The sequence below is a fragment of the Erpetoichthys calabaricus genome, chromosome 5 (assembly GCF_900747795.2).
Source record: "Erpetoichthys calabaricus chromosome 5, fErpCal1.3, whole genome shotgun sequence".
NCBI classification, from domain to species: domain Eukaryota; kingdom Metazoa; phylum Chordata; class Cladistia; order Polypteriformes; family Polypteridae; genus Erpetoichthys; species Erpetoichthys calabaricus.
Window position 1 is genome coordinate 75,225,860 of NC_041398.2, and position 144,179 is coordinate 75,370,038.

Here is a 144,179-nt window from a genome sequence, read left to right on the forward strand (position 1 = left end):
ACTTTTACCATTTGAAGGATACTGGAAATTCAAAAAAAATACTAAAAGATAAGCATGCTAACTAATGTAGGGTGTGCACAACCTGATTTCTTCTTATTCTGGACTGCTGAGGGGGCATTAGAATGAATGTGGCCTCTGAAGTGCAGACTTATTGCACTCTGACTTATTTTAATGTATTCATAGAACATCCGAAACAACATGACCATTCAAATTGCCATATGTCTATTATAATATTAACAAGACTTTATACTGTCATGATTAATTTATGGTAAACACTGAGATGTAATGTACAAAAATAATTTTCATTAAATTATTAGCTGTCAGAGTAAAAAAAAAAAAATGAAAACGCATATCATATTTTTTAAGAAAAACACATCTGGACATCTAAAACATATTTTGTAAATACTACATTAGTGGATACAAACTCTTTCCTTCAGCTTCATTCAGATTTGATCCACTGGTTATAGAATTTTTTATGGGTCCCTAGCAGATTAAAAACTGTTTTCTTACAAAGTACATTTGCTTCCGACTATGGGGGTAGTTTTAATTTAATAAAGGTAATGTAAGATACACCTACATTTATTTATGGCAGCGGTAACTGTACTGCTGTGGTAACAGTTAAATTTAGATTAGTCAAAAAAGAACTTTTACTAAGGCAATAGATGCCTTTCAGACACCTTTTTACTGTATTGTTTTTAAATTAGACATGTCACACATACACACCATTTCTAAAGACTTAAGCCTGACCAACTAAAAGCACGTTTTACAGATAACTTCTAATTGTGGTGGTTGTATGCAGCGCATAACTGGGACTGTCCCACTAGGCAATCCTGGTCATCAATCTGATTTGCTCAGATAAAAGAACAGATGCTCATAGAAATTGAGGCAGTGGTTCCAATAACCATAAAATCAAAGCTTTAAAGCCAAAACATATTTTCCCTCTGAGAACAAAAGGTTAATTTTTGAAAGCAAGTTGAAATCCAGCGATTATACTAAATTGCAGCTCCATTGTGAATGCTGACAAGGAGCAGATGGAGCTCCCTTTGGATAAATTTTTAACGAGCAGTGCACTTTGTTGGGAATGAGTTCTACAAGTTTTCTCAGAGTTAAACCTCCCTATGGAAATTGCTGTCTTTGTCATGGATAGTGATTTCTGTGATAAGATCAAAGAATTAACAGCAAAGGGATGTCTGTCGTAAGCTACTGAGAGATCTATTAGTTTCTGCGAAGTAACAAAAGATGTTTTTGTACTTTCCTAAGCTGTAACATATTAATAAATAATTTAAATATTTTAATACAAAGCACTTTTTGTATAATTATCATCTTAAAGATTTCTGCTTAATAATTAATGCCAATATATTATGGCATATATGCTAAGCCTTGAGTCTGTAGGAGAAACTATTATTTTTGTTGAAATACACTACTAAATAGACATAATTTTATAATTTTATTTGTATTAGGCAGTCTATATTAAACAGAAAAAGAAATCTTGAACTTACTTAGATTTGAATTTAATATTGTATTTTCTTGATACTGCTTAATATATGTAAAACACTTACAGCAGACTACAAAATGCAAAACAAGTAGATTTTATTCAACATACAAGGTAAGCTTACAACCTAAGCAAGTGAACACAATTTAAAACAATAGGTAATCTGTGGTGACTGTCATGTGCTCATCTCAACCTCACAGACGAGGGGGTAGCTCATCATCCCACCTGAAAATTGTAGCATCTAATAATGCATTTCCTTTCAAATGGCCTTGAAGAATGTCATCCTCTCCAGTCGGAGACCTATAAACTATTAAAGCCAATCAGCATCTGCAACAGGCAGGCAGCTCTGGTTCCTCAGTCTGCTCCATTTAGGTATTCTAGGTACCACTTAAAATGAGCACGGTCATGGCCATTCTAATTTAGATAGTCCTGGTCCTACTGGCTCTAGACCAGGATACAGAGAGCCTGATTATGTTTTCTCTTTCTTTTTGCCAGAAAACTCTACATTTCATTTCTATTCCCATGTAGCCACTGAAGGATACTTAAGGTAGAAACAGAGTTCCATTATATAAAAAAAAGCAGGCAAGGGTATAATTAGTGGTTTAGACAGCCAGTCACTGCACTTGTCCTGTCCCAGTTTTATTTCACTATTAGTCTGTTTGCTTGATTCCAAAAGTATACAGACCCCTCCACTTTCTGCACGATTTATTGTATTGTACTTTTGCCCCTTAATCTACACTCACTTTCCCATAATGACAAAACGAAAACATTTTTCAGGAGGTCTGCAAGTTTATTAAATATCAAAAACTTTAATCTCTGATTGATGAAAGTATTCACACATTTTGATATGGAACTCGAAATTGTGGTCAGATGCATTGTGTTTGTTTTAATTATCTTTGAGATGTGTCTGGGACTTGACTGGAGTCCACCTGTAGCAAACTGAATTAAGTGGGCATCATTTAGAAAGGCACACAACTGCGTATATAAGGTAACACAATACACACCGCACGTCCGGACAAAAACCAAGCCATTATGTTCAAGGAACTCTCTGTAGACCTCTGTGATCAAATTGTGGTTAAGCATTGAATCACGGTTTTGGGTGTTCCTAGGAGCTTATTGATGTCAATAACTGTGAAATAGAAGAAGAGAACCACCAGGACTCTTCCTAGTTTTGCCATCCTGCCAAGCTGACTAACTGGGCAAGAAGGGACTTGGTCAGGAAGGTGACAAAGAACACAATGGTCACACTAATAGAGCTTCAGAAGTCCTTTGCTGAGATGGAAGAATCCATTGGAAGAACCACCATCTCCGCAGCACATATGACAGCCCACTTGTAGCTGGCCAAATGGAATTTTAAAGAACTTTCAGAGCATTTGGAAAAACATTCTCTGGTCTATGGAGACAAAAATTGAACACTTTGGACAGAACTACCATCTCACTTTTTTTGATGAAGACCAGAGACTATTCATCACTCTCCAAATACCATATCTATGTTGAAGCATGGTGGTGGCAGCATCGTGCTCTGAGCATGCTTCTTAGCAGCAGGAACAAAGAGGCTGGTCAGAATTGAGGAAAAGATAAATACAACAAAATACAGAGAGGTCCTTGAAGCACCCCTGCTCCAGAGTTCACATCACCTTTGACTTTCTTTGAGTGGCCCAGTCAAAGCTCAGACTTAAATCCCATTGAACACATTGAACATCTGTAGAGAGCACTGAAGATGGCAGTTTACAGATGCTTCCCATCGAATCTAACTGTCGTGAAGCTCAAAGGATCCCAAGCAAATAAGTTCCAAACACTTACACAAATGCCCACTAGAAGGAGGAAATCCCACCAAAACCCCAGTTAGTAACACAGAAGGCCACATAAAATCTTCGGAATAAAAGCTGAAATAGATATTGTTGTAAAGCTCTGTAGAATGAAAAACAAGCTCAGAGGAGCAAAATGATTCTGAAGGTGATGCCTTCAAAAAATGCAATGCCCAAAGCAAACAAAGACCCAATCACAAATCTAAGAAGTAGTCGAAATGCAGAGCAAAGAAGTAAAAAAAAATCCAGAAATTCACAAAGCACAAACAATAATCAAAAATCTGTGAACTCTTCACTCCAAAGCGCTTTGTGAATGATTGGTCCGCGATTGTGGGTTGCACCCAAATTTATAGAGCTGAGGGCAGTTCCTTGAGGTGATGGGCAGGAACATGATAAAAGACGCATAAACATAAAGAAACTAAATATTCAACAACGTAAACATAAACAGTGAACAAAATAGACATATACAGTAAATGACATTTCAACCCCAGCCAGTGGAGGAACCTTGCCTGAAACATAACACTGATGGAGTTTGAGTGGATCTGTGAGGAGGATGGGATAATCTGCTCAAATCCAGGTGTGCAAAGCTTATAGAGACTTACCCTAGAAGATTTAAAGGTGTAGTTGCTACAAGTACTGAATGGTTATATGAATGAAATATTTCAATTTTTGATTTTTAATAAATTTGCAAAACTTTCTGTAGTACTAGGGTGTTATACCGTGTTAGCCATTATGAATGTATAGAAAAGCCAAGCAAAATGACACCTTTTATTGGCTAACTAAAAAGATTACAATATGCAAGCTGTTGAGGCAAAACTCGAAAAACTTTCTGAAAACCTATTTTCACTTTGTCATTATGGGTTATTGAGTGTAGATTGAAAGGTAAAAACGTCAAATCTATCCATTTAAAAATAAATCTACAATGCAACCAAATGCTCTGGAAGTGAAGGGATTTAAATACTTTCTGAGTCCATTGTATATTAGCATGTATTTTTTTATAGCCCAAGCATCTTCTCTTCAAAAAGCCAAGTAAACAAAACAACACTAGTTGGAGAAGGCAAGAAGGAGAAGGTGATGGTGGGGAATAAATTAATCGACCAGTACTCTGTGAATCTCTGTACAGTGTCAGTATTAATGTTAACGTCGATCAGTGCAATTTTCTTTTAGTGTTTTTGCTACACTAACATTAAACAAGTTCAGAATCCTGCAACGCTATTGTTTTAAGTGAAAGGTAATGCTAAGACCATGTTTTCCTTCTAATATATTGCATTTGTGATCATATTTAAAACTCTGCGACTCCTCTGCTAAGCTGTGAATTCATTAGGGATGCTTATGGCATATAGTGTAAACCAATGAAAAACCTGAAATTCTCTGACTCTGGGCTACTCACTACTTCACTATAGTATTAGATATTGTGACAATTTAGTCAGTTTTGTGGCAATCGCTCTTCATATTTCTGTTATTCATTCGCATCAAGGCTGAGGTAAATAATTTCTGTATTGCATTTTTAAAACTGCCAATCTAGCATTTGATCAGTGACACCTAACTGTCAGTCTTATCTTCTCCTCATGGAGGCCAATGTGCATTAATAACACTGCTGCCTTACCGTGGCAATGGCATGGGTTTCTGGCTTTGTAGTTTTTCCACTTTCTTCTTGTGTATGTGTAGGTTGTCTTTCCACCTCCACCCACGTCCCAAAGATACATTTATGATTCCAAGCTGGCCCGATATGTGTATATGAATATCCATTACAATAGACTGGTATTTCTTCCAGAATTAATTTGTTTTTACTTTGCACCTGATGCAGCTAGGATACCTTTTGGTTTCCCTTGTGTAAGGAAATGCATGTGGTGGAGCTTTCCTTCTTTACTTTACTGTACTGCACAATTATATCTACAGTACTGCCTTCTCTTTTGTGCATTCAATATACAGTTTGACACAAGGACTAAGTTTGACTTCAGGACTAAGCGGGTTAGAAAATGGCTGACTGACTGACTGACTGAATTATTAGTAATGTTACCCACAATGAAAGACAATATATAAACACAAAAATTGTGCTAGGGTGACCATAGATGTGCCTTCAAAAGCTGAAATAAATATGCAGAATAACTACTGAACAGTTAAGAATTTATGAGTTTTTTTTTCCTTTTTATATATGAGGCCAGATTTTCTTTTTAAATATTAAATGTGTGTAATACGCTGAATAGAATGCACAATGAACTGCCATTTAGAGAAGGCTATCGTACTAATCCTTTTAATTAAGTATAATCCAGGAATTCTTTAGTTTTTCTACAGTGGAATGTTTGTTTTCTACTTCAACGTGCAGCAGTCTGACATATTTGCACTGGGGTTAATAAGAATTTTATAATGGTTATATTTAAAAATTAAGTGCATACCATTTCTGTCAATGGCAGGATATAGAGTACTTCTACAAATTAACTTTAAGATGATTTTATGGGAATAAAATCACACTTTTTGTTCAACATTCCTAAAAAAATGAATCCCTTTTGAAGTTCAGAAATGGACATTTTTTAAATATTTTTTATCTGCAATTATCTAGAGAAAACTGACAGCGACTTCAAAATACATGACATAAAATATTACAGACTGTCTCAACAATACTGACTAATTATGTGAAACAGAACTTGTATTCTGTTTTCTGATAATATAAAGTGGTGCCACAAAATGCAGTAAAGATTTCCTTCCAGCAATTTTTATGTTAAAATGCTCATGTATATCATAGATTACAGCTATGCCTTTTGGAGTTGACAAGAGGAGAGCTGAAGGATAAGCTAAAAGACAAACATACCATAACATTCTAAGACCCATGTAATCCAAGTTAGGGTCATGGTGGGGGCAGAAGCAGGTCATGGTAGAATTTGAAGCAAGACAGGAATTAACCTTCTACAGAGCACCAGTGTGGGCCACACTCCTACTCTACACCAAATATACAATTTTTTCATAGTGAGCCTTTGTCAGGGTATCACTCATAGACAGACTGATGGTGACAAACAACCTTTATTATATATAGCACCTTTGTATATCCCTGTGAACTTGAACAGGGCAGGCAGTTTAAGTAATGAACCATTCTAAAGTAAATACAGTTTTTGGGCACTTTATGAGTATAGAACTATGGCACAAAAATTAAGTGGTGCACCAGCAGGTTAATTAATTTGCTGAGGGGCATACAGTGAGTCAGTGATGGCTCAATGCCTTAGCGATTAGACCACCCTAGCCAGAATGGCATAGATGCCTGGGTGCACAGCCAGATAATGTCGGACATTTATCTAAACCAAATTTCATCCTATGGTTTTCTTAACAATTTTGGAATGTTGTATTTGGTCTATGGTGAACATTATTGGTAAAGACCAAAATATTTTTTAAATTTATGACTAAATCAGTAAAAAAAAGTGAAGCCTTACACAAAATTCTGTTGACAATTTAAAGTTCTAAACCACTAGAATCTAAAGGCTCCATCATGTAAACCAAAAAAATATATATTAGCTACAGTATAACAGCCCTGAAACACAACTTTTGAGCTTTAAATTTAACTTTACTAGTCAATAATCAACCAATCACTTACATTATCATAACCAAGGAAACAAAGAAAAACAATAAACAAACAGAATTTACATTTTAAATAATAAAAAATGGTGAATTATGCAGATGTTAACAAAGTGCCTCATTAACAAACCACACTTTCATAGAAGAATCCACATTTAAGGTCATTTTATAACATTTTGATTTCTAAATAAGCTCTGCTTTTCACAAGGCCATGAAATATCTTCAACATATCACATTTCCTCTTTGAATTGGCTTTCTTTTTTCTTGTTAGGAAATTACCAATCTAACATTCAGCCTGATTTCCCTTATTTCCAGAAGCACCATAAATAGATGCACAATTATTAAAAGGAAAGTTATGAACACCTGGACACCATAAAAAGTTCTGGACACCATAAGAAGACAATTAAAGGGTTGGCCATGGCTTTTATCACAGCTCTTGTACACAGGAAGGGTCTTGAAGAAAGAAAGAAAGAAAGAAAGAAAGAAAGAAAGAAAGAAAGAAAGAAAGAAAGAAAGAAAGAAAGAAAGAAAGAAAGAAAGAAAGAAAGAAAGAAAGAAAGAAAGAAAGAAAGATTTTTCCAAGTTTCTTTTCCAACTCTGTGGGGACATTAACTCATCCAGCTACACCAAGCTACTTTTGCAGTTACAAATGAGTTTCTTTTCCATGTCTTTGTAAAATGGAAGAACATCAGAGGAAAGCCTGTGAAAACAATAACAAGCAACAAAAGCAAGAAAACGTTCATAAACAAAGACAGCAATTTGCTATAAGAAAATAATTGTCTTTTTAGGATCCTGTTTCCTATTTACTGCATACTCCTGGATTTCATTTTATATTTTAACAAATCAACAATCTCTTTACCATTAACAAGTGCTACTTTGGTAAAATGATTTCTATTTTTCAAACTAAAAAAGGATCTGAATTAAAATATGTTATCATTTATTATTGTTCTTGACATTTACCTCATATATGATACCCACAGCAATGTTGAACTTAAGAATACATTGCCAGAGTTCAATTTTACCTCTCTTAAAAGGATGCTGAATTACTTTGCCATACTTTACAGACAGACTACTGTATGTTGTTTGATGTCTTTCTCTCTTTTTTTTTTTTACTTTTATCAGAAGCCAGTCCTTAATGGTGTATTTTTTTTTAACAAGTACATATAGATTCAGAATATTGTCTCCAGTCTTGACATAAACAAAATACTATGACTGCAAAGCGTCCACATTGGCTTTTCAAAAATATCAAATTTACTTCAGAAGTCTGCAGATTACTTCTAACTATGTTTGCTGCATAACATTTGTTTAAGTTGCTTATACCAGGGGTCTGCAATGTCAGACCTGGAAGACCATAGTGACTGCAGGATTTGTTCAGACCCGATTGCCTAATTAGAAGCCAATCCTTGACAACTGATCTTATTTAGTTTTATGGATTGTTAGTGTTTTTCATTCTGCCACTTCATTTGCAGACCCGTCTTATAACCTAAAAATCTTTCAATCTTTCAGATTAACTGACACACAAGAATCTTTACAGTTTACAGATGTTGTTAAGCAACTCTTGACTGATGCCTATTTGGCTTATGTCTCCTGCTTTTTAGAAACTTTCTTTCTTTGGCTTTTTATTATGTACCACCTTTATTTACATTCATATATACTGTAGACTGTTTTAATTCAATTAACTAATGCCATTTTGACTTTCAAGATTATTAGATATCAGTTCACCTATTCTCTTATATGCTGAATTCTTAACTAACTTGAACTGCCAACCTTGGATGTTCTACCTGTAATCTATCAATTTAACCTGTACTGTTACTTTGGATCCTTTGTAATTGTATATTGTGCTGGTCTTTAATTTGTATACTGTGGTTCATTTTGATTGTTGTCTAAAATGTCTCAGGTATAGTTGCAAGGCTTTCCTGGTAATGTGGTTACTGCACTTAGAGACAGATGTAATGATCTATTTCAAATTGTGAATAAAGAAATTAAATGTGGAATTTTGATAAAACATATTTTATTGATGTTTTCTGATACTTAGGTAAAGCTTTTAGATTAATATCAGATGATTTGCAGTCTGTGTCTATAATAACATTTCCTTCATTTTTAGGTTTCAGTCAATACTAAAACTAATTTTCAACAGAAACAGAATATGTAAAAGTCTATTTGTTCAAAAATGGCTGGAGAAAATGAATAGAAAGATAAGATCCAGGCAGGGAAAAAAAAAAAGAAAAAATAAAACAAAATGTTAATAGATGGTCTACTCTCCATCTTACATTAGCAGGAAGAATCAACATGGTTAGGATGACCATCCTTCCCAAGCTTTTCTTCCTATTTCAAAGCATTCCCGTATAAATTAAAAAATCATTATTTAGAAATTAGACTCAATCATAACTTCATTTATTTGGAATCTGAAACAACCACGCACCCAAAGGGTGACTCTACAATGACCTAAAGCAGAAGGGGACATGACACTACCTAAGTTTCAATTCTATTACTGGGCAGCAAATATAATAGCTATATAAAGACATGCAAATTGATGAATATACACAAAACTGGTCTGCAATAGAAATAAAATATTGCAGTACTTCTTTATATTCCCTGCTCTTTGCCCCAGTTAATAAAAATTACCATCAATACACTAATAATCTAATTGCTCTTCATTCTCTCAGAATATATAACCAATGTAGGAAGCATTTTAAGACAGAAAAGTTTTTATATGTTGCACCTCTACAAGGCAACTACCTTTTTCCAAACTCAAATTTATATACTTTTTAATGTCTGGAAAATGTCTGGGATTAAAAAACTAAAAGACTTGTACATAGATAATGTCTCCACATCCAGGAAACAGTTACGCTTCAAATTCAACTACTCATCAATACAATTCTTCAACTACTTTCAAGCTTGAAACTATGCCAAACAGAACCTGCCCAGTTTTCCTCACCTCCCACCTTGTATTGTAATCCCAATGTATTCCAGAAGAAATATTAATCCTTCTTGAAGACTCAGATAGCATCTCTACAATTTATAAAAATATTTTAAAGTCCCTTCCTTTCAAATACCCCAGAGTACATTAGGAAAAGGATCTGTCACTCAATATTTCAGAAAAGGAGTGGAAGGCAGCCATGCACAGAATACATTCTAGCTCCATATGTGCAAAGCATTCAATCACTCCACTTACAATCTATTATTGAGCATATTTATCTTGTTTAAAATTGTCCAAAATGTTTCCAGGACAAGATTCAACTTGTGAACGTTGCAATCAAGTTCCAGCCTCACTAAGCCACATGTTCTGGGCGTGCACCAAATTAACAACATTTTGGACAAAAATCTTTATATGCCTATCAGAGAGCCTCTGTGTCACAATCACTCCAAAGATCTTAAAGTGGAGAAGGACAAACAAACTGAAATTTCCTTTAATACACTACTAGCACATAGATTTTTCTTGCTCAACTGGAAGAATCCCACCCCACCATTTCTAAGTCAGTGGGTAACTGTTGTTCTATACTTCTTGAAACTGGAAAAAACAAATAAAATTCTCAATTAGAGGATCTGTTCAAAACTTGTATAAATATATGGCAGGATCTAATCAATAACATTTTAGAATAAGCTACTACTTAAATCAAATCGTAAGGCTACTACTGAAAATCATTGAAAAAGTCATGTAATGTAACATAATCTTAAACTCGCTGGTAAATTGTGATCTTACCTATTGCATCAACTGGAATTGTTTCTATTGTAGGAAACTGACATTAAATGTTTTCCTATCTCATGTACGCTATCCTCAAAAAATTAGCTGCCCTGTCAAAATAAAATAGCTTTGGGAAATAGGAAGATTGTTTCACTGATCTGTTTATATAGGAACTCTAAACATCACAGTTTGTATTAATTTAAATAATGCCTAGTACAGTATGTATTGATGTTTATATTGACTGCAGCTATTCAGTTGATTTTTCTTTTTTTACTTTGCTTTTTATGTGAACTGCTGAGGCCCTAAAAACATCTGGTTGGAAAAATCTGAAGCTTTCAATTGCTCACTTACTGTAAAAGCCTCAAATTTAGAAATCACTTTTTTAATGGTCATGCTTTCCATGAAGTGAAAATATGTAGATTATATAAACTTTTAATGTCTAAAAAGTAAGGAAATCAGCATTCCACAATTTGTAAGTTTCTAAAAAGTTAGCCTGAATTGGCTGAAGTATTGTCTACATAGAATTTTTTCACATTTCTGTTCAAAATGTGCATTAACTGTGCAGTTCAGAACCGTGAGAAGGTGGTCAGTAAGGTTAGGCTGACTGGAAATGTATGATGACTCAAGGTTAATGGCATATTTTCATGTGAGCAATGTTATAAAGTGAAATCTGTGGTGAGAAATCAAATAAACTTTATAAATTCCCAATGAGTGACTTTACTGTGGGTTACCATATTGATAAAAATAAGCTTTATACACATTATTGGAGTACTGTGAAGAATAAATAATTAGAAAGCATGATGGTCAGTTGAGTAAAAATGATTCATTTTTTTATTTTTGTTTGTGTACTGCTTTGCTGGTTTTTAATAAACAGTATGTTCTTCATTTTTTCTTTGGGAACAACAAAAACACAACAAATAGTTATTATTCATTACTCAACTTCAGGCAATGGATACTCTCAAGTTAAAAAATCAGAATGAACAAATGTTTCATAACTCCATCCATCCATCCATTTTCCAACCCGCTGAATCCGAACACAGGGTCACGGGGGTCTGCTGGAGCCAATCACAGCCAACACAGGGCACAAGGCAGGAACCAATCCCGGGCAGGGTGCCAACCCACTGCAGTGTTTCATAACTCCATGTTGTTAATTTCTTTTTCATCTTTCACAAAGCTATCATTCATTTTGTTTTGTAGTCTGTTGTGACACTAGTTTCTTATTTTGTACTGTAAATCGTTATCATCATATCATTGTGTGAAGATGTGGCACATTATTTTTTTGTTCAAAACAAAGTCGTAGGTTCAAACCCCACCACTAACTCCCTCTGTGACTTTGAGCAAGTCAGCTATCTTACCAGCTTTTCAATTTCAAAAAAGAAGAATTGTGCTATGTTGAGCAGACAAACCAGCTTGTGATTTTAACTAGTGTACAAAGGCACTATATAATAAAAACTTAAAACTTTACATAAATTGAAATGAAATTAAAATACTGCTGCTTTCTTCAAAGTATAAATGTTTTTTTTTAATTAGATGCTAAGCTTCAGTAAACATTTCTCAAAGGAAGTATTATTTGACTCCAATAATCAGTAGGAATCAACAATAATTTCTAACATTTCAGCATAACAAAACACCACAGGGCTGATTTTAAAGACCATGTCACTTCTTCTAACATGATTATCATAATTATTTTACACAAGGGGATTAGTGCAGTAGTTTCTATCATAACACATTACCTCAGGAGTGTGTTTGTGGAATATGTTTTGTATTCTGTTTGTATAGGTGATGTCAAGAAGCTCTTCACTTCACTAAGTGTCATTTATTATACTACTGTCCATTGCTATATTAGACAAATTTATTTTCAATATTTCATGGCACTTTTGCATTGTATTGTTTAATTTATGAGTAATCAAAAGGAATGGTTCTTTGAAGTACTAATTTCATTTAACTATTAGACTACAAAAATGAAATACTGTAGTGAAAGCATTCAATGTAAATTAAACGATAAATACAGTGTGGTAGCCAAGATCAGGTAGCAATCATGTGGTAGAAATAGGTATAAAGTAGGTATTTAAATTCAAGTGTGGTTTATAATGCAATTAACCTTCCGATTTTTCATGGTTATTGATTATAAAGCTGCTAGGCCTTATTACCAGTTATGCAAAGTGTGGCTAGGGGGGTAACTTTTGTGTATAAGAAAGATGATTGATCACTGCTGTAAGTTTGGCGAGAACTCCAGTATTAAACACATTGAAATTTCAGCACTTGTATATTGACACATCATTGACTTCCTCCAGGCAGTGTGCAGAATGTTTATGTTATATTATGAAAAACGTTTGAATATTAATTAATCAAGGAAAGTTATCCTCAGGACACTTTGAGGTAACGTCTGAAATTCTAAACACAATTCTGGAAAAAGATTAGGCATTAGAAACTGTGCAGAGAACAGTGACTAGGTTCATCTCAAGACTAAATGTCATGTCCTACTCTCACAGGCAAAGGGATCTAAACCTATGCTGTCTTGAGCAGAGATGGCTACGTGGGGACCTCATCCAGATCTTCAAAATTGTCAAAGGCTTTGAAAAAGCTGATGCAGTAGACTTTTTTCAGTTAAATAGTGAATCACTTATTTGAGAACTCAGAAGTAAGTGCACTCAAGATATAAACCAGAAAAATACCTCGTCATACAAATAGTTGTGACATTTTGAAACCACCTGCCAAGTCATGTAGATGAAGTGAGAGTGTAATGGTTCTGTAGGGAACAACTTATGCATTAGCTAACCCTATAAACATGATTAACTAAATGTCCTCTTGCCTTTAAGAAATCTTACTGTATGTTTACCTTGTCTATGATTTTGAGGAAAAGAATGTAAAACATTATAGTGACACTGAATTCAAAGGGAAGGGCATTATCCTCAAAGAGCAACTGTATTTATAAGACTTTATGCTTAGATTGAGATGCTGGTACACTATGCACAAAATGCATGACTTAAAGAAACTCACCAGTAATGATGAACAACTTTCTCGGGAACTTCACAAAACTCAACTCAATGGGGAAGGTGGAATGGAACTAGTTTTGAGTGGAATATAATGATGCAATTATATTTTAAATGTCCATGAGGGCTAGGAGAGTGTCTGCCAATTATTGTGGAAAAAATGTGATATATATATATGTATGTATGTATATGGGGTGACCACCCCTAAACCAGGGGTGGCAAACTCCAGTCCTGGAGTGACGCAGTGGCTGCTGGTTTTAATTTTAACCATCTTCTTCATTAGTTTTTGCTGCTACAGTAATTAACTTCTTTTGCCTTAATTTTAATTAACTTGATTCAGGCCCCTTAATTGTTTCTTTTTCTTTAATTAGCTGCCAAACAATAATGAGACACAAAACAAGGTGCCACATGACCAGCTCACCCATGCCCATCACACAATATCTGAAAATAAAGAAAGGTGAACGTCTCAGTAAGGTTGATCTCTCAGGTCCCCAAAACATTTTGACAATGTTCTTAGAAAAAACAGAAACTTAACAGTTATGGAAATGTCTGCTGTGTCAGAATGAGAGCAGCAACAAGCCATAGAATTAAACAACGAGTTTAATTAACAGCAAGAATTGGCTTCTCATTAAGAAACTGGTTGGAGTGAAATTAGTTGGAGTTTGAAGCCCCAATTTAGCTGGTCAACTGTTGACTTGTTCACATTTGATTTCTGTTTGGCTATCATTTAATGAAGAAAATTATTAATTCAGAGCACTGAATCCTTAAAAATGGAGCTATTAAAATGAAGGGATAAAGAAGTTAATTAGCAGTAAGAACTGGTCACTGATTAGGAAAAGGGTTAGAATGAAAACCTGCAGTCACTGCGGTAATCCAGGACTGCAGTTTGCCACCCCTGCCCTAAACCTTTTTGAGGGTCCTGTTCTCCTTATTTACAATATATATATATATATATGTATATATATATATATATATATATATATATATATATATATATATATATATATATATATATATATATATACTAGCAAAATCCCTTTGCAGTGGAGGAGCAGTGTGTTAAAGAAGTTATGAAATAGAAAAGGAAATATTTTAAAAATAACGTAACATGATTGTCAATGTAATTGTCGTAGGCTTATTTTAGTATTGAGAGTGAATTTGATGATTGTAAAGAGTTTAATTTATGACTGTAAATGCTGTGTATGAGAAATGCACATTTTTAGGCAGGGAGCCAACCACGTGGTAGGTGCGCGGATAGCGGCCATGCGGAAAAAAGAAGGGGGACCGGGAGTGGCCCTTGTGCATCTCTGCCGTGAAATAAATGATCTGTTAAAAGAAATAAGGAATGAAACCGCCAAAAGCATCAGTTCCAAAAGTTCCTTATGGCATAATGGTGAGAAACACCAAAAAGAAGATGTTATTTTCGAAAGTTCATTACGGGGCACAGCGAGAAATGAAACATACTTAACATTTGTAAGTACAGTGTAAAGGATGAGCATGGGATATTTGGGCTTCCTACGTATATTGGAAGTCACAGAAATAGTGAGGAGGGGTTTCCCCTATCTATATATACAGTTTAGGGGGTACACCCATTTCCCCCCCTTGGGTGTTGCAATAGGACATGAAACTTATCTAACTTTTGTAAGTACACTGCAAGGAATGAGCACACGAAATTTCAGCTTCCCAGTGGGAGAATTAGTGATGAGTCAGTGAGGGCTTTGCCTTTTATATGTATAGATATTAGAGCTGGGCAAGTTAACGCGTTATTATTGCGTGAATGCATTAATTAATTAACGGCGACAATTATTTTATCACGCGTTAACTCAGTTTTTGTTATTATTATTGTTATGAAACCCTCAGTCTCGCTAGCGATTGATAGAGATCAGTGATCTTTTTGTTACAGCGCTTTTTGATATGCTTTTGCTAGGAAGAAAGTTAGCTTTGTTGATTTCAACTCGATTCCTTGCTCGTGCATGAGTAGTGAAGAGCAAACAGCTTCTAAAATGACATGTGGAGAGATACCAAAGTGAATGCTCAAAGCAAAATAATCCGTGGATGATTTTTTTCATATTATCGCTGAATCAGACTCTGATTTTGATGAAAGTGATCTGGAGATATAGATTGAAAACGAAAGTAAGGTACAGACATCAACTGATCGGTCCCCAACTGATCATGGTGCTGTACATGTTTGTGTAGCTGATGCACATATGGCAACGTTCGCCTGGGATGACGGACACTTACGATAACAGGAGGTACAAACCATATTGTGTCTCACTGCAACTGGCACCCCCGCGCATCTGTCTCACTGGCAGCCAGCCTACCGTGCATTCCTGCTGGCCATCGAGCCGCCCTCCATGCAGCTGCTGCTGCCGCAAACTGCAAACAGGCACAGCAGGCACAACAGGCAGCAACAGACTTTTTATGTTGAGTTATGTGTGAAACCATTGCTTTGTGTGCTTTTTTGGCAGTTTTTTGCCAAAAATATTAGCCCTCATAGAGTTGCTACTGAACATAGACTGTTTATGCTGCTACCTGATAAAAGAAAATGTTTCTGCTGGTATCTGTTCAGATAAAAAAGAAAACAGATTTAGAAATGTTAACTTGCTGTTGCTCGGAAGGTGCCTGTTATAATGTTATGATCGTGGCTCTGGACTCTGCGAGTAACTTGTTTGTCTATAACAAACGAGATAAAATGTTAATGCCCTGGTAGTGACAAATAGCTTTGGTTTTAAATTTTATATTTGATTACAATAATGTATAAGTTGAGATTTATAACAAATATATTAACTGCTATTATGTAAAGGGAATACTGCTGTTAAAAAGCACCTCATTTGTTTAAAGTGTTCGTAAACCAAATACATGCAATACACTATTTTTGAGTTCATTATTGAATTTTGCACATAACAATGTGATTGTTGTGATTTTCTGCGATTAATCGCAACTAAAAATTTTAATCGCTGCCCAGCACTAATATATATATCTGTATATTGTAAATAAGGAGAGCAGGAGACTCAAAAAGGTTTGGCTGATGGCCACCCCATATACTGAAAAAGTAGCAAAATAAACATGAGTTTACCCTCGAGCTCAAAACAGAACTGAATATGGCAGGTAGAACAGAGACTTTAATATGGCAAAGGCAGGAAGGGGATGGTCCAGAGTGGCCAGAAGAGGAAATGACGTCTTTGGTAGGAAGGTTCTGAAGGAAAGACATCATCAGGAAAGGCTGGAAGTGACGTCATCAGAGAGTGGGTTTACGGTGACGTCACTGTTTGGTTGGCTCTTTGGCTGGTCTGCAAAGGAACAAAAGGAGAGATGGTAAGGTGACAGCGCCAACCCTTCGTCAGGCTGAGCAAACCCATTATTTGAGCTTATCAACCTTCTCCCAAGCACACGTGTATGACAATATGTGTATCATTAAACTCACAGAGTTTCAGTCTTGGGGGGCACATTAGCTGTGTGACAAAGAAACGGCATGAGATTGGCTCATTCTGTTCTTTGAAGTCAAAGCTCTAGGTGCAGCCACAATGTCTTTTTAGTTTCTGATCTCTGTGCATATGCTTCACACTTTTTTCTTCCATCAAGAAGACAGAAGCACCTTTCAAATAATAATAAATCTTAGTTATTATTATTACTATTTCACATAGCCTCAAGTGTTTTCTTTCTTGGAGGGTGAGGATTGGGGGGCTCTTTTAAGGTTGATTTGGTGCATAGCTGTAGCCCACGGACAATATGGCGTCACCAAAATAATGGAAAAAAATGTAATTACAAAAATAACAACTAATATTTAACAAAGAATTAAACAATATCAAACAATAACAATTTAAATAAATTCATAACAACACTGGGCTTTAATTAATGCCCCACTAATCATGTAGTCAAAACACTGAATTTGGATTACTTTAGATATGAATACAAGGCTCTTGACCTTTTCATCTGTTTTGTAATACAGAGTGTATTCAGTATCAATTTGCATTTTGAAGTTTTGAAAAACTTAATTTATATATTTTTTCCTTAAAACATGTTTTATAGTTATAATGTCCCAATAGCACTTTAATCATAAAATAATCAAAAAGCAAATTCACAACACACCTAGATTTGTTTTTTTTCTCACATTAAGCTTTTATAAACAAGTCTTTGTCCTTTTAATCTATCTATCCATTTTCCAACCCGCTGAATCCGAACACAGGGTCACGGGGGTCTGCTGGAGCCAATCCCAGCTAACACAGGGCACAAGGCAGGAACCAATCCCGGGCAGGGTGCCAACCCACCACAGTGTCCTTTTAATGCCCATACAAAATTTTTGACTTCTCAAATAGACCAAAAACATATCAGAAAAAAAAGTCTAATCAGTATGTTACATTATTTTTATAAATTATTTAAAAAGTTTAAAAAGAGATTTGTAGTATTTTGAAAAAGCAAATGGGCTGCCACAGTGGCACTACAGACAGTGCTACAGGCTGGGGTGCTTGTATGCTTCTTATTCTTATATGATATAAGACAAGGGGCTTACTGATAGATTGATTGGACTGGCAATCCATAAAGACTGTTCTTGCATTTTACTTGCTTCTGTCAGGATGCAGCACCTGAAATGGAACAAGAAGATAGAAAAACATAATTAATGCATTTACAAAGTATTGTTTTTTCCCAGTCTGTAAATGTTTCATTTGTAAAGACAATGTTTTCTGGGTAAGGAGTTTTGAAAGCTTTGTGCCATTTACATACCCATAAAAAGCCTCTAATGTTTAAACAGTTTACACAACTATACTGTACCTTTTTTCAGTTCATGTATGCACACACATAACCAAGGCAACATCTCTATTAAAGAAAATGTAATGTAAATAACTGGCCATGTAATAAATACGACATGACTAGCTTGAGGGACAATATACTCTGTCAATTAGTATACTAAAAGCCTTTTCACGTTCTATTACATAATTTACAACTTAGAAAAAAATCTCATTTTTTGGGCACACACAAACATGTTATGACAAGCATGATCTTAACATAGCATATTTTTCAATTTCCAGCATATTAAGTTTTGTATTTTGCTAAATGGGAGGAAACTTCTTAAGACAGATTTAGGTTGCCTGACCATATGGATTGTTTTGCTAATCTTTGTAGATATGGGATCTTTTTTTTGTGAATCTGTTTTCTCCAGATGTTAGTACATTTACAACTGCATTTCCTTAATGAAGGATGCTGTTGTTGCCACATTATGCACAAAGGTTTTGTGTAATTTGCTTTTATTGTAATGCATTTTAGTATTAGAAAGATTAAAGTGACATCTGTCACATATTGTCATCTTGCAGCTCTTGAGCCCTGATTTGTTCAGCAGTTGAGGTGCTTTCTGTATAGGGCTTTGGGGTTAGCTCTGCAAAACTCTTCTCCCATCGCATGAAGGCACACTGTTACTATAAGTTCATTCATTCATGTATTTCTTATTTGAACCAACTTATGGCATTGCAATACTTGTATGTACTTGTAGGGCAGGAAAGTGTCATATGCATGGGTTTCTGAAACAAATCAAGGGCTCTGACGATAGTAATTTTCACTCTGGATCAGAGGTTGGCACCTCCTTTTGCACAACAGAAGACTGACATCTGTTCCACCTCTGGTATCACTTCCATTATATGCCCTCCTGGACCCGCCTCTTCCTGGCAGATTTCCCACATAAGCACCTCCTACTCCATCGAACCTCTGCCTGGACTCAAGTCTAAAAAGATCTAACATTCATATAGCATTTCCTTTGTTTTGCTCCTCAGAATATACAGGGATCACGAAAGTGCCCCAACCCTTTCTGACCTGTTTTGAGTCATTCTTACAAAGGATAACTGCTAATTCTAAATCTTTCTAAAGTCAGTATACAGACACATTGAACTTGCATCTTATCCAGGGTTGGTTTCTGGTTTTCTGCTGCTATGAGAATAATAGAATAAATTTCAACTCTGTCTAGGACCACATTCTGTTTGTAGAAATCTTCTCTTTTTGCACTATATAAGTACATGTATGTTCTGAAAACTGATTTCCATTTTATAATATACAGTACCAGTGTTGTGGTGTGAAATTTTGCATACAAATTGATAAATATTTTGAATGCCTTTATTTGTAACTTAGGCAAAGAAATGTAATATTAGTATTTCATTAGTGAGAAGCATTCATGTTTACCCCCTAGGACTAAGTCAGGATCGTGAATTTACGACAGGGTTGGGGGAAGTGCCTCAAACCAGTTTAAAAAATGTTTCTCTGCAGGGATCTCGCAATCAACCCCCACAGCAAAGCCAGAATGCCTAGTAAGCAAACTTCAGCTCAACAAATGGTTTTCGGGGCAGGCGTGAAGGTGTTCTCTGCCCCTTTTGTCTGAAGTATGGCTGTTTGGAAGTGGCTTGTATCAGAAGCCTTTAACACTAGAATTACCAGAGCCTACGAAAAAACCCGTACACCCGGCCCACCTTAAATCCGCTCGCACCTCTCCGCCAGCATCTTTTGCCCTCTAAATGTGCCGATAAAGACAAGCTGCAAGCAGCTGGCTTTTCCATCCACCCACCGACTTAGAATGTGCACAAACTTCTCCCAGCTCATGCCTTGATTGATTATCTGGGAGTGAAGTTGAATTTTAGAGTGGAAATAATAGATCATTATTTGGAACACACACGTTTCATGTGTGTTCCGTTTCTACAGTAATCTGTGTAATTTTTTTTTAAAACAGAAACGTTTTTCATATTTTAGTAGTAAATGACAAAATGTAAAACTCCACTTCACATTTAGAGGACAAAAGACGCTGGCAGAAAGGTGCAAACGGATTTAAGGTGGGCTGGATCTATGAGTTTTTTCGTAGACTCTGGTAATTCTAGTGTTAAGTACCACGATGCTCTATTGGCTGTAGGGGTTGAAAAGAAAATCTATATATTTGTTTGCTTTACCTTGCTCTCTCTCTTACAAACATCAATGAAGTAGTATCTCTCTGTCACACCATGAACTGAAAAGGACAACACAATGAAGAGAACAGCTCGGCAGCCATATTGAGACAGGCATGCAGTCTGTTCTGAAGAAAGCTGACCAAAAATGAGGACTTTTAAGTAACTAACAAGTCTGTGTGCCACATGAAACTACACATCACCACACACCATCAACTACACATCACCATTTATCAGGTTGTATGGTTGTCAATATTTAAATGCACTTTGCATATTGTTATTATTTATGAATATTATCAATAATACATTATTTAAATTTTTACTTAACTCCTGCTTGTCTTTTACTACACCTAATTGCTTGAGGTTATAAATGTAGAAGGGAAGGTGGGAAGAAGTTATATACTATAATACCTTATAAACAGTGGAAAGTCTGTGAGATTTGAGGCATTCTGACAAAGACTACATATTAATAACACAAAAGGGGAAAGTAGAGTAAAATATTACTCTACCAAGACGAAACAACTTCATAAGGGACATCATAATCCTATAAGCTATTCATTAATAAAGTTACGTTTACCCTGAATTTCTCACGTAATGTTTTTATTAATTGGTCCACCCGTCCTCTGTGGTGTACTGTAAGTGCAACACAGTTAAACATGTCAGATGTTTTAGAGTCCACTAGGGGAATGGAAAACAATGAATGGCCGTCATGTCAACTGATGCTTAAATGAAAATTGATTCATTTATGACATTTAATCAGTCAAAGTCATACAAGTGTTTTGAGAAATTAGGTATACCAAAAGAGCTAAGCATTAAAGTATTAAGAATAAAGGTGAACAGCATTACAAGTAGCACTTCTTTTGTAATGTTCCCTTTTTTAACAGAAAACAAACAGTAAACAAATATACTGTATATCTTCAGTAAGATTACTAATCATGTATCCATCCATCCATCCGTCTAGCTGCTTTTTCCATTACAATGTATCCTGGCACAAATAAGCTCAAGACAAGAACCCACCCTGGAGAGAATGGCAGTCCACCGATGTACACACCTCCAAGCAACTAACACAAGGTTACTTTAAAATGCTAGTCATTCCAAAATGAAGTGTCGTTGGGATGTATAAAGAATCTTGTAATAGTACCAAGGATCTGAGGAAGAGATTTTGCTACCAACATTCAATTAGTGATTTTCCTCCAATACTTAATAAACAAGCTCCTGAACTTTAGTATTTTCACTTTGGTCCATCTGTAGGTTTATAACAAATCCATAGTGCCCCTGGCAGTAACCTTCCTTCACCTCTAGCATGATGACATAAATCATTAACCCCAGCATCTGCTTTTGTCTGCCTGTTAGCCAGTAAGACACTCTTTCCCATGCCACCCATTCTTTCCTAAACTACCCATGGCCATCATGTTTCCTATTACATCATCCACATATCCATTATGTGGAAGAAGTCTATCTCAGCAAGCATCAAATGCAAGGTGGAAACATTCCTGGACAGCATATTTACATAGTATTATCAAATATTTGACAAAATCAAGAAGTTATTGTGCATCTACTTTCAAATTATAACAATCTGAGAAATGCATCAGCCCCAAGTAATGCACCTGCTGGAACTGAATACAAATTTCCTTTCAAAACATGATATAGTAAACACTGGGACTGAAATGTGCCTCCTATCAAACGTTTTTAATATACTGTCATATAAAAAGAGTTGATCTCCAGGGCAGCTTTAGTTGTATCACACATATTTACCATAAAGATAGTAATGTAACATGATTTCAGAATACAATAATGATAAACAGCTTCTATATCTGCTTGCTAGGGAATACATTTGGAGTATGTGGGGATTCAATGTCTATCATACCTCATAAAGTATTCCCACCCATCATCAGATCTCTTATCTTAACTTTAAATATTGAAGAATCTGAAATAAATGAGTAGCCAAGAGCTATTTAGCTCTCTTTCTATATGTGAGGGTGGATGATTATCATTGGGTTACATGAATTCTTATTTTTGTACCCACAAGTGAACTAATATACAACACAAATATCCAAAAGAGAAATATAATCACTAGCAGCAATTAAACAAATCTCACAGGTATCGAAATGGTTGGCTCAGAATAATTCTTCCACCCAAATAGTGAAAAACTTGGTAGCAGACAGCAGCAGAAATTTAAAGGAACTACATTCAAGATAAAAACTAAGAAGGACTTCTTCACAGAATGGGTCATGGGAATCTGAAATAAGCTACCAATAACAGAGCAGTAGTAGTAGTATCGTCAAATGTACAATGTATGATTAAGTTATTACTTACCACACTCTGGTACTATAATAAACAAGAATATATTAAAGCCAACTGTTAAAACAACATATGAATTATTTTTTATTTCCAAAATATACTAAATAACTTTGTATGTTTATATATACTGGATACAAGAGGTGATTATAAAGTTTTTAATCTGAAATTCAAAGGGTGTTGATTTTGTATTTTCCATGTGCTAAAATATGTTAATTAAATATTTCTAGTGTTTATATTTAAAGGGTAGTTGAAGAAATACCCTACCAAAATTAATAAGCCAGCTCTATGACAAAAGGGACAACATAGTTATTGGATAATTAAATTACAAAATAAAAATTTTGTTCCAAAAAACAGTGTTGATTGCTGCTAAAGAGCCATGAAGGAAGTTTTAAAGCTTTTTTTTAACCCATACAGGAGCATTCGTAGTATAGCTGGGTGTTTGGAAAGGCATTTCCAAAAGTTACTTGTGTTCAGTCCTGTGTGGTGCGGTGCAGCTGGAAAGAAATTGCAGAAAACAGTTGCAGAAACTGGTCAGTCTATAAGTAAATAGTGATGAATAGTTAAAAGTAACACTGATTCCTTAATGTGAAGAAGTTAAGATATATAATGAATATTTGGATAGATCACTGCATAGCACTTGTACTGTAAAACCTTAGAACTAATAAAGAGTGAAGGTATACATGTTTACAAGAAAGAAAGCATTTATTTTAAGCACAGCTGACTTGAAACTGGTACAGTGAAGGGCTTTGCGGTACATTGACAGGCCTCTAATAAGAGAGCATTGATTGGGGCAAGCGGTGATAGAAACAGACAACTGAATAACTAAAAAAAACAAAGTTGGATAGTATTCAGTAAGCGAATTTTCATAGTAAGAAAGAAGTAGTGTGTAAAAGGTTTTAATCAATAGAAATGTTCTTAGCACTCAGAAAAGTCACCGTTCTTGACAGGGAAGCAGCATAAGTACTCATTTTTAGGAAGGAGCATAAATGGTGTAAGCAGAGAGACTGAAAGTAAGAAAGTAATAAGAAACTTGCAAAACTAGGAAAACAGATAGGGAAAAATAGAGTTTAATAAGTTTACAGGAAGACACACAGCAGGTAGGTGGGGGGGGGGGGTGATTACAGGAGCTTAGGAGTCAGAAGGTGTTAAGTAGTTGCAGTAGTTCTTTAATGTGATATTAATCTTAATAAATAAAGTTAGATCATTTACTTTTAATAAAAAGGGGTTGAGCAGTTTGGTAATCCAAATCCAAATTTTCAAATGGGAACAGTACAATGCAAGTCCTGTTAGATGTTGGACTTTTTGGAGGGTGGCTTGGATAAGTCAGTCCTCCTCGAAAGTTATAGCTGAAGGAGATGCCAGCTGATCCAGCACCTCAAGCTCATGGTCGCTGAACTGGGGGAGAAGTTGACTGGCCTGCATTGTAGTAGAGAAATGGTGGACCCATTCTGGAAATAAAGGGTGCGCACCGCCAACATGTAATGCGAAGAAACTCTAGACCAGACAAGCAGAGACAGATGGGTTTATAGACATAGACACAAGGCAAAGGGTGCACACTGTCCAGGGGCATCAGTCCCTGAATTGGAAGTGTAAAACCATTTTTCGGGAACTGAACAGTGACTCTGACAACTGTAAAGTGAAAGGGAACCCCAACAGACCACCTTAAAACCAGTACCCGGAAAGAGAGGGGTTGTGATATTGGGGTAATGAATCATTAGAGGGATTGAAGTGCAGGTTTGCTCCAGAGAGAGTCTTACACAGTATGTTGACTGGGGGCTGTGTGTGGGCTGGGGGTTATGAATGATTAAATTAGTCAAAGAATGTTTAAACTAGGGAATGGTAGGCAGAGAGTTTAGGACAGGCCAGGTATAGAACTGTACATGAGTAGACAAACAATTGTATAAAAACAAATATACATAATAACTTAAATTTAAGCCCAAAGTTTAAGTGCAAAAATAAAATAAATAACTTTTTTAAAATAGCTTGCATTAATGCTCAACGTATCAAAACTAAAATAAGTGCGTTGGAGTTGTACATGGCTGAGCATAATTAAGATGTTATTGCAATAATAGAAATGAGGATAAACAGCAAAGATGGAAATGAGTATATCATAGATGGTTGCATATTTTTTAGGAAGTATAACAGAATAGAAAAGGGGGGGGGTGCTATTTATGTAAAACAAAATTTAAATTAATGTCTTTTTCAGTAGAATGATGAGCCAAATCTTACTGTTAGTGAGGACATCTGGATTAAACTAGAAAGCATTAAGGAAAGAGGTCTTATTTTAGGAGTGTGTTATAGACCCCCCAGTGCAAACAGCAATTTCAATGCACATCTTTTTAGTAATATTAAAAAGTCAAGTTTACAGGGGGATATTAAAGTCATGGGGGACTTTAACTACCCGAATCTTAACTGAGTTAACCTTGCAAATAGCGGAGCACAAGAGCAGGGTTTTTAGATGTAATCAGTAACTGTTTTTTCACACAGTATGCTAATTCAACAACGCAGGGGGAAGCCTGCCTAGATTTAGTATTTTGTAATAACCAGGATAGAAATTAAGGTATAGAGGTGATTGAACCACTAAAGTCAAATGTCCATGAAATAATACAATTCTCAGTGATTTGGCAGAGCTTAGATGCAAATCCTAAAGCTATTAAGTTTAAATTTGGGAGGGCAAATTTTGACAGTAATACTAAGGACCTGAACTGGGACAAGCTTTTAAGTGTAGAAAAAGTCAAGGAGCAATGAAACAGAAATTAGTAGGAAATTTTAAAAAATCCCTGCAATGGGTCAAATAAGGAGTTGAAAAAGAAGCTACAAAGGATTAAAACAGCAGTATAAGGCACATAAGGCTAATAACTTTAATGCAAATTGTAGGGCGTTTGAGAGTATGAGGGCAACCATTAAGAACGACATTTGAGAAGTTAAAAGGCAGTTTGAGAGGCATATTGCAGATAAGACTTCAGATGACCCAAAGACTTTCTTTCTCTATTTTATTAGTAAAAGAACAGTCAAAGTGAAGTGTATCTGGAATAGTAAAGGGGAATTAAAATATAAAAACAGTGAAATAGCCAGTGCTCTAAACTTACACATAAAAATCAGTGACACATATTTTTAGGAAATTCTGAAGAACTAGAAAAAGGCAAATATTATTCTGTTTTACAAAAAGGGTGATAGGGCAGATCCAAGTAACTGTAGTCTACTAAGCTTAACATACATCACAGGTAAATTAATAGAAGGAGTTATTAAGGAAAGGATTGAACAACACATGGCAAGAACAAGAGTATTACTGAACAGTTAGCATAGGTTAGGAAAAGCGAAGGTCATGTTTTACTAACATGCTGGAATTATATGAGTAATTGACAAAAGGATACAATCAAAGTAGTGTATATGATGTTATTTATCTTGATTTTCAGAAAGCATTTGATAAAGTGCCACATGAGAGGTTGGCATCAAACTAAAGAAGTTAGAGCTCACGGTGTAGGGTGTAGATAGGTCGCAGCTTTGGCTCAAACACGGGAAGCAGAAGGTGATGGTGCAAGGAACCTAATTAGAATTGGCTGACGTTAACAATGATGTCCCACAGGGGTCAGTGCTATGGCAGCTGCTATTTTTAATAGATCTTTTACAGGCCAAACATGATTTTAGGACAAACTAGTTTAGACTAGGCCAAACCAGTTTGCTGAAGTGGATAGGATGAACCTAGTCCAAATTAAATTATTCAGAAATCAATGTAGAGCTCCCAGGACAAACTGATTTGTCCTACTCTAAACTATTTTGGCCTGCAATCACACTTTCCTAGCCCAGAAAGATTCATCCTATTGTGCTTCGGACAAATTGACTTGGCCTAGTGTAAAGTAGTTTGTCCTAAAATCACTTTTGGCCTGTAACATATGTAAATGATTTGGATAGGAATATAAATAACAAGCTGGTTACGTTTCTAGTTGATACCATAGGCAGATTGGCAGATAATCTCGAATTCATTGAATCATTACAGTGGAACTTGGGCAGCATACCAGCTTGAGCAGATTTGTGACAGATGAAATTTAAAATAAGTAAATGTAAAGTATTACACACAGCATGTAAAAAGATTTGAGTACATGATGGGAAAACAACCCTTATTAGAAGGACCTGGAAGCTGTAGTGGACTCATCACAATTAACATTCACACAGTATACAGAAGCCATTAAGAAGGCTAACAGAATGTTAGGTTGTATAGCACGATATGTAGAGCACAAGTCCAAAGAGGCTTTGTTGAAGCTTTATAATGCAGTCAACGCAAGTCCAGAGAAGAGTGATTGGGCTGATTCTGGGACTGCAGGGGAAAGAGCCTTTTCAGTTTAGGCAAAAGGAAATTATTGACATGATTTAAGTGTTTAAAATTATGAAAGACTTTAATACAGAGGACTGAGATTGAGATATCACTTTAACACGAGTTCAGCAAGAACATAGGGGCATAGTTGGAATCTTGTTAAATGTAAATTTCTTGCAAACATTAGGAAGCTTTTCATCTCACAGAGAAGCATAAGCACATAGGATAAGCTACCAAGAAGTGTGGTAGGCAGTAGAACTTTAGGGACATTCAAAACTAGACTTGTTATTTTGGAGAAATTAAGTGGAAAGGACTGGTGACCTTTATTTGGCTGAATGGCCTGTTCTCGTTGAGATTGTTCTTATGTTCAGAAATTAGCTGGATACCCTGCATAGTCTTTTGTCATTATTAGATTCTTGTTATTATATATAAATAATTATGTATTGTTAGACAGTCAAATTAGCTGGATTGTCTTAATAATCTTTTTCTGTTATTAGATACTTATTATTATATACAGATAATCATTTACTATTAGATAATCACATTAGCAGGATGGACTCAATAGTCTTTTGTCATGTTACACTACTTAAGCTTAACACTGATAAAGCATTTTTATCAGATTCATATTGAATCAACAAGTACAAGAAATGCATTTAATTTTTAAACAAAATAGCTAAGAGAAAGAGAAAAGCCTCCATTGAGCAGAAGTAACATAGAGCAGAGAGGTATAAGAGAAGAAAAGAAGTGGCCAACTGAGAAAGCAGTACAGGGTCAGGTGACTATTGGGAAAGGACAAGATGGCAGTTTTAAAATGTGGACAAAGTACCAGGAGGCATATTGGGAACTGTAGTGACAGGAGGTGACTGCAGCCAATCCCACAGCATAGCCTTTATGTGGTAGGTGTAACCTACAGGCGACACAGTTATGTACACCGAATATGTTTTTGATTAGGGAATTTGGGGGAGAGTGATATATGCTAAAAACAGTATTTCTCAATAGAGTGGGAGAGGATGGGAGGTCATATTTCTAAAATGAGTGTAGTGGATAAAAGCCTGTAGGCAGCTTTATGCAAAGAAACATTCACAGTGCTAACTTGATTTAACAGTGAAATTTAAGAGAGATTGGGAGGAAAGAGGTGAAAACAGACAAATTGCACATGTTTTATGGACCTCAGCTGAAAGTAAAAGAAAAGGAGAATTTTGGAAGAGTCTAATAACAAATTGATAACAATATCTCCAAGTGTGATGATATACAGTAATATAAACTAGATATTAATATAAAAATATTACTAACCAGAAGAACCTTGTTTGCATTTAATTTATTATGTCTGACCTGAGTTATCTGTGTTATTCTCTATGTGTATTTGATTGTTATGTATTTCCAAACCACCAAACAATTATCAGTGTACACATACAGATAATGCAAAGTCATATAATACCGTACATGGTAGAACTGTAGGAGACCAGGTTTAGTAATAATAGAGCCCAAACTAAGGCTGAGTTACATAGCATATATGGAAGTGTATTATGGGTAGGCAATTTCACTGTAACACACTCAACAGGTGTCAAAGCAATACATGTGTTCATAAGCCCCTTCCTCCCTTTCACCTTAATTCTCCTTTGATGACAAGATACAAATGTTAAAATTGCCACATCAACTTTGATCGAAAACTCACTGTGCTACACAATAAAGATTTGTTGGAATTCAGAGAGTCATACAAAATATGGAAGCTATTTATATATCAATATTTGTCATGATTATCCAATTTTCTGTTGGTGTGGTTTGACTGCTATTTCACAGCAAGCTTTCATGTATTCTACTCTTAACAGCAGTTGTGATTAAAAAGACAATTGGAGGCTTTTTACTTATAGAAAGTATTTCTAATGATGCACCATGGCTAGCGAGCATTACTAGCCTAACTATTCAAAATTAATTTAAGGAAAGAATGGAGTGTCAGCTATGAATATGTAAGGGGTTTTCTTTTGGCATATGTCCTTACCTTAACCTTCCAAATACTTTTTACATTACCACTTGCTTATATAATCATTATTATTTTTTGAGAAAGTACTTTGGAAAAAAAAGTATATTTCAAAATGAATATAACTGTTTAGGATGTACATATATATACATTGGCAGCATTGTTATATTGTAAATGTGACAATGGGATCAGAGTTATATAAATTTAAAGTAAGTAAAGATTTTCAGCAGAAAAAGAAAAAATAAAATTAAGTTTTTGTAAAATTAAATATTACTGTACATAATCCTGCTTTTAAGAAATAACATGGTATCCTCTTTAGTGCTGATACGATGAATGCTCTAGAATAAATAAGTAAACAAACCCCCCAAAATATAAGCACAACTCATGGACTGTCTATTACCTAGATTATGTTTTTAGTGATCAAAGCTTTACTGTATGTTAGTTTTTCTTTCATTCTACCAATGAAAACCTGATTCAAAATTTGAAGTTAACCAATGAAATAATGTAGCAGATGCTGCAAAGATCCTGTAGAGTATGACCTGTCTGCTGGCCCTCTTTAATAGAGCACATAGTACTTGGTAAGAAAATGAAGTCCAGTGTCAGTAGAAATGTAATGCATGTCTTTGGATATGGAGCTTCAATTAGTGTTGCACTGTGTGCATTAAAGATTACAAAGGAAGAATTTCTAAATAAATACATATTTTGACATATCTTCTCCAATGTCAAACACATACCCACTCTCTGTCCTTGGCCATATCCATTGGCCATTAGTTGCTTGATGGATACATGAGAGTTATGCCCATGTGAGTGAAATTATTACACTGCAAGTGCTCAAGTTCCATTTTAAAAGCTCTTCTTGCTTATTTCTCACTGATCTGCCTGGAGTGAGAAGAAAACAATAGGAAAAGCTGAAGCAGAAAATGAAACAAAAATCTAAGTCTAAAACATACAAGGGGCTGAAAACCAGAAGTCAAAATAAAACTAAAATTACCAAAACCAAAAAGCTGACTAGAATTTGTTGAAAAAAAGCTAAAAACTCAAGTCAACTGACTCCACTAAACCTCTTCTCGACTGCTTATCTGACATTAAGGACTGGCTGGCTGTAAACTTCCTTCACCTGAACGATTCAAAAACCGAGGTCATTGTTTTTAGTCCCGACCGCAAACAAACCCTACCCCTTGACCTCGACTTTCTTCCCATTCCAGTAACTTCGTCTGTTTCCAATCTTGGAATCAAAATGGATATGGTCCTGAAAATGGATGCTCAAGTCAACAGCACAGTAAAATCCTGCTTTTTCCATCTCAGGCGAATTGCCAAACTCAAACCAATTCTGTCTTACCACCTCCTGGAATCAGTAATCCATGTATTCATTACGTCCCGGCTCGACTATTCTAATTCCTGCCTATATGGTATTAGTAAAGCCACTCTTTCTAGACTCCAATTGGTTCAAAATGCGGCTGCAAGGCTTTTAACTGGAAGCAGCAGAAGCCAACACATTACACCGATTTTAAAAACCCTACACTGGCTGCCGGTTAGATTCAGAATTGATTTTAAGATACTCCTCTTAACCTATAAGGCACTAAATGGTCTAGCCCCTGCCTTTTTGAGTGTCTTGCTCCATCGTCATAATCCCCCTCGTGTTCTTAGATCCGCAGAACAGCTGCTCCTAACCGTTCCCAAGGCACGTTTTAAAGTTCGTGGTGAAAGGGCTTTTTCCGTCTGTGCACCTAGGCTCTGGAACTCCTTACCTTTAGTGGTTAGGCAAGCCGCTTCAGTCGCCACATTCAAATCACACCTAAAAACGCACTTCTTCACATTGGCTTTTAATTCTTAACCTGTCTTATTTCCACTTGCTTTTTGCTATTTCTCTGTTATATTGGGTCCCCTGACCTGTTTTTAGTGTCTCTGTTTTAATTCTCTCTTAATGTTTGTTTTTTAATATTTTGCTTTTAGTCTTGCTTGTTTTAACTGTACAGCGCTTCGGTCAGTTGTAATGCTGTGTTTTTAAGCGCTTAACAAATAAAAATGGTATGGTATGGTATAATATGTTGCATACCTGGAGGTGGGTATAATGACAATAAGATACAACATTTTTTTGTATCAAATTTCACGATACACTTCCAATATGAAATGTGGCCTTGCATCGTGTATTGTATGACAGTATCTGGTAACTGAAATGAAACACAAAAGCAAATGAAAAGATCTTTCATCGAAAGCAGGGAATTTAAAAATATAAGTTGTTGGTGCAGAACATAGATATCTACATACGTGAAAGTGGGCTTAGACTGCAGATTAATGGCTTTGCACACACACTTCATTTTGTTAGTCGCATATTCAGATAAGTATGGCTAATCACAACATTGTTTCATAAATGCACCAATGCACCTATAGGATTCTTTTCCAATCAAAATCTATTGGGACTAACAAAGCACAAACTTATCTCCATATTGAAACCGTTCTCATTAAATACACAAACACTGGTGACGGCAGTTAGCTGTAGTTACCGCAGCTCTCACAAGCCACAAATGTGAAAATGAGTACTCGAGACATTGATGCACCTTTCACTGATATGTTGACATTCTCTATTTTTTTTAAAAAAGCAAATATATTATTTCTTTTTCAAAAATCCAGTCAGGACCCACAGCTAATGGATCAGTATTTTTCAAGCTAAAAATAAATGGTCAGACATTGTTTAAGCAAAGTTTGATGAAAACTTTGGATAATTTCACACTGCAATAACTTTATATTATAGGTTTATATGGTTGTTACGCTTACGTGTACAGAGTACAGTAAACTTCTTACTTGCCTGAGCCAATCAGCAATTCTTAAGTTACTGCAAAACAAATATTTTAAGGTAATATTTAAGATTATTTAAATACAAAAGAAAAGTCATACAAAAACATATATTAAAACTTGTATATTTACACACTGATTTGCGTTTATTTTGCAGTGTTTTGATTTAGAAATATGTAATAACCAGTAACAGCACACTGAATGATAACATGCAGTGAATACACTTGACTTGAGCATTCATAGTTTTCATACTCTTTCTCTGTATGTTTAGCATTTGTTTGCTCAGAGGTTGGATGCGCTTGCTGCTTTCTGAACAGCTCTTCTTCTCTCCACCCTAGCGGCCCACTTCTTCTCTTCTTTTGTTTGCATCTTTTCACGTTAACACTGATTAAGTCAGTGTTTGTGTTGCAATTACTTAGTACATTTTCCTTAGTGTTTCACTTAAGCTGGCACTTAAGTCTTCAATCTGCCCCAAGAATGATTTAAGATATGAAGAGGTAGGGGAAGTGACCGTGAAGGTGGTAGGGATGAAAATGGCGCCCATAGGCATGCACCGCACTGCCACTGCCGAGAGTTGATTCTACAATAAAATAAAATAAAAATAAAAAGAGGAATAACCTTGGAGGTCAATCATCACCATGAAAGTGGATAGTAGACGTCACATAGTATATGTGTACCAAATTTCAGGTCAATAGGTCAAACGGTTTGCGAGCAACAGGTGATTTAAAATCCTGGATAGACAAACGAACAACCAAGGTAGCGTATTATATAAGAAGATAAGTTACACTACACATATTTACTCTTCCTTTATGAAAATTTCATATTGCATCTTGGGATAAGTGTATTTTGTCATGCCTAATAAGCACCTATGCAATGGAACAAAATGGCAGGAAACAAACACCACAAAATAATAATAAAAAAGTGATATTTGGAAACATTATTTAAATGTACATAGTAACTACAGAATCTGAATGAGGAGGGTCTAAAATGAAGGTTCACAACAATTGCTTCTTGATAATTTGTTCTTGTTTTGTTTTTTTTAAATTAGTATTTTTTTTCTTTCTACAATTACGAATTGTACTGTACCTAACCAGTCAGACCTGACATTGATATCTTTTGATTGATCATTTTTATTATAGTCCTCCCCATCATAGCCACATCTCCTCCAGTTGCCAAGCTTCCTGTCTTCTGTCTTATATTGTCCAGTGTACACTCTTCCTGCCACTTGCCCCAAGGTAAGAAAACATCTTTGAGCTTAGCCTGTAGACAATCACATTTTTATAAATGATAATAATGATAATTATAACAGAATATCATTAATTTACCATTAAATCTGTAAAGCTTGTTAAACTTCCTTACTAAACCCTATTGGCACATTCTTTGATCTCATGAGACACCCTGAATGCTATGCAGATAAAAACAAGGGAACGACAAAGCAGTCTTCATTTCTGGGCAAAGTGTAAGCTTTTCTGTATGCTTCATCTTTTGCTTGTCCCACCTTTTAAGGCTTACACACTTCCTATCTTATACAGACACGGATACAAAAAAGTCACAGTATAAGAACAGAAAAACGTAACAGTACACAGATTTTGTTTTTTTTTCACAAAAACACCCTATGCAGCCCCCAAACTTCAAATCCACCATCTCCATTCTCAAACCAATTGATATATCATGTTTTTTAGTCAAGCAAAATAAATTAAAATGGTTATTTTCACTCACTCAACTAAAAATGTCCTGTTAATGCAAAACATTTTAAAAGTGCCTGTTGATTTCAGCTTTGCAGAATGCTAATGAAGAGATATTAAGGAATGGATAAACAAACCAATTTACAAAGTAATAAAATGCGCACAGCTTGAAGGACGGGAAAGATTAGATGCCATGCTGTGCACACAGGTATCATTTGAGAGTCACACAAGTGAACCTTTGCCGAGCTGGTTTGTAGGAATCTTTGAGTTCCAATCACCACCAAGTCTAATTTCAGAATAATTAAATACAACTTTGTGGCATGATTTAAAATGGATAAAAATAAAAAAAAAAGAGTGCAGGCGAGTGTTTACAAAAAATATGCATGGGCATTGAGGGTGAATTCCCATATAATGATGTTACGAAATTTGTCAAAAAGTTTCAAACCCCACTTAAAATCAGACTTGAGCTGTATGTTTGTATAAGAGAAACATCTTCATGACATTTAACAGGATGAGATTGTAAAACTCCTACCAAATCAGTAGTCAGGCCTGCAACAAAATGTCACAGATAAGTGCTGAGCAAATGTGTTCGCCTTTTTTAAATATTACTGGTTTCTTTTCTCACAAATTACCCGCTTTCTTTGTTTGTCCTTTCTGACCTTAGTAGACAGCCAACAGATTGAAAAGTTGTTGCAGCATGCAAAACACACAATTGGGTGACTGCTCTGCCTTCTTTGTTACTGACTACTCTGAGTAGGCCACAAGTAATCAACCGAGGACGGGGCGAGAAATATATTTCCAACTTGATTAGAGTGTTTCACAGCCCATCTGTAACAATACTAGGAGCGCAACCCAGAGAGAAATTGGTCTTTCTCTAAACAGTACCTAGGCATCATTGACTGCCTTAGCTTCAGTCTATTGATTGATTTGATACTTAAATGGTAACAGCAGCAGACACTGAATGTGTCAGCAAAACCCATGTCTTTGTTTGAATAGGGTGTTCTTTTCCTAGCATCCATACTGAAGGTGTACTGCCCTACTGCTGGGAAAGACGGATCACTGCTCTCAGTTGGTGTAAAAAGGTACATAACGTGGTTGATCCTTAATCTATACATGAAATACTAATGATAAAAGTGAGCTCTTATTAGATTTAACACTGCATCAGCCCTTGTGATTAACTGAATAATGCATACACTAGAAGCCGTCTGTTCTCAAGCAGAGTTTGCTGGTGTAGAAAGTAAATAATTCTGCAGATGAATTACAGTCTATACTGGAGGACAGCTTCCGCCATAGCATATGGAATCCTAGCTCCTCTTTAACACCATTAAATCCAAATTCATGGGTTTAAGCTGCTGTGAGACACTGAGAACTATAGATGCAAAGACCATAATTAGTGTAGCTGATGAATCTGCAAAGGCATTATCAGGCTGCATATATATCCTGGGATTTGACTAAATGACCTGCTGTCCTTTAACTACTGCTCAGAATAGATTACAGCTAAAAGGGTGTGTAATATATGGCCTATCCCAACCGCAAATTTTGTATTACTAGACTAGCCTTTGCAGAGAATTATACATGCGGCAAGCAGCTACAGAATAGCTTTATTTGTTTGTTTAGAATGACATTTGGTCTGAAAGTGAAAGCCATAGTCAAGCTTTCAGTTTACCAGATGCCACCACATACACTTGTATTTGGCTTCTTATTTGTAGCAGGGAACTCACATCAGCTGAGCCAAAACCCTGAGGCACTCCATAAAGACACACAAAAGGCAGGCGAAAAGCTAAAAAAAAAAAGGGAGAGCTTTACAGAGTAAAAGATGAAGTGCACCGTCATGTTCTATAAACCAGTCCTGCAAAGCATAATCTAAATAGATATTGTGCTTCTTTTTGTGCTTGATTTCCCATTTAAAGTTACCAGGCAGTGCTTCGGGTAGGCTGCTTTTTTATTGTTCAAGCAAAGCCAGAAACATATAGCTTCTGGTGCACTGCTCAAGCTGAAGTAAATGTGTTGTCAGGTGCCAAGGGTTTATATAATTTAGGCTGACATGCATTGTTGCTTCTGTGGTATTGCAGCAAGGTTTATAGGTTGCTTGGTTTCAGGAGTAAAAAAATGGTCTGTGATGGCTGATTATCTAAAAATACATCAACTGAGGGAATAAACACTTAATTAAAATTAGAAATTAGTATAGGTGTTTATAATACGTGCTTTTCTTTTCATTTTAAAAGTTGCAGGAACACATTTATTACCAAAAATGTAAAAACAATAGGTGATATTTTTGTTCAAATAAGCGAGGTACAAAAATAAAAAGAAATGTGGCAAAAAAAATATAATTACCTTTTCCCTTATGAGCTACATTTATGGACTCAGGATGTTTGCTTTATCTGTGGATCAGCTTGTTTACTTTCCCAGATGCTGTCGACAGTTCCTGTGTTCCTTTGGCTGATCATACTCCCATCATGAAATTTGCCCATAAACAGTACCTCTCTCTCAGTCGTGATTAAAACATTTTAAAAAACAGAAAACCTTCTCCTCTGCTGAAATCCATTAGCTTAGGTCTAAGGAAGGATCCTGTCTTAGATCGGCTCACTGAGGAAAGTGAGTGTAGATCATGCTGCTTCTGACCCTACATGACCGTTGTGAGAGGGATCAGGGGATGTGAATGTGCGAGCAGTGAGCACAGAAGGTAAAGGATCATTGGAGCTGCATGGAAAAGTCACAAAAAATTGTAGCAGCGGCACTAGTGTTGGAGGGTACCAGAAGTGGATGGTCTCCAGTAATACTCTTCTGAGGTGTGAAAGAGAAAGACCATGTATTTCCCAATATATTAGGCTACCAAACAAGTGATGATAAAGTGTCAACCGAATAATGTCATAATAAATCACACAAAATGAAGATCTATCAACATACAGTGCTTACAAAAAGCATTCAACCCCATGGAAGTTTTCAGATTTGATTATCTTACCAGAAAAAATCAATGTGGACTATTTTTTTGCCATTTTTTGATAAAAAAAAACACAAATCAATGCAAAATGATCCAAATAAATACAAATATAAGAGAACACAAAATAATTGATGACATAAGTATTCACCCCCCTCAAGTCAATATTAATTATTTTTATGTACACTTCATGTCTCTTAATAAATGATTAGTAATGGTTGAACATCTATAATCAACCCTGGATTACAACAAATATTTTGCAGATCAGAGGACATGAATAAGAGTACTCCTCACCTAACTTTAATTATAATCATTTATTTTTATTACCTTTATGCAAGGCAGCTTACAACATTTGGGATACAATTGGTTACATATCTTTTGTTTTTCGCAGGCAAGACTTCCATCCAAAACCTTAGGGTTTGAAAAAGTCCAAAGTATTAATTACTGCACAACAATGCCTTTAATATTTTTCTTAAATATTTTTTTCATTGGATTGACTCTTATTAGTCTTGTTTGAGGACTACGAACATTTTAAAGGGCTACGATCCTCTCAGGCAAACACACTTATCACACCTCACATATACAGTGGAACCTCGGTTTGCAAGTAACTTGGTTTATGAGTGTTTTGCAAGACGAGCTAAAATTTTTAATAAATTTTGACTTGATAAACGAGCAAGGTCTTGCAATACGAGTATTATGTATACACTTTGTCTGCTGAGCGTCATGTGATCACAACTGAGATAATGGTTCTTTTCTCTCTCTCTCGCTGCGGGATTGTGAGAAATCATCTCCTATTCTCCGTCTAAGTCGGCGTGCCTCACTCATATAGTCAACATCTGTACGAGCATATACTGTTTACTACAGCATTGTGACTCTGTGTGTGTGTGCATGTGTGTGTGCGCGTGTGTGCTGTGACGTGTGAGTCCCTGTCTTGCACCCCAAAACACGAAGCTGAGTCTCAGTACTTTAGCAGCACCAGCTTTATTCAGCTTGAAACAGCAATAGTGCAATTATTTATTGTAGCAGGATCTGTCACTCTCCTATACACAGACACTGCAGTCAGGCAGGGTCGTGGCCAAGTAGTACTGTGCCCTGCACATTTATAATGTTTCTTGTTCCTTGTATCACCCATCGACGGAAGGCGCTTATAGCATGTCCGCAATCTTTTCGGATTCACTTTTACGGTGAACTGCTACAGTACTGGGAGACTGCGATTGCTTTGGGACGCTCTTCCACGTGTCGTCCCATTGGGTGGAATCCCACAACAGTTTAGAAACTCACTCACACCAGCCATGATTCTTTTCAAAGGTAAAGTGCAGGTTAATTTGTTTTATGTATTTTTACTTTATATTTTGTATTAATCATTTTTATATGAATAGTTTTGGGTTGTGGAACGAATCATCTGAGTTTCCATTATTTCTTATGGGGAAATTCACTTTGATATACGAGTGCTTTGAACTGCGAGCACGTTTCCGGAACGAATTATGCTCGCAAACCGAGGTTCCACTGTACTGTAAATAAACAGACAATGTGTCTACAAGAGGCAACCCCTATACCATACTAATAAGTAGAAAGTTCAACTTTCCTGGTTTGTTTCCTGTTTTTTGTCCTCATCTCTGTCATTGGACCAAGAAAGATGAGGAGAGGACCCAACTGTTTATGGTGCACGGAAGGCTCAAAGGTAAAGGGCTGCCAGAAATCACTGAGGGAGGGTACTAGACTAGTGTCCCACTAGGCAAAGAAGGGCTTCCCCAGCCTTAAAAGGGATTAAGGTTATTGGCCAGAACTGACTCAAAAAGATGACTTAATACTGTCTTATACCAGACAGCACAATGTGTCAGATGTTGTGGGTTAAGTTCAGGGTCAAATGCTCACTGGATGGAAGAAGAAATTAATATTGATAGAAAGTACTAGGGTGTTGTACCGTGTTAGCCATTATGAATGTAGAGAAAAGCCAAGCAAAATGACACCTTTTATTGGCTAACTAGAAAGATTACAATATGCAAGCTTTCGAGGCAACTCAGGCCCCTTCTTCAGGCAAGATGTAATCTTGCCTGAAGAAGGGGCCTGAGTTGCCTCGAAAGCTTGCATATTGTAATCTTTCTAGTTAGCCAATAAAAGGTGTCATTTTGCTTGGCTTTTCTCTATATTGATAGAAAGAAATTTAGGGGAGATAGTTTGTTGTAGGAGAAGGGTAAGATGATCAAGGAATTTTTTTAGTACATACCTGATTGACAGTTTTGAGAGTTTAATTTGCATTTATTTTTTATTTTGTACTTTGTGTTCCACCATTGCTTACACATCTCTCACGTGTGTAAAAGAAAAGGAAATAACCTTTCTTTACTTGTGAATTCTTTGACATTATTCTAATTTTTGAGAAGCACTTCCTAGGATGTTGTTTCCTATTAAAACGGTTAGTACTTTTCTATAACTAATCATTCATGACTTTAAAACAAAAATAAAGTGTTGCATTTGGATACCACTGGTCAGAAAATGAGTGAATGGCTATATTTCTATTTAATACAGAGACGTAAACAGACATGAAACCAGCTCTTTCAGAATGTGCCAAAATTTCTTTAGGGACCTTTATATCTCAACTCATAATCATTTTTCTGAACAGCAGATGAAGTGTCAAAGCTAACCGGGCTCAATACCTGTTTTCATCAAGCCTTCTTTATACCATGCTATTATTTATCATACAACGTTCATCCATCCTTATAGTAATGGCTGAAGTGTGATAGTAATAATATAGCTTGTTTTTCTCTCTTGATCATTCTGCTTTTTTAAGGAATATTTAGAGGGCTGCCAAAACTACTTGCTGATGCACAACAAAACAATTTGTTTTTAACAATACACTTTTGAAAACATGTGCACATGGGTGTAACTAATCAATAAAATGTAGTGCAGTGGTTCAAAAGGCATGACCAAGAAGCATTTGTCATGCCTTTCGCTCAAATGACTTCAGAAGTCAAAAGGCATATTTTTTATAGTGGGAAAAGGGAATATTTGAAATAAATGCAAAATAAAATGTCAAAATATTTACACCTGTTAGCATCACTGTAGTAAGTGTCACACGCTAATGTACTAAATTGGGGGCAGGTTGCTTGCTTCCTCTAACAATTCCTACAAACCCCCATTCCTCCTTTCATATTTCATCCATTCTCTGGTAACTCTTCCTCTTTGTCAATATGCTGTTTTACTCTGCCACCAAACTAGTTTTTGTTACTTGTGCCAATCCAATTGTGCAGCACATCCTCTATTACCTGCTGCTGATACCAAATTATACAGAAAGGGACTAGAATCTCTTAAATGAAATTAATACAAATTACTTTTAATGTCAATCTCTATTCATAGAGCACACTTAAAACAACATCAGTAATGCTGTAGCCAATATTCTTTACAAATAACTGTCTTTTTCTTTCCTTGCAGGTTTTTCTGAGCTGAATGATCTCTCACACCAGAAAGTACAGATAAATGTTAGGTTTAATTACTAATAATTTGTTTTAAATTAAAGAATATGTTTTTATCCATGAAAACACAATCTTGATATTATGGGTGCCATTTTACATAAAAGGAGCTTACTGCTCAGATATTTCAGTTGAAGGCACTCCATGGTCTCTTCAAAATATTCAGGGGAAAAAAACATTACGATCAAATTGAATAATCAGTGTTCAGTAAATTAAGTGCATTGGGTTTTCAACCTCAGAGTTTTATGATTTTGATTCCATGCTGGATTTTTGTTTATGGTAATATAAATAAGAAAAAGAATTTTCAAAATATAGGTTAAGGAGACTTTTAAGGATGGGAATAGAACAGAACAAAATAATCTTTTGGATTATTTTCTAGTGTTAATCAGTTGGAATTCTGAGCTGAGCAGGAGCTCTGGAAAAAAATAGTGTAAGGATCTTTTATATACTTGGATCTCCATTTAGGTGCTGTTTTATTTGTTTGTTTGTTTTGGGTTTTTTTAGACTATTTGTTATGAACATGGTATATTGGGAGAAGGATGCTAAGGATAGAGCTGCCAGGGAAGAGGAAAAGAGGAAGGCCTAAGCGAGGTTTTATGGATGTGGTGAGAGAGGACATGCAGGTGATGGGTGTAACAGAGCAAGATGCAGAGGACAGAAAGATATGGAAGAAGATGATCCGCTGTGACAACCCCTAACGGGAGCAGCCAAAAGAAGAAGAAGTTATGAACATGATGGGTCCCCGTGGAATATTATGAGCACTGAAAAACCAGGAACTTGTTGAGAAATGAGAAATTATTATCAAAAGATGAGCAAGGGTCAAAATACTGGAGGAGAAAAAAAATAATGAGTGAACAGTATTTAAAGGGCAAGATGAAATCAAAGTCAGAAAAGGAGTTGAAGCCAGAACAAAAAAATCCTACCACTAGGACCTACTTGAAACAAAGATAATTTTCACAAAGAAGATCGAGAATTTTTGCCTCCATCAAGTAATGAAGGCTGTGTGCACTAATTTATACTAAGCATGTGGTGACTGCGCCAACATGACAGACTGAGTCATGTGACTATTTCCAAAGCCACCTATAAACAGAAGTGGGTAGCAAAAATTTTACATTTTAGAGCAAAATGTGAAAATAATGTTAGGATTGGATTCCTCATTTGTAAGAAGATACAGTATATGTATAGACACATTATTCTTACTCCATTTAACCTTTGAAAGCTCTAGTTTTGAACCTCTCCTTTTAGCAATTAAAATTGTGTTATATGAGCATATGTGACTTCAGTTATGCATCTCAAAAACAATGTGACAACTGTAGGATCATGAATCTACAAGTATCTATTTTATTGATGATTTAGCAGACCTAATCAATATTTACCAGATTCCAATTTTCTTTTTATATAGTTAAGAGTAGCATAATACAGTGTTTGCTTCTCTTTCACTTCTAAACAAAGTACTTGCAGCTAGAGAACAGTCTAAGCATTTCCTGTGTCTGATTTCAAAGAGTATACTTATAAAAAAAGAGATCGGATACTTCGAGTTACATTTGCCATGCTGCAGAAACTCCATGACCTGTCTTAAAAACAAAAGCAGTCCTCAAAACACTAACAAAGACTGGCCCTGAAACTCAAAAACAGGCATGTGACCCACACACCAAAAAGGATAACGCCTATAAATGCCACAAAAAGGGAGAGGGGAGCCATAAAATGCTCTTACCCAATAAAAGCAATAGCAAAGTTCTTATAATAAAATTTTTATCAATTCAAAAAGTTAATCCAAGCAAACAAAGTCAGAAGCAAAAATAGTGAAGCAATCCAAAAGTCAAAGCAAAACACTTAAAAGAGCAAGAGCAAACAAAAGATCAAATGACTTAAAAAATGAAAACAACAGAATGCTATGTCTCCGTAAATAAATTTGTTTTGTTCTCAGGACCATTCAACCCGACACAATCATCTTTCAGTAGCATCAGGAACAAACTCTGAACAGGGTTCCCAGATGAAAGCACAAAGCTAAGGTGAATTTACATTAAATCTTAAATCATGTTGAATAAAGAATACCCACACACCCATGCCTAAACTAACTCAGAGAATTAAAATTGTGTATAGTGTTCAGTAATATATAAAAAAAGTATAAAAAAATAATAAAACTTATTGTAAGCCAGGGCAGGTGGTGCAGTGGTAGCGCTGCTGCCTCACAGTTAGGAGACTTGGGTTCGCTTCCGGGTCCTCCCTGCATGGAGTTTGCATGTTCTCCCCGTGTCTGTGTGGGTGTCCTCCAGGTGCTCCGGTTTCCTCCCACAGTCCAAAGACATGCAGGTTAGGTGCATTGGCAATCCTAAATTGTCCCTAGTATGTGCTTTGTGTGTGTGTCCTGCAGTGGGCTGGCGTCCCTGCCTGGGATTTGTTCCTGCCTTGTATTGGCTGGGATTGGCTCCATCTAACTGTGACTCTGTGTTAGGATATAGTGGGTTGGATAATGGATGGATTTTAAGCCAAGCTATACCAGTCATTTTTGTATGCACCAATCTTTTGCTCATATAAAGGCCAAATACTGCATGAAAAGATTTCTATCTAGAGCTCTTTTTCTCAAATGCTAAATTCCCACCAGATTCTCTGTCTTACTGTATATGCCCTATGCCTCCATAAAATCACTTCCTGAGGCTTACAGTTGCAGCTTTATTGATTTTTTTAACTGATACCTTGGTTGGTTTTGATCATATGCCTTTTAAAGTCTTTTTTTTTCACAGCCTCTGCCAGCCTGAACATCATTCAGCCATGGCTATAACTGTTGCTTTGCTTTTAACACATCTTTGTAAGTCTGGTTATTTATTTATTTACTTGAAAGAACAGCTAAACAAGTCTACATTGACTTGGGTCATGAACGTATGCAAAATAATTTTTAAATGGATTAACACTCCTTGAGTAGTAATAAACAAAGTGTGCCCAATAAAATGTTTAACTGTGAAACAATTAATAATTTATCATAATAGCATTTCTTTTTTAGAAAAACAGGCTAAATGAGAATTGTTTTCTTTTTGATGCTTTTGAGTCACAATATTATCAGCAATGAAGTTTTGAATTTCCCTATTCTACTGGAATTGTTGGGAATAATTTACAGTGAACAGAGGAAGGGGACTGTATAGCTTGGCCCATAAGATTGACAGCTCTGCTCTGTAGTCATTGAAGAACTAAGATCTCCAACAGATGACATCCTCTGGGCTTTCACAATAGAGACTCCAACTCTGTATTATTTGTTTTCAGTATGTCATTTGCAAAATACATTCATGTAGTCACATATGAAAGCTCACACTAAGAATTCCAAGATAAGTACATTTTTCAGTTAGTAAGTACCTGATTTTTCATATAGTTTGGTCGATCACTTTCAAAGAGCTCTTATGCTGCAAGATACAAGTTGGATGACTCCCTTGATGTGCAGCATGACTGTGCCAGAAAGAAATTCTTTTGGTGTTTCAGAAAATGAAAGTTTTTATTGTTAGAGAATGACGCATGTGTTAAACTGCATCTAAATTTCAGCTGGACAATAAGTGTTAGAGATTTTAGCAAAACCTAGCATGGTTACAGTACAAGAACACTGTTAAGAAACAGTGTTTCTGACATTTTCCAGTCATTTAATCTACTCCCTGATGATTTTGTGATGTGTGCACTGAAATGGCCTTGGTTGTTGTAATGAATAAAAGTATGTTATTCAGAACAAACTTCTGTCTTGTCATTCAAGGCTGGATCATAACTATGCTTTAATAAGCCTGCATTGCTTTTAAGTGTTGGCCTCCACATTATGTTGTCTACTGTTGTGGATACAAAATATCCACGCTGACTGTGTACAGGGCAGTACAGTGAAACACTAGCAAGTACTGCTGCCTTACAGCTCCAGACTTCTAGGTTTGAATCCTGGGCATGGGCACCCCACCGTCTGCCTGTGATTTTATGCTGCTACTCTAGGTCTGCTTCTACCTTTTGAAATGTTTCCTGCTACACTAACTGGTAAATAAATGCTGTCTCCATGAGAGTTTGTGCCTTGGTGTCGCTTGTAAGATGTTGCCAGGAAAGGAAATGACCTCTTGCAACGTTGCTGGATGGCTAATATACAGATGTTAAAATCTTAAATTTGCAATGTACTGTAATAGGTTCTACTCTCTTATTAAATTTCTTATGCCTGCTGATGAGTGCATTCCTGTCAGAATTTCCTGCCATGCTTTTTTGGTTATACAGTGTATGAAAAAGTTTTTTTAAGTATAATCTCTCCTGCAGAATTCTGACATTCAAGGCTGTCTGATGTCACACAAGAGAGTTCAGATTGCAAATGGCCACGACCCAATTCTAACCATCAAAGTGTACTTCATAAGGAGCATTTAAGTGAACTAGGACACTGCCTCAGAGTCAGAGGGAAAGATAGTAAATCCCAAAGTAGCACTGAACCTTTGAAATGAAGAGATAACAGGCTCATCATTGAAAAACCTACCACTAGCAATATGATCAGTTACTAGGAGAAAAAGAAAGAAAATCTAATGGCAAACTGAATTTTTTTGGCATGATTGTTTGAAATTTTGTGTAGGAATTCTTCCCATGACTGTAGTTGTTATAAACTTATTAGTATTTTTAAGAGAATTCTTAGTGAAATTTCTCTATGTTAATAGGAAATAGCAAAGATGCTCAGGTGCTAGCTGATATTTTTCAACTTAATGTCTGGTCTTTTTTATTTTTAGCAAGTTTTGTTTAAGTAATATAATATTACATTCAAACTCAATATTAAAGGATGTGAGGACCTACCACGGCAGTAGAGGAAGCCCTTTGGACTCATCTATAAAACGTTGCATTGATTTAAGCATGAAAATATGTGCTAAAAAACAGAAACATGCATATCAGATTTATAAAATTTGGCATACACATATTTTTATGCAACATACCCTTTATAAATCACAATCACCTTGTAAATGTGTGCTTATGAGCACACCTCAATGCTAATCAATCTTTTACATATGCAGTCAGGATGCTACACAATTTCATTGGCTGGTAGAGCAGCCTTCTTCCTGACGTGCCAAGACCCCGCCACCTTCACTCCTCAGCTGAACACACAAGATCATATGTGGCATTATAGCACCTCTCCTCTGCATTCTGGGGGTCTAGGAAAGGCCTAGGATGCCAATGTCTAAGCAGGAAGCAGCTATTACCTGGCACATGTAATGACACAATTGCTGATACAACGAATAGCATAAAGCATATGAAAAGCTGAGGTCCAGTCAGTAACCTTACCAACAAGCCAGCCACCATGTACAGTATCATTATTCTGCAAAAGCTAGATGCCTTAAAATAAATGAATCATGGGTTAACCCAGACCACGGAGACATGTTGTTTGTCAGGCTCATCTTGGCATCACATATAACTTGTGCATTAAAGGAATATAACAGCTTACAGTTAACAGAAGCAGCTTTACACTCAGAGTGTTAGGAGCACGTGCTGATACAGCACATTGCCGCACCCACCACATGACAAACCAACATCAGGATCCCAGATTAGTACCCGAGTGCAGCCATGCAATGGGTGACACCTCAGCACCACACTAGTTTCGGATGGAATGGAACCAATGTGAGGTTTTTTATGGTGGCTGGAGTGCCAATTCTGCCACCAACCCCCAGGTTTTCCTTGCTGGTTGGAGGGCCTACATGCAGGGCTGGATGCAGATTAATGTCATACCCAGGACAGAGCAACTGCGGGTTAAGGGCCTTGCTCAAGGACCTAACAGAGTAGAGTCTCTTTTGGCATTTACAGGATTTGAACCAGCAACCTTCCAATTGCCAGTGCCTAGTCTCAGAGCCACCACCATATGAAAACTGGATGTAGTGCTTCCTCAGTCAGCTAATGACTTTTAGTACAACAGGCATGATGGAGTGATGCTTAGCTGAAATATTTCTGACCTGTTAGCCAGTTCCCTGAGAAGTGACATCAAGTAGATGATACAAAAAAACAAAAAAGTTCTTCAGTGAAAAAAGGGAACTGAAATCAACACTTTTGGTTTTAAATATGTTTATCACATTAATGAACATTATAATACTGATTCAGTGATATGAATTATTATATAATAATGCATATCACCAAGCCACTGTTATAATAATGTGTGCAATCCATCACTTAGCTTGTCTGGCTACATTTCCCTTCTTGATCAAGGGTCTTGTCATTTCCCACTTTCTCCAAAATGTTGCATATGCGTGGGTCAGAGTTACTATAAATTCCGATGTTTACGTAGGTAGTTGCATATGCACATTTTGAGCATCTTTTTGTTTGTACACAAGCTTTATAAATGAGGCCCCTGGAGTGGGCAGTAGTCCATCACTAGATCTACTCACTTGCAAAACCATACTCAACACTTTGTATTAAAAGAAAATTGAACTAATTCATTTTGATTTTTCAATTACCAGTCAGAATAAATTGCCTGTATAGTGTATTGAGTAAACCGTGAAACAAAATACGTTCAAGGTGCTTTGGAATATCTATATGAATAGAATCATAAGCTGTTTGGATATCTGTTTGTTTATTTTTTTAGCCAATCACGCAACCTATTTGTTGTATCCAGAGAAAAAAAACAGTTTCTGCCAAAAATATCCTTTTTTCTTTAGTTTTCTGTTTTCTTCACAAACCCCCAGTTAACCACAACCCTTATTCCCATCCTCCCCTTGTCTTTTATTAAATCAACTATGTACAAAACACTTAAAGAAACACACAGTTGAATTCTGGACATAATACTACTTTCACAAAATTTTGCAAGTGCATTGCCATTGGTTGGTTGTCTTAATGGGATGTTAGAATCCCAAAAAACATCAGGTTTTAGGAGTGAATTGGGACTGATGAGAGGAAGCCTTCAGCAAATACAAAGTTTTGTAGTGGCACATTTTTTTTGTTTTATTTAAAACTAGGGGGCTTCGCTCACCCACCCTCTTCCCCCCCTTCCAGTTTGCTTCATTGCCGCTCGCATTGTGAAGGGGGGGGGGGGGGGGCTGCACACATGCTAGGGAGATGTGGATGGATCAGCTAGTGGCTTGCTGCTCCTGCTGCCGAGCTATGTGTTCTGCTTGTCTCGCTGAGCATCGATCATCTACAAGTCTGTACAGGAGCTGTCCTCATTTCGCTCGCCCCCCCCAAGGCATGCTACGTACCAGCCACTTCGCGTCTCTGCCACTTGCATTGTGAAGGGTGGGGGCTGAACGCACGCTAAGGAGATGCAGACGGATTAGCTGCTGGCTTGCTGCTGCTGACCTTTGTGTTCTGCTTGTTGCGCTGTGCGTCGATCATTTAAAAGCCTGTCCAGCAGCTGTCATTTTGTCTCACTGCCTTGTCTCGCAGAACGTTAAGGTGTCTCTCGCAGGATGTCAAAGTGTCTTCTGAGAAGATCACGTCTCAACCCAAGATTTTTTTATTATAATAGAGAGATATAATATTGATTGTAAGCTTTGGGTACCATGCCTTCTGGTTGAGTGTCCTAAAGCACTCTTAAATAGAATTTAATTTAAGAATTGTGAATTTCCCCTTGGGATTAATAAAGTATCTATCTATCTATCTATCTATCTATCTATCTATCTATCTATCTATCTATCTATCTATCTATCTATCTATCTATCTATCTATCTATCTATCTATCTATCTATCTATCTATCTATCTATCTATCTATCTATCTATCTATCTATCTATCTATCTATCTAACACAAACCCTTTCCATTGTGAATTGGTGTTGCTGCTGTTGACGTATACTTTATTATGCAAAGTATTCTTATAAAAAGAACAGCACACTCAATATACTCTATAGCAGCAATTTATTATCAATAAAAGATCAAACTTCAGGTGTTCAGTTCAATAGCTTTTTTTAAAGAAACAATAAGAATTTCCTAGACAAAGGCACTTTTAAGATTAGGAAAATAGATGGGAGGCTAGATAGATTTTCTATTATGACATGGTCAGCATTAGCGAATAAGAAAGAATTATTGTAACACATTAAAATACATGCTTTAACACTAGTGTGTAAATATAACTACTGTACCAGAATAAACGAAAATTGACGACTGACCATGGAATTGTGGTTTGTACATTGGTCATAGCTGCTGCCTTACAGTTCTCGAATGCTCAGGTCAAATCCCAGCGTGATCACCATTAGGGTGAAGTAGTTGTCGACAAAGTCTCTACATACAGAATAGAAGGCAGTTATTTGCAGAACTGACATTTAGAGGTAGAAGACTTAAAGTATTGTTAAATGTTGACAAAGTTCACTTAGAGTGGATAGTTTGGTTTTATATGGTAGGTAGCAGTAGATGAATTGAGTCTATTGATTACTTTAAAATTGTTTCCTTTCCGTTGAGTTCTTTTGATGTCACAACTTTGGGGACAAACAGGTGCATTGAAAATTTTGAGCTCTTCCTGTGAGTTATTACGATATTCCAGCTATGACAAAGAAAAATAAGGAAGACTGTGTAGTTGGCACCAACAAAGTAAAAAAGAACACCTTTGCAATAAATTTTGCAAAAGTATTATTACCAAAGTATGCAATTGTTTGTTTTTAACAGTATCTTAAGGTTTATTAACATGTATATTTAATAGGATTCATGCATTATTTGACTTTTGTGTTTACATTTAACACAATAAGAGAAATATAAAGGAGTTTTTAAAACTTACAAAAAGTAACTATTACTGAAAATAATTCAGTCTATAGCCATTAAGAAAAAAAAGTCAGAATAGGTAATTACATCAACAGTCACAACATTACAGAATTGTTCACATTCAATATATTTGATACCCCCATTTACCTAAGTAAATCATCTTTATTTTGTCAGCTACCTGTATTTGTATCATCAAAACCCTTGCTTATATGTTTTTCAAGTTTATTTGTAACTATACGTGTTTTAGACAAGCTTGGCTGCAGGCACTTTGTTTTCCTCTGACCATGTGATAAAAAACATGTTTAGCAAATAAAGGAATTACTGTTAAACTGAAGCAATGTGCTTTTATTAGAGATTTTCTTTATAGGCTCTGGTACCTATTGTTCTCCTAGTGTTTTATCTGTTTTTAAATTCATTTTCTGCTGTTGGAATTCTGTTTAACGGCAAGAACATTGAGGTCTGAAATTTGGCACACAAATTAAACTACAGTGTATATTTTGTTAGGGATTTATTCATTTTGTAACATTGTGGCCAAGCAGGAGAAGCTGTGTAGATGCTTTGTTCCTGCTGGTGCCCACAGATAACAATAAACGAATGAAAGGGGCTGCTGCTTGCACAATGTTCTGTCTTCAGCTGAATGACTAAGAAGACTGTGTAAATAATCAGAGTAGAAATGAACTTCAGGAGAGTGAGAATGCCAGAGAGAAAGAGTCGGTGATAGGGAAGTACAGGCATTCCACATAAGATTAGGGTAAGTACAGCTCACAGATTTTCTTCCAATTTGTTGTTTTGGTAATGTTGTCTGAGGGTGTGATAGCAGAAGCTGGGGAAACTGTGGCATGCTTACCTGCAAAATGCAGTGTTACATATCCTCCACTTTGGTTCCCATCATGATATTGTGTTGCATTAGCTTGTCATCCCATCTGATTTCCGAATGGGCAATTTATACTACTGATTTCAGATTTACAATATTGTTTGAAAAAAGACTAAGCCTTCATTCCCTCCAATTCCTGCCATTAAACACATGTTGCTGTTTCAGTGAAAAAAACCACCATATCTCAGGGTCTACCTTTGTAGTTAATTTTTTGCTATTTTTTATTTTGAACTTTATTGGTCTTTTAGGATTATACTTGCTAAAGCTCAAAATATTTGAAATTACATTTGTAAACATTTTCAACCACTCATTCTGTCCAATTGTTCTTGGTCTTTCTTAACTTTCACACTACACAAAAAAGTACATTTAAAATGAAAAATAAAAAAAGACTTGCACGTAATAAAAAAATATATATCAAAGTTTAATAATATTACTATTTTTTACCAAAATAAGTCTGAATACAAAATTTAGAAAGAAAAAAATGAACTTATTGAATAACCAAAAAGTCTGAATTAGCATAAGCCACCCAAATTCGGGGTGTTCATAAGAAATGTAATGATTTAAAATATTACAATGTGTGCTTCAATTTAAATGTTTAAAGTCTAAATTTTCTTGATTGTAACACAAATCTGTCATTTTTCACACTCTGATTGAGAGGTCTATAGAGGGCTAGATCCTTAGTAAAGCATCAAACATCACAAATAACATTATATTCATAATAACTGACTCTGAAATAGTTTAAAACGATACACTACATGGTTTTGTTTGAAAATTTGGAGTGGCTCTTTAGGGGGAAGGACGACTGGTAAAGTGCCAAAATTATTATTATTTTCATGATCAGCAATCTGGAAATACCATAAAACAACACTCCAAATGCCTATGTTACCAATCCCTATTTTTTTGAAAACCCCTAATAGGATATGGTATATTGCATACACAACTTCGATTCCTTCTGCCATAGACACTTAATGGTTTACTCTTTACTTTAAGGGTGCAATTTCCTACACATAATGGCTAACACGGTACAACACCCTAGTACTACCTAAAAAGATAGATAGATAGATAGATAGATAGATAGATAGATAGATAGATAGATAGATAGATAGATAGATAGATAGATAGATAGATAGATAGATAGATAGATAGATAGATAGATAGATAGATAGATAGATAGATAGATAGATAGATAGATGGGTTTTGGGGTGTAAAGGGATAAAAATGGGGTGAACCCAAATCATATGTGGGGGTTTTCTCATACTGGAGAGTTTCGAGATACCAAACAAAAGGTGATTTCAGAGTCTTGGGTATAAATTGCCTCCAACCCTGCAAGCAGTCCTCCAACTTGCAGGGAAATCTTGGGGGTTGGTGGCAGCACGGCAGCACTTGGGTCCCAATTTGAGGTGACCCATCCAGGTAGATGCGTGGAACGTCTTGTCTCTCTGGCATGATGATCATCTTCCTCTGCTGTCAGAGGAGGTTTGTACTGTAAACCCCACATGTCAGTGGCATACTCTCAGAGGTGCACAGACCTGGGACTAGCCAAATCTCTGTAGGAGGGTACACCTTCTATTGGTCCTGTCACTCTGATGGCTGTCATACTCAGGGAGTAGCTGTTACTGTGGTGGACAGGCTCCTTCCGATGGTGTCTGATGTTGCTCATTTCAATAAGTGTAATATGAGACTCAGATTAAGGCACTCTCTGTGTGCCTTGTCTGTTGTCACAGTGTATGCTCTGACCGCAGTAAGTGATGTCTCAGTGAGGGAGACTTTTTATTCACAGCTTTGCTTGGTGATTGATGGGTGTCAGCAAGGTGACACTCTTCTGGTCATGGGTCACTTCAGTGCAACCACTGGCACTGACAGTGCTGACTATGAGGATTGTATTGGTCCCTGTGTGTCTGGCGACCATAGTGAAAGTGGCTCCATGTTCCTTGACTTTGCAAAAGGTCAGGGGCTGCGGATCGCTGGATTTTAGTTCTAGCACCATGAGCCACATCGCTGGACTTGATACTCCAATACTGCTGGTGCAGTGAAGGAGATTGATCACATCCTTGTGGGCAGATGCTGGAGGCTCCTACAGAACTGCAGGATCTATAGAAGTTCCAAGTTTGTTAATTCTGGCCATAGACTTGTTGTTGGTACTCTGAAGATCCAGCTTAGGTCCAGTAGGTTACCACCTCCTAGGAGAATGAGGCTGGACCTGGCCAGACTCCAAGATCAAGCTGTTTCTAATGAGTCTGAATACAGTTTGTGTGAGGAATATGTGGACTTGGGTGCGACTGCTGATCCTAAAGTGATGAAGAAGACCTTTCGTAACAAGACTCTGAAGGTTGCTAAGGATTGTGTTGGTGTTGCCGGTGTTCCCAGAAGGATGTGTTTCATCTTGCAGGACACCCTGGATATCATCGAGAGGAGTCACAGCGCATGACTTGTACCAGGGAACTGAAAAGGATGGATTTGGAAAGGGAAGGGTGATTGTCTGGATTGTGGCAACTACAGGAGGAGAATGCTGCTCTCGTTGCTGGCATAGGTCTTTGCTAGGGTCATCCTGTAGCGGTCCGGTGCCGCTAAGATTCACACTGTCAAGACAACAGTGATTTATTTATTTTTATGGAGGAGATCCTTGGCCAGACCCGCACAAACTCACAAACAGAGACAAAATAATGCACACTAGAATCAAACAACAATTAAAGAATATAATGAAATTAAATTAAATAAATGAAAACAATACCACCGCTGTACCCCTAGTGGTGAAATTACATTAAACACATAAACACAAACAACCCCTCAGAGCAAAGTCCATAGGAAACAGCACTGGATGTAATGAAATGCTGATGATAGTAAGTCCAGAGATCTGTACGTCAAAAGGGAATGAAAAAACAGTCCTACCGGTAGACACTGTAAAGGTGAAGACAGGTGGATGGTTCAGGAGCGCTTCTTTTCTTGCAGGAAAGCTATCAGTCCTCAGCACACAGGTAGATAGAAGACGATCCAGACCCCAACAACGAAACAATCCAGGACACACTAGATACAGTTAATCAACAGAAGGCAGCCAGACAGGTACACGGAACACAGAATACAACAAAAAACACCTTTTTGTCTTTGGACACCTGCCCTCCTTTTAAGCTACTCTGACCACCTTTGACCCCAATAGCCACTGCAGGGACTGCTGGGAGATGCGGTTTTAACTAATAGTAGCACTGCTACAATCCTCAATAGGATCTGTGACCACTTGCTCACCTATCAGTAGCAGGAGCAGTGCCCAGCGGCTGTGGGGCATCTGTTGGTGAAGAAAGATTCACTGATCTTGACTTTGCTGACAATGATGTGATCTTCGCGGAGTCAATGGAGACTCTGAACAACAGCAGTGTGCCTGTCTGCAGAAAGAATGTTGACCTTGTTGAGAGGTTTACTTACCTTGGTAGTGACATTCATGTCTCCGGTGATTCTTCCTATGAAGTCAGTAGATGGGCTGGGACAGCATGGGGGGTCATAAGGTCGCTAAATAGGTGTGTGTGGTACTCCCAATATCTTTGCAAAAGGATGGTTCTTCCTTTTTAATATATAGTTGTGAGACATGGGTGATATCCAGTGACCTGAGACTAAACTTCTTCTGTACTGTTTCTCCTCAGAGGCCCCTTGGGTACTGCTGGTTTGATTTTGTGTTGAACAAGCAGTTGCTCATAGAGTCCCAATTGAGGCACATTACCTGTATTGTGAGGGAGTGTCAGTTACGGCACTATTGCCATGTGGCTCAATTCCCTGAGGTTGATCTGGCTCACAGGATTCTCATTGTTCGACCAGGCCAAGGGGACAAACCCCCCTACCCCCCCACCCCTCCTAGTAACACCTAGCTGTGGCAGATAGATGCTCATTTCAGGGGGGAGGGACTGGACTGTGTCTGCCTGGGAGCAGGATCCCAAGCAGTTTTGTTGTGTGGTGGGTGCGACAATGTGCTGTACCAGTGCATGCTCCTCAACCTGACCTGACCTGACCTGATTTCAAAGCATTCATAAGTAAGTTTTATGAACATAATTAAAGTAAGAAAGTGTCACCAATCATAAAACTGCTTAGAAAAAAACTTGCTGACACTGAGTAGCTGCTGAACCAAGTTAGAAATGTGCACACTTCACATGTAACTCTTTGATAGATGTCTACATTTCATTAGTTAATTTTGTTAAAATTAATCACAAAAGGATTAAAATGGGTTAAAGAGTTTGGAAATTGTCTGGAAAACAACTAATAAAATATGTCTGGTAAGATGTTTGTTTCTGGGACGTGCTTAATAATATGTCGTTCCATACAATTACAGATTGTGCTCTGTACACGAGACAATAAATTTGAATTTGAACTTATGTGCCAGTCCACTTGTGAAATTTTAGTAGCATGTGAAAGGTTGTTAGTGTGTAAACAGAAAGGCAAGTCTGTCTCTATAGAAGCCCATCCTGCCATTATGGTATTAATAATTAATTCAAATCATGTAGGGATGAGGACCTTACTGTAAAACTAAGAATAGGTCATTATTAGTAGAATTTGCTTCAGTGATAGATTTGCATACCTTTAAGCTGCAAAAACAATCACCCATAATGCAATGGTCTGAAAGAATTGGGTGCAGAACATCTGTGTATAGCATGTTGTATGCATATCATGAACTGTTTGAATATTTTAGAATGTAAAAATCAATAGATAAACAAACATTTCATTATTCAATTATCAATGTTTTATTTGTCTGTAAAATGGCTGTCTATGTTTGAATTATGAAAATGTTAAAATCTTATTCCTAGACACAAATAAGGCATTTGTAGTACTAGTCTATTGTGAAAGTAGAACTGGCTTTTATAAATTCTTATAAACTCCCGCAGTTCTGTTTAGTTACTATAGTTGGTAAGATAGCTGAGTACAATTTAAAGCTACTGTACACATTCAAACATTTTTATTCAGATCATATGGAAAAATGTGCATTTATATAGTAAACACATTTTTTCAACCCTGATAAGTACATAGTATAACTGCAGGACAGTGGTTTTCACAATTATTGCTTTAGAATTATAGTTATGTTTGGTCACTCACTTAGAAACAGGCAGCGAGTCAGTGGTGGTTTAAATGTTGCCTACAATTATGACATTTTTAGAAATAAGACATAGGAAGGTTTAGTGACTTCCTAAACTTGCAAAGGAAGCCAAATTTAAGAATTCATATTGCTTTAGATTTCACTACCAACTAATACTGATGCAATGATACTGATGTAATGTCTGGGCCCTAAGGGTTAATCCTTGTAGAATGAGTGAGTTGTTTGAGGCAGCTAGTGCAGTGGTGACATTGTAGGTCTCTATATTTGTAGTTAATAGAGCTGATTAAAGTGAGCCCATATGCACGGGCGAACTGCATTGAGGGGTGGTGGGGGCGTGAAGTCTAATCACACAGGTAATTGGGCACACTGCCCGGAGCACAGGTGGTGAGCTATCAATCATACAATTAGCCATGTAAGCTGATTGCTGTGAAATTGGGTGGGCTGCACATCATAAAGCTGTCACCTGCAGAAGCGTCTGAGGGAGTCAAAGGGAGAGGCCAGTCCTGTTAAAGATATATAGATATAAATATATAGAAAGCATGACAAGAATTCACTGGTATATTTTGCATCATTTTGGAGAGAGCAGTTAAGGTGTTGTAAGCTGTTGTTTAGTAGTACTATATGAAAACCCTCATGTTTGTTAGTGTACGTACAATAGTTTTGCCTATCTTTTCTTCCTGTACAACTCAGTAAGATAGTCTACAATGAAACTGCAAAAATATGAAACTTTAAAAGCTTTGCTTTGCATCTCAGATATCTGAGAGAATGAATTTCATATGGTAGATAAACAGGTTGAACATTCAGCAACATTTCTATTAAGATTCAGACTTCATCAAGTGTTGACCAAGTGGTGAGATCAGGGATACCTAGTGACCCACAAGTCGTCTGGGTCACTGGCTTTGTTAATTACAGATGCTCATTTCCACTCTTAATTTGCATTTTAAAATGAAATGAAAAATCAGTTGTGGGTTTTAAGACACAAACAATTAAGTAGAATACTAATAAATCAATCAATACTGTTATTTATTTTACTGCTTAGAATATGATTTGTTAGTTTCACTTTTGGGGGAAAAATTCACCTATTATTTAAGCAGTTGGTCAATTTTTCACACTTGTTTAATATTGATTTTGCATGTTTTAGCTGGGGGCGGCACGGTGGCGCAGTGGGTAGCGCTGCTGCCTCGCAGTTGGGACACCTGGGGACCTGGGTTCGCTTCCCGGGTCCTCCCTGCGTGGAGTTTGCATGTTCTCCCCGTGTCTGCGTGGGTTTCCTCCGGGCGCTCCGGTTTCCTCCCACAGTCCACAGACATGCAGGTTAGGTGGATTGGCAATTCTAAATTGGCCCTAGTGTGTGCTTGGTGTGTTGGTGTGTTTGTGTGTGTCCTGCGGTGGGTTGGCACCCTGCCCAGGATTGGTTCCTGCCTTGTGCCCTGTGTTGGCTGGGATTGGCTCCAGCAGACCCCCGTGACCCTGTGTTCGGATTCAGCGGGTTGGAAAATGGCTGGATGGATGAATGTTTTAGCTGGTGGACTTACTCCAAATACATAATGGGAGAATGAAAAATGCTATTTTAAGTGTGAACCTTGAATGTGTCAACTTTTCAGACAGGAAAATCCTTAACACTTAAGGTATATAAACATTTGCTAATAGTGTGCCATTCTTCCAGCACTATTTGCCTCTCTTATAAGATCAGTATGGGTAAATATTTGGGGCTTCATCACACAAGTAAGGAAGAGATTTAAAAACTTTCAAAAGGCTAATCAAAAAACAAAAAGCACAAATCTCATCAAAACAGTCATACAAAATAATATCCTGCTGTTTCATAAAATCTAACTTAGTCAGATGCATAATTAGTTAATGATAATCATGTCATTTCTTGATTTATGAATTAATGCAATGCAAGTCTTTGCAAATTAGAAGAGTATTTCATAATGCAATACAGAGAGCTGAGGATGTTTCTAAATGTAACATCTGGAGTTCTTTCTTTCATTTTCCTTTACATTTTTTTGGGATTTTTGCAAATGACAAATTAGTACCAAACCTTCAAGAAACGATGAGGCTAGTCTCTGTAATGCAACAGCATACCCAAGTGGTGACACATTCTTCACACTCTTGCAGCCATGTTTCTGAGGACTATTGATTATATTTTTATTATAATATTTGCCAAAGAAAAATCTGTAATAGAATAAATATTTTTCTAACCTAAACCATTCTCTAAAATCAATACATATGCCCAGGTAAGAATTAACTAATTGAAATATTTCTTTAAAAAACAATATACAGTATATATATATATATATATATATATATATATATATATATATATATATATATATATATATATATTTGCAATAGCAAATGCAGCTTCTTGTTTATTATGAAAATGTGGGTCAGTAACTGTCCAGCTTCAGAGATTTCTGTGGGCATTATTAGACGTATGCAATAAACATAATACCTTTTAAAACACGTTTACGTGTATATTGCTTCAAATATATAATGACAAGCATATTCTTAAGGAATTGTGCCTTCTTCCTTGTGAATTTACTTTTCCGGTGCCTTCATCTGCAGAAATGTAGTTCTAGTTTATTGTTAGGTTTTCAAGCAATTTATTCATTTATTGGGTAATTAACTTTGGTCTCTCACATCTAAATGGATGCAATTACAGGTCTTGGCTGTTTCACTGTTTCCTTTATGTTGTGTTCATGTGAGTTTTATCTGGTTATCCTTGTTTCCTCCCTAATCTTAAACAAGACCCCGTTCACCCTTAAAAAACCTGATCATAAACTTCAGAAAACAGAAGGTAGACTAGACTGCTGAGGAATCACTGTTAAAAAGAATGAATGGATTCCGCTTTCTTGGAGTGTCTATTACTGATGAACCAAAGAGGTCAAAGCACATTTAGTCTCTTGTCATATACAGTATTATACTTCCTGAGACATTTGAGGAAAGCTGGCATTTCTCCACCTCTTCTTTCTAACATTTACAGGTGCACAGTAGAGTCCATCTTCACTGGCTTATATAGCACCTGCTTGGTTAAAGATTGTAAAACACTGAGGGTGGTGAAGGTGGCATAAGATATTAATGGCACCCAACAATTGTTTTTCCCACCCCTACCTTCTGCTAAATGGTAGTAAAACATGAAACATCAGGTGGATGAGCTTCTCTTCTGTTTGTGAGGTCCAGAACATTCACGCTCCTTATTCGTCATTTCTGCATTGTAGGCATAGTTCTGCTTGATGAGCATTTATTGCTAGTCAGCTGACATCCACATAGACCCTGCCCTTACTAACTTTCTTTTAGATCAAATGAAGTTTCTCTGATGTTGTCTCTAATTAGTTGTGTTAGTGAATTAAAGGAGTGGATAGATGAGAACTCCTTGTCTTTAAACACTGTTAAAACAGAGATGTTAATTATTGGAGGGAATGATGCTGATCGCAACAATATTTTGTCATCATTTAACTCAGTTGGAATCACCATTAATTTTACTGAATCAGCCCACAATCTAGGAGTTATCTTTGACTCTAGCATGTCATTTAAAGCGCACATTATGTCCAAATCATGTTTCTTCCATTTTAAAAAGGTTGGGAAATTAAGGCATTTTCTAAATAAGCGGGATACTTTTTTTTTTTTTTTATATTTTTATTTTATTAATTTTCATTGTAATCATTCCATACAAATAGATCAATTTATAACCAAACAAAATTGAAGACAAATCAAACCCCACCCTGAGAAGGAGAGCTTAGCTAAAGGAAGATTGCTTAAGGCTTTTTAATAAGGCAACATTAAACAAAGGAAAGGGAGAAGTAAATATATATGTAAATAAGAGATGGAGAAGGGAATTAAATGCGGTAATAGTTATTTCTCTTATTCTAAAATAATATTGATTAAATCCTGCCAGGTTTTGAAAAAATTTTGTACAGATCCTCTAACTGAGAATTTGATTTTTTCCAATTTCAAATAATATAAAACATCGGTTTCCCACTGACTTATAAGAGGAGAATTAGGATTCTTCCAATTTAACAAAATAAGTCTGCGTGCCAAAAGTGTAGTGAATGCAATCACCGTTTGCTTGTCCTTCTCCAATTCAAGTCCATCTGGAAGAACACCGAACACAGCTGTTAATGGGTTAGGAGGGATTGTGACCCCAAGGCTGTCTGAAAGGCACTTAAAAATTTTGGTCCAAAATTATGTTAGTTTGGTGCAGGCTCAGAACATGTGACCCAGTGAGGCAGGAGCTTGGTTGAATAAGCGGGATACTGAGAAATTAATTCATGCATTTATTTCTTGTAGGACTGAGTACTGCAATGCGGTGCTCACTGGATGTTCAAATTGTTCTTTATACAGCTTCCAGTTAATCCAAAATGCTGCTGCAAGAATTATTACGAGAGTAAGAAAACACAAACATATAATTCCAGCTCTTAAATTCTTACACTGGCTCCCGGTTAATTTTAGGGCAGATTTCAAAACCCTCCTTTTAACATATAAAGCCTTAAATGGCCAAGGTCCAGCTTACTTATCTGAATTTATCATTACTTACAAACCAGAGCGCACATTAAGATCTCAAAATGCTGGTCTACTTATGATTCCAAGGATTAATAAAATAACAGTGGGAGGTTGTGTTTTTAGTTACAGGACCCCAAAACTGTGAAATGGTCTGCCTGCTACTGTAAGAGATGCCCCCTTTGGTCTCAGCTTTCAAATCCCTGCTGAAGACTCACTACTTCAGTTTAGCATATCCTGACTAGAGCTGCTGATTAACTGTACAGACTGCATCTCTGTTGTTAGTCATTAGCACTAAAACATAAGTAATATGATAGTTCTAATTTGTTACCAACCCTCACCTATCCTGTTTCTCTTTTTGGTACTCAAATGTGGCAGTTGGGGCCACTGCCCTACTGCCAAGATGTTTTGCCTGCCTAAGGTAAAGTCATTTCTGATAGAGGATTTGAGGAATCTACCCAAAGAATTGGATTGGCTGGCCCAGCACTGACTCAGCTGTGGAATGGCCAATAGCGGGAAGCAGGACTCTAAACAAATCCGAATCCTATTATGTGATATCATCTACTGTTGGATTCTTCCCTGTATTTGTAATATTTCTATTGTACTCTTGTATTGTATTTTTTTAGAGAGTCAAGGCTCGGGGGGCTATGAAAAGGCAGGGCCTGTTAAAGCCCATCATGGCACTCTTTGTGTGATTTTGGGCTACACAAAAATAAATTGCATTGTGTTGTATTGTATACTGCATTTTGTCAGGGCATTCAATTTCATCCATGTGTTTGTGTCTTTTACTGTATAATCTATGATTTAAAAATGGAAAAAATACTTTTCAGTTCTACCTGAAAACAGTCTAAAAGAAGAACAGATGTTTTTGTTAATAGGTTAGGTTAGGTTTTTTGTTTACTGGGCTGAAGCACATCACACCAACAACTGCACAGCTGAAACATTAGAAATGAAAGGCTGTAATGACATGCAACATTTCATTCTGCTCACTATTTATTCAAAACATCAATGCTTGTATTCACCTTTTATGCATTATAATATGACAGAGTGCCTGTTTGAAGATGGGATGCATGCTGATTGAGGTTCTTACTCTTGACTATTAGCAAATAAATGCACTTGTTCAACATCATTACTAAACAGATAATAAGAACCAATCAATCTACTCATCTGAATTTTTATTCTACCCATGAACTCAAGAACTATCACAAGGCACTTATGAGATTTTCTTGTTTTGGAGTGGAGGCAGTAGTATAATAAAGCAATAACACATTGGGTTTGGTGTGTTATCCTGAGAGGAAAATATGTAAGATACTACTCTAGAAAGTTGAATCACTTAATAAATGATTGATAGAGAGTTGACAAAAGCAACAAAATTTAAAAGTCAGTGACCATTACGCAGTAGATGGTTACATCTACACTCATGTTACATGTGGTCATGAGTGTTTGGCATATAGTTTTCCAAAACTGCCCTTAAACTTAATTTTGCATACAAATTTGTAACTGTGAAATGCGAAACTTACTAAAATAATTTTTTTTTTTTACATTTTTTGAGTGGTGGAAAGCTGAGAAATATTTCTCCCTAAGAATTAATGTGCATAAAAAAAACTGCTTCTTCTTCCTTCGCTGCCCCTCTAATACTGGCCCAATCTTTCAATCATGAGCTCATCTGCATCTTGCACTACCTGCCTGTACTTTCATGCCTCCAGTTTCACTATGTACTGATCATTTAGGGTCAGAGGTTACATAATCTGGGCTTATTTTCCAAAATTCTGTTAAATCATTTAAGCCAGGATCCTTCCAGAGACTTGCCTGAAGCCATGCCCCTAGGCCAATGGATTTCAGCAGCAGCAAAAACATACATTGATAGGTAAATAATTAAGCCGTGCTAAATGAAGATGAAAAATTTTAGTCACAACAAACTCTATGCAGGAAGTTTGAGAAATTAAAAAAATGAAAAACAATCAAGAACATTGTCTTAGTTGGTACATCACATCATCTTCGCTCTTCTACCATAACCAGTATTACTTTCTCTGGCCAAAATATTCCTCTTTCCACATCTGTTACTAATTTGGGTGTTAGAATGGACTCCCAACTTACTTTTGACACCCACATCAAATATCTCTGTAAGTCATCTTTTTTCCATCTCAAGAACATCGCCAAACACCGCCCATTACTCACCCTGGCAGATGCAGAGAAACTCGTCCATGCCTTTGTCTCTTCCAGGCTGGATTACTGTAATGCACTCCTCATTGGGATTCCTGGCAAGAGTATCCAGAGACTCCAGTATATTCAGAACAGCGCTGCCAGGATCCTGATGAGGGTGCGAAAGTATGATCACATCACCCCAATCCTGAAAACCCTTCACTGGCTCCCTGTTTCATTCAGAATAGAGTACAAGGTCTCCCTTCTTACCCATCAGTGCATTTAGGGACATGCCCCTCTTTATATACAGGAACTCCTTACCCCTCATAACTCCTTACGCTCCCTCCGCTCTGTACACACTAACACTCTTCAAGTCCCCAGAACTAAGCTCAGCAGCATGGGTGAGAGGGTGTTTTCATCGGTGGCGCCGAGGCTGTGGAATGCCCTCCCTGATTACCTGAGAGCCCCACAGTCGACTGAGGCCTTTAAGCAAAACCTAAAAACTCATCTTTTTAGAAAGTCATTTTGTTAAAGTATTTTATAGACTCTTCTGGTTTTTTTTTTTATTTTATTATTCTATTTTTACTCTGTAGCACTTTGGGATTGCTAAAATATAAAGTGCAATATAAATAAAATTTATTATTATTATTATTAAGTGCAGACTTATGCTGTGGTGTTGACATTAGAAAAATTGCCAAGTCTTCACTCACCTTTTCCATACCAGAAAATGAATGATGGCCGAACATAAGAGATGGAAGATTCCACAATATGGAATATACTCAGAATCTTTTCCAAGGCTATTATATCTCAGAATTCAAAAATGACTGGAGCAAACTTTGACTAGGCAGAGTTCTCCTGAAATTCCTTGAAATGTTCTGTTACAAGAATAACACCACTTGATTGAGTTTTACAAAACATTTGTGATAAGTTCTGATGTTATGCTGGCAAAAATAATTATAACTTTAGTCTTAGCTTTTTGCTGTGGTTACTCAAATAAACAGACTGAAACAGCCAAATTTTTACTAGGAGAAAAACCACAACACACATCTCATATTTGAACAAAATAGCAGTCTGTAAAAGGAAATGAATCCAGTTTTTTTCAGTTGAGATCATTATTTAAATATTATATATTATTATATCTGCCTGTCATAAGTATTATATGACAGGCAGAAGCATGCCGAAGTAACATAGGATAAAGGTTCTTGATAAGAGCTAAACACAATTCTTCCTTGTCATTGGCAAAAACTCCAGTGGTCATGATGTTTCATGATTATTTTTGCAAAGTGAAGCTCTGAGTTTTGCATGAATTGTTTTTCTTATCACTACTAATAAATCACACTGACATGTGTCATGGAGAGGGAGACAAATCTATATACTTATACTTTCTTTGTTATTTTTTTTTCCCTAAATGGACATTTTAGTAAGTTCTAAAATATTTTTACAGGTTTGTGTTTTTTATACATTAATAGAATATTTCTATATTATGGGTGCAGTGATGCTGTGTCTAATTCTATTTATTTATTTTATTTTATTATTTTATTTTCAAGTTGTTCTCTGTGTGGAATCTGCTTGTATCTCCCATGGCTGTGTAGGTTTTCCTCCTGAATTCCCAAAGATGTGCAAGTCAATTTAGCTGGTGACTCTCTATTGTCCACAGTGTGTTAGTGTGGGCATAAGCACACTGTATGTAATGGACTGGTGCCCTGTCCAGGGTTATTTCCCATCTTATACTCAATGCTGCTGTGATAGGCTATGATCTTCAAATTCTAATTTGAATTAAGCAGATTTGAGAATATATTCATGTATGCATAGTACTTTCACAATTCTAATCTGTAAAGAATAATGTTACAGTGACTTGATCATTTGCAATTAAAGTCACTTCTTTTTTTTAAGTTATCTAACAGAAAATGCTTGAGGACAAATTTTCATTTAGGGAGGATTGGCAAGTGCAGTACTGTCATATATGCAAAAAGATTCAGTGGAACTAATTTTCACAACTGAATATCATCTTAGATCAGTCCAAGGAGTTGACCCAGCACAGCTTTAAAAGTAGTTTAAAAAGTGAATCCACCTCTGCACTACACAGAGCCAAATTTAACCAAGGTACCAAGAGAGCTCTAAGATGTGCTCTGCCACATTGATGTTTTAATACAGGTATTTCCCACAGCCATTATTCTTATGATTGCACACAAATTGTTTCTCATTTTAGCAGATACTGTGGCAATTTTTTTTCAGATTGTGAAACTATTGGCCAAACAAAAAGAGTTAGAGAAGATTTAGAAAAATACTTGCGTTATTACATTTATGAATGTCAAAGTAATCGAAAGGATCTACTTCCTTCAACAAAATTCTCAAGAAATACTTTAATGACTACTGGTATGAAGAAGTCAACTTATGGAAATCAGTATTGATTTTTAACTTACCCAACCTTCATTAAGATCTGTTGAAGTTCTACACCATTTTTAACGGAACGTTTAGGTAATCTGCACCACAGATTGACGTTAGCTAAAGTTAGTATTAAAAATAGTGGCCCCTGGGGAAAAATGTTTCAGACAGAAAAAGGACAATTCTAAATATTTATTATTATAAGATTAGGCAGAAAGGTTGGTTCAGTACTCAGAAGATCCATCTCAAAAGTTTGTCCTAATATGTACCAGTCTCCACACTGTTATTAAGAAAATAGAACCAGTCTCTTATAGATTAGTTGTCCTAGGCACTTTTCAGATACAATACATCCAACATTTCATGTCTTCAGACTTAAACCAGTTATTGCCTCCTTCTCGCTTTTCTTGACTTCTTCATCTTGTAATGGTCGATGGAAATCAAGAACATGAGATTCAGAAAAATTAGCTTTCCAGAAGATGAGGTTCCAACATACACTGTGTCATCCATAGGAAGGAGTATATGTATTTCTGGATGTTCATGTGTCTCTTCTTTTATGCATGTCCACGGAAAGCACCAGATGGAGCCTGTGACTTGAGGTGTTTGGATAGTATTGTGATTTTTGTATTGTTATAATTTTTATCAATTTATTTCATACTTAAAGTAGACACATTGTTAAAATTATTCTTTTAATTAAGGGTCGGTAGATGAGTAGACCCAGAAAACAAGCTAGGTTATTTATCAGAATCTAAGACATGAGGCAAAAATCAGGGTGAGAAAGGATGTAGCAAGAGGGTTGAAAGCTAAAAGAATGAAACGTAAACTTAACCAAAACAAGAGATAAGTATTGAAGTCAAGGATGACAGAGAGTCATAACCAAGAAATAGAAAAATGATTGCTATACGATACGTTTTCTGAGAGAAACCATAAACTTGGATGACCTGGAAGTGTGCAATGCCAATCTTCAAACTCTAACGCCCCCCAGCTGTCCTGCCTAACAACAGCCTGGGAGCTACTCCAAACAAACACACAAAATGACAGCAGCCATAAAAACAAAACATCACCACTGGAGAACGTATTCGGAGTTAAACATTATTTTAAAAATGCACCAATATAAAAAGTAGATGTAGCCATGAAATTCATTGACCACAAAAACAATGGCTGTGCAAAATGTAAATGATGATACATTTTTTACTGTGTTTGTATAACTGAGGCCATATTGTTTACAGTTGTTATGATTCTAAAATGACTTTTTGGTTAAGGCAAGCTCTTTTCTAGTTACATTTTTTTAATGATGACAACTTTTTTGGACAATCTTTTTTGATTTTTTTTCTTTTACCTCTGACCTTGGTGTTTTTCTCTTTCTGGTTATAGACACCTGTCTGTTTTTGGACTACATTTTAGCCTGATCTAATTGCTTCTCATCTCCTGGTTGTTTTCTCTTTCTTTTAATTTTGTGGGACCTCTTCTATATAGGTGCTTTACTCTAGCTTTCTCCTCTTTCTTTTAATCATCTTGCTTGCAACCTGAATCCTAATAAAACTATAACATGAAGAAATAACTGGAAGAAGTTTAAACCATTTCTATGGCAGGTCTTCATAACTAGCTTGAAGAAATACAAATATTTACAATAATTGTTTTCATACTGAAAACTTCACTCTGTATCATATCAATTTCCACATCTGTTTTTACTCTACTAAAATCTTTATTGGTGTCTAGTACAATAATGGAGCACTGCACGATAACATGCAGTGAATACACTTGACTTGAGCATTCCTAGTTTTCATGGTCTTTCTCTGTATGTTTAGCATTCGTTTGCTCAGAGGTTGATGCGCTTGCTGTTTCATGAGCAGCTCTTCTTTTCTCCACTCTAGCAGCCCGCTTCTTCTCGCGTTAAAACTAATTAAGTCAGTTTTTGTGTTGCAATTACTTAGTACATTTTTCTTAATTTTTCACTTAAGCTGGCACTTAAGTTGTCAATCTGCCTCAAGAATGATTTAAGATATGAAGAGGCAGAAGAAGTGACAGCAAAGCTGGTAGTGATGATGCCCTCTAGCATCTGCCTCCAGAATGATTTGAGATATGGAGAGGTAGGGGAAGTGACGGTGAAGGTGATAGGGATGAGAACGTCACCCGTACACATGGGCTGCATGGCCGCCCTGCTGCCCACTGCCGAGAGTTGTTTCTATAATAAAATAAAATAAAAATTAAAAGAGTAATAAAAATCACCACCCAAAAACAGATAGTAGAGGTCACGTAGTATATGTGTACCAAATTTCAGGTCAAACGGTTTGCGAGCTACAGGTGATTTAAAATCCTGGTCAGACAAACGGACAGCCATGGTAGCGTTTTATATATAGAGATATCTGATAAAATGTAGTGTTGTAGCCACTTAATGGCAAAATTGCCAAGTGTAGAGCATGCATCAGTGTGGAACAGGACAGGAGCTAGACCTTCTGAGGTCCATGAAAAGAGGACATGAACCACTTTGAGTGTTAAAGTACAAATAGGAAACAATTTCAGTAATAGAAATTGTACATCCAATGGGTGTCCATAGGCAGCAGACACTAAAAGAAGATAGAGAATCTGAAAAAAACAGCCGATTACCTTTGGGCCAATAAGAGGTAGTGCATGGTCACTGAATAGAAAAGTGCTTCTGCTTTTAGAAAAATGTAGCCATGTTACAGAAATTAGGGGACAGAAATTAGGAAGTGTGTCGTGGAAATCTTTGAACTTGAATGGGGTTATTGCTCAAGAAGGAAGAAAATAAAATGTTTCAAGTGAAAATTTAGCAAAAACTTTGACCATGCTATCAACTAAGAAATAACCTTATCTGCAAGGCTTGGAGTAGAAGAGGGTAAAAAACTTGTGTAACACACACAAAGAAACAGCCACAGAGAGGACATGCATAGAGAGTCTAAATTTGAGCTGAAATTTGTGAACTAGAGGCACAATCCACTGCACCACTATGACAATCATATATTAATTATGATCATTTAAAATATTATATTAGAATGCTCCATGGCTTATTTTTATATTAGAATGGATATTAATGGATATTAATAAAGATAAGCTTTTATTTATTTTTTTATTTGTTGGTTTTGGTATGGATATTACACATGAACATTATGTTAGGCCAATTACAGAATTAACATTTGTTACCTATGTTACTAAAGTTCAGGCATATTTTGTTATTTTGATGACTGCACAAGTTTACTTCATGCAGACTAATTTTAACTAAAGCAACAGTTTGAGTTATCAAGCGGTTCTCCAAGCATATTTTAACTTCAGGTAACCATTTTACAGATGGAAATATATGTCTGTTTTTAAGATGACTTAGTGGACATTTGTTTTACAGTTACATTACAGAGGCCACATGTAAACCATAATATTCTGTAGACCACACACTATTACTGACAGCTGCTTACCATAAATTTTAGATTTCTCTATACAAAAGGAATGATTTAAAGCTTAAGTTAAAGCTTTACTACAGTTTGAAGTAATCTTAATATTGTATTCATTTTTTGTCTAGAGATACCATTTGTTTTAGGTGATCTTTGAAGTAAGACAGTTACGTATTTTGAGTATTTACAATGTATGCTATTGAATATAGAGTAGTAATATGCCAAGTATAGATGAAACTGCTAAAAACTGAAATGATTAAGAGGTACAATTTTGTGTGAAGTATAAACCTGCAAATCATATACTTTACATCTTTGGAAAAATCTATCCAGGTAGAAAATATCTGTGAATATTGTCAGCCTGTCAGCACTTTAGGATCTCAGGTAGTCAAGCTTGAAGTGAGACTTTAAGCTCTGCACTATGTAAATGATGTGGAAACATTTGTTGACAGGACCTTAAACGAGATGTGAGCAGAGGGAAGTACGAAACAGATGGGATAAGGCAGCAGATGGGCTACAGAGGACTACACATGTAAATGATGCACTTATTTCCCAATATTCAAATAATCTGAAGGATTTGAACAACTAATTGATAGAGTATGAGTTGTGTAGCAATCTCTAGAGACAGCACAAATCAACATTATCAAGCAGAAAAGATTTGTTAAAGGTTACAATGCATTGTTTACATCAGTTTTTGCACTAAGATCTTATTTGACATTTACTATACTTTATGGTGATAAATAATAATAATAATAAAAATAATGCACATACAATAATATGTAAAATACCGTAACTGCTTACTGCAAATTTATTTCAATTAAACTTACAACATAACCATAAAGGGTAATAAAGTCTGCAGTATACTGTATATCTACAAAATGAACTATATTATATTTACAGCAGAAGTTTGATATTTTGCATTGATTTTTTTCTTATTTTTTCCAAAAAATAAATGATAAAGATAAAAATAACTTGCAGAGGAAGAGGCAAGTGCATAAAATTAGAAATTGGTACACAAGCAGAATGTTCCATAACATGGGCCAAGGAAGAAAATAAATATCCAAGGCATACATAATAGAACGTGGTGTCTCCCTCACTCTCTCCCAGCACTCATTTGAAACGAGAATGCCATCCATCACGAAAGGAGGACAGTTAATGTTCAAGCCACAAAAAACATAATCAGGCAACTGAAATTCTTAATTAGTACTACATATAGATAAATAAGGGCACCGCCAGGTTTTCCTACATTAATAACTGGTGGTCACTACAATTAACTAATATCATTAGCACTGAAATACTGAAGTTAAAACACAGATCTATTAAAATTAACTGCTTGAGCAAGTTAATATTTGAAAAATTGTTACATACATAAATATATATGTATCTATACTAATTAATAAAAGGCAAAGCCCTCACTGACTCACTGACTGACTGACTGACTCACTCACTCACTCATCACTAATTCTCCAACTTCCCGTGTAGGTGGAAGGCTGAAATTTGGCAGGCTGATTCCTTAGAGCTTACTTACAAAAGTTAGGCAGGTTTCATTTCGAAATTCTACGCGTAACGGTCATAACTGGAAGCTACTTTCGTATACTGTATACGGCCATAGCGGGCAGTTCGGTCGCCGTGTGAGGCGGTTGCGTATTGCGTCTTGCATCATCACGCCTCCCTGCGGCTGCTGCGGAAATCACCACGCCTCCCACGTAATTGACTGCGCGTCTTGCATCTTGCATCATCACGCCTCCCTGCGGCTGTTGGGGAAATCACCACGCCTCCCACGTAATTGACTGCCTGCCCATATAAAGCCGTTCTTTGCTGTGGTGTGTGAATTCCTTTGCTTGCTTCTCCAAGGAGGCATTCTTTTCAAAGCTTATCCACAGTTTTATAAACGAACGAGATATAAGGCCGTCCTTTTTCCTTGCTTCGCCAAGGAAGCTAAGGTGCTCTGCAGTTTTTTTGTGAAGTGGTCTTTACACATCTTTTTCGGTGTGTTATAAACGAGCGAGATATAAGGCCATCCTTTTTCCTTGCTTTGCGTTTTCCGTCTTGCATCATCACGCCTCCCTGTGGCTGCTGGGGAAATCACCACGCCTCCCACGTAATTGACGGCCTGCCCATATAAAGCCGTTCTTTAAATCTTTTTCGGTGTGTTATAAACGAGCGAGATATAAGGCCGTCCTTTATCCTTGCTTTGCGTCTTGCATCATCACGCCTCCCTGCGGCTGCTGGGGAAATCACCACGCCTCCCACGTAATTGACTGCCTGCCCATATAAAGCCGTTCTTTGCTGTGGTGTGTGAATTCCTTTGCTTGCTTCTCCAAGGAGGCATTCTTTTCAAAGCTTATCCACAGTTTTATAAACGAGCGAGATATAAGGCCGTCCTTTTTCCTTGCTTCGCCAAGGAAGCTAAGGTGCTCTGCAGTTTTTTTGTGAAGCGGTCTTTACACATCTTTTTCGCTGTGTTATAAACGAGCGAGATATAAGGTCGTCCTTTTTCCTTGCTTCGCCAAGGAAGCTAAGGTGCTCTGCAGTTTTTTTGTGAAGCGGTCTTTACACATCTTTTTCGCTGTGTTATAAACGAGCGAGATATAAGGCCGTCATTTTTCCTTGCTTCGCCAAGGAAGATAAGCCGCTCTGCAGTTTTTTCGTGAAGCGGTCTTTACACATCTTTTTCGCTGTGTTATAAACGAACGCCATATAAGGCACATTTCATTCGCGGGTTCTCCGCTGTTTTATTGTTCATTTGTTAAGATTGTTATAGTTATTGTGTAGATATTTTACACTTACTTTATTGTTCACGTACCCATTGCCTTTATTTAATCCGCGGCTTCTCTGCTGTTGTTTTCTTCGTTTATATATTTGAATCCCTTTCTTTGCCTGACTGCCTGCCCATATAAAGCGCTCCGCAGTTTATAAGAGCACATTTAATCCACGGGTTCTCCGCTGTTTTATTCTTCATTTGTTAAAATTGTTATAGTTATTGTGTAGATATTTTACACTTAGTTTATTGTTCACGTACCCATTGCCTTTATTTAATCCGCGGCTTCTCTGCTGTTGTTTTCTTCGTTTATATATTTGAATCCCTTTCTTTGCCTGACTGCCTGCCCATATAAAGCGCTGCGCAGTTTATAAGGCACATTTAATCCACGGGTTCTCCGCTGTTTTATTGTTCATTTCTTAAGATTGTTATAGTTATTGTGTAGATATTTTACACTTACTTTATTGATCACGTACCCATTGCATTTATTTAATCCGCGGCTTCTCTGCTGTTGTTTTCTTCATTTATATATTTGAATCCCTTTCTTTGCCTGACTGCCTGCCCATATAAAGCGCTCCGCAGTTTATAAGCGCACATTTAATCCATGGGTTCTCCACTGTTTTATTGTTCATTTCTTAAGATTGTTATAGTTATTGTGTAGATATTTTACACTTAGTTTATTGTTCACGTACCCATTGCCTTTATTTAATCCGCGGCTTCTCTGCTGTTGTTTTCTTCGTTTATATATTTGAATCCCTTTCTTTGCCTGACTTCCTGCCCATATAAAGCGCTCCGCAGTTTATAACAGCACATTTAATCCACGGGTTCTCCGCTGTTTTATTGTTCATTTGTTAAGATTGTTATAGTTATTGTGTAGATATTTTACACTTAGTTTAGTGTTCAAGTACCCATTTCCTTTATTTAATCCGCGGCTTCTCTGCTGTTGTTTTGTTCGTTTATATATTTGAATCCCTTTCTTTGCCTGACTGCCTGCCCATATAAAGCGCTCCACAGTTTATAAAGCACATTTAATCCACGGTTTCTCCGTTGTTTTATTGTTCATTTGTTAAGATTGTTATAGTTATTGTGTAGATATTTTACACTTACTTTACTGTTTACATACCCATTTCCTTTATTTAATCCGCGACTTCTCTGTTGTTGATCAAGTACCCATTCCCTTTATTCTTCCAACTCTACCCCTATTAAAATGTCTATCGAGGTGATCACCATCAATCAAACAACTATCACTTACCGAGTGGTGTGTATGCCCGGAGATGGCGCCTGCCTTTTCCATTCTCTGTGTTACATATTGCACGGACATATCAGGCTCACTTTTGATATCCGCAGGGACATTGTGTCTTATGTATTAAATGACTGGGACAGGTTCAAAGTGTGGACTGATGATGGTACAGGAGATAATTATACTACACAGGAGCACTATAAGACTGAAATGCTTAAGCCCTTCACCTATGGTTCTGCATGTGAGTTGATGGCTGCCGCTGAATTGTTTGGTTGTCGCTTTCAAGTATACCGAAACGGCCAAATATTTTACACCTTTGGAGAACCGTCAATGCCTCTGAAACATCTTAGATTCACAGGTGACGATTTGAGTAGTGGACACTTTGATGTTTATGAATATTTCAACTCTCAAAAGATTGATGCAAAGTTATTGATTAAGCCAGTTGTATGCTTATATCGATTGACACATACCGAATGTCAGTTCAACACAAATCCAGCTCGAGCTGATTATGACAGCAGCAATCCAAGCTGTGAGAACACAGTAAAAAGGAAGCGTATCAGACGTCGTGGTAGATTTTCTGATGCAGCTAGACGGAAGCAACTTCGTGCAGCTGCCGCCAAATACTCACACAAAAATCCAGAAGTTAATAAACACGCTGTGGCTAAATACTCAGAAGCAAATCCACAAGTTCATAGGGACGCTGTGGCTAAATACTCAGAAGCAAATCCACAAGTTCATAGGGACGCTGTGGCTAAATACTCAGAAGCAAATCCACAAGTTCATAGGGACGCTGTGGCTAAATACTCAGAAGCAAATCCACAAGTTCATAGGGACGCTGTGGCTAAATACTCAGAAGCAAATCCACAAGTTCATTGGGACGCTGTGGCTAAATACTCAGTAGCAAATCCACAAGTTCATAGGGACTCTGTGGCTAAATACTCAGAAGCAAATCCACAAGTTCATAGGGACGCTGTGGCTAAATACTCAGAAGCAAATCCACAAGTTCATAGGGACGCTGTGGCTAAATACTCAGAAGCAAATCCACAAGTTCATTGGGACGCTGTGGCTAAATACTCAGAAGCAAATCCACAAGTTCATAGGGACGCTGTGGCTAAATACTCAGAAGCAAATCCACAAGTTCATAGGGATGCTGTGGCTAAATACTCAGAAGCAAATCCACAAGTTCATAGGGACGCTGTGGCTAAATACTCAGAAGCACATCCACAAGTTCATAGGGGCGCTGTAGCTAAATACTCGCAAGCAAATCCACAAGTTCATAGGAACGCTGTGGCTAAATACTCGCAAGGAAATCCACAAGTTCATAGGGACGCTGTGGCTAAATACTCGCAAGCAAATCCACAAGTTCATACGGACGCTGTGGCTAAATACTCGCAAGCACATCCACAAGTTAATAGGGACGCTGTGGCTAAATACTCGCAAGCAAATCCACAAGTTCATAGGGACGCTGTTGCTAAATACTCGCAAGCACATCCACAAGTTAATAGGGACGCTGTGGCTAAATACTCGCAAGCAAATCCACAAGTTCATAGAGATGCTGTTGCTAAATAGATAGAGGCAAATCCACAAGTTAATAGAGCTTCTGTTTCTAGATTCGATTCCAATAATGAAAAGCGGCTCATACGAAAACAACAGGTTTGGCTCAAAAAAGCCAATTGTGGATTTGCGTACGACCCAAACATACATTATGAGTCTGACAAAACAGTACACATTGGATCCATGGATGTTCACTGTGACTATTGTCAAGCTCAGAAGTGGAAATGCGAGTCTCCTGGTTTGTGCTGTAACGGTGGTAAAGTCTCTCTCACTCTTTAACGTAAGCTTCCTGACCTTCTTGAGGGCCTGTTAAATGGCAAACATCCTCAAAGTGAGCATTTCTTGAACAATATTCGAAAGTACAATAGCGCATTTCAAATGACGTCATTTGGTGCTAAACAAATCGTTGAGGGAAATTTTATGCCTTCATTTAAAGTTCAGGGACAAGTGTATCACTTGATTGGCAGTCTTTTACCTATGCCGAGTGAGGAACACAAATTTTTGCAAATTTATTTTGTCGGGGATGATGAAAAGGAAGCACAAATCCGCTGCGCTAATTTTTCTGGACTTAACATACCCCTGGTCAAGCAATTACAAAAAATGCTCCATGACTGTAACACTTACATCCAGGACTTCCACTCCACAATGGACAATATTTCAGATGATGACAAAGACTTCAAAGTTGTCATTCACGCAGACAAAAAACCATTACATGCACACAAAGGCAGATTTAATAAACCCACAGTTCATCAAGTTGGTGTTGTCATCGTTGGGCAAATGTTCAACAATAGAGATATTGTCTTGAAAACCAGAGACAATAAACTACAACGCATTAAAGAAACCCACAGATCCTATGATGCACTTCAATATCCTCTCATGTTCTGCTATGGTGAAGACGGCTATTCTGTATCTATACCTCAAGTTCATGCTACCAGTAAGTTACCTATGAACAAAACCGTCTCTGCAGCAAACTTCTATTCATACTGCCTTATGATCAGACAACATCATGATAATACTATCCTTTTCTTCCGAACTTTATTAAATCAGTTTTTAGTTGATATGTACGCAAAAATTGAATCCGAAAGACTAAATTATATCAGACTAAATCAGAAAAAACTACAAGCTGAAAATTACGTTCACTTAAAAGATGCTATTGACAAAAACGACACTGATTTAATAGAACTTGGTCAAGCTGTGATATTACCATCTTCTTTCACTGGAGGACCTCGCTATATGCACGAGCGTACACAAGACGCAATGACATACGTACGTCATTATGGACGCCCTGACTTATTCATCACATTTACTTGCAATCCTAAATGGCCTGACATCACTGAAATTCTCCTTCCATGTCAAAAACCTCACGATCGCCACGACCTTATCAGTCGTGTATTTCATCTCAAGATTCGCAAAATGATAGACTTGCTCACGAAGAGTAACATTTTCGGCTGTACAAATTGCTACATGTACACCATAGAGTGGCAAAAGCGAGGTATTCCCCATGCACACATTCTATTGTGGCTAAAACATAGGATTCAACCAGCTCTCATCGATGAACTCATCCGTGCGGAAATTCCTGATCCACACACTGACCCTGCCCTACACAAAATAGTAAAATCCACCATGATTCACGGCCCATGTGGACCTCATAATATCACCTCACCCTGCATGATCAACAGAATATGCACTAAGAAGTACCCGCGTCCGTTCATCTCAGAAACTCAGACCGGAGAAGATGGTTACCCTCAGTACCGCCGGCGCGCACCTGCTGATGGAGGTCATACAATTAACATCAAAGGAGTAGATATCGACAACAGATGGGTGGTCCCTTATAGTCCTGTGCTGTCCCGCTTCTTCAATGCTCACATCAATGTCGAATTTTGCACTTCAGTAAAATCAATCAAATACATCTGCAAGTATGTTAACAAAGGAAGTGACCAGGCAGTATTTACAATACAAAATCAAAATGACGAAGTATCTTGATACGAAGCTGGTCGTTACATTAGTAGCTCTGAAGCAGACTGGCACATTTTCTGTTTTCCCATTCACGAACGTTTCCCTCCGGTCGTTCATCTTGCTGTTCATCTTGAGAACGGACAAAGAATTTATTTCACAGAAGCCAACGTTGCCGATAAAGTACACAATCCACCAAAAACCACCCTTTTAGCATTCTTTGACCTTTGTAAACACGATGATTTTGCAAAACAACTTCATTATAATGAAATTCCATCATATTATGTGTGGGCAAACAACATGTTTCGTCGAAGAAAACAGGGCAACCCTGTACCAGGACATTCGGGAGTGAAAAAGGATAATGTACTGGGACGGGTCTACACTGTACACCCAAAAAACTCTGAATGCTACCATCTTCGACTGCTGCTTAACAAAATCACAGGTCCCACATCTTTCAAATCTCTCAGAACAGTTGATGGTGTCCTACATCCGACCTATAAGTCAGCCTGCAGGGCACTCGGTTTATTACATGACGATATCAACTGGGACGAGACTCTACAAGAAGCTGCTCTGTCTCACTCACCTCAAAAGATCCGTGAATTGTTTGCTGTCATGTTGGTGTTCTGCCAAATGGAAAACCCCTTAAACCTATGGGAAAAACATAAAGACAGCATAGCAGAAGATATTAGGAGACAGACTGAAAAAGATCATATACGAAGAGAAGTCCACCAGTGGTTAAATTTGATCTATAACAACTGTCTACAGTTGCTTGAAAACTACATAATTGGTATTGGAGGTCAATCTCTTCATCATTACGGTTTGCCTTCACCTTTAACAGAACTGGTACAACTTACGTCAAATCCCGAGTACTTGAAAGAGACATCTTACAACACCTCACAATTGGCCAATATAGTCACAAATAACGAGCGTTTGCTAAATAGTGACCAAAAGTCAGTTTATGACAAAATCATGAGCAGCGTTGCGTCAGCCACTGGCACGGTGTTTTTCCTTGATGCTCCAGGAGGAACTGGTAAGACATTCCTAATAAACCTTCTCCTTGCAAAAATCCGAGCAAAACATAACATTGCCATAGCTGTGGCTTCTTCTGGCATTGCTGCAACTCTTCTAGAGGGTGGCAGAACTGCTCATTCAGCTTTCAAGCTACCTCTGAACCTGAACCATACTGAATCCCCCATGTGTAACATATCAAAGCAGAGCAACATGGCTGAAGTGCTGCGACATTGTCAGCTTATTGTGTGGGATGAATGCACTATGGCACACAGAGCAGGTATTGAGGCTTTAGACAGGACCCTCCAAGACATCCGAAACACCAACAAACTTATGGGAGGTCTGATAGTGTTACTGGCTGGAGACTTCCGCCAAACCCTTCCAGTCGTGCCCAGAGGAACACGCGCTGATGAAGTTAAAGCATCTCTAAATCTTCATACCTTTGGCCACAAATCAATGTTGTTACTTTAAAAATAAACATGACAGTTCATTTGAAAGGCGACAAAAAAGCCGAGGAGTTCTCTGGTCTTCTGATGAGTATAGGTGATGGCACCTTCATACAAGAAAATCGTAAAATAAATATTCCTACAAATCTCTGTCTCATCGTGAATACCTTACAAAGCCTTCTTCTAAATGTTTACCCCGATCTATGAAATCTCCACCAAAATGACGTGTCATGGTTAAGAGAGAGAGCTATCCTGACACCAAAAAATGACATGACTACGACTATAAACCACATTTTACTTCAAGAACTACCTTCACAACCAAAAACATATCAATCTGTTGATTCAGTTGTAGAAGTAGAAGACGCGCTACATTATCCGATAGAGTTTCTCAACACTCTAAATCCTCCAGGCACTCCTGAACATAATCTCATTTTGAAGGTTGGTGCACCAATAATGTTACTGAGAAACTTACAGCCACCAAAACTTTGTAACGGCACGAGACTTCAGGTCACATCTCTACAAAACAACCTGATTGAAGCAACTATTTTTACTGGCAGTTCCTCAGGTGACACAGTTTTTATTCCTCGCATCCCCGTTATACCATCTAATCTCCCATTTCAATTCAAACGCGTTCAATTTCCAGTAAGGCTCTGCTTCGCAATGACAATTAATAAGTCTCAAGGACAAACACTACAAAAGGTTGGCATTGATTTGAGGCAGGATTGCTTTTCACATGGCCAACTGTATGTTGCATGCTCAAGAGTAAGCTCAGCACACAGCTTGGTCATATTACAACCGGACGGATGAACTGACAATGTCGTATACAAAGAGATCCTTAACAAATAATTATTTGTATATTTTCCCTCAGTTTAAAAATGTTTACTTTTCCTTAATTTAAATATTCAGCCAGTATTTCGCCGCTGTGAAGCGCGGGTATTTTCCTATATATATATATATATATATGACAGCAACACTCATAACAATGACAACACAATTACATATACAGTATATATATGTAGATATATATATATGTGTAAATGTATGTATGTATGTATGTCTAGATATATATATATTATATATATATATATGTAGATATGTATATATATGTGTATATATATGTACATATGTAAATATAGTATATATGTAGATATGTAAATATATATGTATATATGTGTCTGTGTGTGTGTATATATATATATATATATATATATAATATATGTATATATATATGTATATGTGTATGTATGTGTATATGTATATATGTATATGTGTGTGTATGTACTGTATGTGTGTATATATATGTTGATATGTGTATATATATATGTATATATATGTGGATGTGTATATGTATATATATATATGTATATATATATATATGTATATCTAGATATGTATATAATGTAAATGTATATTTATGTTTATGTGTGTGTATATTATATATATAAGACAGCAACACTCATAACAATAACAACACAATTACATTGACAATCATGTTACGTTATTTTTAAAATGTTTCCTTTTCTTTTTCATAACCTCTTTAACACACTACTTCTCCGCTGCGAAGCACGGGTATTTTGCTAGTCTTTTATATAAACTGCTCAAAAAATTAAAGGAACACTTTGAAAAAAACATCAGATCTCAATGGGAAACAAACTCATGTTGGAAATCTATACTGATATGGTCTGGGTAATGTGTTAGAAACGAAAGGATGTCACATCGTTAGATGGAAATAAAAATTATCAACGAACAGAGGGCTGAATTCAAAGACACCGCGAAAATCAACGTGAAAAAATTATGTGGCAGGCTAGTCCATTTTGCTGAAATTTCAGCAGCAACTCAAAATCGTACTCAGTAGTTTGTATGGCCCCCACGTGCTTGTATGCATACCTGACAACATCAGGGCATGCTCCTGCCTGCACACTCTTGCCACATGAGGCCAGGCATTGTCATTCACCAGGAGGATCCCAGGACCAACTGCACCAGCATAGGGTCTGACAATGGGTCCAAGGTGCCATTGTCTAGCCTGTAGAGGAACTGTGCGTCCCTCCATGGATTTGCCTCCCCAAACCATCACTGACACACCACCAAACCGGTCATGCTGAATGATGTTACAGGCAGCATAACGTTCTCCATGGCTACTCCAGACCCTTTCACGTCTGTCACATGTGCTCAGGGTGAACCTGCTGTCATCTGTGAAAAGCACAGGGTGCCAATGGTGGACGTGCCAATTCTGGTATTCTATGGCAAATGCTAATCGAGCTCCACAGGGCCCACCAGAGGATGTCAGGCCCTCAGACTGCCCTCATGAAGTCTGTTTCTGATTGTTTGGTCAGAGACATTCACACCAGTGGCCTGCTGGAGGTCATTTTGTAGGGCTCTGGCAGTACTCATCCTGTTCCTCCAGGCCCAAAGTAGCAGATACTGGTCCTGCTGATGGGTTAAGGATATTCTATGGCCCTGTCCAGCTCTCTTAGAGTAACTGCCTGTCTCCTGCAATGCCCTTGAGACTGTGCTGGGAGACACAGCAAACCTAATGGCAATGGCACGCATTGTGCCTTCCTGGAGAAGTTGGATTACCTTTACCTTTGCAACCTCTGTAGGGTCCAGGTATCGCCTCATGCTACCAGTAGTGACACTGACCATAGCCAAATGCAAAACTAGTGAAAAAACAGTCAGGGAAGATGAAGAGGAAAAAATGTCAGTTTCCTCCACCTGTTAAACCATTCCTGTTTTGGGGGTCGTCTCATTGTTGCCCCTCTAGTGCACCTGTTGTTAATTTCATTAACACCAAAGCAGCTGAAACTGATTAACAGCTCCCTCTGCTACTTAACTGACCAGATCGATATCCCAGAAGTTTCATTGACTTTATGCTATACTCTGATTAAAAAGTGTTCCTTTAATTTTTTTGAGCAGTATATAAAATAACAACATTCTAAAATCATTTTTATTTTAACAAAATGCAAATGGAGAAATAAAGTTTTTAAAAGAAAAATTAGGGTAGATAATATTTTTTCTGCATCAGTATTTGAAGAATATTGCTTTTCATTTGAATACAGCACAGTCAATTTATATTTTCTAATGTTTCTTTGTAAAGATATTAGACTATTTAGGGTGGAGTGGTGGCTCTGAGGCTAAGGATCTGCGCGGGTATCCAAAAGGTTGCTGGTTCAAATCCCCGTCACTGCCAAAAGAGATCCTACTCTGCTGGGCCCTTGAGCAAGGCCCTTAACCTGCAATTGCTCCAGGGGCGTTGTACAATGGCTGACCCTGCGCTCTGACCCCAAGGGGTATGCGAAAACTAACAAATTCCTAATACAAGAAATTGTATAAGGCGAAATAAGGAACAAAAAAAAAAAAGAACAAAATAAGTACCTAAAATAACTTTTAAATATTGAACATTTCTTTCTTTCTTTCTTTCTTTCTTTCTTTCTTTCTTTCTTTCTTTCTTTCTTTCTTTCTTTCTTTCTTTCTTTCTTTCTTCTTGACAAAGCTCCTACTGTTAACTGCCACCTGAGAAATGGACAACTTTTGTTTGAGCTGTCTGCAGCTGTCTTTTCAGTTATTATTAAATGGGATTACCAGGGTGGTACCCCAAACTTTCTTGGCTTCACAGAGTCGTATGCCTGCATGGTCACTTCTTACAATAGATATTATTAATGATTAAGAACTATAAATGGACAATCAACCCAGTAAGGAACAATGTTTATTATCATTTAAGCAATGAGTTGATTGCTGCCCTGGTCCCAATACTGTGAGGCTAGACTGCAGTCCCCAAGCCCTAGAAGTGGATGAAGTTCTGTACTGTACATATTAATGGGTTGGGTGGATGTACACATTTTTCAGTAAAATGTCTGTGCTTTTTTCAATTGAAAAGAAAGCTTAAAAAGAGTCGGAAGCAGGACAGATGTCTTTTCAGTTTTAGATTTTTGGGTAATGTTTGTTTGAAGTTTGTCAGCGATCCAGTGAACTTGTGATTACATTTTGTTTCAAACTGATTCAAACAATCCAAATATTTGTTTAAAAACTGCACAAAGGGGCTCAATGTTTGCATAAAATATTAATAACAATAATAATAATAATAATTTGAATATTATACTTACTATTAATTTTGACATCTTTATCTAATATGACCGGCAACAATAAATAATATAAACAATTTAAGTGATCAGAAAGTACAAACATAACAATGAACAGAGAACTAAATTCAAAGTAGTACACAGGAATTGTAACACTACAGCAACCTCCAACACTAGATGAAAAACTATCATTTAAAAAATTCTTAATGGTGGACAAGGTAGTGAACACTAGGTGATATTTTGAAAGAAAAGACCAGGAGAAAAAATTAGAATTTTTAAGGGTGAAGCCAAATTGATAAATGTTAGACAAGCAGGAGTTGAATAATACCAGAGAGGCAGATAGAATACAGAGCTACAAAACATAAATGTAGTTAAAGTTTCAGAGGTCAATAAACAATATTACACTCATCAAGCCAAGACAAACAAAGAGAGGTCCTAAAATAAAGGACAGAAATATTCAATTTTTGTGATTAAGTTAAAAAAATTATCTCAAAGCTAGAATACTGACTTTGTCATGGTGCAATATTAAATACTGAGTCACAAAATTGAATTCAAAAACACAGAACCAAAATGCTCAGCAGTGACATTACTGTAATAAATAATATAAACAGTAATTCCAAAAATGAAGTTAATAAGCATCAAAATATGCAAGATGAACCACAAAATACTTAAACAAAGAATCATAAAATGTTTAATGTGGTTAGAGTGATAAAAAAACTTGATCACCCCAAAATGCTTTGAAAAGAGGTGCCTGAGCCTCCATAGATGGGGAGAAGTTCAAATGGTTAGGTGAAGATGGTTTTACCACTTTGGGTGCAAGAACCAATATAATCCTTCAGTTTTAGCACACTTAGTAAGGGGAGGGACAGTCACCAGACAGGTTGGTTCAGGATAGAGACATCTTGAAGGGGGGTAGGAAGAGACTGTATTCTCATGGTATTGACAAGCACAGCCATGCAGGAATTTGTCACACAACATAAGAGTTCTGAACTAAATCCTTGTTGCAAATGGAAACAAGAGGGAATAAAGAGTGAGAGACTGAAATAGCTGAGTGGGTGAATCAAGTAACAGAATACACCATTAGTATTCTGGATGAAAAGTTGCTAGGAAGCTTACAAGCAGGCAGTTGCAGGAATCCAGCCAAGAGATAATAAATCCTAAGCAAAGAATTAAATAGCAAGGTAGTGAATAGTCTTGATCAGTGAGTTTCGCCAAAGTGTTATTTGCAGTCAGTTTGCTGCGTTCACGTTTACCCTTGTTCATCGAATTATTTGCTAATAATTCAGCCGATTTAGGAGAACTTTTTTTCCCCAGCGCTCCATAATGATTTGCGAGGCTGTTGCAACACATTATGGAACTGTAACAGTAAAAATTGGATGGACCTGCCCCCTGGGTACTGTATATAATGCCGATCATTTGCATTGCTAACTTAGTGGTAGAACAGATAACTAAATAATACAGGTTGTCAAAATTTTATTTTTATTAAACATATACAGCATAAATATTGAGTTATCCCTGCTTATCACCCAACGTGCAGGTCAATGTTTGAGTTCCACGTCAGTTTAAGAAAAGGAGGTGCATGCCCTGTGCATGCATAATTAGCCAAGCTGTGAAGGTGCCTGATGCCCCTCCCCCCCACCCCATCACCCAACACAGGAAACTTTATGAAGTAGTAATAATAATGGAAGATATTCTTTTTGACAGAAGAAAAAGTGGAAAGCATCAGAACAGACAGTTTGGAGAGCCTTCAGCAAGACTTCAAAAAATAGAACGAGCGGTGCACGGCTTAAATCATGATACCCCACTTTGAATTTTCTGCCTTTAAAAGGCCTAAGTACTTTTCCTGACTTTTGACCAAGACTTTGGCATTTCTACTTTGTTTTAAAGAAATATATGATTGTGCATCTCTAACTGCGTATGTTCATCTTTGATCTCACAGAGGCACAGTTGTGCAGTGGTTGATACTGCTCAGGTCAACTTTTTGGCCACAATAATTGGTCCAGTGTAGTTGGCAGACATTTCCCTAGCCCTCTGGGATGCTTTAAAGATAATTGCACCATTATAATCCAGTCAAATCTAGTTCAGTTAGTCCTTCCCCATTGATTTCAATGCATTTTGCCAAGTTCAGCAATATTCACAAATATTTCTGTGATTTCTCCGAACTCAAGGTGAAGTGAACACTGTGGAGTTTGCTCATTACTGGTAGTGACAAAAGGTTGAATCTTATGGAACCTGTAAAGAGAAGAATGATAGGACTGGATCACTTGTCCTTTTCAAAACGACCCAATAATAACCACAGTTTCATTAAAAACATTCCCATTGCTGAGTTCCAGATATTAACCAGTGACTAACCAAGCTACAGCATTTATTGGAACATTTAAAATTGAAATAGTGGGAATAAAACATGAACCAGCCTGCCCTAATTCCTTGTGCTAGTGCACAATCATTTTTAGTATAAAATCTTCTAAATAACATTTTTGTTGCACATATTAAGTGACTTACATAGCCTAGTAGTGCATGCAGAAATAAGAATTGCAAATTATGTTTTGCATGCTTTTAGACTAGCCATGTTGCAGCCTAATGGTATATAATATTTTATTTTGAACTTATTTTCCTTTTTTTAAAAGGAATTACTTAAACTACTATATGTTTCACCTTTTATTGGCTAACTAAAAAGATTTCAATATGCAAGCTTTCGAGGCAACTGAGTCATTTTGCTTGACTTTTCACTACATTCATAATGGCTAACACAGTACAACACCCTAGTACTATATGTTTCACAAAACAATAAGTGCTTATGTCGAGCAACAATATTTTAAAGAATTGTACCAGCAAGACTAATAAATCTTAAACTTTGGAAGTATAGTTTGCACTTAAGTTAAAGCATTTGACTTCCCCAATGATTACAATTATGCTGTTCATTAAAGTGCCTCAAACCCATAAACATCTTTTTTCTGGCATAAGGCTCTTAGGCTTAAAGGTCTTAGGCTGCTGTTTCTGCAGTTGCACTACGCTTCAGGCCATCTCTCTGCTCTGAATGGCAAGAAATTGTTGCCTCTGGCCGCCTAGCAGTTGCTATTTGAGCACAACAACTTCTGTCTGACCTGGAGGGTGTTTACAGAGCAGCAGAAGTAGCCAGAATCTTTGGGGCATAAATGTTTTGACTGTTTGTTTGTACACATGTCACCCAAGCAAAACACTTTAAAATCCCTTAAGTAGCATATTCAACTTATTAAAAAGCATAGCAAAAGTGGTGCAATGAGGCATACGGCCAAGTGAGGCATTCAACATAATTAGCTTTCACCTATTTGACCAGAAAATCCATCTCAATCCTTCTTACTAAGGACCCGGATTATCAAAAAGGTAAAAGAGAAATTCATACATACATAGATGATAAACAAAGTTGTTCTATATGTATTACAGAAGGGCCGTTGCCAATGTGCATTTGTAAAAGAAATATATAATACAGTAAATATTGGTTTGTTAAAGGCGTCAAAGCAACTTAATTTCTTTTTAATAGATGTAGGCCTATAGTTTGCAGAAGTACGTTGCACAACATCAATGGTGCAGGTGCAGCTATGAATACTGTATCAAGCTCTCTGTGTGCTGCTTTGATATTCTCAGAGATGAAAGCAAATGTGTGAACAACCTAAGGGTAAAGGATGCTAATAGTCCAGATGAAAGGAAGTCATTGTTTCATATGCAACATGGAATATTGTCTTTTGAGTCTCAATGACCCATGTGACTTTCAGGAAAACATGAAAAACTAAATTTGCATGGTTTATAAAGAATTATAATTAAAAAAAAAGTCACTCACAAACTGAAGGGCTTAGTTTCAAAACCTGCTAATCATTTTGGCGAAGACAAGTCTTTCTGTATTCTAGGTGGGTGAATTATTGTGCGCAATATTATCTTTATGCAGTGTTAATAACTATCTGTTCTTTCTGTGTAATAAATACAACTTTAAAATAGTAAGAAAACAACTTATTGTTTCAGTGTATATTTGAATTGAGTTTAGCTATTATTTGTGCCTAAAGAAGTTCTAAGACAGTGTTGTGATGTGAAATTTTGTATACAACTTGATAAATATTTTGTATGTCTTTATTTGTAATTTAGGCAAAGCAATGTAATATTAGTGTTGCATTAGTGAGAAGCATTCATGTCTCCAAACACCCCACCATCAATAATACAATAGGGGAAAGTAAAGTAAAATATTACTCTACCAAGACAAAACAGACAGTAACTAAGAAAATGCAGCTCAAAGCAATGATTATTGCCAAAAGTGCTTCACTGACCTTTTTTTTTAACTTTTTTAAATATTCTCCTGCTTTTTCTTCCATCAAGGGGCTTAGACCTCAAATAGATGGAATATGCAATATCAATTACTACAATATTTTTTATTTCCAACACTCATTGTCATGGGTGTCTGCAGAAAATTTTGCAAGGGGTTCAAACTTTTCTTTGAACCACAAAATTAAGCTACAATGACAGAGAACAACAGAATCAATATGAAAGAGAAGTAAACAGTATATTTGGATGAAACTAAACAGCAGTAGTAGGGCATAAAACCAAATATGCCACATTTTTTATTTTTAAAAGGCATTTTTACAAGTGATATTCCAATAAATAGATAAAGTGTAAAACTGTGAGGTCGAATAAAGAATATTATAAAATGCCTAGCCGGATCTACCATCAGGGCAACCTGCGACTACCCAACCCCACTTCCCTATTTCTGTCCTCTCAGTTATAAACCTACCCATTCAGACACTGATGTAGAGCATTTAAAACAAAGTTATGAATCGTTTGTTGATAAGAGTGGGGCATGATCAGAGCAGGTGTCTCAAAAGTCACTGTTAGAAGATCGTACAATCAATGTTTTACAGTGCCGCAAAAAGAGAAAATGTCCATATGGATGGTCCTTCAAAGTAAGAATCCAGTGAAGTGGTGAAATGAAAAGCAAAACTGAGAGGAAAGTATAAGACCCTGTTCTGCTGAAATCTACTTTAGACATTTAAAAAATTAAATAAAATACTGATTTGAATAAGTACTTTGAACAAGATATGAACACTGCAGTTGAGACTAATAAGAATGACCTTACAGATATTCAAGAGAGGGCTGGTATCACTGCTTCTAGCAGCTTTAGCATCAATGTGCACTCTGGCATAGATGTGAACAACCAACAATGTGGTAGACAACGAGGCAACTGCAGGAGATGATACTAAGCCAAACCCAAACACATGACCCCTTTCTGGTTTTTTACTTTATTTGGTTCCACATTTTCTACTTTAATTCCAGTACTTATTTACTATTTACATATGTGATGTTCATAATTTGTGGGAATATGCTCATTTTGGTTGTGGGTGTATTTGGTGGAGATCGTGAGGTTAGAGCCCTAATCCTGCCTTGATTATATGACAATTAAATTGCTGTTATTTGAACAGTGTAGTAGGCACTTATTTTGTCTGAACTTTAGTATTTTGTGGTACACTTTATTAATCCCCAAAGCAAAACGTATTAATAACTGTTTGGGAATATTACTGGTTAGGAGAACAGATCATGCACATATAAATAAGCGTGTAAGCAAAGTTCTGATCCCCAGCCATGTTTTCATATCTTTCATGACTTTTTCACTTTACAAACTGTTTAAATGTAATGTTATAGCAATAAGAATGGCTCATTAAATACCAAGAAAATGTAGTGTACTTTAGCAAGTCTAAAGTCTGACATTTACATGCCAAAAAGAGGTTGAAACCAATTGTATAAACATTGAGAAAGTCCAGTACCCTTGGAAGCCAGTTATTTACCAGGGTAATATAATGTCCTCACAAACAGAAACACCTGTAATACAGTTCACCAAGGACTACTGCATAATATAAAACATCTAAAACGTGAATGACATCCTTATGTAACACTTTATAGACACAATAGTATTTATGTTAAGTTGTAGTGCAAAAGTAAATCCAACAATTTTACTCATTTTCGGAAACCAAATATCTTCTGCACTGGAATAGACATGTATGGTGATATGAATTTAACACTAGAATTACCAAATATCATATACTGTATATACTATGTCTCTGTTTTTTTGTTTTTTTTTGTCAGTGCGGCTTTGACATCATGGACCATAAGGTGCATACTAATTCTGCTTGAGCAAGAACACTCAATAAAACTGAGTAAAACAAATTCAAGTAACATTGAGATAGAAAGTGTTTGTGTGTCAGCTTTTATCCCTCCCTATTAGAGAATTTCCAGTTCCATTGTCTCAAAACACCACTCACATCTACAGTTATTCCCAGTTTCAAATAAAAACTAACAGCATCAGATCTGGGGTGGTGGGGTTATATCATGACTGGGAGAATAAAAGTGAAAAAAAAAGCTAACCTTTACAAGTACTATAAATTTACACCGGCTGTTACAGAAGCAAATCAAATGTATGTTTTTATTGTATAATATTAACAATAAGAACAGCTCACTACTCAAGACGGTAAACTTGCAAGGCAGTCAGTATCGAACCGGGGGGCTCTTGATTACAAGTCAGCAGTTCTGGAAGCTGTTGTATTATCCTTGTACCTTTTGTGAAAGTGTTTATTTGATCTTTGGACAGTTTATGTGTGCATTTTGTCATTTATTACTAAAATATGAAACATGTTTCTATTTTAACAATGTGTTTCCATAGATTGTTGTAGAAATGGAACACACATGAAATGCATGTGTTCCAAATAACAATATATTATTTCCCTATACAACTCTAGGTACCTGACTCCCAGATAGTCAAGGCTTGAGCTGGGAGAACTTCTTGCCCGTTCTGCGGAGGTAGGGGGGATGGTATAGCAGGCTGCTTGCTGCTTGTGTTGATCGACACATTTACAAGACAAAAGACACTGATGGAGAGGTGTGAAGGGATTTAAAGTGGGCTGGGACTATGAGTTTTTTCGTAGGCTTTGGTAATTCAAGTGTTAAAACATAATGAATGGATATAATTTTTAGCAAAATAAAATTTTAAATGAACGGTTACTCACTGACTGAAAAACTGAACTACATTTCTGTGGCACAAGAATGAGATGGTGTTGGGGCAGTTATAAGCTTTACGTCCCCTTTTGCCGTAAACATTTTTCATTTACAAATGGGGCAAAACGAATAGCAATCAAAAATCACAAGCAAAATTTAAAAGAACAACACTTTTAAAAATTGAGAGCAGTAAGCCCCACACTGAGAGACATCTGCCTAAAGTGCACTCTTTGTCTTTTGTGGATGGGTGGTCAATTTATATTTTTGCAAACGCGTGCAGGCTTTTTATATTTTTCTGGATGCAGATTCAGAATTGGAGGCTTCAATGTGGATAATAATCTTTGGATACAAATTGAACAATAGTTTTCAAATAGAGTGACTACAAATAGGGAAGGATTGGTGCACTGTTAAGTAGTAAAATTCCGCAATGCAAAGTAAAAGTTGAAAATGCAGTATAATTAATACTTATGTCACGTTATTTTCAGTCCAAATCAATTAATGCAAAGACAGCAATGTTCCATACAGCCCTGTGGGAATCCAAGGTGCTGTTGCAACCCAGGGGGGCTGCCAAGTAGCAGTTCAAGGAAGATACCACCCATCATAAACCATCTCCCCTTGTCCTTCTATTACGCAAGCGTCCTAGCCAGGTAATGGCACCAGCCACCATTCGTCACACATTGCATACTTATATGCTGTTCTTCCCACACATTAATTGAGAACTGAACCCTTAATTATTGGCTGAAACTTATTGTCTATCCCACTTCACTCACCTTGATGACTACCAGAAGTCACACAGCAAAGCTAATACACATGGATAGATCTGCAAAATGAAGGGATTATGTGTTTCCAGCTTGGAAAAATATCACAAATTTCATTTAATGTTTAAAAACAATATTCAATATTGATAGAAACAGAAGGGTTTCATTGGTTTTATTTGTTAAGCACAAATCAGACCAAATATAGAAATGTCCAAACCTGAACTTTTGTCGTTTATAACTTAACTTTCAACTTTCCTTACAAAACTGTCAACTAGAAGTAAATAATAACTATGATGTATTTGCAGGCTTAAATATGAGGTATATGTTAGTGGTGTCAGTAAAATTTTAGTTTAAGTACTGCAAAAATGCATCTAATATCTATCATTTACTATTATGTAAAAAGATCTTAACATACATTTCTTTGGGTTTTCATAACACTTACAAAGCATCAGTAAAGTGTTTCTTCATCTTTGCAATGTGACCGACTAACAAAGCATCAATTTGGAGTGGTCTAAGGTGGCTTTACTGAGACACGTTTCTCTTAATATTACATATTCAGTGTAAGATCTGTGAATGTTTCATATGAACAAGGTATTTTAATATCATGTCAATTTTCCACACTCCACAGAGATGAACAACCTATCTACTGTTTTTTTATAAGTGTTTTGAAGACCAAAAGAAGCCTTTGTTAAAGTCTTCTTGCATAAGTAATGCATTGAATGAGTAATAGACGCAGTACCTAAAGTTTTACCATGCTGTCTATTAATATAATGCACAGTCATTGCATGTACCGTGTTATCACCACATAGAATGGGTGCCGTTACTACAAAAAGTACATGGTGGTGCCAATAATTCCAGGCACAAAATGGTAGTGCCCATGATTAAAAGGCTCAAAATGGCACCACAAACATGTCACTGTTATACTGTTAAAGATGATTGAGATCAAGAAAACAAAATGCAAAACCTACGAAAATTAGACAAATGATTACTTATAATAAAACACTCAGATGTATGTAGTAAAATGGCTCACAATCATGACCCTGATGTCCTTCTTAATTATGTCTGTGTTGCAATATTTCTGGTCCTTCACTGGAAAGAAAAAAGGTACACAGTTTCAGGCAACTGGAATTTCTAGATTACTATCCTTCAGTCTTCTCTGTGTTCCCAGCTCTAGCCTAATGGAAAGGAAGAGAAAACTGTAACAATGTAAGCAAATATTTTAAATTTCATGATAAAAAAACAGGATAAAAATGGAAAATTAAATAGGTGTGTAACACCCATGGTTCTTGGCAACCTAATTATGTAAATGAAAGCCCTCCTTTGGCAGAAAAATGGTTTATAGATAAAAACATTTTGTATTAAATTGTATATCTTCCTAAAAGTTAAATACTGAAAAAATCAACAAGCACCCTGCAGTGTAATGCATTAATTAATAAAGAACAATTTGCACTTCAGTTTCTGACCTCAACGTTTAACTGCTAAGTAGAGCACACTTGCAACACCACACAATTAAAAAGGCCATAAAACAATAGCCCTGAGTAATTACCATTTAAAATTAGTCTTAATGCTTAATAGTACTCTGGAGAATACAGCAACTTTGACTTTCTCTGAACTCTCCTTGTGATATCAACACTCAGAAACAAGATTTAATTTTCAGACAAAGTTGTTTGGTCGGCTTCAAAACATAAGCAATCCTATACAAGCTATCAGATGGGTTCTAAATAAAACATTTCACTATACTTTCATAATTTAATTTCCTCCTTCGTATTTCACAGTCCTTGATATACACAATTAACTATTTTTGATAGCAAAAAAGGACTTGTTTGTTTTAAGAGAAACAGAGCAACATTCAGTTCAATTTATTATATATTCGTCTATAGTGACTTTGGTTGACAGACTTGGAGCAAACATTCAGATTTCCATCCATCCATTATCCAACCCGCTATATTCTAACTACAGGGTCATGGGGGTCTGCTGGAGCCAATCCCAGCCAACACAGGGCGCAAGGCAGGAAACAAACCCCGGGCAGGATGCCAGCCCACCGCAGGGCACGCACACGGGATAATTTAGAATCGCCAATTCACCTAACCTGTGGAGGAAACCCACACAAACACGGGAAGAACATGCAAACTCCACGCAGGGAGGACCTGGGAAGCGAACCCGGGTCTCCTAACTGCGAGGCAGCAGAGCTACCCACTGTGCCGCCCTGACATTCACATTTATTAATGTAAATCAATAACATAAAACACAAACCCAAGCAACACTTACGTATTTTAATTTCTCCTGCCTGTCGGGGGAGCTTCTCTTTCAATGTTTTCAGTCATGCAGAACTCAAAACAAAAAGAGCCACAGAAGCTGCTCTGGTTTAAAATCTCCTTCTTTAAGTCCCTTATCTAAATTTACAGCAAGGTGTGACATGTAAAGCTTGAATGCTCAAACACTTGTTGTATTTATTATAATAACCTTTATAATGCTTCACAGCTAAGCAGAAAACAGTAGTTGTTTTATCATGTAATCACACCACAATTCTTCCCAGGTCTCACATTTTGCACTATGTTAAGTGGCAGTGGCCAGCCAGAAACTTATGATGTCTGGATTATGAAGGCCATTAAAAACAGTTTCCTTTACACTGGGCAATAGACAGACTTTTCATTCTCAGCTGCGCAGACACAGCCTGTAAGCACTGTAAGTGGAGCACTTCCTGGTGGTCAGCTGAGCTCCCTGTTTCTCTCTCTCTCACTCAACCCCGACCTTTCTGCACAGCACCATCAACACACTCCACTCATCCACAGTGAAAATCCTGCCAACTAAGCCAAACATTTTGTTGTGGAATCAAACCATGATCCATCCCAGTGTAGCCAAGGGTCTCAAGTGTGCCAGTGTGATCTTTGAGTTGTAAGGTGTGGCATGCTGGGACAGGTGTCCCTGTCTGATTGAACTCCCTACCGGAACCTGAAAAGAGGCAGGAGGTCCCCTGCATACATAGACATTGGGGTATAAGATGCCCTGTAAGGAATGGGTATGCTGGTATTCCAGCATGAATCAATGGAGAAATATTACCTGGCTGGGAGGCCAATTTAAAGTATGGAGAGTGGCAGCGGAATTATTGCATACTCCCCCTAATGGCTAGATGGCAGCATCCCTGCGGACAGGCACACCCATTGACAACTGCAGGGTATGCTGAGAGTTGAAGTGCTTTAGTGTGGCCGTGTGGGGGTCCCTGGGTGCCACCAGGGGGTGCTATCTTGGCCTATCCTCCACAGTCTTTGGTACTTGTTGTTTGGCCACTTTCTGTTGTCTCCAGGGATGGGGATTATGCTTTGTACTAAAGAGGCACTGAGATTTTACTGGCAAACACGAAGGTTCAAGAAAAGTACACCTTGTGTTTCTTTATAAAGAAGTCTCTCTTGGTTTGGTCACAAGTTATGGTGGCCGGCAGTTACATCTTTGATGTTTCACTTGCTGATACCTTCTTGCAAGCATTAACTTCCTTAGCATTAGACCTGAGCGTTACTCGGGCTGCAAAAACCGTGCTAAAAGCACTAGTCCCAAGTGTCACTCAGGCAACTGTACTGATGTGTCTTGCATAAGCGTAGAACTGAGAATCACTTGGGCTGCACAAGTGCTGTCAGTGTTGCCATTCTTTGAAGACATTATGTCTGAGTGTAGTTTTTTCACTAATGAAATGTATACACTTTACCAGCAATGAAGGCTTTGATGAGAATACCCATCCAGCACCCACAATGAAGAATTTGGGAGATACTAGGCCATTGTAGTAAACTTTCAGAGCATTTACATTCTGGAACACGATATCAGCATTGGTCAAAGTCTCATGGCTTATAAGGGCAGACTGTCATGGATACAGTACATTGCATCGAAAAGAGAAAGATTTGAAATAAAGCTTTACTAGCTTTGTGAATCTAAAACGGGATACATTTGGAATTCGGTTCTGTACACAGGGAAAGGGACCATGTTTCATCCAAAATACAATCAGTACAGCGTTGCTACATCATCGATGCTAACTTTGATAGATTCTCTGCTGGATCAAAGTTACTGTGTAACCATGGACAATTTTTATACATCTTCGCAAGATGCTGTTTGACATCTTGCTGCAAAGAAAGACTAACACATATGGAACAGTGAGTCCCAACCATTGTTGTGTGCCTGACGACTTTGGCAAAACTAAATTATAGAGAGGTGCACCAGTAGCTTGGCAAAAGGGTAAAGTGCTTACACTGAAATGGAAGGACAAAAATGTTTGTCTTCATAGCCATGCACATAATGCAGCTACAGTAACAGTACAGGCAAAAGGCAACAACCAGGTTATGAAGCCTTGTGCTGTGGTCGACTACAATAGCACGATGGGCGGCGTAGATCGTGCGGATCAAGAATTGACTTTCTATCCTATGGAGGCAACAAAAGAAATACTACAAAAAGATATTTTGTCATCTGGTGGAACAGTGTATTTGGAATGTATTCATGTTATACAAACCTTGATGACGTCACTTCCGGCATCATCTTACTTCCGACTCCCAATGATGACGTCACTTCCATCTGACAGCTATGACATTATCTCCTGCCAACTCTTTTCCGTCAGCCATTTTAAAACTGAATAAAAACGTCATGTTTATCATGTACCATTATCATGTGGCATTATATGGGGACAGTCCCCAACTCTTTTTCCTAGTTGTGGAACTCTTTTTTTATATATCACATTTTATTGATTATATACATTCAACAGAAAAAAAAACAGAATCCAACTCCTACGTGTGCAGTGTGCTGTACAAAAACTGATAAATCTGGAAAGAAAATCCGAAAAGAAGCACACTATTATCATCTTGACTGTGACGATGGATTGTGTCTTTCGCGGTGCTTTAAGGTTTACCACACAAAGGACTCATTTTGAGATTACATACTGTTTTAGCATCATTAATAGTAATATTATTACTGTTATTATAATTTTTTATTATTGCTCGTTTCATATTATTATTTTTATTCATCATTGCTATTATTATACTTTTGAGATTTAATAAAAATGTCATTTTTATGCCAAAAAAATATATTTTTTATAAGCTTTTTGGAATGAAATGGTTAAATATGTCTGAGAGTCTCACCTTCTTATGCACAGTCCATTATGGGCTATATTCTGCTGCTGTGGTCGTGCACTATAATTTCCCCTTAATGCAGAGGTTGCTCAGCCTTTGTTGCTGCCATACATGATACTATAGGAGGCCCACGGGAGGGAGCAAAAATGAATCGAGGCTTAGCTGATACTGAGAGAGCAGTGAGCTAGTGCCGACAATGAACAGAGTGGATGTTTTGTTATTAGTTTTCTGGATACATATACATCTAGCCTTTTGGGTAATAACTGGTGTCCATTAAGGTTGGCAAAGTTCAATTATGGTAATTTTCCTCACAAACCAAATGCATAAATATTACAAGAGTGTGGCTTCTCTGGATTCTCTGGATGTGCGAGCAAAGGTGTCATTCAACTGTGAATCAAACTGGCTTATCAGATGGGGAGATCCTAAACACCAGGTAGATGCCCACTGTCTTTAACAGAGAAACTCATTCATTAGTAAACTAAAAGACTCTCACTTTAGATAAAGTATGGAGCAGATAATGTTAATTTTTAGTTAAAGCCTGAGGTGTGAGACTGCAGCTAAAGTCTCACATGCCAGGTCAAAGAAAATGAGGGTAATGCTTTATCCTGTTCATAATCCAGAGAGGGTGTTATTTTATGTTGTTACTCTATTCAATTTTGTCAACTAAACACACAAAATCCTCCTTTTCTAATTAAATCAAAATGATTTTGCCTTGCAAATGATAAAAAATGTATTACAAAATGAATGATTAATACTTTTATCTATCTGCAGGTTTACTAATTTAGTCATCTAAAAAAGTAATATTCCTACAAACCTTTATAATTTAGACTTTTATGAAGAGAAATCAATTCATGTTTGGATTCTATTGTATCCCAGGTATGGTGAATGACAGTCACTCTTACTTGACATTCTTTACTCACACTTAATTCATTTAGGATAGGGACAAAAACATGCATATTACAAACACATTTGCAAAAGTAGTTTTCAAGAAATATGTTAACAATTATTTTAAATTTCTGCCCTATAAAGTCATTAACATTATTGATGCACAGATGTGTCCCACTTTTTCTTAAAATAAAAATGCTAACAAAGCATTTTTTGTTATGTTGATGCCATTAATTTTTGATTTTACTTTACAAGCTAAAGCTTCAGCTAACTTTTAGCAAAATTCTGAATTAAGTTACTTACAGCTATATGATATTTAAATTAACAGCAAAATTAGGCATAGTGGTTAGAGGTGCTGCCTTAAATTCCCAGAGTCTTGAGATTAAATCCTGATCCAGACACTTTGCAGACGGAATATGCATAATCTCCTTTTATATGTGTGTGTGTGTTTTTGTCATCATCCTAAAGATATGCAGGTCAGGTTGATTAGTGATTCTACTCTGTTCAAATATGCAGGCTTTGGCAACCGTGACTCTAAACTGGGTTAAGTGAGTCCAGGAAAGGGGAGCAGGAATTAGAAAAAAATACAAACACTATAAATTTGAGTAAGTCCTTCCTTGTAACTATTTTTAAATAAATCATATGATGAGTTGTGTCAGTGACCCAGCCAGTTCAAAGCTGTTTGGTGCACGATAGGTTCAAACATATGTGTTGACATCAGAGGGTACGATGAAGGAAGCTGCTTATAGCTTGAACATGTACACTATGACTCAATGTGAATCAAACTGCCTTATCAAATGGAGTGGTCCAGGAAATATATAGTTTGAACTATACAAATGTTTTATTTCCACTTAATAACATGAACTCATGTTAATCTTTAAAGAAACTATCAAATTACAGTAGTGAGTAAAGTTAATGACCTCAGTGCCATCTAATTAGAGCATATCACAAGGAATACAGTATAGTGAAATAACTGCCCAAGCATATAAAGAGGACTGAGCCACCTCCTAAATTAATGCTTGTGCCCGGGTGACTAACAATGTTTAACCTTTAAAGATTTTTGTACTCATATATTTGACTTTTATGAGATTTGGGAGCTTTGTAGCCACTTATGTAATAGCATTGATGGTATTCCATGGCATCCATTTGAAAATGCATAAGATATTGCCATACTTTGCAAAACAGGCATTATTACTCATTCTGTTGTCACATCCAATGTGTCAGTTTTATTTACCTTTGCAGCAGGGAGCAATGAATACTTACACACCATGAGTGAAATGCAGGCTGTGGATGAAATGCATACGTTGTATATGAAACCATCTAAGCACACATGGTAGCACACAAGCTTTGGAAAACATTGTGTTGGATACCGATCATCTGCTTTTACCCTTATAAGTATCTCAATCCTGAAAGATAAAAAATGAAACACAGACATTGGTATTATTGGTATTATTTCTAAAGGCAGCCATACACCAATAAAAATACTTTTTATATAAGATCATTTTATGGATAGCAAATAGTTTAATATGCAGCAGCAGAATTAGCAAATTAGTTTAGCAAACTGCTCATATTCGCGGAAGTGGATGGGAATCGACTGCAGGTTCCTAGAGCTGTGAGGCAGCTGCACTAAGCACTTTGCTGGCAAATGGTGTCTGAGATGGTTAGTAATTGGAGATGGAATATTAATAGAGGGGCGGCATGGTGGCGCAGTGGGTAGCGCTGCTGCCTCGCAGTTGGGCGATCTGGGGACCTGGGTTCGATTCCCGGGTCCTCCCTGTGTGGAGTTTGCATGTTCTCCCCGTGTCTGCGTGGGTTTCCTCCGGGCGCTCCGGTTTCCTCCCACAGTCCAAAGACATGCAGGTTAGGTGGATTGGCGATTCTAAATTGGCCCTAGTGTGTGCTTGGTGTGTGGGTGTGTTTGTGTGTGTCCTGCGGTGGGTTGGCACCCTGCCCAGGATTGGTTCCCTGCCTTGTGCCCTGTGTTGGCTGGGATTGGCTCCAGCAGACCCCCGTGACCCTGTGTTCGGATTCAGCGGGTTGGAAAATGGATGGATGGTTGGATATTAATAGAGGCTAGAGACAAGAAGAGGTGGAGGTTAATGTGGAAAAAGGGCATAGCTAGTCTTATTCTTCTTGGTCAGGGACTTCTGGTCTAGAGAAGAGACAGAAAGGCACGTTTAAAACTTTCCCCTGGTGTTAACTTCACTTTACTTCCCAAAAGATCTGAAGAATGGTTGCAGATTGGACATCAGGTATGTTTTCTGCATTAGGTAATACCATAATACAAATATAGTATACATACAGTATACCATTTCAAGCATAGAAAAAGATTTTGTGGGAAAATGCTATTGGTTTTTAAAATATTTAAAGCAATCAGGACAAAGTTATTGAAACGTTCTGCTATAGCAACACATACATACCCAGTTATGCATTCAATTACTTTGTATTGGTGCTTTCATGTTATTTGAAACCCTAGGATCTATAGCACAACTAGCTAATTTTAGCAAAAGCAAAAAAAGTTAGACAGCATGAAGACACAGTGTTCTCCAAGGTTGACCTGTTCAGTCTCAAGTAGACTCAAAGTTAGATAATAATATTTAATATTTTTTTAAGAGGGTGGCGCAGTGGTAGCGCTGTTGCCTCGCAGTAAGTAGACCTGGGTTCACTTCCCGGGTCCTCCCTGCGTGGAGTTTGCATGTTCTTCCCGTGTCTGCATGGGTTTCCTCCGGGTGCTCCGGTTTCCTCGCACAGTCCAAAGACATGCAGGTTAGGTGGATTGGCAATTCTAAATTGTCCTTAGTAGGTGTGTGTGTGTACTGTGGTGGGTAGGTGCCCTGCCCGGGATTGGTTCCTGCCTTGCGCCCTGTGTTGGCTGGGATTGGCTCCAGCAGACCCCCGTGACCCTGTGTTCGGATTCAGTAGGTTGGAAAATGGATGGATTTTTTTAAGATTTAATATTTAAGAAAACTGTCTCATTGTGTACACAGGGTGTGCACAATAATTTTTTTTTTTCAAATTTAAGTACAGATAATTTATTTTGAGCACATTCTCCAGAAATTCCTCTTCGTTCATTATATAATACCAGTAATGGCAGTGAATACACTTGACTTGAGCATTCCTAGTTTTCATCCTCTTTCTTTCTCTGTACATTTACCATTCGTTTGCTCAGAGGTTGATGCACTTGCTGTTTCCTGAGCAGCTCTTCTTTTCTCCACTCTAGCAGCCTGCTCTTCTCTTCTTCCGTCGGCATCTTTTCACGTTAAAACTGATTAAGTTAGTTTTTGTGTTGCAATTCCTTAGTACGTTTTTCTTACTTTTTCACTTAAGCTGGCACTTAAGTCTTCAATCTGCCTCAAGAATGATTTAAGATATGAAGAGGTAGGGGAAGTGACGGCGAAGATGGTTGGGAATGAGAACGGTGCACATATGCATGCGCCGCATGGCTGCCCTGCTGCGCGCTGCCCAGAGTTGATTCTACAATAAAATAAAATAAAAATAAAAAGAGTAATAAAAATCATCACCCTGAAAGCGGATAGTAGACGTCACGTAGTATACGTATACCAAATTTCAGGTCAATAGGTGAAACGGTTTGCGAGCTACAGGTGATTTAAAATCCTGGACAGACAAACGAACAGCCACGGTAGTGTATTATATAAGAAAATGTTTTCCTCCTTCACTTCTTCCAAGAAACTAATCTGCACTCTTAAAGCTGCCAGAGTGGTTCTTCAGAGTCATGCCATAGGAAAACCATTTTTGGTTCTCAAAAGACCAATCCACCTGAAGGTTCCAGAAAAAACCTCATTTATTTAGATACATTACAGGCTATGTACAGTAAAGAAGTATGAAGAGATGGTAACAAATTTGTGAAATAACACTGGATTCCTGATTTTAAAAGGACTGTTGCTGCATATAATAACACTGGCTAAGTTCAGGTTTTCTCAATCTGTTAGAATATAGCTAGGTAGCCTAACAAACATTAAAGGTTTCATTTTTTGTACATTTTAGGAATTTTTTCAAAGCACAAAGAGCCAATTTCATATGCAAAGAACCCTTCCCAGAACTAAATGGTGCTTGCAATAGTTCTACAAGAAACCATACAACCCATTAAAGAACCAAAACAGGCCATTAAAGAACCATGATTTTTAAGAGTATATACACTTTATTCTAACTAAGGTGTACAACAGCCAGGTCTCTGTTTGTTTTATTTGGCCTCCTAATCTACCCTTTGCTCTGCTGTCCTAGAATAATACCTTTAAGAATATCTCACCACACTGCAAAAATCCAAACCATCTACACATTCAGTTCTGAACATAAACACCATTTACATCTTACCATATGAATGTGTTTTGTCTTGGGACTGGCTCCTAGCCCCTTATGTGATCTATTTCTCTTTAACATCCCTACCATCTTTAGTCACATGTTCTGGAACTGTTCTCCTGTTGTTTCTTTCTGATCTTTGTTAATGAATTCTCTTTCTATTATTCTGTTTTTGAATGACACTCTTAACTGCCCTTGGATCCTTCTGTGTTATTTCTATCATCCGGGCAATGTAATATTTTCTCATTAGGCACTCTTCTAGCAAAATTGGCTTAACTTCTCAATGGAAGTGATGTGATTTCCCTTTTTTCCATCCTCTGGAAATTCTCCATTTTAAAATGTAGTTTTTTAGGAATACTCAACGTCACCAATTAATTGGTCATCCAATGGCACTACTGACAAATTGTCAGCCATTCTCCAGTCAGAAAGGGACTGGAAGGCTGTGGACCAGTGACTTCTATTTCTTTCATTTCTTTTTTTCTCTCTCTTATTCACAAGGCAGTGTTGGTTTGGGAGATGGCCCACTGTATGGAGGAAGGTTCTTTTTATAATTCCTGATGTTTTTCTCCATTAGATATGCTTACTGTTTTATTGTTTATTTTTCTAATAATAATTTGATTATAAAATCCTATAAAATGGTGCCACAGATTTTTTTCAAAGTGAATGTTAATTTCACAAAGTAGATTATTAATCATGTAACACCAAGGTCTAAATTATATGTGTGTTCTGTGGTTGAATGATCCATCCATTTTTTAACCTGCTTATCTAGGGCAGGCTTGTGGAGCAGCTGCAGTATATCCCAGCAATCATTGGGCACAAGGCAGGAACACCACCATGACAGGGCACCAACCCCTCACAGGATGAACAAACCTCACACTGACACACATTAGTACCAATTTAGCATCTCCAATTCACAAAACAAAACTTAGGATTATGGGAAGAATCTGGAACACAAGGGAAGAACATGCAAATTTCACACAGGGAGGACTTGGGGCCATGTTGCCTGTGACTGAATTATATATTTTTGAAAATTTCTAACACATGATAGTAATATTCAATACATTTATTTTTTTAGTTGTACAATAAATTCTGTAGAAAAAGGTACTTTTTGCTTCTTTTCTGTTTTAAACGTTTTAATCAGTGTTTACCCAAAAAGACACTTACAACTTGTATGGTTCTACAAAACAACATTTACATAGAGTGTAAGTCCCTCATCAAATTCAGAATGCAGAAGGTATTTTCCTTAATGGTGTTTTATTTCTTGTGAGTTTGTAAGAGAACAGTAAGAAAAGTTATATAAGAAATCTAATATAAGATCCACTTGTTAAATTTTCTATCCAAACATTTACCTAATTACATTGAACCATGCTGCAGCGTGTCTGATGTCACCAGAGAAGGAAGTGTTCATTTTTGTTCTTTTTTCTTTTGACCTTTTAGATCTTGTGCTACTTGGTTATTCTCTAATGATCTTATCTCTGGGTTTTGTTAAAACTTCAGAGAGTGACTAATAGAAAGAATAATTTATCAAAGAGGTGAGCATCAAAGCTTAACTTAGTATGGAAATCCTTCTTTCTTGGCTACTTCTAATTTTTTTTTTGTAAGATCTGTTTTGTCAACAAAAAAATGCTTGTCTTTTATACCGACTGCTAATACATGTTAAAAATGTGCTTGCTTTTACATTTCTTTATGTTCCTCCACTTATGACTTTGTTTACAATAAAAGTGTTTAAATATCAATATCAATGAAGAATACATTAAAATTTAATGCCTGCAAATATATTCTTAGTCTTTATACAGATCTGTAAATGAACATTATTGTTGGTACAGATGGTATCTTTATTAACCTTTGCTCATCCATCTCCAGCCATGCATTTCCCTCCTGATATGCTTAAGTGTCAAAGAATGACAGAAATTTAGTAAAACATTGAAATTTAAGAAAGTCAATATTTAATAATTTATTGTGTGTCTCTGTTTGTTTGCAATGGCTTTTTGGGATACTTGCAAATTGCCTATAGATACTATCTTTAAAAAAACAAACAAATGGTGACATTTTTTGTACACTGGATGGTTTCTTTTCTCTCTTAGGCAACAAAACCTGTAAATATTACATTTAAAAGACAGTAGATGAAGAGGCAATAGGCACCCATTGTTGGAACTGGGGTGATAAGTTGAAATGCAACTTTCCTGAATAATCCTGTTCCTGATTATTGTGATGGCTGTCTACAGGATATACATTGGGTACGGAAAGTATTCAGACCCCCTTCAATTTTTCACTCTTTGTCATAGTGCAGCCATTTGCTAAAATCATTTAAATTAATTTTTCCCTCATTAATGTACACACAGCACCCCATATTGACAGACAAAAAAAAGAATTTTTGAAATTGTTGCAGATTTATTAAAAAAGAAAAACTGAAATATCACATGGTCCTAAGTACTCAGACCCTTTGCTCAGTATTTAGTAGAAGCGCCCTTTTGAGCTAATACAGCCATGAGTCTTCTTGGGAAAGATGCAACAAGTTTTTCACACCTGGATTTGGGGATCCTCTGCCATTCCTCCTTGCAGATCCTCTCCAGTTCTGTCAGGTTGGATGGTAAACGTTGGTGGACAGCCATTTTTAGGTCTCTCCAGAGATGCTTAATTGGGTTTAAGTCAGGGCTCTGGCTGGGCCATTCAAGAACAGTCACTGAGTTGTGGTGAAGCCACTCCTTCGTTATTTTAGCTGTGTGCTTAGGGTCATTGTCTTGTTGGAAGGTAAATCTTCGGCCCAGTCTGAGGTCCTTAGCACTCTGGAGAAGGTTTTTGTCCAGGATATCCCTGTACTTGGCCGCATTCATCTTTCCCTCGATTGCAACCAGTCGTCCTGTCCCTGCAGCTGAAAAACACCCCCACAGCATGATGCTGCCACCGCCATGCTTCACTGTGGGGACTGTATTGGACAAGTGATGAGCAGTGCCTGGTTGTCTCCACACATACCGCTTAGAATTAAGGCCAAAAGGTTCTATCTTGGTCTCAGAGAATCTTATTTCTCACCATCTCAGAGTCCTTCAGGTGTCTTTTAGCAAACTCCATGCGGGAGTTGGCCTTAATTCTAAGCAGTATGTGTGGAGACAACCAGGCACTGCTCATCACTTGTCCAATACAGTCCCCACAGTGAAGCATGGCGGTGGCAGCATCATGCTGTGGGGGTGTTTTTCAGCTGCAGGGACAGGACGACTGGTTGCAATCGAGTGAAAGATGAATGCGGCCAAGTACAGGGATATCCTGGACAAAAACCTTCTCCAGAGTGCTAAGGACCTCAGACCGGGCCGAAGGTTTACCTTCCAACAAGACAATGACCCTAAGCACACAGCTAAAATAACGAAGGAGTGGCTTCACAACAACTCTGTGACTGTTCTTGAATGGCCCAGCCAGAGCACTGACTTAAACCCAATTGAGCATCTCTGGAGAGACCTAAAAATGGCTGTCCACCAACGTTTACCATCCAACCTGACAGAACTGGAGAGGATCTGCAAGGAGGAATGGCAGAGGATCCCCAAATCCAGGTGTGAAAAACTTGTTGCATCTTTCCCAAGAAGACTCATGGCTGTATTAGCTCAAAAGGGTGCTTCTACTAAATACTGAGCAAAGGGTCTAAATACTTAGGACCATGTGATATTTCAGTTTTTCTTTTTTAATAAATCTGCAACAATTTCAAAAATTATTTTTTTGTCTGTCAATATGGGGTGCTGTGTGTACATTAATGAGGGAAAAATTTAATTTAAATGATTTTAGCAAATAGCTGTAATATGACAAAGAGTGAAAAATTGAAGGGGGTCTGAATACTTATATATAGGTATATATATAGGTATTTGCTGTTTTGCAAAAGTGTCACCCACTTTGAAGTTTGATCTGCTTAAATATACAAATACTACAAAACTGTGATAACAGAACTGCTCCTTCCTTGGAAAATGTTTGTACTTACCTGACTTGGAAATTAACATGTCTAGTGATACTGGTTTCTAATCAGCATATGTGTACTCATTGATAGTACTACTTTTTGTTAACCTGTGTTTACATTATTTGCTAAGACCAGAAAATTTGGATGTGCCATTGTTTAATCCATCGTCATGTTGATCTAGGCAGGGACTGAAGCAGATTTAAACTTCTGGGCAGGAGAAGGCAGGGGTGAGGGGCAGTCCACTGAGAATGCTGCCAAGACACTTGCACAGATCACAGGGGCTAGCAGGCAGACGAGGGTACTTGGCTGGTATGATGTGAGGCACAAGGACAGCAACACTTACCTCCAGGAAGGAAGAGACAGCTCCACAAGAAGACACCAGTTGTGGGTCCAGCAAGAGAGAGAAGCCGCATAAAAGGACCGAGAAAAGCTGACAGAGGAGAAGTGAAATGTGTCCAGCTCATAGCAACACAAGAAGTCCAGAGTGGAAAAAAAAAAAAACGATGAAGAGACACTGACAGGGAATCAATGATTTGACAAAACTTCTGTTGGGAAATGAGCGTCTGGTGAACAAAGTGCATCTGTGGAGAGTTGAACAATTACGTTGGGGTAACACTGTGTGCAAACTGGACTCTGCACCAGGTTGTATCCTCCACTTTGTTTTTTAATGTACTTTTAGAGTGTGGACTGTGTACTTTCCTTTTTAAAAAACGTTTTTTGTCCCTGATATTGTTAGATTTTTATGTTCGTCTATCTTTTTAATGAATTTTATATTGTCTTGTGTAATAGAAGATACTGTTGCTTATCTTGAAATTTCTTCTGTGTCTTTCATTGTGTGTTTACTCACCACCCAATTTAAAGAAACCTGTGCGCTATTTTCGGTAAGTTTCAAGAGTTCCCAGTCTCTTAATAAAACTGGGTGGCATAGTCTGATATTTTAAAGTGTCTATGTTAGATTACCTGTAAGTGTGACCAGACACCTGTCACAGGTGTATCAGAGGTGCTATGTAACTAACTGTTTTTCTGTATACATTATTTGTAGGTTTTTTTAGCAAAGGCTAACATCATTGACAGGCAGCATGGTGTAATGGTTGAAGCAATGGACCCAGAATTTCCAACCCTAATGTTGTGGTTTTAAATCTCAGCACTGATACTATTTGACCATGAGAAAGTCACTTCACCTGCCTGTGCTCTAATTGGAATAACAAAAGAAATGTAACTAGACAGACAGACAGACAGACAGACAGACAGACAGACAGACAGACAGACAGACAGACAGACAGACAGATAGATAGATAGATAGATAGATAGATAGATAGATAGATAGATAGATAGATAGATAGATAGATTATTTGTTCCTATGGGAAAATTAAAACTTTATAGAAGCTTGAAAGAGAGAGAAAGAGGAAATACTCTGTGTGTAGAAATCTGCTGCAGATATATGAAATGCAGTATACAGTATACCATTCAGTGTTTGCCCAGCTGTATGTGGGACAAACATCTAAAACAAATGCAACACATATACAAGAACATCGCAGGGCTGTCAGAAGGAAGATCCCATGGTCTCTAATATATGCCCATACCAAGTTAACTGGGCACATGTTTAACTGGAACACAGTGCAAGTAAGATTCAGGGCAAATACTAAGAGTGCCAGAGAGCTGGCTGAATTGTGGCTATCAGATTAAAACACCATTGAAAAGCACATAAACCCAGCAAATGTAGGTTAATAAAGAAGAACATCCAAATAATTGATGATTTAAGACAAAAACCCTCTGAACCCCACTTTACTAATCTACCCCACCACCCCCTTCCTCATTTGCTATATACTGTCTTGATTTCTGTAAGTCTAATCATTTTCCTCTGATGATGATACCTGGCAGGTGTCAAAAGCTCAGGAATAAAATACAATTTTAAGATACATGATTAATTTTCTCCCTTTGTGGATTTCTGTCTGTTAATATATATATAAAAGCAAGGCATGACAAGGTATGACAACCAAATTTCAAGAAATGTTACAGCACCAGCTAGGTCACCCCGTCTAATTATCAAAATAACTTTTAAACAGAAACAGCACACAATGGCACATATAAGGAACATAACACAAAATACAGCCCTGCTGTAATGATCAGGTCTGGTTTGGAGCTCTGTCTCTCTTGAGCATCGGGTCCAGAATGAGATGCCACCTTTTATTGCTCTCATTTTTCCTAGGGCACGAAGCGGAAGCGGAAGCAAAGCAGAAGCGGACAATGGCCGACAGTGAGGTGAATCGCATTGCAACTGTAGTCGAGGAACTCCAGGCACTCGATGAACAGATTCAGATTCTTCTGTCCAGACGAAGATACCTCAGAGATCTGAAGGCTCGGCTGTTGGATAAACCGTCCTCGCCATCTGTTATCGGCGTAACATCAACCCCGCGTTGTGCCGCGCAAGTCACCTTCACCCCCGCACCTCGTAGGAGCGACACCGATGATGACCTCGGTGTATTTCAGCTATGCAGGCGGGGGTTCAAGGCCAGAACACCTCCATCGGCACAGGCAAGCTTCGTAACCCAGAACCGGTTTGACCCTCTAAGCGTCCCCAGTTCGCCTTCAGCTCCTGGTGATGTAATTGTGGTAGGTGATTCTATTGTTAGGAACCTCAATATCACTTGCCCTAATAGAAAGTCTTTTGTTTCTTGTTTTCCCGGTGCTCGCGTCCGAGATGTGACGAGACGTGCACCGGCGATCTACAAGAACAGGGCAGTTGGAGCCATTGTTATACATGCTGGCGTAAACGACATAAGGCACCGACAGTCGGAGATCCTCAAGGCAGACTTCACTGCATTAATTAAAGACACAAAGGAGAGGACCCCATCGGCAAAGATCTTCATCTCGGGTCCACTCCCTCTCGTCAGACGATCAAACGAGTATTACAGTCGTCTGCTTGGTTTAAACAACTGGCTGCAGGGCTTCTGCAAGAATCAAGACATCGGGTTCATTAACAACTGGGACCTCTTTTGGGAAAGACCGCGTTTCTTCAAGCGAGATGGCCTGCATCCGAACAGCTTCGGCGCCCGGGTCCTCTCCGAAAACATATCGAAGGTAATTCGTTTATCTTGACTATCTATCTCTGCTTTTAACCCCTTCCGAAATGCCACTCCTGTGTTTGGTCATGATAATTGTTTAAAAAAATCTTCCATAAAAGTGCGCAACATAAATACTGTAATAACCAATCTTAATGCACATAGAAAATCTAGGCAATACGGCATAAACGCCAATAATTTAATTAAAGTTACTACTTTAGATGAACAATGTATTAAAACTGTAAAAACAGATCATAGATTAAATAAAAAATACACACAGAGCGGCGCTAATAAAAATAACTTAATTCCTGTTCCCTATATCAATAACGCACATAGTATTCATCTCTGCTCCTCCGAAACATTGAATATGGCACTATTAAATATTAGAGCTTTAACTAACAAGACGTTTTTTATCAACGACATTATTAGTGAAAAAAAAATAGATTTTATTGCACTAAGTGAAACGTGGCTTAGCTCAGATGGCGCAGCTGTTTTAATCGAATCTGCGCCTCCGGATTACAGTTTTACTCGTGCTGATCGCCAAGGAAAGAGAGGTGGAGGGCTAGCAAACATTTACTCTAGCCGGTTAAAATGTAAAAATATCAGTTTTGGTAAGTTCAAGTCTTTTGAGTATCTCGCCATTGTTATTCAGGGAGTTTCTCACGTTCTAGTATTATCCGTGTATAGACCTCCTAAATTCAACGCGTCTTTCTTTGAGGAATTCTCTGACTTGATGTCAATCTTAATTACGAACTATGACGCACTCTTAATAGTCGGCGACTTTAATTTTCATGTAGATAATCAATGTGACCAAAAAGTAAAAGAATTTATGAACCTCCTGGACTCTTTTGATTTGAGACAGCTCGTTAATCAGCCTACACATAAAGCAGGTCATACGTTAGACTTAGTAATTACTAAAGGACTAAAAGTTGATATAAAGCAGGTCATTGATACGGGTCTTTCAGACCATTTTCTTCTACTTTTTAATATAGAAATAATGATAGAAAACACTCATGAGAAGCATATTGTTAAAAAACGCTTCTTTGACTCATCAGCAACTTTAAAACTTACAAACATTCTAACCAATCAGTCCGTTTATAGTGCCAACTATAATAGCGAGGAGAATGTAAATAGTAAGGTGGAAAGATTTAATACTAAAGTGAGGGCTGCTGTTGACATAGTTGCACCTGAAAAGACAGTTAAAAAATCTTCTAGCATTGTTATACCTTGGAAGACCCAAAGAGTGTCTGATTTAAAGAGAACATGCCGTAGAGCTGAGCGTAAATGGAGGAAGACTAAACTAACTATTGACTATGAGATATTAAAAGTTAAAATAACAGAATACAATAACACAGTCCGTCTTGAGAGGCGCTGCTATTTCTCTAAGCTTATAAATAACAATGCTAGTAATCCCAGAGTCTTATTTTCGACAATTGATCATCTGTTAAACCCAGGTAACTCAAAGGAATGCCTCCTAAGTACTTCCAGTAAAACCTGTGAGGCTATCGCTGTATTTTTCAATCAAAAAATTAATGATATTAGAAATAACATAGTATATCTCCCCAACACTAAGGATCCCCCGAAACCCCAGTACTCCATAATAAATAAATTAGAGTCTTTCACTAGGATAGATTTACCTGATTTGCATAAAATAATTTCTCAAATGAAACCATCCACCTGTGCCCTTGACCCAATACCAACAAATTTTTTCAAAGAAGTATCGGGTGTGCTTATTGATAATGTTCTTGACATAGTAAATTCGTCATTAGATACGGGGGTCTTCCCAGACTGTCTTAAGACTGCGGTAGTTAAACCCCTACTTAAGAAAAATAATCTCGACCCCTCTTCTCTTGAAAATTATAGACCCATCTCTAACCTGCCTTTCTTAAGTAAAATTCTAGAGAAGGCAGTCATTATGCAGTTAAATGAGCACCTCAATAAACATGCTATTCTTGATAAATTTCAGTCAGGTTTTAGAACAAATCACAGCACAGAAACTGCACTCGTTAAAGTAGTAAATGACTTGCGGGTAAATGCAGACAGAGGCCATTTATCTGTTCTCATCCTCTTAGATTTGAGTGCCGCATTTGACACTATTGATCATAATATTCTTAAGAATCGCCTTAGTCAATGGGTGGGCCTCTCTGGCAGTGTCTTAAACTGGTTTGAATCCTACCTGGCAGGGAGAAAATTCTTTGTTAGTTGTGGTAATTATAACTCAAAGACACATGATATTCTATATGGTGTTCCACAAGGCTCTATCCTGGGTCCGCTGCTCTTCTCAATCTACATGCTTCCATTAGGTCAGATTATCTTGGGACATAACGTGAGCTACCACAGCTATGCTGATGACACACAGCTGTATGTATCAATAGCACCTGATGACCCTAAATCTCTTGATTCGCTAACACAATGTCTAACCTGTATCTCAGAATGGATGAATAGTAACTTTCTCAAATTAAATAAAGAAAAAACCGAAATCTTAGTGATTGGCAATAATGGATACAGTGAGGCTATTAGAAATAAACTGGATGCATTAGGATTAAAAGTCAAATCGGAGGTAAAAAGCTTAGGGGTAACCGTTGATTGTAATCTGAATTTTAAATCGCATATTAATAAAATCACTAGGACAGCATTTTTTCACCTAAGGAACATAGCAAAAGTTAGACCTCTTATATCATCGAAAGATGCAGAGAAATTAGTTCATGCGTTTGTCTTTAGTCGACTAGATTACTGTAATGCACTCCTCTCAGGACTACCCAAAAAAGACATCAATCGTTTGCAGTTAGTGCAGAATGCAGCTGCTAGAATCCTTACCAGGAAAAGAAAATCCGAACACATTTCTCCAGTTTTGATGTCACTACACTGGTTACCTGTGTCATTCAGAATTGACTTTAAAATTCTGCTTATGGTTTTTAAAGCTTTAAATAATCTCGCCCCGTCTTATATATCGGAATGTCTGACACCTTATATTCCAAATCGCAACCTCAGATCCTCAACTGAGTGTCTCCTTAGAATTCCAAGAGCAAAACTTAAAAGAAGTGGTGAGGCGGCCTTCTGCTGTTATGCACCTAAAATCTGGAATAGCCTGCCAGTAGGAATTCGCCAGGCTAATACAGTGGAGCACTTTAAAAAACTACTGAAAACACATTACTTTAACATGGCCTTCTCATAACTTCACTGTAATTTAATCCTGACACTCTGTATATCCAATTCATTATAATAACCATTCAAAATCTGTACTAACCCCTACTCTCTCTTCTGTTTCCTTTTCCGGTGTCCTATTGGTGGTGGCTTGTGCCACCACCATCTACCCAAAGCACCATGATGTTCCAACAATGATGGATGGATTAAAAGCCAGAAGTCTGTATAACCATCAGCATCAAGTGACTCCGTGAGAACCCTAACTACAAAGAGGACTATTTCATTTATGTTAGGTAGAATGCCCAAAGGGGACTGGGCGGTCTCGTGGCCTGGAACCCCTACAGATTTTATTTTTTTCTCCAGCCTTCTGGAGTTTTTTTTTGTTTTTTCTGTCCACTCTGGCCATCGGACCTTACTCCTTCTTATGTTAACTAAGGTTGTCTTATTTTAATTTCTTATTTGTCTTTTATTCTTCTTTTCTTCATTATGTAAAGCACTTTGAGCTACTTTTTGTATGAAAATGTGCTATATAAATAAATGTTGTTGTTGTTGTTGTTGTATTAGAGCCTGAGATATACAGTTCACTGACCGGAAGGGTCAGAGTCAGTTGCTCTTACTGGGCTTCTTCTCCTGACAGGAACAGAAAGAGATGATCCCATTAGCAATAGTGCCACCTCTTGCCTCAGGCTGGGATTGCTTACCCAAGATTAGTCAGGAGGGTGACTGACAAACACACATATGTGACAATATACATATTTTATATAAATAATATAACAAACAGCAAACCCCTAGAACCATGTATAAGAACTTCTAGCTTGGATATTGGAGAGATGCTTCTGTCAATAACAGGACTGAAGGTATCAGAAAAATGGTCAGTCCTGTCCAGATGTACATTTGAAAGCATAAACTTTTGAATATGGCAGGTCCAGCTTCTTGTGTCCACAAAACAAACATGCTGTTAGAAGTTTGTTCAGAATGACTCACCATTAGAGTTTCGATATCAGAGTGAATCATTTCTGTTGCCGAGTTTAAAAATAGATATCAACAGGATGATGCATTCCCCTCCTAGTTGGCAACGTGGACAAATTCAGTCATGGACTCTAAAGTCTGGCTTACACATGTCAACTTTAATTATAATGTGCTCACATCTTATATTTCTCACTAACATAAGTCTCCAGACTCTCATCTGCTTGTTCCAGTCCATTTGATCATATCAGATGAAACCCACCCAGCTTTCAATGGCATCTGAAACAGGTTTAAGCTGGTGTATGGCCGTAACGAAAAATGCCACAGCATCTGAACTCACTGTAATTCGTCATGTCTGTAGATGTGTATGTATATTACAATTGAGTAGCTGATACCTGATCAGGAGACCTGATAAGTTTAAACTGACACCTTTCATCGAGTCTTGTCTTGGATCCGAAGACACCATTTCTGCCGCTGCTTCTCTTCCCCTTCTTGGCACCGTCATAGAAGCTTTATAAGATGCTTGCTAACTATTTAGCTTTGCATCTTCTTTGAGCTTAGCTGAAGTTTCATCTTCCATTTCATGCCTAACTGTATACACCAAGCGTGCATCACATCTATTTTATTTCCTGCCCAGGACACCACCCCTTTCTCACTCGTCCATCCACCCTATTGGTTAGTGCAGCTGTTTGCATGGCCCATAGAGGGCTTCTGCTGCACCCTTCATTTGCATAAAGCCCTCTCTCAGCACAGTACAGAGAAAGTGCATTAGCATAATATTAATAAACATTAATGAATAAAAAATTTAAAGACAAATAAAACCAGGGTCGGCTAATTTTCTTTTTTTTTTTACAGCATCACCAATTTTAACCAAATTAATCAAAGCAGTTAGTTTTGAGATTTTAGAATATTTTGAGATATATTGATGGGTGGCTAACACTAAACGTTGGAATATTTAAATGTCCTTTCTTAGCAGTATATGTTGATGTAAGACCAAAAACATCACTCTCTAACATATTTGTACAAATAACCTAAAATGGAGTTCTGAAAACTACATCAGTAGAAGAAAATATCTCCTGCAAACCTAAAATATTTATTTTCCATTAGGAGACAGACTGGTTTCCTAGAAAAAACTTATTTTAAGGGCAGGAAATAGTTTCCATGAGGAACAGATAAGATCCTTATGCCTGCAAACAAAAGGTACCTAGCCAACCAAAAGTCAAAAGGGAAATAGCTGGGGAAATGGTGGGAGGCTAGGCAAATTCTTCTAACCAAATAATGAGCAGCAAATGTATCTTCCCTGCAACAGGTGAAAGCCTACTATTGAAAATGAGGAGAAGCAGGCCTATCCCACTGAAGGTGAAAAAGAGTTCAAGGACGCAATGGTCTTAGTACCTATTAGATAGCACTTTGGCCTGTTGTCATTGTGGGTCCAGACTAAGACTCTGCTGACTGTTAGTGGGATACTGAGTGTAGAGTTAGATATGTGTTAGGGTGAAGGTTTGCTTGCAGAATTTTGTAGTGGCTTTTTAAGTCAGAAATTGCAGAAGCCATCACAACTAATGCAGACATGGACAAAACAGCTGTGTAAAACTTGCCTAGTGACACTGTAGAGTCCTGTTTAGTGTTCTGTCTCTTTTCTTTTTCTCTCTGAGTTCGGCCATTCATTGTCATTCTCTTTTAATCAGAACTGTTACAATATTTGTTTATTAAGACAACATTTAGCATGGTGCTATGTGTTTCAAGCTTGATATTAATTATACAGTGTGCACATAGGCAGTGCTGAAATTGCCTCTTTGTTTTGACACACTTATTATATAAATATTTATTATATCAACAAAAAAAATAATTCATTAATTACATTTTGTTAATTTTATATCAATGCATATATCTGTATATATTTACAATTTGACTTTGTTTTAAGAAAATAAGAAACAGGACAAGGAAAAGCATAAATGAAAATTATTAAAAAATACATAATCTTTAAACAATATGATACTCACGAAAGAATAGTAATAGTACACAAATAAAATTAGAAACATAAAGCACAAAATACACATAAAACCATAAAATAAGCAAATACAAAGAAAAAATTCTAACAGCCCTGGTCAATACATAACATTACGCATGTACTTATTATTCAGGTTATCAATAAATATTAGAGACATTTTTAGAGTTTATATAATGCATTATTTTTTTTTTACGATTTGACAAATAAACAGTTCACATACTTTGATACAGATATAATATCAAAATCATTTAATTCTTATGTGGCACTAGAGAAAATGTCATTTTATTTAAATATGGCACATCTTAGAAACATATTTTTAAAATCCTAATTAAGACTATCTTGTAATTTTTTCATCTCTAAGGTTAATATCCAAATGTTGAGTTCAGGATCTGACATTTTAATATGCTCTTTGATGTTAAAACATCAGAAAACGAGACTCTGAACTCATCACATCCGACATGCCTTTGACATTATTAAACTACTGGCAGTGCCAAAAGTCTAACAAGGCCATCTGGTTTGCAAAAGTAGATCAAATGGTAATATGATGTCTAAGGTTACTTGTTTCCAATTCATAGAGTAATTTCAACACAGTGCAGGACATTAGCATATGCTTAAGGGCGAAATATGCATTCTATCTGCTTTCCAACACTAGATGAGCCTTTACTGCACATCTATTCAAATAGCATTAACTTATAACTATGGGAAGACATAGTGACAGCCCTGTGGAAACAAAATTACTTTAAAAGGTCATTAAACTGTCAAGATAACATTTTAAACAAGCAGCAAATGTTAGAGAAGGGTGCATTTTGTGATTTAGAGTTATATTATATGTGGTAAATCCTAACTTTTCTAATATTTAAGCAATCTATCTGCTATTAAATGAAAAAAATAAATCTTTCCCTAATGTTTTAATGGAGGATAAGCTGCAGAGGCTCATTCCAGATTATCTGCCCACAAATGTGTATGTAAAGATATTTTAATACAGTTTTATCTACTGTCTGATGAAAATAGACCTTGATAAAGTAGTATATTCAATTACCAATTTAGCTAATTAAATGTGTGTTTTCCAAATTATTACATAATTATTAAAAACTGAAACATAAAATTAGATAATTTTTTTTATTCCAAATATTTGAAGAAATGACATTGACTTGATGTTCCCATGTACACTTTTGTAAATATTGCTATTTAACCTTCTGGGTTACTTCAATAGATACCATCACTTTATTGATATGTTTGTTAAGAACTTTTATCCTCATTTCTTTTCTTTTTTTCTTTTTTCAGGTGAAATCATACTTCACGTTTGTATGCTGCATTCATTTAATGTTTTTCAGTGTCCTAAAGTAAATAATTTATACACATCTTTCCCAACACCATCTTAGGTCAGGAAAGACATAGAAGAAGTTAAAGATATTGTCAAGAATACTTCCCAAGTACAAAACAATGATTTTTACAAAGATTATGTTACTGTTTATTATTATTATTATTTTTAAACCCTTAATATTAATATCAGTTTCTGTTATCAATAAATAACATTCACAATTACTAAATAAAAACTGTACACAGCACCATTTTATAGTGCAAAGTGATAAAATGTTACCTAGTAGGTCTAGCCCTTTAACAGATGGTTTGAACTATAGCCCATTCTGTGATATTCAGAAGAAGTAATCCATCAGTTGGGTTAGCTGTAGTCAGACGCACCACTTCTAGAGTGATAGTGCTCCTCATCCTGACAGGGACAGCAAGCCCAGCAAACTTACACAGAAACTTCAATTTGGATACTTGTACAGCTACTTTCTAGAGCTTGTCATTATCAGTGACAATGGTAAATGAAGAGCTACACCTAAGCTAATGCCAAGACAAATGTATACTGCCACATATATTGATCCTGTTTACAACCATCTCTACATCAAATCTTGCATACGATTGCTATTTAGGACATCCTTTGTAGTCACTTGCAAATGGTAGACAGATGTAGAGATACCGATTCTAATCCTGATCATTCTGGAAATCCCAGTTATATCTAGAACACAACACCATCAGCAATAACCAGAAATGTACCTACTACTTCCTCAACCTGGACGTTCTTCAATACTTGACTACACAATGACACCTCACTCATCGCCCACTGTCACAAATATTGAGACTATACGGCACACATCAATAGGCCTGAAACCCAATATTGCACTGTATCTCCTGACATACTAAAGGGTGTATAATGAAAAATGTTCTTCCAAGTCCACAAAACATATGCAGACTAGATTGTCTTATCAACTATATGTGAAGGAATAAACATTCTGTTCACTGTTACACAGTCCTTGCTTTAACTGATTTAATTTTTCCTCCAGGATTTCAAGTTTAATTATCATCCAGACTGCGCTGGGTTGGCACCCTGCCCGGGATTGGTTCCTGCCTTGTGCCCTGTGTTGGCTGGGATTGGCTCCAGCAGACCCCCGTGACCCTGTGTTCGGATTCAGCGGGTTGGAAAATGGATGGATGGATGGATGGATGGATGGATGGATTATCATCCAGAATGCCATTTCAGGTACACAAGAAAATGCTTCCTTATTGAGGCGACTAGTCTGACAAAGCTCATGGAAGAGAATAAAATTAAATTTTTGAAATATCTAACATGTCTTTACAGATGAATTATATTTGGTAATAGCATAATAAATGTTAAGCGTATAGTATTTGATGGAAGACAGGAATATACACTGTATATCATTTACCAGTAATAAAATTAACTGTATATGAATGAAAAAGAGAACCATACTTTTGAAAACAATTAGCCAGCTCTGTCACTGGAAGTCCACTTTCTTAGGTATTTAAGTAATTAGTTGTAAAAATTAAAGGCAAATTCCTATAATTCTCTGAACTCCTTTTCTGATCTTAATCCAGCATTCATGGTACATTGGCCAACAAATTCAGCTATCAGCGGCTATCTCCTTTTTCAGGTAACATCTTTCTGTAGTGTTTCTTTCTCTGTCTTCCTGACTTTCTTTTGTGACCTAATAATCGCAAGAGCAGCACTTGAGGATCTTTAATGGCTATTCCCAATATCTTCATTCTGAATTGTTTTTTATTTTTACCTTTTATTCTTGGCTGAGATCCACATTCTCCTGCATAATTACAGTTTTAGTTCTGCTCAGTAAAGTCAAGGCAGTGCAACTCAGTCATTTGTAGAACCATAATCTGGCCAGTATGCTTTAAAGTTTAATATTCTATACTTTAAACCTACTTGTGAATCCTCTTGTTTTTTTTTCAGTTCTAACTCTGACTTTTTCATATTTACTATAATTGATGATCCTGTATAACTTACTAAAAAACAAAAAGTGTTCAATAGTCTTCACAGAGTAGCTGAGGCTGACTTTTGAATAGTATCTATACTTCTCCACTGAAGACACCCTGTGCCTTCACACTTGCTGGTCATTAATAATAAATCCAAATTTGCCAGCATTCATTTAAACACCTTTTGTTAAAAGCTACATGCCTTTAAATGCAGTGTCAATCAGGCCATTATCTTCTGTAGATGGTAGATTATGGAAATGAAGGATGTCAATTCTGGTAGTTTCAAGTCTAAGGGTAATTATCACATTGTTATGTTACTTCATTGTGTTTATGTTAAATTATAATCTGTCCTCTTTTATATAATTTACAACATCACTGCAATATTCTAATATATATTGCAAGACGCTTTCATGCAATTACCAGCTTTCAGTATCTGCACCGTCATTTTCATCTTCTAGAACCTGGAATATTCACTTTAATTTTGACTCAGACTCCTTTCAAATTGTGCTATTTTTTACATACTGTATGCACAGCACATTGGATGTTTAGGGTATATTTTTTCAATTTTGAATTTCAATAAAATATACATTTCCAATAAATATTCAATTTTAGATAAATGTTTTTTGTAATATTGTTTGCATAAGGTACCATACTAATTCACTTTTCAGTTTGTATTATCGTGGGTTTCTGTAAGACTTACCAAGTCTGTTAGTAAGTTGGTCTACTCTTGCACCTTAAGATTAACACAAATACAGATACACATACTCATAGGTATAATATAGAAAAAGCCTCAGGTGAAAGCCTAATTGTCAGTCACACCACAATATTCTACTTAGAATCCCTTCACATTCATACATAGATATCCTAATTTAGACAATCATAATGCCTAATTTCATAACACAATATTCTATAGTAGTCTCTTTACTTAAGAACTTACTATGACCAGCACTAACAAACATGCAGGTATCATTGCGACACAATTAAAAGCGAAACACTTTTGGTTATGCCACTTACCAACCAAATAATACATCCTGCTTTGACTGCAGTTGCCTTTCTTTTGAGAAGTAACGTCTAGCCTTGATAACCTTATGAGTACGTAATGCGGCAAACCCAATACAGGTGTCTTAATTTTCAATTTATTATTTCAATTTCTCTATATACAAGAACAAAGTATTGAAAATGTAAATGTAAAGTGATATTTCTTCTTCTTCTTCTTTCGGCTGCTCCCGTTAGGGGTCGCAAGAGCGGATCATCTTCTACCATATCCAACCCAGCCACAGGGGATGCACATACCAGTGTGTTTCTTCGTGCCGGTCCCAAGCCCAGATAAATGGGGAGAGTTAAGTCAGGAAGGGCATCCAGTGTAAAATTTTGCCAAATCAATACGTGGACAACAATACAAATTTCCATACCAGATCGGTCAAGCCCTGGGTTAACAACAACTGCCACCAGTACTGTTAGCCAACAGGGTGCTGGCGGAAATTGGGCTACTGTTGGCCGAAGAAGAAAATGTAAAGTGGTATTTATTGACAAATAATAATAATCCCATATAGAACTTGATATAATAGAAAATAAAACTGATAGTAAAAGTCTGGATCAAGGTTATTATAGTTTTGCCTTTTTATATTAGTTTTTATTTGTATATTTTTTCTGACCTTACTTGGAAATTCAGTTTAGTTTTAGTTTTCCTTCATCATGTATTTTTAGTTTTAGTTTAGTTTTATATCACAAAGACACTTCTATTTTTTTTATATATATATAAATTAGTTTCAGTTTTAGTTTTAGTAATTAAGGCATGGAGTGCCTACGGAGTTAGTTTTAGTCACAATCAGACAGAACTATGCACTTAACAGATTTGGATATGAGTTTAATGTTAGTGGAAGCTTACTACACTGCCTGGTTTACTGTCTGGTTTTGTTTTTTGTCTGATAAAGCAAGCATAATCAAAACTAGGTACTGAATATGAACAATTTTACACAATTGTATAATTTTTTAAATATTTTCTCATGAAAATCACAGGGGCTTAGGAAGAACAGGGCTCTTAGACTTGAATGAGTGTGCAGATCCCACCTAGCTGTATTGAGGGAAACAAAGAACAACAAGCATGTAGTGTCAAGGTTAGAGGTGATGAGTCTTGAATAGCCCACCATAAGAACAGTAAACCCATAATGAGCAGGGCAAGATCAGGTAATAGGAATACGGACAGGCACAAAACAACAGAAAAAGCATCTGAGATTAAGAACAATATATACATTATCTAAACCTGTTTATCCAGAGCAGGATCACAGGAAACCTGGAGCCTACCACAGCAGGTTTGAATGTATGGCAGGAAAACTCCCTGGTATGCAATATACCATACCATACCATACCATACCATTTTTATTTGTTAAGCGCTTAAAAACACAGCATTACAACTGACCGAAGCGCTGTACAGTTAAAACAAGCAAGACTAAAAGCAAAATATTAAAAACAAACATTAAGAGAGAATTAAAACAGAGACACTAAAAAACAGGTCAGGGGACCCAATAAAACAGAGAAATAGCAAAAAGCAAGTGGAAATAAGACAGGTTAAGAATTAAAAGCCAATGTGAAGAAGTGCGTTTTTAGGTGTGATTTGAATGTGGCGACTGAAGCGGCTTGCCTAACCACTAAAGGTAAGGAGTTCCAGAGCCTGGGTGCACAGACAGAAAAAGCCCTTTCACCACGAGCTTAAAAATGTGCCTTGGGAACGGTTAGGAGCAGCTGATCTGCGGATCTAAGAACACGAGGGGGATTGTGACGATGGAGCAAGACACTCAAGTAGGCAGGGGCTAGACCATTTAGTGACTTATAGGTTAAGAGGAGTATCTTAAAATCAATTCTGAAGCGAACCGGCAGCCAGTGTAGGGTTTTTAAAATCGGTGTAATGTGTTGGCTTCTGCTGCTTCCAGTTAAAAGCCTTGCAGCCGCATTTTGAACCAATTGGAGTCTCGAAAGAGTGGCTTTACTAATACCATATAGGCAGGAATTAGAATAGTCGAGCCGGGATGTAATGAATGCATGGATTACTGATTCCAGGAGGTGGTAAGGCAGAATTGGTTTAAGTTTGGCAATTCGCCTGAGATGGAAAAAGCAGGATTTTACTGTGCTGTTGACTTGAGCATCCATTTTCAGGACCATATCCATTTTGATTCCAAGATTGGAAACAGACGAAGTTACTGGAATGGGAAGAAAGTCGAGGCCAAGGGGTAGGGTCTGTTTGCGTTCGGGACTAAAAACAATGACCTCGGTTTTTGAATCGTTCAGGTGAAGGAAGTTTACAGCCAGCCAGTCCTTAATGTCAGATAAGCAGTCGAGAAGAGGTTTAGTGGAGAAATAAATTTGGCAGTCATCAGCATATAGGTGATACGAGATTGCATGTTTTCTAAAAATTGCACCTAAAGGCAGGATGTAAATTGAAAAAGTAGTGGCCCCAAAATGGAACCCTGGGGGACACCACATGGGAGTGGGACTGATTCAGATGAAAAATCGTCTAGCATGACTCTTAAGAGTCCTGTTGCAGAAATATGACCTGAACCAGTCGAGGGCTAAGCCAGATACACCAGCCCAGGATTCGAGTCAGGAGATCATGATGTCGTGGTCGATTGTGTCGAAGGCAGCAGATAAATCGAGAAGAACCATAATCACGTAGAGTCCTGAGTCCAATGCCAAAAGGACATCATTTAGGACACGTAAATGCGCGGTTTCTGTGCTGTGTTGGGGCCTAAAGCCTGACTGAAAAAGGTCCATTACCTGATGGTCCTGTAGGTGGAGAATTAATTGCTCATAAACTACTTTTTCGAGTAATTTTGACAGGAAAGGTAGTTTGGAAATTGGACGAAGATTGGAGAAGACGGCAGGGTCAAGATCAGGTTTTTTCACGATTGGATGTACAACTGCGTGTTTGAAAGCACAAGGAACTGTAGCCGAAGATAGACTACTAGTTATGATCTTTAAGACATCATATCGAATCACAGGAAAGACATCTTTCAGTAGTCTGGACGGCACCACATCGTCCGGAGAGCCCGAAGGCTTCATTGAGGCGACGATTTTTTCCAGATGGGGGAGCGAAATGGGTTCAAAGCTGGTGAGGGAGCCGTGTACAGGAACGGCTAAATCAACAGAGCCAGAAGAAGAAATGGAGATCTGGGATCTAATGTTTGTGACCTTATCCAGAAAAAACGTAAGGATCTGATTACAAAGAGCATTGGAGGGAGAAGAGAAAACAGTTGAAGCTGGAGAGAGGACAGCATTCAGTGTTTTGTATAAGACACGTTGATTGCCAGAATTTTTTGAGATGATGTCAGTAAAAAAACGGTTCCTTGCACCTCTGACTGCTCTCTGGTATTGAGACCACATGTCTCTCATGCAGTCAAAGGTAACAGTGAGACCATCTTTCCTCCATTTACGTTCTAGCCGCCTACAGTTTTGCCTGATGGAGCGAGTTTGTTCATTTAGCCATGGGTCATGCTTGACTTTGGATTGTCTCTGTTTGAGTGGGGCTACAACATCCATCACAGAACAGCAGGAAGTATAGAAGGTTTGCAATAAAACATCAGCATCCGTGGATTCACATGATGTGGAGATTGATGAAAAAGCAGCTGCAAAATCTTCAGCAGCAGAAGGGGAAATGACACAGAAGGGACGGGTAGTGGTGGATTTACCATGCTCAGCAGAGACCAAATCCAAATTAAACAGAACAGGCGAGTGATCAGAAAAACTGGGAGGCAGAATGTCCAAGTCACTGATTCTGAGACCGCGAGAAAGAACCAGGTCCAGTGTGTGAGCCTGTCCATGTGTTGGTCCATTCACTAGTTGAGAAAGACCAAAGAAGTCAATAATGTCCAGAAAGTCTTTTGCTAGAGGTTTAACGGGACAGCAAACATGGATATTAAAATCACCCAAACAAAGGAAGCGATCATATCTATATGTATCAATATGTATGATATGGCTGATGTTAAGAACAAAAAGAATATGATGTTTCAACTATCTATTTTGAGAGAGAGAGAAAAATATTGAAAAAAGGGAGACAAATATTTTAAAATATAATTCTGCTAATGGATTACTTTCACAATATCAGGTATTTTGAGTTGTGAATATGAACTAAAAAAGATAAATTAATAAATATAGAATAAATACAAAAACCCATTTGTATGTTTAGTTTTTCATCACTTGTTAGACTCTCTACCTTTGTTTGTATTGCTTCGTTGTTAAACGATGTTTTTAAAGCAAAAGTGATTGGTCAGCAACAATATGCTGATCTTGTATGATGACCTAGTCAGTCTCTCGATCAGTGCCGTTTTATTTTCAAAAATCGGGAGCGGTCTCCCCTCGACTTTCTTGTATACTCAGATATGGGGATGGATATTTGAGGAGTAAACCACAAGACAATGATTATATTTTTATATTATGTATATTAAGGAACCATCACCAACAAATCCAATTAGTAATATATTGAACAATTATTATAAAAGTAATGTTGAATAAATCGGACTCTGCAGCTGCATAATTAAAAAAAAAATCGAGTATGTGTTTAGGTAAAGTACCACTTCCGGGTGATGGATTTGGCCCAAAAGTTAATACAGATCTACAATTGCGGTGTAACAACCACATGCCGAATTTCATCCATCTATCTAATTGCGTTTTTGAGTTATTGTGTTTACACACACACAGAGACACATACACACACACACACACAATTCCAAAAAACAGTATTTTTGGACTCTGGGAGGTCTATAACATCAAGATTCATCAAAATATCGAGGTTGAATTTTTTCATGATTACTATACTTTCTCTATACTTCGTATATGAGAAAGTAAAAACGATTTCTCCTGTGCGAAGTGGCAGGTGAATTGCTGTCAACAAAAAGCAGTCACCTGAGAAATAAACTGAAACGTCACTCACTCGTGATTTTTTAGTCCGTACGGTAAAGTTTTTATTGACCAGCGCATTCTGATTTCAGCCGTTTGAATTACATCTTGATACGCAACAAGCACAAAGAAATGCGGCACGTAAATCGCTTTCTATTTCACATGCTTTACGCACCCGCACTCAGCTTGCTCTGTCACCGCAAATGTTGTGTGAACAGCCGCCCTCCGTCACCAGCCACCGTTCACTTGATGAATATGTGCGGGGATGGCTCAAGGTGGATGACTTTCTGTTTTAGAGTTAAAACTTACAAGGGTTAAAAACTAACGGCAAGAATATTCATTCAAAAATGAAAACTAAAAATATTTTAGTAAATTATTATTTTATTTCAGTTAGTCTTTCCAGCTACTTTAATAGTTTTGTTTAGTTTTAGTTTTTCATTTTGGTTTTGTTAGTTATTTTATTTCAGTTTACGAAAATGTTTTTTTAATAATAGTTTCAGTTTTGATTTTAATTTTCGTTAACTTTAATAACCTTGGTCTGGATATAGTCTTTAAAAAAAGCTTACAGAAAATGCCAATTAATGGAAGTTGTCCTGGTACAGTTTTTAATCTAGCGATCAGTGTTTTATGCTTTCACTGATGTTCATAGGAGACAGACTTTGCCCTTCCTCTGTTGTCCTTTTTGTCTTCACCATTTTTGGTTTGTCGGACAAGCCATGCTTATGTTAAAATTCCACCTGGGGCTTTGTGACATGTGATATGGGTCTTCTTGATCTATGATACTACACATCTTTGACTGGCTTGTGGTCAAAGTTCTGTTTACAAGTGATACACTGGCTGTCCATCTGATGGATTACTCTGTTCAAAATTTCATTGATAAAAAACCAACACACCTGAGGCAAACCACTGAAACAGATGTTTTAAAGTGATAGATTAATGGTACAATTCAGAAAGACGAGATGATTTGATGTTAATTGCCCCTATAATTGTTCTTTCAGTTAGGTTAATTTTGTTTGTTTGAACAGAATAAATAATAAAAATATTAGCATCTGTTATTTAAGAAATGGAAGATATGGCACTCTGGAGCACAGTTGTATGTAGGCAAATTATTAAATGCTTTAATGTAAACAAAGGAAAGTCATTAAATCACAAAAATATTAACTTTGTAAATCTTACACTTTGTTAGCCTATATTTTTCTGTAGTTTCATTATATTTGGAAACTGGCAAGTTACTCCTAAACTCTAGATAGGCTTTTAAAAATGCCATTATTATTGGGAAAGAAATAATTTGTGACTGAAAAATGTTGTTATGGCACTAGAATATCATTCAAATCTTTAAAGATTGCAATATCAATTTAAAACAGTGCTGACAGAGCACAATTTTAAAATGGTTTTCTGCAAATTGCCTTCCAACTGCTGACATTACACGACAAGCTTTATTTTAAAAGAAAATCATACTTGTATTATATTGATAAAAATAATATTCCAGTCAGAAATTACATGCAGATTTCATTTATTAAGGGCATTTTATTTTTATTTTCAGTTTTTATTAGGTTCTTAAAATGTAACCAAGAGCAGTCTTGTCAAGCTATCCTTCAATTCAGCATTTAACTACCATATTTAAATGTCACTTACTATGCAATCAAACAGAAATTGCATCCAGTGTACCTCTGATCTGAAAATATCATTAGAAGTCTAGAGTAGTCAAATTACAGTAAAATTTGGGCTTGCAAGGGACTGATGTAAAAATATCATCTTATGACAAGTAACAGCATCAATTATAGGCAAAAGGCTGTGTTTCATGGTAGTCTTTTTTTTTCTTTTTAATAGGTTCCTTCACCAGAAAAAACATGTAAGGCAACAGAATCTCAATCAGGGCCGGATTTATATGAAAAGAGGTCCTAGGCTATTCCACTTATGAGGCCCTTTCACCTTCCATTTTTAAGTATGTAAATTACATGAGAGATAATAAAATTTTGCTAACAATTTGAATGTAGGCCTCTCTTGATCTTGAGGCCCTAGGCTGAAGCCTAGTTAGCCTATAGGAAAATCCGGCCCTGCTCTCAATGAAACCCTGAACTCAGAAAAGATGCTACAGGGGACTGTCACAAAAATGACCAAAAGACATTAAGAAGATTTGGGGCAGCCACCCGTATAATTTTTCCCGGCTGCAAAACTGATTCAAAAGAACAGACATGTTCACAAGACTGAGTCCAAAACAGAACTGATTTACTAGAAACAAGATGGAGGCTTTAAAGGCCAGTATGGGAAATGATGTCATCAGGACCGGGGCCGGAAGTGATGTCGTTAGCTGCCCCAGAGCCAGGTGGGATTTCCCTAGAATGGTTTGTAAGGAATCAAGAAAGAGAATTAGTGCACTTCGCCACCCCCTGGTCTGGCGTGGAATTACATGTACTCAGGCACTTTAGTTGTCTCCTAAACACGCATGTGTGACAGGACAAATATAATACAAGTGTACTTACATGACAAACATGCATACAACTGATAAGTACACATCTGAGATAATTACAAAAGCATAAGCATACAAAGTACAAGAGAGCTCAAAAATGCTGAAATAAATACTAAACTAAGCTATAAATATATGTAAGAATATTGCAACATATTTGTGTGTGTGGGGGGGGGTGCCCAAACTGAGCAGGGACAGCTGAATAAACCATTTATGAGCTTGATGACCTGTGAAGAGAAACTATTTCTATATCCGCTTGTTCTGGTGTACTTTAATCTGGCAGATAGGAGAATTTCAAAGCACTTGTGGCCTGAACATGATGGGTCTGTGATGATTTTCCCTGCCTGCCTTATGTCTCAGGAATAGTACCAGTTCTGTAAGGTTAGAAGAATAGTGCCAGATATGTTTTTCATGACAGCTGACTATTTGTTGCAGCCTGTTCTTGTACATGTTTAGTTACTGATCTAAACCACACTGTAATGGATCGTCTGAGGACAGCCTCTATGACTGTTGTGTAGAACCGAATCAGGAGCTCCTGTGGTAGACTGAACTCCCTCAGCTGATGCAGGAAGTACAGCTGCTGCTGTGCCTTTTAAAAATTGAATCTACGTTGGCTGTTCATGTCAGATTATTCTGACCACACCAGCTGGACAGCTGCTCAACCACATATCTGTATGCAGACTCAGCACCATTACTGATGAATCTAATTATGGTTGTGTCATATTTGAGGAGTTTGACAGAGGGGACCTTAGAGGTGCAGCCATTAGTACAGAGGGAGAAGATAAGAGGGTAGAGCACAAGTGATGAATGCACAGAAGCTAAAAGTGAATTTCCCCAGTTTCACTCGCTGCTTCCTATTTGTCAGGAAATCTGCAAATCAGGGACAGAAAGCTGGGTGAGTTTGGAGTGGTGGAGTTCAGTGATGGATTTGTTAAATGCTGAGCTGATGTCCACAAACAGAATCCCTGACCTGATAACTGGGATGTCAAGATGTTGCAGGATGTAGCGGAGACCCATTTTGACTGCATCATCTACTTACCTGTTTGCTTAGTAGGAAAACTTAAAGGGGCCACAATAGTGGAACTATGATGTCCTTCAAGTGAGTCACCAGTTAATTAAACTTGCACATCTTTGGATTATTTTAAAAAAATGTAGTATCTGAAAGAAAGTCAACACTTACATTGGGGAGAAATTATAAACACCACACAGAGAGAGAGAGAGACTAGGATGAGAATTTAATGTAGGCCCTGGAACTATGAGACAGCTGTATTAACCACTGCCCCAACTTGGCTCCCAACATGAATGCAAAAAATAAAATGAAATTTGAAATATATAAGCTAATCAAAATGTGTAAAATGTGTTCTGCCCAACCAGCTTTGAAATTCATGCTTTTAGACTCATTATAGAACTTAACAGGGCCAATAATAAAATATTATATTTGTAACATGTATACCAGGGCCAGCGCATGAGGTGATGCAATGATGAGACCATCTCAGACAGCACTTTGGTGAGGATGGTATTCTCCTGTAATTGAACTTTTTTATCCTTAAGTAATAATACAAAAATGAGAGTTAAATGTGAACCTTAAGATTTATAAACACATCCAATGCTTTACTTATATACTGTGTTTCAAAACTGTAATAGTTAGATTTTAAAAGTTTCAGGTTGCACATAATGTGGTCCACAATGCTTCCCTTCACTGTGAGCATTCCAAAATCGAAACAGTGTACCCACATTTTGAAGCTACATGCCAGCAGATTGTATTGCCATTCATTTTTCTGACTTTTCAATGTTAAATTGTATATACTGCTTATGTAATTTCATAAAATTTTGTTAATTTCTGGAATCTATTTAAGTTGTCAGTCCCATGTACAATGTCTGTTAAAAGTCTGCTAAGTTTGCACCATGTGTGTTTAGTTAAAAACAGCAGGTGTCTTTTAGTTGGCAGGACAATTTTAAATTGCTAAGGTATTCAGAGAAGCAGTCAGAAGGACAGATACAGCTGAGTCTTGTTTTGTTTTGCATTTCATTTCATATTGTATATTTTGATTGCTTTATTGCCTATTGTGTGTGATTTATTGTTTTAGAGATAATCTTTTTCGTTTCATTTTTTCTAAATATATTGTAATAGCCGTATGATAGAATGGACTACTACAGATTCACCAGCAATTGCTAACAACTGTTGTATTGTATATCCTGCTATAGATGCCGATTAACTGCCTTGCTTTTCCTACTGTATGGCCACAGTAGATGTACGCCGTCCAGCAGTGCAATTCTAAGTCATACAATTTCTATCCTAGCCGCTCTACAAGGGAGGTCTGCTAGGCTGCTGTCCTGACCCCTTTTTCTGTCATTCATCCATTGTGGCTCTGGCCATTCTTAGCTGCTGCACGGATCTCACCTGCGTGGTTTCCTCCCAGCTCCAACATTACACTTTTATTTATTTATTGTCCGGCATTCTGAGGATGTTTTATAACATTTATTGTATTTGGGATTCAGTGCATCATTTCATGCTTAGTATATTTTTTGGCATGGCAAAAATGTGTCTTGCCTTAAGCAGCATTTTTTAGCATACCGGCCCTGACGTATGCTAAAACTAAAGTATACTTTATTAAAATTAAGCAACTCATTTTCCCTATTAAACGTATGTAATGTTAAAACCCACCTTTTACATTTAGAAAAACCTTAAGGTCCTTACTGTGGCTGTAACAGTTTAAAAAACTGAGCACTGGAACAATATTTTTTTCTGGTAAATTACATCTGTAGTTCAAAAACAGAAACGTAAACTGTTATTTACATTTTGAAATGTAGGAAGTAACAATGTATATATAATTCAGTGACTTCCAATGAAAGAGGGTTATTTCAAAGTAATGAACCTTCTGGAAAATACTCTCTCTGCTGAAGACCAATAATAAAATTGGCTACCTTATCATACTTCCTGAGAGGTTTGACAGCAGACTGCTAAAGACAAAATGACTGACTTACAGTAAGTGTGCAAAAAGCAGGTCTTATTTTTCTGCAATTATTTTCTCATCCATGCAGAATAATAATAATGATAATAATACATGCACAAATCATCTACTTAGCACACAAAAAAGAACACTTGGATGTGTAATGTTGATATCTGATATGCTATTAATATCTAAAGAAATCAATGAAATTTGTGAAGCATCTTAAATCACTTCAATAATCTTTTCAAAAGAAAAAAAATCAATTATTAAAAATCGTAAATGGTTTGGGGCATCAGCAGAAACCCTGGTTGGTATTATAATGAACTCATTTGTCAAAAAGGGTGAAGTTCCCTTTAAGAGCAGTAATATAAGGCAATCCCGAAACAGCAACTAAAAATGAAGTCAAAAAAACAGAACAGCAAGCACAAGGTTATTCTAGACTGAAAGAACAGATTTTTAACCTTCCTTGGCTATGTCAGTTCATAACCAGTTGCATCCAAGGAAGAGTCTAATGCACATTTACATTCCTTTCTTAATTTGTGAATGAGGCAGTAAGCTGTGACTCATATTTGCTGAATATTTTTTGCGGTGGAGCTCAGTGTCCATGACATTTGAATTGTAATAGAATGAAAGCTGTAGTTGAGGTTACAAAAATAACCTTGGCATATATGCAAGTCTCTTCATTTCAAAGTTCTTATTTAATTCTATACATTTTTTAATTGTATAGCTTCCTTTTATCTCACTAAACTTGTTGATCCTTAGAGTGTTTTCTATGATCTCATACCTTACAGTACCAAAGATACAGTAAATAACAGCTCTTTGACTTACAAGGGTCATGATCTTCAGAATGATCTGCATGAAAATGTGAGGGATGGCCCATCTATTACCATGTTTAAAACAAACCTGACATGCCATTAATTCAGCACAGCCCACTAATGCTAGAGATTCCAGTATGGTGCTGTGTGATGCATTATTATTTGTTTGTCTAATTTGTCTTTACATCAGGAGCTATTACATCTGCCTGTTTAGCATTCTCTCATCTGTCAGTCTACTGACAGTGAACTCCACATTTGGACTAAGAGAGGGAAAAACAGAATATGGAGAAAGAGGTAGATTCCAAGGCTGGTTTCAGAGGTGGGTCAGTGTCATCATTTCTCCCATCACCACTACATTATTTGACATCATTTTATATATATATATATATATATATATATACAGTATATGTGGTCTGTTAGAAAGTACAGCAAGAGACCAGACCAGAAAGTCAGCTATCTTAGATGAGCTCAACTTTTACCTTAGATGTCAGACATGTTTTCCAAGGGGTTTATATTCTTCCAAATTCTTCTCATGCCAAAATTTTGCAATTCTTTCTCTAATGCCAACAACCCTTAGTACTTTGATGTGCCTTACATGTCATTTGTGTTGAATTTCTATTTCATTGAATTTTAGCAGGATAGCACATTGGGCACTTAATAGCACTGCAGCCTCACAACTCCAGGACACTGGATTCAAATCCTGGGTCTTTCACTGTCTGGGTTGAAGGCAAAAGGGAAAAAACCCAGAAGGGGAACACAGCCCAAATGTCAGACCATACTGAGGAAGGATTTCAGAAGCAGGAAGAAGAGAAGAACAGCAACCACTGGCCATCCGGCTCCATTGATTTTCACTAGAGCACTCTATTTTTTAGTATATGAAAATAGGATGACCCATTGATCATCACACTGAGAGTTTTAGGAGAGTAAGATTAAAAAATGAGGCTTGTCAAAACTCAAAGCAGGTAGAAATATCAGATTTCCAACAAAAAGCTAAGAATGTTCTTACACATGTGTACTTTAAGATTCCTTCCTGGCTCTGCAGAAGTAAGCAATACCACTCCAGGACAGGAGGGGGCGCTTATGCTAACAGTCTCTTCTTTTTTGCCTGCAGCTCCAAGAACCTGCCCAGTGAAGGCAACTAAACCCAGCAGCAACACCCAGAGCAGGACCCGAGCAGAAACCAGACTGTACCAGAGGATGGCTCATAAAAGAGTTTTCATGATTCCCTACACTGTGGGGTTACTTTATTGGACATCTTAGTCATTTTTAGTTTTTTTTCTGTTTGTGCCAACATGCAGTGTTTTTGTTGCTTCAGCTTATTAAACAGGGTCACCCAGCTGATGCCTCAATTGGTGGTTGATCAACACTTCTGTCTCAGTCACGGCGTCTTTGCAGCTATTATGCTTAGATCAGGGGTGTCAAACTCAGTTGCTGGAGGGCCACAGTGGCTGCAGGTTTTTGTTCATTAGTGATCAGGTACAGCTGCTAATTAACATATTGTGTATGCCTTTATTATGACTGACTTCATTAATTGCTTTTATCCTTTACTGGCAGCCAAACAAAAATACACAATCTGCCAAGAGATGATAAACTAATTTAGGGGTGTCAAACAGTCCTGGAGAGCCACAATTTTCACTCCAATCAATCTCCTTTTTATCTGTAAATGAAACCTCTTATTTAATTTCATGGGATGCTCGTGTTTTCATTCTTCCACACCAGTCCTTTTCAAAAACTTGATTTTTTTCTTTTTCTGAGATCATAATCTACATTTTCCAGATTACAACAAATTTCTCAGACCTTCATTTTTTTTTCTTTTCACATAATTTCATGGAGACAAACATTATATGAAAAACAAACTAAAATAGGATCTAAGCTTGGCCAACTTTGGCTCAGGTTGCATCTTATTGTTTCACTGCTCATTAAAGAAATGAATCAATTAAATGGAAGTCAATTAAAATGAAGGCAACGTAGTAGGTTCAATTAGCATTAATTAGTGGATACCAGTAGAGAAAGTGGCTGAAATGAAAACCTGCAGCCACTGAGGCCCTCCAGGAATGAAGTTTGAGCACCCTGGCCTGAAGAAAACAGCCTCTGTTGGATAGAAGTGAAAGAGAGAAACAAAAGGTCCAGTGAGAGAAAAACTTGAGGAACACAAGGGATGTTAATATGTAAAACACACAGAAATTTAGCAATAGACAACCGCGAAGCAAACAATGGGGAGCACTCCCAAATCAGATGCAAAAAAGTACATATGGCAAAGCACTTTCAGGGAATAAAATAAGTGAGATAAACAGTCTTAAATGGAATGTTTTGAAGATTGTGTTTCTTAGACTAAAATAAAATACTATTAAAAATAGATTTACAGTAAAGTAGAGGTGTTGAGGAAGTTCCTGCTGCCAAACAGAGAGAATAGGTAATGGTTAATATGAAGTCTTGCACAGACAATCATAGAGAGAAGCCACAGGTCTTGATGTAGAGGAGAGAGAGTTACAGAAATTGTGAAGTGGATCAGAGGGAGGAGTGGAAGTTAGGGAAACAATGAGAACAAACCTCAGTTGTAAGTAAAAGAAAAAAGAGGACGACAGTAATCCAAACTTGGACCTCAGGGATGGGAATGTTCAGAGCCCAAAAGTTGAAATGCCTAAGGAGGCCCATGTGGGAAACAAAATGGGACGACTGCCTATATACAGATCAGGACTGTTGAAGATGGGAGTGTGTGAGTGCCATTTGCAGCAGCAATCCAAATGTTTTTCAACCCTGCGCCACAAACACAATGTATAGGAAACTAAAGGTTCCAAATTGATAGCACAAGATTTTAGTCTTAATGGTGTGAAAGGGGTCTAGGGGCAGATATACTAGATTCAATGGCAAACCAAGAGAGGGGATTAAGAGGAGAGATCAATCAGCTCCTAACTGGTCGCAGAACAAAAGCCCAATGGTTTAATTGAAAATTTGGTAAAGGGACTCTGCCCTCTGATTTTTCACAACGTAGAGTTGAAAACATAATAAAGTGTTTCTTTTTATTCAATAAAAACTTAGAGATCAATGATATAACTTTCAATCATTTTTTTTGTGGGGGAACAGGCAACATAGCATTTATAAATTTAGAGTGAAGCTGTACATTGCGAGACATGCCCGGACACCACCAGTCGAAGACCACATCTTTAAAAAACACACATTTATTTTTGTTCTTTTCACAACACAATACACAGTCCCGCACAACACACTGTGCTTCCTAGCACCAATCACCTTTCCTCTGGGTTTCTCTCTCTCTGTTCGTGGGCCGCCTTTCCTCTCTCCACAGGAGCTTCATTCTGCTCCCACTCCCGACTCCAGCTCCCTGATTTGAGGGAGGCAGCCCCTTTTACTCTCACCCGGGTGAGCTCCAGGTGATCTGCTTGACGACACTTCCTGGTGTGGCAGAAGTGTCAGGAGAGTACCCGGAAGCACTCCGGGTGTCCCTGGAAGGATCATCGTCCATGTTCCCGGGAGTGGTGGAAGTAGATGTTTCCTGGGCTCCATGAGGCTTGGGGCGCCCCCTGGCATTGGGCCCGGGCCCGGGCCCCAACGGGCTTGAGCCTCCTTGCTCCCCTTCTGTGGCCCTCTCCCGATCCAGGGCGGTTGCCCCCTCGTGGCCTGGAGGACAAATACGCCACCTCCCGGTCCTTCCAGGCGTCCCAGCCGGGTCTGTCCCCCAGCCTCCTGCGACAACATTAATTTTAATACTGTAATGGCCAGAAAGGAAAGGCAACAGAAAAGATGACCAGGTAGTGAGTTCATCTTTAGTGCTGTTAAAAATCCAACAATAAAGATTACAGTATTGTATAATGTAGGAAAAATGTCAATACCCAAATATTTAATAGAGCTAGTCACAGGAATTGATGTAGGGAAGGATCATTGACTGCAAAAAGTGTTTAAGGCAGAAGAACATACTTTGCCTAATTAATTGTACCTTAAGCACATGAGGAAGATCAGACGGAGCACTGCCTAGGAATAAGATCATGTGCATAAAATGACATTTTATGAGGGGACCTGTAGGAAGTAATTGGGGAGATTACTTTTTGGGAACAAAGGGTAAGGAAACCCCCACATGCAATATACAGTTCATCTTAATGTCTAGTTATGCAAGATGTTGAGCTTTTTGTATTGTGCTCCTATTTTTGGCCCTCTAGACCCAAAAATTCACTCCTTTAATTAAGAGTAAGCCAATAGGTGTCTTCTGCAGAAATAATCAGAAGGACTCGAAGTTGTGCATGCCACATTAACCAACCCAGGGGTTCTCACCCCTTAATGGGAAAAAAGGGGTCAAAGTTAATTCTTTTCACAAATGTTTGAAAAAATGGGGATCAGTGTCATTGTATGATTTTTGTTTGTTTGCTGATCATGAACATGATATGCTAATGTAGTTGTTTAAGACTACATTAAGGTCAATAATTATAAATATGATGTTATTTTTAATTTTTTGTTCCTTTAAAAGTGAAAAATGAGAAAATTCTAGCACAATTAAGAATATCTAGACTTTAAACATTTTAATATTTCAAATGTTTGACGCAACTATTCTTGTTTATTACATAATTCTACCTCATGAAGTAAATCATTATATTTCTTATGAACACACGGAATTAGGGCAGCTTATGCTAATTCATACTTTTAATATATTTTACATATACTGTACATAACCTGTTTATTATAATATATATATTTTATATATTTTGGGAACAAAGGGTAAGGAAACCCCCACATATATATATATATATATATATATATATATATATATATATATATATATATTAAAATATATATTTTAATATATATAAATATATATTTTACATATACTGTACATAACCTGTTTATACCCCTCCTCGAACCGCCACCTTATCGTGGTGGAGGGGTTTGCGTGTCCCAATGATCCTAAGAGCTCTGTTGTCCGAGGCTTTATGCCCCTGGTAGGGCCACCCAAGGCAAACTGGTCCTAGTTGAGGGATGAGACAAAGTGCGGTTCAACATAACCTCCTATGACGAATAAAAAATTTGGATGGCGTTTTCCATCACCTCGACACGGGTCACCGGGGCCCCACTCTGCAGCCAGGCCTGGAGGTGGGGCTCGATGGCAAGCGCCTGGTGGCCGGGCTTGCACCCATGGAGCTCGGCCGGGCACAGCCCGAAGAGGCAACGTGGGTCCCCCTTCCCATGGGCTCACCACCTATGGGAGGGGCCAAGGAGTTTGGGTGCAGTGTGAGTTGGGTGGTGGCCGAAGGCGGGGACCTTGGCAGTCCGATCCTCAGCTACAGAAGCTGGCTCTTGGGACGTGGAATGTCACCTCTCTGAAGGGGAAGGAGCCTGAGCTTGTGCGCAAGGTTGAGAGGTTCCGGCTAGATATAGTCGGGCTCACCTCGACGCACAGCTTGGACTCTGGAACCAATCTCCTTGAGAGGGGCTGGACTCTGTACCACTCTGGAGTTGCCCCCGATGAGAGGCGCCGAGCGGGAGTGGGCATACTTATTGCCCCCCGACTTGGAGCCTGTACATTGGGGTTTACCCCAGTGGAAGAGAGGGTAGCCTCCCTCCGCCTTCGGGTGGGGGGGATGGGTCCTAACTGTTGTTTGTGCGTATGCACCGAACAGCAGTTCGGAGTACCCACCCTTTTTAGAGTCCCTGGAGGGGGTGCTAGAGGGCATACCTTCTGGGGACTCCCTCGTTCTGCTGGGAGACTTCAATGCTCACGTGGGCAATGACAGTGAGACCTGGAAGGGCGTGATTGGGAGGAATGGCCCCCCCGATCTGAACCAGAGTGGTGCTTTGTTATTGGACTTCTGTGCTCGTCACGGATTGTCCATAACGAACACCATGTTCAAGCATAGGGGTGTTCATATGTGCACTTGGCACCAGGACACCCTACGCCTCAGTTCGATGATCGACTTTGTGGTCGTGTCGTCGGACTTGCAGCCACATGTCTTGGACACTAGGGTGAATAGAGGGGCGGAGCTATGAACTGATCAACACCTGGTGATGAGTTGGCTTCAATGGTGGAGGAGGATGCCGGTCAGGCCTGGTAGGCCCAAACGTGTTGTGAGGGTATTCTGCTGGGAATGTCTGGCAGAGCCACCTGTCAGAAGTAGCTTCAACTCCCACCTCCGGCCGAACTTTGACCACGTCCCGAGGGAGATGGGGGACATTGAGTCCGAATGGGCCATGTTCCGTGCCTCTATTGTTGAGGCAGCTGACTGGAGCTGTGGCCGTAAGGTGGTCGGTGCCTGTTGTAGCGGCAATCCCCGAACCCGTTGGTGGACACCGGCGGTGAGGGATGCTGTCAAGCTGAAGAAGGAGTCCTACCGGTCCCTTTTGTCCTGTGGGACTCTGGAGGCAGCTAATAGGTACCGGCAGGCCAAGCGGAATGCAGCTTCGGTGGTTGCTGAGGCAAAAACTCGGGCATGGGAGGAGTTTGGGGAGGCCATGGAGAACAACTTTCAGACGGCTTCGAGGAGATTCTGGTCCACCGTCCAGCGTCTCAGGAGGGAGAAGCAGTGCAGTGTCAACACTGTATATGGTGGGGTGCGCTGCTGACCTCGACTCGGGACGTTGTGGGTCGGTGGGGGAAGTACTTCTAAGACCTCCTCAATCCCACCAACATGCCTTCCAATGAGGAAGCAGAGCCTGGGGACTCGGAGGTGGGCTCCCCCATCTCTGGGACTGAGGTCACCAAGGTGGTCAAAAAACTCCTTGGTGGCAGGGCCCTGGGGGTGGATGAGATACAGCCAGAATTCCTCAAGGCTCTGGATGTTGTAGGGCTGTCATGGTTGACACGTCTCTGCAACATCGCATGGACATCAGGGACAGTGCCTCTGGATTGGCAGACCAGGGTGGTGGTCCCCCTCTTTAAGAAGGGGGACCGCAGGGTGTGTTCCAACTACAGAGGGATCACACTCCTCAGCCTCCCTGGAAAAGTCTATTCGGGGGTTCTGGAGAGGAGGGTCCGTCGGATAGTCGAACCTCGGATTCAGGAGGAACAGTGTGGTTTTCGTCCTGGTCGCGGAACAGTGGACCAGCTCTACACCCTTAGCAGAGTCCTGGAGGGTGCATGGGAGTTCGCCCAACCAGTCTAAATGTGTTTTGTGGACTTGGAAAAGGCGTTCGACCGTGTCCCTCGGGGAATCCTGTTGAGGGTGCTCCGGGAGTATGGGGTACCGGACCCCCTGATAAGGGCTGTTCGGTCCCTGTACAATCGGTGTCAGAGCTTGGTCCGCATTGCCGGCAGTAAGTCGAACCCGTTTCCAGTGAGAGTTGGACTCCACCAGGGCTGCCCTTTGTCACCGATTCTGTTCATAACTTTTATGGACAGAATTTCTAGGCACAGCCAGGGTATTGAGGGGGTCCGGTTTGGTGGACTCAGGATTGGGTCACTGCTTTTTGCAGATGATGTTGTCCTGTTTGCTTCATCAGGCCGTGATCTTCAGCTCTCTCTGGATCGGTTGAGTGTGAAGCGGCTGGGATGGGAATCAGCACCTCCAAATCCGAGACCATGGTCCTCAGCTGGAAAAGGATCGAGTGCCCTCTCAGGGTTGGGAGCGAGATCCTGCCTCAGGTGGAGGAGTTCAAGTATCTCAGGGTCTTGTTCACGAGTGAGGGAAGAATGGAGCGTGAGATTGACAGGCAGATCGGTGTGGCATCCACAGTGATGCGGGCTCTGCATCGGTCTGTCATGGTGAAAAAGGAGCTGAGCCGTAAGGCAAAGCTCTCAATTTACCAGTCGATCTATGTTCCTACCCTAACCTATGGTCATGAGCTATGGGTAGTGACCGAAAAAACAAGATCGCGAATACAAGCGGCTGAAATGAGTTTATCCGCAGGGTGTCTGGGCTGTCCCTTAAAGATAGGGTGAGAAGCTCAGTCATCCAGGAGGAACTCAGAGTAGAGCCGCTGCTCCTCCGCATCGAGAGGAGTCAGATGAGGTGGCTCGGGCATCTGATCAGGATGCCTCCTGGACGCCTCCCTAGTGAGGTGTTCCGGGCACGTCCAACCGGGAGGAGGCCCCGGTGAATACCCAGGACACGCAGATGGAGACCTCCCAGCAGCATGGAAGTTCCCCAAATTCCCCAAAGGGCCTTATGGACCTTGTAGTTTTTATAAACGTGATACCTTTGGGACTGGGGTGATACAAGATGTTTTCCAAAGCCTCGGGACTCTCCCCTGTTCCAGGCTCAGGTTGAAGATGCGCTGTAGAGGACTCCCCTGCTCAGGAGTCAGAATTACCTTTCCACACTGCACCTCCCAGCACTGACCCTTGTCCATTCACGAAGCTAACACTCCCTGCTAGACACAATATCTAGCCATGTGAGCTTTTCACACAGTACTTTAGTTTTCCTTCTTCATGTAAAAAAGAATGTTTAAGGTTAATTTATGATTCTACAGACTGGCTCCAGACCACGTCTTCTTGTACTTGATGTCTCCGAGATGGCTCTGCTCTGTCTCAGCCTCCTTCTCTCCACAGTCTTGATTTAGACTAAGCAGTTCCAAGAACAGGATGACTTGGTGAATTTCAGCACATGCAGACGAGCTTAGTCAATCTAAGAAAAAAAATGGTTTATCCGTTAAAAAAAAAACATATCTAATATAATATTCATGTGTTCTTTGCAAAATCATGGAAGCTTATTCATGAAGTGATGTAGTCAAGAAGTAAATATTCTTTTTAAATCCTTTATTACAGTAATCCCTCCTCGATCGCGGGGGCTGCGTTCCAGAACCCCCCGCAAAAGGTGAAAATCCGCGAAGTAAAACCATATGTTCATATGGTTATTTTTATATATTTTAAGCCCTTATAAACTCTCCCACACTATTATAAACATTTCCCGCACAATTATACTGCATAAACCCTTTGTATTCTCTTAGATATTAGGTAAGATTCGTTGAAATTATGTATGTAAACATCCTGTTTATATACAGTAAAACCTATATATTATTTTAAAGATATCGAGCGTCTCCGATATCACATATGTTACAGCCATTACGACAGACAGGCCACCAGCAATAAATACGTACAATGCAAGAAAAATTGTATACAGTAAAATGTGTGTACAGTGACACTAAACTATGTACATTGTGATGGATGGCCGGCCAAATATTCGGGCCCACACCTCCAGGCCATCAGATGGAGACCTCCCTGCAGCATGGAAGTTCCCCAAATTCCAGCAGGGCCTTATGGACCTTGTAGTTTTTATAAACAGCCCTGCTGGATACCATGGGGACCACCAGGAGCCGCTGTTGGGAGGCTTGGGGAGTGCTACGTGCCCTATAACATGGAAGTACGTCCTGGTCACATGAACAGTAGAAACGACGTGCTTCCGGGTTGAAGAAAAGGAGCTTTTATCCAACCCGGAAGTGTTCACGGTCACATGGACAGAGAGAGAGAAACACTTCTGGGTCACGGACTATATAAAGGACTGAGAGAGACCAGAACACTGAACTGAGCTGGGAGGAAGGGTGGCTAAGTGTCTGGGAGAGGAGGATTGAGCATTGTGTATTGTGATAGATTCATTGACTATTGTATGTGTAGTGTGGAGTGGAGGGTGCTTAGTGCACAGTATTATAATAAAAAGAACAAGTCTTGGACTTTTACCTGGTGTTTGGCATGGTACCTGAGGGTTCAAGAGGTTGATAGCGGCCTGTACTGCTACAACATGTAATAAGTACTGTTCGTAGAAAATTAATTATGATTACTCAACAACAATGACACTACGGCTTGTCCGATAACGATGAGTTTAATTTTACTGCACAACAAAGGAGAGCGTTACAGCTCTTCTAAAGGAGCCTATTCAGGCGATTTTGTAGCACCGCCATTGTTCTTCTTCCGGCAGTCTTCAAACCAAATCCCTAAAGCAGATTCCATCCGGACTACCGCCTTATTACATTGACTTACAACTCATTTTGTGCCCTGGTTAAAGATCACTGCGGCCGTAGATCTTATATTTTTTTCCTCCTTTTTAAATAAAAAGAATTGTGGACTCATTGATGCCGTAATGGTGTCCTGCAGCGGTGTAGCTGTTCCCTTCCTTCAACATATCCAAAACTTTTACCTTTTCGGGAATTGCTAGTATCTTCCGTTGGTGCTTGGGCATGGCCCAAAAAAAGCAGTAGCAGGAGCACGTTGATGCTGAATGAGCGAGACAAGACTTCCTGGTTAACGCAGCGGAATCGAATTCGGCGCTCCGTCGCTGAGCCAATCAGCACACAGGAACTTAACTGCGTGCTCTGATTGGGTAGCTTCTCAGCCATCCACCAATAGCGTCCCTTGTATGAAATCAACTGGGCAAACCAACTGAGGAAGCATGTACCAGAAGTAAAAAGACCCATTGTCTGCAGAAACCTGCGATGCAGCGAAAAATCCGCGTTATATATTTAGATATGCTTACATACTGTATAAAATCCGCGATAGAGTGAAACTGCAAAAGTCAAAGCGCGATATAGCAAGGGATTACTGTATTATATGTAAACCTTTTAATATGTGATATTTTTATTTTACTTGAAGCTTACATTTTGTTGTTTATACCAAGAATATTTTTCTTTTTTTAAGTTGTGTACCTCTTTGTTATGTAGGATAACAAAATGTATAGGAGGTTTTAATGAAGGTAATGTATACATGAACTAATCTGCCTAATAATTTTACATTTTTAAGTATCGTCATGGGCGGCACGGTGGCGCAGTGGTAGCACTGCTGCCTCGCAGTTAGGAGACCCGTGTTCGCTTCCCAGGTCCTCCCTGCATGGAGTTTGCATGTTCTCCCAGTGTCTGCGTGGGTTTCCTCCGGGCGCTCCGGTTTCCTCCCACAGTCCAAAGACATGCAGGTTAGGTGGATTGGCGATTCTAAATTGGCCCTAGTGTGTGCTTGGTGTGTGGGTGTGTTTGTGAGTGTGCTGCGGTGGGTTGACACCCTGCCCGGGATTGTTTCCTGCCTTGTGCCCTGTGTTGGCTGGGATTGGCTCCAGCAGACCCCTGTGTTCGGATTCAGCGGGTTGGAAAATGGATGGATGAAAGTATCATCATACTGTTTAAAGTGATGTGAATTATTAATTAATAGGTCTTACCCCTAAATATTCTTAAACAAGTTGTATTATATTATAATTACTTTTTTGACTCATTAATCACCTTGTACTCACCTAAATAAAATCCTGCTATGGTAGTGTGTTGCATTCATAATGCAGTTAACTGTACATATTAGGAAAAAACAAACCAATAAATTATGTATGATAGAAAGCTTGCATTTTTCAGAACAGAGATGTCTCAAGGAATATGCTCTTTACATTTGGACCTTGTTAAATAATGTTAAATATAAAGTGGCAGTCTAATAACATGAAAAAATTTTCTAAATGAAAGCTAGTATGTGTTTGATGTAGAAGAACATGACATTTGTTTAATGCAAAGTACTACAGTATTGGACAAAAGCAAAACATACTGGTATACTGTACATTCAGCAGCCACTTTGTTGGGCACACCTGTTCATGTGGATGTGGCTTAATGTATAATGTACAGCATACTTACATAGTCATGAGGTTTAAAGGTTGTACAGAGACACATTAAAATGGACAAAATATGCCTCAGACTTGGTACAATTGTTGGTGCCAGTTGTGGCGATTCTTGCAAGTTAACAACAGTTGTCTTTCCAAGATTTTTAAGCACTACAGTCTTCAGAGTATACAGAGGATGGTGCAATAACCAAAAAAAAGTCTAGTTTGCAGCAGTTCTATAAGTGAAAAGACTTTCTTAATGAGACAAGTTAGAGTAGATTTGGCAGACTCATTCAAATACAAATGCAATAGTGACATATTAAAAAACCTGTCAATCCATTTGAAGCAAGACTCTGGGGTGGCACTTGGTTGACCCTAAAAATTCTAAAAGACTAAAATTGTTTTTGAACGTGCTTCAGCATATTCCTTCAGCCAGCAACTTAATATTCTTTATAATGATGAATGTGGTCTTAAGTGAATTCAAATCAGGAAAGAAACAACTGCAGCATGTCCTAGCAAAGGCAGTCAAGTATACCTGAAGCTTGATTGATGATAGTTTTCCTTGCTTTCTGTATTATTTGTTTCAGAAATTGCTCGAAGGTGATGAATTATAGATTATAATTTAACACAGGTATTTATGATTCAAGGGGAATCATTCATCTATGTTGGAAAAGATACATATAACGGTAATTAAAGAAATGAAATTTTAAATAATCACAAATGAAATTCATATTTAAATAAAACTACTAAGAGAAATTACATTCATATGCTGTATTCTTTACTTCTCTTGTAATGTATTAATGCTAATTCTTTATTCTTTCATAAATAGATTTTAATGCAAATAAATTAAGAGAAATGCTCGCTAAAGCTGCACTGAGGGAGCTATCTAGAGAAATAAAAATTCATGAAATGCCTAGCATTATTTAAGTTTTCATTTATTGAACATTGCAGGATGAAAAAGGATTAACTACTTCAAATTATTTCTTTGGCTTAAATAACATTTCCCAGGCCTGCCATTATAAAATTTCTAGTTATTTATTTTATAATTCTTAGAAAAAAATTTTTTAAGACTGCAAGGGTTAATCCACTTAACAGTATGTATTTAATAAAATTAATTTGAAATCTCCCATTCAAAGTGTATGGAAAAATTAAATTTAATTGAAATAATATGAAATCATCAGGCATGCATTTTTAAGAAGAATTTCAATAACATTACAATACTACAAAAATCGACATTCTAGTTTAGATATTATTGTAACTGAGGTGGTTTAACAAATTATACTACACCTGCTTCATATCAGATAGTAGCAATTTAAAAGCCATTAGAATTGTGTTTCAATGCAATAGATAATATGCATTGCCAGGCACAGTGGTGTTCTTCAAGAGGAAGACTTAATTTGGAAGAAAACATTTTAAACTGAAAGACAGGATTACAAGTGTCATTTATAAAACTTGACTGCTCATGATGAAATAATGTTGATTAATGGATTGCTCTACAAGAGTGGGTGATGTAAAATAAAAACTGCCAATTATACTTTATTATGTGGCTTAAAACTGAAGAAATTACTGCCTGAGTTCAACTTCATATTTCTGATATATGTTATCAATTTATTCAGGCCCATAATGGAGCTTATTCTCTCCAATACAAATAAAAATATAAACAAATACAAAGGGAACACCGAGTATGGAAAAATAATATACAGTACAGAACTGCAATGTGTAGGGCAAAAATATGTAACCAGTGCTCATATTAAGACACTGTGAACTGGCAATATGACATGAATGTCAAGGTCTGTCTTCACAACTTTTGAATATGATGATTTTGGCTTTAATGCTGCTGCAATGTCTTCTGTATCAGAAGACCTGTAACCAAGCTCACTGAAAACCTATAATATGGCACAGGCTTAGCTTAGAATAGGTTGCTTCTCATTATACTATGCGTTTTTGAGCTGGATTTTACAATGCATTGAACAGCCTTTCTATTTACCATGGATGCATTACCATGCTCTTTTTTTCTGGTACATTAATAAAAGTTCACAAGTTATCCCCTTACTCATTCCCAAAGGCACCTTAGAAAACAGAGAAACAATTGTGAACATCAGCATGACCTTTGTCTTGTGATTCCAAGCCAGGTTGGTGGATGCCAGTAATCTAAAGACCCTGATGAAGCTAATAGTTACTATTTTTACTCCATCAATGCAGACTTGGATGCAGTTATTTCTCTCTCTCGCTCCTAAACTTCAAAAAAGTTCACACAAATATGCACAGCATAATTATTGCCTTTGAAAACCATGACAAATGTATGCCTTTAACGGTATGCTATATGGATTCAGACAATGTTGGAGGATGCCAATAATTAAAAAAATATGAAACACCTACTGTAACAGATTCCACTTTTGCAATTTTAGAAATGGGAATAGCTCCCCCTTAGGTCTCCTGAAATTCACTGGAGGTCTTGCCTTGGTGACATTTGATAGCCATGGTGCTTCAGCTACACCACTTTGTCACTTTCACATGCAAACTTGTTGTTGTTGGTGAACAGCCCAATCAATTTGGTCCCATCAACAAAGCTAACTGATTGAATCCAAGCATATTTGGATATGAGAATGCCATTATATTAATCTGCCCATATGAACATCCAGTGCCCATCCAGATACAGTTACAAAGGTCAAGATCTCTGAATTTCAAATCCAGGTCAGGAGATGCAGCAGGGTATTATATCAAAACAAACTTTAAGTTTCATGAACGTGAAGGTGATCAGTAGCATTCTTCATGCACTGATCTGTTAACACACAAATTGCAATGGCTTTAGGCAAACAAACATTAAGCTGTTAACTAGTCTTTCAAATAATTTCATATTCACAAACATAAACAGCAGTGTGAAATAGTATTTCAGCTAGGTTCTTTGATTTTCTTACCCAGTGACTCTATCGTGGTTTTCTTAAAGTGGTCAGCAGGCATAGAGAGAGAGAGAAACAGGATGTCCCTATCATAATATGAAACATTTTCAACACAATTAAGAAAAAATGCAGCCCTATGCAGAGATGGAATGTGCTTCTTAAACATCAGCTTGCAAATCATTAAATTCTTTGATGCATCCCCTTTCGTTTTAGCAATTAAAAATGAGAGCTTTAAACCTATTCATATTTTAATTTAAACCTACAGATTCGGCTTGAGTATAAGTCAAGGTCAGAAATAAAGCTTTGAAACACTGGTATATGTTAAAGGCTTAACTCAATACTCAAAATTTATGGAGCTGAAAGTTGCACTTTTATGTTTTTAATGAAAGACTAGAATTTAAATAATGAGTATATTCTTCAGGGTTTAGTAGTCTTTACCATTAGCGTAAGATAATCGGTCCAAGTGCTAGCAAAGAATGTCTTAAAATTCATTCTCACTAGAAGCCAAAATGTAGGACACATATACTAAGTATTATGAGTGGAAGTTTTTGTTAAGCCCCAAATCCTTAAGAACTTTTTATGGGTCTTTGGTATAAATCCATAGTAACATATATAAGATTTTTGGCACTCTTTGCAAAACTTGCCCATAAATATCTAGTAAGATAACAAGTAGGGCAGCTCTTATGAATTTTTATAGCAATGTTTTTCAGTGCTTGGGTCAGAAATTCAAAAAGATGTAATGATGTTTGTTTAATTTTTTTACTTGCAGTACTATCCATTGTATTACAACAGGTAAAAGGCTGTGACGGGCTATAAACTTAGGTAAGGTGTTAATAAATTTCATATAAAAACTTTTTCTTAACTCTCCTGTTTAGTCTAATTTTTGAAATAGATAAGGTATAAGAGAAATAGAATTTCAGAGTGATTTTGATTCACTTTCATTCTCTTTAACTATTTTGTGCCATTTGCTTTGCTATATTTTAATTCCAAATACTACTGTGCATTTAGAGTACAGGAAGTGTAGCATATAAGATTTTCAAGTTGTCCTTGTTTTTTTCTTCTTATAGCCAGATTGCTGTTATTTTTCAAATGATGTATTTTTTTATACATTTAATACAATTTAAATATTCCAACATTTTTGCCCTAACAAACTGTATCAAGAGAATGTAGTCTTCTAGTGGCTTTTCTAACACAAAATGATCTCAAGGAAGAATAAATATACAATACTTCTGCTTTTCTCCATTAAGCATATCCTGATACCTGTCATGCTGTACCATTTATCGACATTGGTCCCTGCCTGTTAGATAGATGGCTTGTTCATGTCCCCACCTCAAACTCCTGTACAAAAACACAACATTTTCTCAACTCCTATTTCTCTTCCTCTCCGTCACTAGTTGGGCCTTCCCTAAACTCATTTCTAGATATTAGACTCGACTGTCTACTCTAGGGAGTGACCTTTAATTCCACCACAGGAACTATTTAGGGCAGGGGTGGGCAATGTCGGTCCTGGAGGGCCGCAGTGGCTACAGGTTTTCGTTCCAACCCAATTACTTAATTAGACAGCAATACTTGCCAATTTCAGACCTTATTTAATTTTATGGCTTGTTAGTGTGCAATGTTAGGGTCTTACATCGTAGATTTTTTTCCTTTCCAGAGATATCATCCATATGTCACATTTTTCTCTTAAGTGTTTTATTAAACCAAATAGTGCATGATGAATCCACACAGGTGTAAATGGAAACAAGTTAGAAGGAGAACTGCTGGTCCTTTGTCATTTGTATCTTTTTGCTAATAAGGAGCCATTGAACACTGAATGCAGCTATTTAAGACTGAAATAAGCAATTAAGGGTGGGTAACCTTAACAAGTGAGACCACTAAAATGAAGCATCAAAAGATTACTTCAGCAATAAGTGCTTCATCAGCAATAATTGACCTCATTAAGAAATTGGGTTGGAAAAAAAACCTGCAGCCACTGCAGCCCTCCCAGACTGACATTGCCCACCCCTGTTTTAGGGTTAGTTTCTGAATTTACTTCCAAGTTTGAGAATGACTCAGCTAATTTTGTCTAGTAGATCCCCAATTCATAATAAAAGTGCCAAGTACCCTTGATAACTGCCCAAAAACCTTGACCTAAATACTGTGCAGCTGTATAATCTGAAGAAATTCCCCAGCTACTATATCTTTAAATTCTCTCTTACATCAGGGGCACATGGCAGCCCACCTGGAGTTTGCCAAAAGGCACCTGATGGACTCTCAGACCATGAGAAAGAAAATTCTCTGGTCTGATGAGACAAAGATTGAACTCTTTGGCGTGAATGCCAGGCATCACGTTTGGAGGAAACCTGGCACCATCCCTACAGTGAAGCATGGTGGTGGCAGCATCATGCTGTGGGGATGTTTTTCAGCAGCAGGAACTGGGAGACTAGTCAGGATAAAGGGAAAGATGACTGCAGCAATGTACAGAGACATTCTGGATGAAAACCTGCTCCAGAGCGCTCTTGACCTCAGACTGGTTCATCTTTCAGGAGGACAACGACCCTAAGCACACAGCCAAGATATCAAAGGAGTGGCTTCAGGACAACTCTGTGAATGTCCTTGAGTGGCCCATCCAGAGCCCAGACTTAAATCCGATTGAACATCTCTGGAGAGATCTTAAAGTGGCTGTGCACCGACTCTTCCCATCCAACCTGATGGAGCTTGAGAGGTGCTGCAAAGAGGAATGGGCGAAACTGGCCAAGGATAGGTGTGCCAAGCTTGTGGCATCATATTCAACAAGACTTGACGCTGTAATTGCTGCCAAAGGTGCATCAACAAAGTATTGAGCAAAGGCTGTGAATACTTATGTACATGTGATTTCTCAGTTTTTTTATTTTTAATAAAATTGCAAAAACCTCAAGTAAACTTTTTTCACGTTGTCATTATGGGGTGTTGTGTGCAGAATTCTGAGGAAAAAAATGAATTTAATCCATTTTGGAATAAGGCTGTAACATAACAAAAGGTGGAAAAAGTGATGCGCTGTGAATACTTTCCGGATGCACTGTAGAAACAAACACTGAGTAATCAAAATTCTGATGACAACAGAAATAAACACTGAGTAATCAAAATTCTGATGATGTTCAAAATTACATATTTAGAGACTGGGGCCACCTGAAAGTTCTTCTTCTAACTATAACTTAACATAA